The following is a 142,213-nucleotide window of genomic DNA, read 5'->3' on the forward strand; positions in this document are numbered from 1 at the left end:
AGGTCCCGCACAGGTAATTGTGTGGCCCTGTCTTATAAAGTCTATTTTTAAGATTTGTAATATTTTACTTTATATTGTGCCCATATGTTGTGCATTTCTTAATAATGTTACTCAAATTATGACAAACTAACTGACACACCGAACACCAGACAGCAGATAGTAACCTATTATTCCAGCGTTTTATGTATTTATTTGGCATTATTTGTCAAAGGGGCCATGTGCAATACTAAACATTAGTGTCATCTTTGATATAACTGGTTCTTCTCTGGGTCTCTGGTCATATGATGAAGGTCACGTGTGTTGTCTGGTGTGTGCACTGTGCTTAATGGGTTCTTGACAGTTTAACCAGTGCACAGTGGATGGACAGCAGATGTGGGGATGTAAGCATCATAATCAGCAGGAGATAATAATTTATGGGCACCATTTCTGGATGATAATAGTTTGCCAATTTTGCAATAGCCTTAAAACATTTCTAGAGTACATTTGTACATGACGTTTGCTTGTTTGGTGCACTTTCATGAGAAACGGGGCTGGGTGTCAGCTATTCTGAAATTTTCTATTTATTTTTCATGAGTGCAATACAATGAGTGAGTTTGTTATTCATCAGGTGATCCTGTCCAAATGTTTCTCTAGGCCTAATGAGTTCAAATGTGACTGATTAAAACAGGAGCCAAATTCTAAGAGAATTAATCCTATTAGGGTCAGATGTAGCGCTACAAATGGACCTGTATGTTGTTTATGTCTCCATTTAGAATGTCCATCTTCAAACTATCCACACATGATGTGATTGTCTAAGTATATGACAGGACCAATGTTATCTATGGCACCTGGTACAGGTGAAATTACCAGATCATCAGCATCATCTTTGGCCTTTCAAACAGAAGTTTTAGCACATTTCTGGATGCGGGTGTTTAAAGGACTTCCAGGATGTCCATATTGATGTAATCTATTTAAGTCCAGTTTTTTTTATGGTCATTGTGATACAGAGTCAGATTTACCATATTCATGTTTATTTTTTTGTCTCAATTTTGTAGAGATTTCCAAATCTGCACATTTTTGGAATAACTACCAGAGCAATGATAATTACTTTTACCCCCTATAATTATACCTTTATTAAAAGTTGCACTGGTGTAAATGGGAAAACCCATTACATTTTTAATTGTCCTACACCTTAACATTTCCTAATCACAGGATATGAGCATCAGCGATGAGGTCAAGAATTGACTGACATGTTTGTCAAGTATTCAGTATGAAAGACACTAATACTTAGCCATATTAATTACATTTTATTATTGTATAATTACCTAAGATTGCACATCATGCATCCTATAGTGTAAACACAGACAATAGGCGTATCTTATTTTTACTATTATTCTTGAGTGTGTTTTTGTACTCCATGTCATTTTACATTATTTATGACATTCGATCCCGGTTTTTATGTTCATTCTATACCTTTTTGGTTTTTGTGAAGCACTTGGTGCATGCAATGTCTTTGTTGTAAAGCACTGTTGACTGCATTTCTGGTATGAAAGGTGTTACACAAAGACTGACAATTCTGAAGCAGAAATGCCTTTAATCAGTAGTGTATGACTCCATCTTGTGGTGAAACTGTGTCAATACAGATAAACCAATTAAGAACAGATGTCCCATGTGCAAAAACAAGCAAACTAAAAACTACAGTCTAACTTTATTTATACCAAGGAATCGTTAACAGTATAGATTAAAACAGCAAGCAAGAAGTGTTTGGAAGTTCAATGGTTAAGAGGAGGATGGTATTGGATAGGAACCAAGAAAAAGCAAGTATACAAAGAAATAAGGAAAAATAGATAATAAAAATGCATCAGGGGTTGTTTGTGCAGTTTATTACAGGGGCCGTTACTTGAAAAATCACTTCAGTTTTCATACCTCATGAACGTTTCCTGCTCTGCTTCCACAGAAACTAGTTAAATCAAAAACAGGCGTATACAGGAAGTAGATGCATTTCAGCTTCAAATTAAAATAATAACGCTCACCTACTAAAAAGACAAAAAACATTGCTAGAGCGTAAGCGGTATTTAAAGATATCAAAACAATCAACGAATAGTAATAATTGTGCAAAGTCTGTTTTGTATGCTTACATTTTGAATCAGTAAATGTTATAAAATTAGGGAACATAACATCAGAAATCAATAACCGGAAGTTAGCTAACGTTAGCTAGACACGGATCAGATCAGCATCGGCCGACGCCTTCTAACTAATTGGGAGCTCGGTAAGTGAAAATTCCGCTGTACAGTTATCATTAATTGCAATTCTTTAATTGGCGACCCATTTTTTACACGTCGGTCTTTTCTGCTCTCTTTCGTGACAACCATTTCCTTTTTGAAAAGCTCGACTTCTCAGCAAATGGCAAAGACATGTCGGTTTTTAGCTTATGTGAAATGTCGGTGACGGAAGTTATTGTAGTACACTCTGAGCGCGTAGAAACCCTCGAAGATGAACACTGTTAACGGGAAATTATGCTCTAACAACTATTTCTGTGGCTGTGTTTTACCAGTTTGTGAAAATAGCTAAAAACAACAAAGGTGGGCACAACAAAAGGTAGGCTTCTGTTACCGTAACATTGTATGTACAGGTCACCAAACTTTTTCAAACCGCGCTTACGCCTGTTGAGGCCAGATGTGTGTGATTAAAACACACATCTGTAGTAGTCCTGCGTGTACTTTTTCCACTGCTACTGGCTGTTGTTGGATACCTTTGTTTGTCATGGAAGTCTTAGAACAGGGCCTCCTCGTGCTTACCTTAAAGGTAAAGAAATCAAAATCTGAAAATAAACATATAGGAGTCTTGCCAAGGGATTGAAATAGTATATTCATTCATTATATACATATAATAACGTATACATTATACACATAACACATAAGAAAACAAGCAAAGGTGTCATTCTTAATAATTTTGACTTTACTTACTACAAACTGTTCCTATGACTTTGAACACAAGAGCTGCTATTATGTTCATTTCATGTTGTCCAATATTGACATGTTTCGTGTTATGTCATTATCAGTGCTTTTGATATATTAAACAATAAGCTATCTTAAGCTCATATGCAGCAGATTGAATTGTTTACATTAGTCACCCTTGACAAGCACTGCATGTTGAGTCCAAGTTCTGCCGCTTCTCACACACTGTACAAACACTGCACAAGTCAAAACCCTGACCTGCCCTTACAGCAAACCGGCCCTAGCCTGGGTCCATCCTTGAATGAGAAACCAGTGGTGTCCTGCCAGTGCAAATGTCCATCTGTTACATCTGCTACATACGATGCAGAGTGTCACTCATGCACACTCCTTCACCTAAGAGGAGTTTACTGCATAGCTATATTAGATGATACTGTAGTCTGACATAGCATAAAATATATAAGATGCACAGCAGATTTCAAGTTAAACATGCTAGGCCTAAATTATACCATAGTGTTACTGCTTTGTATTTCCCCATCACTCATGTGTTACATGAATTCTCAGTCCTTTTGTTCACTTTATGTGTTCCTGATCTATTCTCTGTGTAACAAAATGCCCTTTGGCAGAATATCCTGACGCTCACAGTAGTGATATTGGAGGGGATACACGCTTTTGATGAGTAGATCAAATTTGTATGTTGCTTGTTGGGCTGCAACTAACAGTTTTTTTTCCCATTATCAATTCATCTGCAGATGGTTTTCTAGATGAATCTTTTTCTCTATAAACTGCCAGAAAGTAGTGAAAATGGCCATCATAATTTCCCAGTTCAAGGTGACATCTTCAGATATCTAGTTTTGTTTGACCAACATTTCAAAACCCAAATAAATGAACTTTACAATGAAATAGAGCAGAGAAAAGCAGCAACATGAACATCACATTGTCTCCTACATTTTCAGACTTGGCAAGGGAAATGGTTAATTTCAGATACCCACAATTAATGTACAGAATCATTATTAGTTGAATGAAAACTTGCAGAGAATGTTGGGAACAGAGGACTCCATAAAATTGCTGAGTTTTGCCACGGTGTGATCATCTTATTTGTTGTAATGACACCTGATTATTCATTGCAGTAAAAGGATCAGGAAAAGGGGAAGTAAGAAGAGACACTGAGAGGTGTGCCTGAACAGTGTGAGCACAACTTGAAGTCATAGCATGCATATGGTTTCAGAAAAGCTCTGGACTTGTGTTAGTCCAGGACTGGGACAATTTCCTGAGAAGCAGCCGGCGTTTTCCTGAAGGAATGCTTGGCTGTGTGTATTTCGTGGCTGACTTCAGGTTGAGTCCCTTTTCACTGTCCTTACTAAAGGCTTTGGAATTTCATTAATCTGTGTGGGTGTATAGAAGAAGTTGGCTCAATATCGCCACTGGACTCTATGTGTTTAGCTCAGGATTTCTCTGCAAAAGTAGATTGCAATGGATCCTACCACTTCCTATTTACGATTTCAGTTACAAGTTTATTAGAGACACCTGTGCAATCTCATGTTATCCAAGGCAACAGCCCGTAATAACTGCAATCTCTGTGAAGCTTATAGTGTTCAGTCCCCGTGATGCTGTCAGAGAGGTTTAGGTTCAGCTTGATTGTAAATTTGAAGGATTAGTTAGTGGTTATATCGTATTGTATTGCATTTAGAACTGAAATAATCAATTAAGTGATTACTTGATGGACAGTGAGGTAATTAGCTATTATTCTGATATTCAATAAAACATCTTAGTAATTTATGCTTCAAATTTATTGTTTTATATGCTGCAAAACGACACCCCGGACTGTTTATGATAATGTCCACAACCCTAATGCTAACAGTTTGTTTGAGATATTGTTGCCATGATAGCTAATTGTTTTCCCTTACACTAAGGAGGCAGTAAGCAACTTGCATTTAGCTTTTTGCTCACAGTTTATGGCGGAGCCTCTCAAGTGGTATTCTGAATTTCCTGTGTTCTGCAATTTTTGTATGAGTAAGTTGTTTTGCTGCTGAAAAGAAAAGCAAGGGGAAATTATTTCAGATAGACACAGAAGACGCCTCACATTTCAAGTGTCAGCCAAACTCGTTGGCAAATGTTTTCCATAAGATCCTCATCGTACCAGATATCAGATTTTTAACAGAAGTTTGCTGTCTAAAGAAAACTCTGCATTGTTGTTGATGTTAGTTTTTTAGACATGACATACAGTTGAGAGTGTGGATGTGTGACATGAAATGTGACTTATATACTTTAGATGGCTGTGGGGCACATGTTCATTAGGACATCAGAGCACATAAGAGGTCACAGAGCTCTATTGTGGGTATGTGCGGAAGGTGACAAACTCATCCCAAGTCTCTCTCTCAACAACGTGCACACGCAGAAAATTGATTGTTCTGAAGTGATTTTGACTTAATCAGCAAAGATCTTATTTGTCCATATTCTGGATTTGATTTTGATGCAGAGCGTTAATGATCACAGCCATTATTCATTTCTTAGAGTAAAACCTGAGCTTATCTTGATAGGCGTAGGCCACGGGGAGCTTGTGTTCTACTTTGCTCAGCCCATAGTCCACAGTTGATCATCAAAAGCATAACCAAACACGTTATCCTTTAATCTGTAGTCAGAGGGAAGAGCAAGTAAACCAGCCCTGTTGGAGGGAGGGGGGAATATGGGGAAGTGGAGATGCATTTCCCATAAGTCATTGTCAGCCAGCTCCTCCCCCCCCCGGTTGGCCGAGAGCCAGCATCAAGCAGAGCAGAGAGCGGAGCCTGAGCTGTTGCTGAGAATCAGAACATGAGGGACGAGGCGGACAGACGCGGCACCTAGTTTAGCTAATGTAGAGGACAGGTTATTCAGAGCGGATACGCGGGAGAGAGACAGCAGTTCAGACTGGCATCTGTCGGTACGTCTCCACGCCCCTCGGCCTCACACACACACAGAGTTGTTTTTGTGGTTGTGTTTATTGCAGTGGGTTTTTGTCTATTTCCTTTCCACGTAAGTTCACTGGGGTGTGGTGTTGCGCTGTGCTTTCAGAGCACCGGTGCAGCGTCTTAAGAAGGAAGTGACAGTTGAATTGCTTTGTTCTAGATGATCTTGCAGTGCATGAAGTCGGCTCAGAAGGTAATGACGTTACTAAACTTGAGCAGCTTTCACTGATATTTGAACACAGCTTGATGTCAGTTTTTCTTCAGTGTTTCTTGTGTTGGCGGTGTGTTAGTATTACCAAGAGAAAGAATGTGCAAAAATTACTGGACGAGGGTTTTGGCAGCCATGTGACTGTTTTGTCAAGATCTCAGTATTAATCTTGCTATGAGCTCTATCAATGTGCAGAAAGAGTCGAGCTAAGTGTCAGGGAGAAACTGCTTTTAAGTGTAATGGACACACTGATGTCACATGCTGCAACTGTAGCCCCGGTTCTCACTTCGTGTTTTTTGAAGTGCGTTTAATGCATATAAGCAGCAGGAGATGAAAGGAGTGTGTCTGAATGTGCTGATTTTACAGTCACACACACACATTTTGATGATAATAACCAGATCATAACAGTCATTCATGCTAATCTTTATTGGAAATTCAGCCCGGCTGTGCTGAATGTGCTATAACTTACTTCCTCTAAGCACAGAGTACTTGCATCTAACGACATTGTTGCAACTGTCAAAACAAGGCCAGGGCTGCGTTTCCTGTCTCATCTGCCCACCGCAAAAGTTTCAGTTTGTTTCTGATCAAGTGACGATCAGGATCCTCAATTTACTTGACAAAGTTAAGTTAATATGTACTTGACCACAGTACAAAGCCTGTCGTTGTTGCATTGAAGTGTGTGCATATTTTGAGGATGTGAGGACTTGACAAGAGTAAACGTCTCATCTGAAGTAGAGTCAAGTATATGAGCTCCTCTTCTTCACTTGATTACAACAAAACAAACTTTTTCATTAGTATGTAGTGTTCTCCACATGCTCCTTCAAAATACACAAACAAAACATTAAGAGGTACAGAAAAAATCAAATGCAAATTAAACAAACAAAAGTTTAAACTTGAAAATAAGAAGCATGATTGGTTGCCACTATGCAGAACCACCACTCTCACATTAGCAGATAGTGAAAAGTCCTTTCTTACAATTTAGGGAAACAGTCCGCACAAGCACAAACTTACAACATTTCTAAAGGTCAGTCACTAGCATGATGATGAACCATGTGATTTACTGCACAGACATGATGCCGTAATGATCAAGAGAAAGTGCAGTTTAAAGGAAACAAATGTATTGACATTGCATTTGCACTGTAAAATATGAACTATTGTAAACTAGAGATGCAACGATCAGTCAATTCACAGTCGACTAATGAAATAAAAATGAAGCAGCAACAATTTTGGTTATCAATTTAGTAGTGCTCTTTCATTTGCTGGTTCCAGCTTCTCATATACAATGGTTCGATGGTTCTCTTGGTCATAGTCAACTCAGTATGTTTGGGTTTTGGACTGCTGCCAGGATAAAACATGACATTTGAAGATGTCGTCTTGTGCTATGGGAAATTACAAAGGACGTTTTTATAGACAAAATTATTACTCAAGAAAAGCAGATCAGTCAGCAGATAAATTACAGCCCCATGAGTAGCAGCCTTACTATAAACTTGTTTTAATTTTGGAAAGCCTCATGAATGAAACAGCCAGCATGTCATCAGTCAACTCCATTAACTATTTGATGTATCTGACCAGTTTTAGGGTTTCCCACAATATGGACTTCATAAAATTAGTTGCATAGAGGTTCAGGCATATATGATGTAATGTAATGTAATGTAATTTATTTATTTCAACAGGGACAGCGCACAATAAGACATTAATCCTGTACAACAAGAGAATATGCATTGTGCCAGGTTATAGCAACTTGCTAATGATCAGTTATTATTACAAATATTTCATATTTGACATTATTGTTGTGCAACTATTGAGAAAACACTTGACTTATCAGTCCCTTATGATGTTCTCTCTCTCCAGATCCTACAGATGAAATGGCGGTGAGGCAAAGGATTTTCAACTCAACATCACCCTTCTCCGGGTCATCCCAGGCTGAGCTGAAGGGGTCATACCCACCCTGCTCAGCTGCGGACCAGGAGACGGAGGAGGAGGAAGAGGAGGGAAAGGACAGCAAAATGGGCTACATAGCCTGTTTAAACCCTTTGATAAATAAGCTCCTGACACAAGGGACTGCAGAGCAAGTGGGAGAAATGCCACTGAAGACCTCAACCTTCATTGCCCAAGCTGAATGTAATTATTTGTTTTTGATTTTTTTTGGTACTAAATCAAGCAGCTGTGCATGGACAGAGAATTTAACATTAACAATGTGCCCCCCTCAGGTGAAACCCAGGACTCCCAAGAGTTCAGTCCATCCTGTTTTGAACGTTCCTTTGTTCCCTCCCCTAACTGCTTCACCAGCAGGTATGACATTACCATGACAACATTGCTCTCACACCTCACATTTGTTTACAGAGGCTATACTGAATTGTTTAACGTCATGTCTGGAATTTACATCGGTGCCGTACTTCTGCTCCAGTCTTTCCTCAGAACACAACAATGTGGCGTGCCCGACCACAGCCTCCATCCAGGAGCCGAGCAGCTCATCAGCTCCGCTCACCCCAAGAAGGAAGACCAGGAAGAGACAGAAGCGCAAGGGCAAGAAAAAACTGGAGAAGAAGAAGGAGAAGCCTCGACACAGACATCGAATGCCTTCTGGAGTCCCTGAACAGGAGAGTGGAAGTTCTCTGGTCCAGATTCTGGTAAGAGCTATTCTTAAAAGAAGTGGGCGTGTTCGCAGTGTTTTCATTATGAATCATCTTTAAGGATTAATTGCGACGTTCTTTGGCACTCAGAGGCTCGATCTCTAGATATTCCCATGCAAACATTCGTTTTTCTTTCCTTTCCTTAGTTTTGCCTCTCACGGCTTTGAACATTCTGCCCCTGAGCAAACTCACCTGAGCAGGTAAATGTCATGTAGTCTGATGGGACATGCCTTTTGCTTGTCTCCTGTAGGAGGAGTCGTCTCTCGGAGGAAGAAGCGACCTCAGCACTTCTTGCTGTAGCAGCATTGAAAGCTCAGAAGAGCAGGACAGAGGGCCTTCTCTCTACAGCCGACAGATCTACATCACAGGCTCCAGCTGCTCTCCGCTGAACTGGAGGGACCAGGTCTGCGGCCCCCTCTCCAGTCTCCGTTCCTATGGGCAGGACAGCGACTCAGACTGCCTCAGCAGTCTGGGAGACTACTCACTGCCCCTTGTGGGCCTCAGGGGCAGCGTCAGTCAGGCGGACCCGTGTTACGCTCGGCCCTTTTTCAAAGACGTGGAGAGGGATGTAAGAGAAGAAGAAGATGATCTCTCAGCAGCTGATTCTCTCAGCAATGAGGGAATAATCTTTTACAATGAAGTACGTTCTGCTTTAGTTCGCTTCCTGTCTTTTGTCTTGATTTAAAATCTCTTTCTATCAAACTAACTTATTTCTGTCTTCCGTTAGAAAATTCAGCCTGTGGACTCTGAATACAAGGAAGGGAGGGAGTATATCCTCTCAGAGTTTGTCAAGGAAGGCTCCTATGGTGAAGTACACAGTGCTCAAGATGTCAACACAGGCTTCAAATTTGCTGTCAAAAAGGTAAGACAGAGAGTGTTGCCCTCTGTGTTTTTTCCACTGCCTGGTTTCAAACTGCTCTGATTGCTCACTACTTTTTTCCATCCTCACAGATCGCCCTGAAGAGGTTCAGCAGTGAGGAGGTGGGTGCGTGGAGTGCCCTCAGATCTCCTCGTGTGGTGGAACTCTTTGGAGTGGTCAGAGAGGGGCCCAATGTCGTTCTTCTCATGGACCTGAAATCTGGTAAACAAGGCTCACTTCTGCCTTTCACACGCAGCGCATTCTGTCAGTACTCACTGCTCCTGAGATGGAGGGTGAGGTTGGAAATTGTTGGGTGAGATGTGATGAATTAAACGCACAACACATGCACAGTAGGCGCAACATGAGGACAATGACAACTACAGAAATACGGAAGCGATTAGTGTTGAGATGTGGAAGTGGGTGGTTCTGGGATGCCAGAAATGACTGTTGAACTTCCTTTAAGTTTCAAGGTCCATTGAGATGGAGATGCCCGGTCGATAAACACGACATACATCACATTTTTCCTTTGTCATCAAATTCCAGGCTATAATAGAAGGAGTAGTTGAATAAGATATTGTGCATTAGTAAATATTAACAAGATACAATCTTTATCCTGGTCTGACCTTGTCTGTTTGTTCAGGCTCCCTGGGCCAGCTGATAGCGGAGCGTGGCAGGCTGCCAGAGGACCTAAGTCTCCACTACCACTCACAAGTCTTAACAGCGCTGGAGTACTTAGTGAAGAAAAAAGTGGTGCATCTAGACATTAAAGGTAGGTCATACAAAAGGAAAAGTTAAGCTAGTGTTCAAGTTTTACATGTTACACTAAAAAGACAAAATATGAGTGATGATGTCATGAAGAAAACTAATTTGACCTCTTGAATGTGTGTCCTTTTTCCACAAAATTACTGAGCAATAGCCAAACTAAAGTATAACTAAAGTCAGTTTTCAGTTTTATTCAGACATATACTAAAGTGCTTTTATTTCAGTTTGTCCTGAACACGCTGGGTTTAACCTCAAATGAGCCGTCATCTTTGTTTATTGTAAGAGTTGAAGAGAAAACGAACAACAAAAGCAGAGCAATAAGCAGATTTTGTGACTTTTTGATGTGTATGTCTTCATTGTCTACAACTTGATAGTGGATAGTAGCATTCCTGTGTCCTCCTACATGTTGCCACTTGTTGATCTTGTAAATTTTGTTTTTATGCAGTCCACTACCTCAAGATTGACGAATTACCTAAACCATGAATGTAACGTTGAGAAAAAAGCAACAGCAGTGATGACACCAAAACACAGACATCAGATATTGGCATCGAAGCATAACAACACTTTCAAGATGAATTTAAACAGTAGCAATTGTATAGATCAAAGTGGCACGACAGTAATAGCGGTAAAACTAAATGTGTCAGCTTGACTTTTACTTGTTGTGGTACCTAGTGGAAAACAAAAACATACAGATAGGAAGACAGATTTCTAATTAGTTCTCATCAGGATTTTGTGTCTCTGTGCAGCTGTTGTGTGGAACACAAGTGTCACAGATACAGTCTAGATTTGATCCTCAGCACCTGTGTTGTGAAACCAGACTACCGCAGAGAAGACGACGGGCTGGGAATTTCCCACAGTATGACTCACCGCTGCTCTTTAGAAACGGCGCATGTGCACAGAATCAGGAGAGCAAGAAAGAAAGAAAGGGAGAACGAAACAGAGAGGGGGGATGGGATAAGGAGCAGGAAGTAGTTAGCGAGAGAAGAGAGAGAAGTACGAACAGAGGCCATGAAGACAGAAAGCAGAAGATGAAAATAAAGTGGAAAGAAGCATAGAAAAGAAGGAAAGAGAAAAACAAAAAGGGAACCAAGTTAAAGGAAGAGCAAAAAACTACAGACTTCAGCTCAATGACGGACGAGCAGCATTGTGCTGTGGCAGCGCAGGCGCCACCTGGTGTCTGCAATGCCTCTTTTAAAGCGTGGCAGTAACACCAAATGTCTTTATCTGCTGCCTTTTGTGACCGGACTCCACATTCATTCCATATTAAAGTGTTTTCTACTGCAGCAGCAGCTGTCCCTCAGTGACCTCATATATTCCTCTTATTTTGCTCCTTTGTCTCTGTTCTGTTTTCTGTCCGTGCAGCTGCCCTGTTTCTAATTATGTCATCCATAAACTAAACTGCACAAGTCATTGAAATCAACAAAGTGCCATTGAGTTCACTAAGCAGTGTCAAAATTAATGCAATGGATTAAGTCTAAGTCTGCTTGTTTCCCACAGCGGACAATGTGTTGCTGTCGGAGGACGGGAGAGACACCTTCCTGTGTGACTTCGGACACGCAGAGAGACTTGACAACCGGGGACAGAGCCTGAGTGGGTCCAAAGGTAAGTACTGTGTAACTTTAGCGATTCAGTTAAGAAGATGGGTAATTTATCCACTTCCGTGTCCAAATTAACTGTTTTCCCAATGTAATTCAATGCAGATCTGAAGGGCTCAGAGACCCACATGGCCCCTGAGATTGTAAAAGGGGAACCCCGCGGAGCCAAAGCAGATGTGTGGAGCAGCTGCTGTATGCTTCTGCACATGCTCAATGGGTGTCAACCTTGGACAAGATACTACACCTGTAGACTTTACCTGAAGGTATGCTTCACAGCGGCACACAGGCACTGTACACCAGTGTTTCATCGCAGATATTCAGCCCACTCTTCACTTCATTCACATCAGATTTGACTCCCTTTTTCCGATGGTTACAGATCGCTAACGAGCCTCCCCCACTCAGAGAGATCCCACCTGACTGTTGCCCTCTCACAGCTGAAGTTATCAAAGCTGGACTTCAGAAGGATCCAGCCAAGAGAGCATCAGCATCTAACCTCAAAGAAAAAAGTGACAGAGCTCTGAAAGAAGGTAACTCTCTATGTATAGATGATTTTTTTGACGTACAGGCAAACCCTTTGTAGCGTTTGCCTGTATGTACCCTGAGAGGCAAAACTGAGGGCAATTAAAATGAAGGTGCTCAGACATACCAATTAACTTGAGAGTTTAAAGGTGAAGGCAGGGTTTTGAGAAGCGAGGGTTACATATCTCGCCTATCCTCAGTGGAAATGACCACATTGGAAGCATCACCATCTACACTGTGTAAAGACTTCATGTATTGTGTTTGTGTGATTGCAGTGGGAGGACTCACCAACCCAGTGAAGGGACCCTACACAGAGCCCCGGTATTGTGCCGACAAGCCTCCAGACTCCCTGCAGCTTATCAATAACAGCGTTGACTATGCGGAGGAACGTGAAGAGTCTGTTGAGAAAGTGATTACAGCAGGGAGGAAGACAAAGGACCTGGGTGATAATGATGACGGGAAGGAGGAATCAAAGAGGGGCTCACCTTTCTGTCCCCAAATGCTGATCTCTGAGCCGAACCACAAGAGGGGCAACAAGATCACCACTGTGCCTGAACTTGAGCTACGTAAACTAGAGCAAGGTGAGGTTTTATCTATGTGTTCTGCTTTGTTTTTTGTGCTCCACCTTTGAACCCTGCTCATTGTTTTCCTGCTCGTTTTCAGATTTCTACCTGAGCAGTCTGTCCCAGCTTCACTCTGCTGAGCTGCAGGAGCAGCTTTTGTCTTGTCTCAGCAGTGACCCATATTCCAACTGGGAACCATGGGACAAAAAGGTAACCCACAATTCACAATAGAGCAGATCTCTCATTTAATTTAAAACAGTTGAAGTGAGATTGGTAGATAACAGTCAGAGTTATCAATCACGGCCATAATGCGCCTGCTACACATAAATCCAAAATTGCAGAATTTGTTTCGACCAACAGGTGTTTTGCCATTATACTTTCCAATTTTATAGCCATGTAGCACACTTAATCTGCCTGAAAGAAGTGTATTACAACATTTATTGAGATTATCAACATAGAAAGGCTTAAGTGATTAGACTGACTTGGTGGGAAACAGCTCCGTTAAGCGTAGGCCCATATGAAGACAGGAGATGATGATTTACAGCATCCAGGAGCTAATTGTCTCAAGGAACGCAATTCAATATGTTCCAATTTTGTAGAAAAATGTGATCAATTTTACCTGTCCAGATAGTCCAGATATTCCCAAAATTGGGTCCATTTAAACAGTTTCATTGGTGTTCAACTGTTTTGTCTAAAAGCATTAACAGACCTGCTGTTTGCTTGTGCTCCTCTTTTTTTAACCTGTTATTACAGGATTCTGGACGTTGGTCCCTGAGCCCAGGAGACGACTTCAGCTCGGGTGTCTTCTCCTACAACAGTCAGCCAGATGTGCAGGTTTTCAGTGTGGATTTGCTGAGCCACACGCAGCTCCCACCACCCTGCTGTTTTGAAGGTGAGATAAATCTGTCACCCTCTCTTCTTTTAAACGATTTAATGTTGTACCAGTTTGTAAAATGGGATATAATTTGCACTTACTCTATGTGTATCTCTCCGCTGTGATTGGCCCAGGGGTTGATGTCTGCATCAAAGACTTCAACAGGAGAAGCATCCGCATCAGAGAGACGCGCCGGGTGAAGGTGGGCCACATTGCTACTGGAATCAGTGATCAGGTGAGGGCGAGCACACATGTGTCGAGACAGATATTCATGTTAATCTGTTTCAGTGTTTGGAAAGATGACACTTGTTTCATGCTTTGGCTTGAATCTTTTTCAGATCTCAGAGAGGGTTTTCACCTTGGAAACCCAGCAGGGCCAGCAGGTTGCTCACGATGAGGAGGTGAAGGAGTCCGGTCTGGAGCTCTGCTGTGTTCCTGCTCCAGACTTCAGCTCTGCCTGGAGATGGAGGATCAGAGACGGAGTGCTGGAGACGAGATAGAGGCCTCAAGTCTCTCCTCCCATCAGCCGCCGTGTCGTCTTATCCGTTTTACATGTGGCCTTCTGTTGAATCATCTCAATGTGAGAGGACCATGCTTTTAGATTAGGGGTAAAAATAAATCTGACAGATGGAGATTGATGGTTACAGCACATGTCATGTTGCTTTTTGTCTTACAAGTGCTCGTTATTCTGTCAAAGTACAGAACTTTTTTGACCACTGTGATATTTACATGTTGCACCTTTTCTTACTGCATGTTTACATTGAGTCAATAAACAGTATGGGAAACTGCAGACTGTGTGATACATTATTGACCTCACTTATTCACAGTAATGCACTTTCTGGGTTATAAATGCTGTTTGAACACTATTTTAGTCTGTTTACGCTGTGTGCATTATCCTGAAACTAAAATTATGCCCACCAAAAAATAAAAAGCAGTCACTTAGTCAGAGGCTTCGTCCTGTTTTGGCCCCACTGTTGACAGTGCCCAAAGGATGGAGATGTCAGTCAGTTAGGTGGTCTGTCCATACATCTACACAAGATCTGAGTCTATACCAAGACAACTGCTAGTCAGATTGCCATTACTTATAGAACAGAAAATCATTGTCCCCAGAGAATGATTTGATGACTGTCTGACATTAACTCTATTGCCACCGTGAGATCAAAAATCCTACTGAACAACATTTGAATAAAAGTTAATAAAAAACATAAAACCTGACATTTCTGTGACATTTGCAGTGGATATTCATGAACCCTAAAGAATGACTCTCAGTGGTTTTAATGATGCTCTGACATTTTGCACTATCCTCAGGCCATATTTTCTACTTGTGGACAAGCTATGTCAAACATCACCATTTAGTAAGCATATTTATGCTCCACGTAGTATGAACCGCGTCTAATTTGGTGTCTTCAAAGATGGTTAAAATATGAACTTTGCACAAAAATGCAGTATTTTATCATCTAAGTGCCACATTGTCGTGTCACTGGCTGGATTTCTATGACATTTGCAGTATGAGCCCTAAAGGTTGAATCTTAGTGGTTTTGGTTTTGGTGACACCCTGACCTTTCCTCTGGCCACATTTTTTACTCGTGCACAGGCAATAATTCACATCTAACAGATTAGTATCACATTAAGCATATTTATGCTGCTCATAGTATGAACCCTGTCCACTTTGGTGTATCAAAAAACATGCAGCAGGTTAAAATATGAACTTTGCACAAAAATTGCAGTATTTTAGAATCTAAATGCCAGATTGTCATATAATGTGCTGACCATAAGTGTACCTACTTATGTCCATAACTCATAAATGCTAACATTAGCATGCTAACATGCTCACAACAATAATGCTAAGGTATCATGTTCACCATCTTAGTGTAGCATGATAGCATTGTCATTAGTTTTGCTAATATTTAGTTGAAAATCATGTATTGGGCAAATTTAAATGTAGACCAGGTGATAGCACCAAGGCAATCCATCTAATAGTCTTTGACATTTCACTTAAAACTAAAAATTTCAATCACACGGTGGCACAAGTGGAAAAGTCAGAGAATCACCAATGTCTGGGAACCATGAAAACATCTATTAAATTTCATGGTAATCACTCCTTTATTTGTTGAGATATTTCAGTTTGGACCAAGGTGGTGGATAGCAGACCAGCACTGCCATCCCCAGAACTGTGTTGCTAGCATGGCTAAAAAAATCATTAGCATATAGTGATATATAGTGGTACTGATCTAAGTCTGAATATACATAATCCTCATTCCTACACTTATCATATATATACATAGCCACAGTAAGAGTTAAAGGATTTATTTTCCATATTACAACATACAAGGTCACTGCAAAAAGATTTTCAGGGAGACTGGAAACTAATTTCAGCTTTACAAATGTGATAGAAAAAGGTGAAAATTTGAAAATATCAAAGTGATTTCATAGTAAAAAAAACACCAAGGCACTGACAAACAAGGAAAATGTATAAAAAGCCATTTGCTGTGTAGATAAGATTGCAGTTTCAATTACTCACGGAAAAATACAGTACTTTAAATATGTGTGAAGTGAGGTAAAGCATCTGTAAGCAGTCCAGTGCTTTCTGTGTCTGCAGTGCAACATCTTCCATAGACCACAGGAAATGTCCATGACAAGTGGCTCCATTCACAACATTGACAAAAATAATGGCCTTTTTTTTTTTTAGATGGGCGCCAGATTATGGTCACAATGCCAGTCAATGCCCAAAGGCAGCATATGATTAAATGTTACACAAGATAGGAATTTAGTTTCAGTCTCAGAGATCATGTAATGATTCATGTTGAATGTAAACAGAACTTTATACACAAGTCCCTGCTGTGGCACTTTAATTATCCACTGAAACCAGGTTGAGCTCTGCCCGAATATTATCAGAGGTGTAATTTCTCTTCATCTGTTTCATCTTCTTGGTATATCTAATAACTGTTGGCAAAAATATCTCTTTTCAACTTGATGGGACGTGACTACCCTCCAACGCGATCAATGCCAGAAGATCAGTACAGATTTACACTAGTTAACGCTCACAAATACATATGAAGATGACTCTCTAGCATACAGACACTGTTATAGATAGATGGAGAGAGTGGGAAGATCAGAAAATCTGACTGGAACAAAAATAAAACTACAATGAAAATAATGCAGAAAGGAAACTCTGAATTTCATCAAAAAATGTTCAGTCAATTTATCTTTTAGGACAGAAAACAGAATGCAGTGACTCTTTTTATATGTACCAAGTAAAAAATAAATTACTTAAAATCCATTCCTTGTTCAAGTCTGACAAACTCTTTACCCCCCACCCCCAATTTGTGCATGTAAACATGCACAGCTCACTTCCTCAGTGGCATAGGGATCATGGGTATGTAAGCGTGACCACTCCAACTCCCAATCCATAAAAATGAAAGGGAGGCAGAAAGGAAGAGTGGCTCTTTGTGTCCAAGTACAAGCGATTCAACTTGTTCACTCTGCCATAACTTTCTGCTTTTTCAGTTGTTCTTTCCTGTTCCTGTTCCATTCCACATTTCCCTCAGTCGAAGTTCCTCCCATCTTGTAATGTGTCTGCTCTTCACAAAGCCCTCACATCTTGCGAATGACAAGAACAGTGGTGAGAACACCAGCCAAGAAAACACCCACTGTCTGCCATGTGGGTGTGCCAAAGTGGGAACGAATACCCTCCTAAAAATCAATAACAACAGGCACAAATATCAGCATGTGTCAATCAGGAGCAGAAGCTCAATTACTAATAAATGATGAATCTGCACTGCATTTGTTAGCTAGCTCCTTACCCAGCCACCTTGCTCCCTGATCCAGTTGATCACATGTTCCTGGAGGTAGTCCATGGTCCAGCTGATTATTGTTCTGATGATATCAGGAACTTGGGTCACAACAGCCTGAGAAGGTATGAATGGAGATGTTTCAGACTTATGGTCGTTTTCGTGCAAACATAACTCCACAATGACAGACACGTTTCACTTTGTTTGGTTTTATAATGAGGTGAGGTGAAACAGATTTGCTTAACTCACTTTGATGACAAGTCGACAGGCAAAGTAGAACAGTGCAACCACCCTGCCCCAGTTGAACTTTCCATCTGAAAAGATCTCAAGGGCAACTTTCATAAACATGTCTTTTGTGGGACTGAGGGCAGAGTTGTTTATCATCCTGGGGAAAACAACATTTAGCAATTAGATCTAACTATTAAAACTCTGTAAGTCACAATTCCTCAGGTCTGGAATTTATGGAACTGACACACAGACAGGTATCCCACCTTTGGAGCTCTACATTGCCATCCAGCTCATCTCCAATCTGCTGCAGGCACTTGGCAAGCTTCTTGTGGTTTGGATCACACAGCTCTCCTCCACCCAGCTGTGCCCTGGTCACTGCGGTATTGCTGTCTCCATGCCGCCGAACCCGCTCATAGATAAAACTACACAGGGAAACACAGACAGACAGTGATAAGTATGATCTGACTCTTTGCCCAGTTCAATAATGAGAAGCCCAACTGTATAGCATATACTCACTCCTTTAGCAAAACAGCTCCTACTTCCAGTATCTGATCTTTAGCATTTCCTGAAAGACAAGAGGCAGTGTCAAACCATCCAAATGTTGATACTGTTTTACTATCAGTTAACTCATATCGGAAATAACTGCTTGAGTGGATGAGTTAATGGAAGAATGTGTGCCAGTATAACCGTATGTTTACTGTTTCTTTAATCTGAATCTAAGGCCACACTTTACGATGAGTTTACTTAGATTTACCATACTTGAAATAACAGATAAGAAATATTTTTGTTGAATATTTGTCTGTAAATGTAAATTTCACCCTGTGCTTTACTCTTTACAACCGCTGTGTCTGTATGTAAAATTACCTTGTGAGAGACATTTACGGTACACAAAAGCCAGCTCGTACTGGCCACAGTCTGTTACTTGTTAGCTAAGTTCGTTAGGCTAAATTGTTTTGCCGCAGTTAACGTTAGTCAGTGTTATGGCAACATAATTTTGGACGACGTGTACCTAAACATTATCGAGGTGAAACAATGTTATCTCCTGGTGTTTATGTTTTGATTTTGTTCTGATATATTTGCTAACTCATCCATGTACAGCTATCTAGGCAGCTAACCGAGCTAATGCTATTTATAAGAGTAAATGCTAACCGCTAGCAGACGTTTAGGTTAGCTATCTTGCTAACCTCAGTTCAGCTAATGTTAGTACTGGCACACAAGATACAACGACAAAACATGCGTCAATTGTCAAAGTTTCCGATTATTTATGTTTACCACAGTGTTAGCGACACTGTCACAATCTATTTAATAATATAATATTGCTGATGCTAGCTAGCACCTTGGTCGCCTCCTCCCGGGTGTGATGCCATCTTGTTGTCTGTTTAGAACGCCAGTTCCTACCATCGACTGTAATAAAAAGGTACTTCCGTGCAATCATGTGACAAGACGTGTTTGTAGCAACTGTGGCCGAAGGCGGCTAGAAGAATTCACAAGCGCTAATCTTCATCAAAGCTGATGGGACTGATGTGCTGATGTGATATCATAACATTAAATAGGTGGAGGTGACATCATCCACGTTTGAATATGTTTTATAGATCCATCATCGCAGCATGACACACACCTCCGCTATGGACGACTCTCTCACAGAACTTGGACTGCAAATAAACACTTTAAATGCTTTGATTACAATATTAACTACGTCTATCAGTCAACAAAGTAACTGAAACAATATAAACATATGTGTGTATATTTTTTGAGCCTCGCCTATTCTTTACGTCATTTCCGGTATCTCAGAGTCTTCCGTCCGTCGCGCGCATTCACAGGCCTCTTTACGACTCGGCTGGCAAAGATGGCGGATGCACAAGTATGTTCAGGAATACGGCGTGGTGAATTTAAATCGCTATATTTACAACTAAATGAACATATTCAGCTCGCTGTATTGAGTATACGCCTTCACATACTCGTTATACGCGACCATGAGCCATTTCAAACCACATTCAGGCTTTAAAATCTACCATTTGTTATTACCGTACTGCACAACGTTATCCTCGTGTAACATAGAGCTAGCCAGGATGCTAACCTGGTTAGCTTAGCCTGCTATCCGTTTATTCTCCTAATCAGCAGTGCCTATCTTTGTTGATATAGCAAGCGGCAAGCGGCGTTTCTCATTAAAACATTTCCCCTATCATTTCTGTTATGATGTGTTTGTGTCAGCTAAGAACGTACTCATTTATAAGGAAGTAAATCTCGCATTAGTTGGCGAGGCCGGGCGGTGTTGGTGGTTCTTCACAGTGCAGAGAAATGTGGATGCCAAAGTTAACGTGGTGTCGGTGTTGTGCGGCCTTAACTTGCTGATGTCCTTGTTCCACAGACCGAGCGGGCTTACCAGAAACAGCCCACCATCTTCCAGAATAAGAAGCGTGTTCTGGTCGCTGATGGTGGCAAGGAGGTCAAGGAAAAGCTCCCCCGCTACCACAAGAGTGTCGGGCTGGGCTTCAAAACCCCAAGAGAGGTAACTGGAATGGTCAAGCAAGTTATCTAAACTAATGAGCAAAGCCAGAGTTGTGAAGTTCTTTGTTAGCTGCAAATGATGTTTTTCTCACGATGGTCTTCCAAGCCTGCAGGGTTCTGACGATACTGCCTTTTGGCAATACTGATGCAGTCAAGAGTTACGAGAAAAAAAAGAAAATAATAATCTGTTTTCATAGCTAGGCAGTATGTACAGAGTGACACTAACAACGCCCTTTGTTTTCACCAGGCTATTGACGGCACTTACATTGACAAGAAATGCCCCTTCACTGGAAATGTCTCCATCCGTGGCCGTATCCTCTCTGGTCAGTTTAACACTTTACAATGTACTCTAAACACTAGCACATCAGATCTGGATTAGGATGCAGAAACCGTTTTTGCTCATGATCTCGCTGATATTTAAACATCACACTTTACTGTGATTATAGCAACAACAATATGCCCAAAGTGACCTACCAACTGTGCAATGATGATGCTTTGTGTAATTATCTTGCACGTAATCCAGAAATATTATTACAAATGCATCATTTTGTATTACTCTTGCGAAACCAGGCAGTGGGTGGTTCATCCATTTTTAAATCTTGTTTACAGTTAGGGGCAAAGTATATGACAGGTGAAAATAGTACAATTCCAGCACCACACAGACTGGAATGTCCACCCTGGTACTGTGAGTATTAATGCCTCAATTTTTTGCTCAACTGAGCACTAGTTGAGCTGTATTCCTGACTGCAAATCAACATGTCCATGTACAAATGAATGTGGAGCAAACCAAGCCAGAACCCACGTTTTACAGGCTAACTCACTACAAAATCCATATTGATCTTCCCTTTTCTTGTCACTGTCCTGCAAATGATGTTTTTTCTCACGATGGTCTTCCAAACCCTCTGGGTTCTGACGACAGTGCCTAATGGCAATGCTGATGTAGTGAAGTGACAGTCTTATTAAAAAAAAAAAACAAAACAATTTTATTTGACCTGTGATTTAAATGTTCTCTGCAGTGTCCATAGACAGCTGTTGAAATTAATATTCCATTTGTATGTGTGTGCTCTACAGGTGTGGTGACCAAAATGAAGATGCAGAGGACCATCGTCATCAGACGTGATTACCTGCATTACATCCGCAAGTACAACCGCTTTGAGAAGAGGCACAAGAACATCTCTGTCCATTTGTCACCGTGCTTCAGGTACTACACCTCTCACAGTTGTAATCATGCAACAGTCAGAAATTGTTGTCTTGGTTTCCAAACTTGGATAGTTTGCAAGAATGTGCAAAATGGAATTTTTGCCAGAAAAGTATATCATGATTTGCTGCAAGTGATGTTTTTTCTCACGATGGTCTTCCAAGCTCAAGAAGCTCTGACGACACTGCCTTTGGCAAACACTGATGCAGCTTGGCTTTACATCTCTTTAACAAAATATTGAATATAAATATATATCAGCTTGGTCTTGAACACAGGTACCCCAACCATCTGATAACGTCGGTTTTAATTGTGGTGTTTTTCTGCAGAGACGTCACAGTTGGAGATATTGTGACCGTTGGAGAGTGCCGACCACTCAGCAAGACCGTGAGGTTCAACGTCCTCAAAGTGACAAAAGCTGCTGGAGCCAAGAAGCAGTTCCAGAAGTTTTAGATGTGACTGTGAACAGGAAGGCTGCTGTTGGCTAACTTGTGTCACTGTCAAATAAAGAAAACCTTGTTTAAATTGCCTTTTCTGCGGTTTGTCTCATCATCCCCACTGGATTTGGCACTAAGTGCTGAGCTCTGCTCGCTCTGTTAGTATTTTTGTGTCATGTGTAGCCAGTCTTTTGCTTGTGCGTGATAATCAGATGTGGTACAATGCGTTTGTGCTTTAATGCTGTAGATGAAATTTAATCTGCTTATTGATTAAATCTAGAGATAATTTTGAACACCAAAGCCTCAAAAGGACATCAATTTAATATTTCCTGAGCATTTAGAGAAAGGCTTGAATTGTAAAAATTGGTATGAAAATAAGTATTTGACAATTTCCATCAAGCTGATACATTTAATTGATGTGGTTGATGGTTAAATGTGACAGTGGAAAGACACCTGATACTAACGCTATAAATTGTCTTCTAGGTAGTGTTGTAGTGTTAAACAACCTCAACAAGTACAGTTTCAAAATCCCAGTATTTTTTGGGCATCTGAAGTCCAGCAAGAGGCAACATGACATGATTCTGCTTGGTCTGCCATCTGACTGTCTCTTTGGAGTCTTCAAAAGTCTCTTTTGAGGTTTGTGGATCAAGGTAATAGGCAGCTGGTGTTGAGATCACCTCCAGCAAGCCTGAACTCAGCTCTGTAGAAAACTTTTTCCAGGCCAGCAACCAGGCTGTGACCGTAGTCCACATCAGTCTGCTGTGGCAGCCAGGCTGAATTCGGAATGTTTGTTCCTTAAGTGGCTGTGTCTGTCTGAGCGGTTGACAAACTACCCCTTAATATTATTCCTAATTGTACAAAATCAGTTTGAGCATAAGTAACATTGAGATGCGTGATGTGACACACTGAAGCCCACAAGTTATGAGTAAAGACAAAAGGTCCGTCTTCTACCCGATACACTGAAATGTTTTGCATTAAATTATACTATTGCAGAAAAACAAGTTACTGATATTAAACCAACATTTCCTTCATCTGATAAAACCCAACATGATCAGGATTTGCTAATTTGGGAGAAGGGTCGACACAGATATAAAGAAAACAAGATTTGTGACATATTATTGTTCAGAAACATACAATATCGAGAATAAAAGTTTAAAAGTACAGAAGTACAGTACAGAAGATACTCAGCATCATGTACATCAGAACTACACGTTTCAAATCTATGCATAATAGATGTAGAGCTGACATACATAGATAACTGGAGTGGTCAATAAAATGGAAGAGCCAGATGCACATACAGTATTCAGTTTCAGTCCAGTCTAGATTAAAAGCCAACATTAAATGTATAATACATTGTTACACACATACAGTTTATAATATACATAGGTTTTATACAGCTTATCGCTATACCTGTGCACAGCAGCGCCTCCCAATGTTTCACAAGTTCACCTTTTCCCCATACAATAAATGTGTCCAGCAGATGGCGCTAGATGCACGTATAAACGAGTCAATGGTATGCGTGAGGTGGCTGGCTTTGCAAGGTAGTTGCTCATTTCCAGTAGGAGCCCAACGAAACAGAAAGCAAAAAATAAGAATGACATAGCTGGATTTAAAAAAAAATCTTTTACTTTTTTCATTTTCTGAAATCCAGTTATGTAACCTTCCAATCAGGAGCATGATTGGATGACTGGATGTCCATCCTGTGTGGCATGCAGTGACCTGCAAGTTTGGATAATAAGGAGGAATTTGTTCTTCCAAAACCATTTTGGCCTGGCCTGGTTTTCTTTTTGCTGATGTGAGAAAAAGGATTGATGACACTGTTATTACAGCTATGAACAGACATGGTGGTGAGCAGGAGGAGGGCCTGTTATCATAGGAACAAAATGATCAATCACTTATCTGATGGCTTCAGCATCAGTCTGATGACGCTGTAGAAGAAGATATGACCTCGTTCTTTTGTGCATTTACAGCCGTGATGATGCTGAATAGTGTCTGAGATCCATACAAGCATGGATTTAAATGTATACATGGCCTGTCTGCATCAGCTGAGTCATTTGCATGTGTCCTTATTTCTGCTGGAGAAGACGACAGCTTTTCTGTATGGGAATCAACGAGGTGACCCCCCTTCACTCGCTCTGGCCTTCTGTCTGCTGAGTGCCATGGCAGAGGCCACTCTATTAACATAATGATGCCGTACATGTTTTTTCCCCAATGCTCCAGTGAATGTGGGCCATATGGTGGTGACGTGAAGAGGAGAAAGTGCTTAATGTGAGCTCAGCCGTGTAAGTCGTCCCATCATTTAATGATTAGCAGGGTAAGTCTGACGGTTTGTTTTGAAATAACCAAACATTTTCCTCAATTACAGTTTTCACTTTTGTTTTTGTTGCACTAACAACAATCTCAGCTCTCCCCCCATGCTACAATATTTACCTAAACAGCAGAGTCTCAGCCTCTAACCACAAATTGTCCTCTGTTGTTCTGGGGCTTTCCCAGCTCCTTCTCTCCATCGGCACAAACACTACAGGAGGGTGGGAGGGCCCCAGGATGTTCTCTGAATAAAAGACCCTCTCACGAGCAGACACCCCAGGGAGCGCGGCAGCCCAGCAGGCCACCCAGCCCACATGAGTACACTCATGCTCCCACAGAGTGTTTGTTTGAGGGCAGAGGTCTGATCCCTCAAAAAGTCCGAGCAACCATAATAAACCCGGGCTGACAATGTTAAACTGTGATGAATATGTGCTGTCAGAGAAGCATGTTAGTATAGCTGCTGGTTATCTGCGGATCTCTGTGCATTCTTTAATTTTTCTTAGTCAAGATGAGATCATTTAAATCAGTTAAGCTGAAGAAACCAGTTTGTGGTCTTGGGAAATTGAGACCGAATCTTAAAACAAAACTCATCTTTTCCCAATCAGCACGTCTACAGACAAGGAACTGTGGTAAGAAAGAGTTTGATTCTCAGTGTTTTCAGAGTCAACAGAAACACTGGTGTTACCGGGCAATAAAATAAATGTTTGGCTCTTATCTTAACTGTTGTGACACTGTGCTGTTCACGACTCTTTGATTTCCCTCCACCTCAAATAAAAATCACCTTCCGGAAAGATTCTTGGTTTAATTACATGTTAACATAGATTACATAGATTGTTCTTGTGATACAAAGGATGAGGGCGGACATTTTTTTGCTTTTGTCCCGAGTTTATTTCTGGATTTGTTCAAACAGCACACTTCCTCCCTCACTTCTTGTAAGATGAACCCGTGTAAATCTCCAGGTGGTGATGTGAGTTTCAGTGATGGAGAAGCCAGCCTCTTCCCGTCTCATGGTCCTGCTTAACAACTCTCAGTTTCCCATTTGGAGGCATCGCCAAAAGGTGTAGGTGAACAGTGTAGATTTAGTGCTCCATCCGTCACAGGCTGATCACCCACCCAGGTCAGCAAGGTCGGAGATGGTGCTCTGCGTCTGTAAAGACAGTTATAAATGCTAAAACCAGGGCTTTTTTTTTTAATAGAAACTGTGGATGGACGTCTCTCCTCCGTCTGCAGCAGGCACACAGTCTTTTGAGCTGTCTCACTTCACATTCCTCCACTCTGCCAACATGTTTACCCAGTGTCATGGAGCATGCTCGCAGTCGTGCTTACTTGTGTATCTAATGGCAGGGATGTTAGCTCAGAGGGTCAACCCAATGAGGGTAATGGCCACTATCAAAACAGAGGCCTTCTGGTGACCCAGCAGGGGTCCTATGATGAGGGTTTTTTGGGGTCGTATAGTCCCATGCTGGACCCTCGTTCTGGGTTGTTTGGAGGCTGTCAGCAGCATTCAAACTGTTTTCCAGCAGAAACAGCAGCAGCAGACCTGATGGGCTGAACAGATGGGGGCCGTGTTGTACGTCGAGGACCCCGAGCTGCCCCTGATAAAGCCCTTCATCCTCTGCCTGTCCTGTCAGTGCTGAACAACAGGACGCATCTGTGGGGGTTCCAACAACCTGAGTGTATTTTGAGGCTTGAATTTTTTAAAAATGTGCACATGCGTGTTTATTGATTTTTAAATTGGCTCTATTGATCTTTCTCTCACGGCATATTGACGAATGGTCTGAAATAAAGTGAACAGACTGAGTGTTTTGGAGGAAGTTCTCATATCTCTCACTTCAGTAAAAGTAAACAAGTACACTTAAAGTAGCAATCATAGTAGATGTTATGCAGAATGCCCCATTTTAGAATATTATTTTATAATTATTGAGGAATACATGCGTAATGATCACTTCAGTGTTGCAGCCAGTCACGATGGGGCTAATTTGAACTACTTTACATACTTCTGGATAGCTGGAACTATAATAATACATATTAATTTATGTTTTGATTATATTCTGTATTAATAATCAAAGTGAGTCGTAACTAAATATGTTTAAAAATGTTGCAGTGCTCTGAAATGTGGTGGAGTAGATTAACACAAAATGGAATTAATCAAGTTCAGGCGCCTGAAAATTTTACTTCAGTAAATGTGACGTATTAATTTGCACCACTTCTGATTCATTTATTTAACAGACACAGTATTTAAGTAAATCCAGGAAGTGTAACATTAATCCGATAGAAATAAATAAGCAGCTGATATGATTTTACTCCTCTGTAACTGTCGAGAACACATCAGCAGAGTCTCCACTTGTCATCTCTAACAAATCCCTGCTGTGATTGGATATCAAAGTTTTCATGGAAGTATAAATTATTTCTTTAAAAGCCTCCATGAGCAGCCCTAAACACCTAATGTTAATGTGCAATTCTACAATTTGAGTTCTTCTCTTGTGCCGCACACTCTCTTCTTGCTAGTTTTTTATCACTGTAATATAATATGTAACCATTAAACCCATCACTGTCCAGCATCTCACCACTGGGGTGCACAACAGGAACACTGTGGGTTCCACTCTGGGTCAGTGCAGGGTCACTCCACACATCTGGACATGTCATCAGCCCCCCAGATCTGCACAAAGACAGCCAATGTCCTTCCACCACAGACAGGCTGCTGTCTCACAACATCCTATAAAAAAATGATGTGCCATTATGCGCAGTCACCAACAAATGATGGTGTGTGGGGGCTGCAAACTGTACTGACGCATATTAAATGTGATTTTGCTCGGCCTACTGTTGGGGTTTGGTGTCAGGATTTTGTTGAAGTCTGTGAAAGTAGATATGGTGGATAATGAGCATGTCAAGATCTATGACTTTCAGGTTGGAGGCTCTGGTCACAGTTATCAGTGTCTGATAGCTGGAACAGCACCGGGAGCTTCTTAACTGATTTTAAGTGATTTAACAGATGTGGCTCCTGCTCATCACTTGCACACTCACACCTTTTATCTCATCAAGACAGCAGAGTTGTTTCGCCGAGAATGTGTCTGTCAGCTCTTAAAACATTGGTTGTTTAGATTATTTAGACTTTCATTTCCACGAGTGAAAGCTATCTGAAGGGTAAAGTTCGTAACTTGCTGGCTGAGTCCTGCAGAGCTCCATATCCAAGCGTATCGATAACAAAACCTTGATTGATCGCCGCTCACCTGGCCTGTCTGGTAAGCCGAGAGCCACGCAAGATATCCTGGATTTGCAGGACAGCTCCTAATTCAATATTCTCATGTTCAGCTGTGTTCATGCCTGCCCGTCAGACAGACTGCGTGTCTGGCATGTGTGAGCGCGGCGGGCATCTCCAATTTTACACCATGTTGTCAGATCAAAGCGTGGGGCTGGCGCTGGCAGGTCACAGGGCCAGGTGTTGCGTGCAGCAGCGCTCTTGGGTCATGTGTGAACCATCCAGCATGGCTGTCATCAGAGCATCCCTGGGGTGTGCTCTCGCTGACTGATGGCCTCACACTGGAGCCCCGAACCTAGAATTCCAGAAAAAAAGGCAGGATCTGGACTGCATGTCTAACAAGTGCCAGAGATTTATGGATTGATACGAGGTCACTTGGGCCTGCAGACGAAATACATTTACATGCACAGATATGCTCCAAAAGCAGAACTTTGAATTTTAAAGTGCAAAAGATGAGCCAGATAATCGTTAATGAGGGCAAAAACAACAAAGAATGACCACACAAATACCAGAAGTTTCATCCCTTTGTTTGCAGAAGCTTCTTGCATTCTTTGAGCTTGTTTTTGAGACTGTAACAAAGGAACTGTAAAGCGCAACACTTCTCTCGATAAAAGGTAACAGGAGAAACTCAAAGCAACGCCCCACAGCAACAGTTTGTGCTGCTATTGAGCGGCTCCTCTCCAGCAGGAGGAATTCACCCCGGCAGATGGCGAGGCCGAGGCCCCCGAGGCCTCAGGCAACGCTACACCCTGGGACCCGGATACCTAATCGTGCCCTGTTGAGCCTCTCACCTGCTGCTCTGCCGCTCACAATGTTATCTCATCTCTCTGACCTATTGTGGCTCCCATCGGTGATAATGACAGTTGAGAGACCCACGCAGCGCCGGAGCAGAGGCTCGCCCTCCCTGGAGAGAGGCAGGATCATGGGAAACCTCGGAGTAATCGATCTCTCCATCTCGCCTCCTCTGGTGGATCTCGTTTCTGATCGCGACCTGCAGACAGCTAGTGTTTAAGGCACAGATTGCTTTGATTTTCACTGCAGCTATTCTTATAGTTTTTAAAAATTAGGCGTGGCTGGTCACTTTACCTCTTTGACCTTCTACATTGCATTGAATGTAAAGAGGAAGTGACTTTGAGAGCAGAGGATTTTTGTGTGCTAGCTACTTTAAGAGGGAACATTTTTCTCATACAGCACAACAAAGCAGCGTAATATAAAATGTGACACAAATATCCATCAAAAGTAACATCTAAGTTCAATTGTTTTTTGATGTACTCTGATGATATTCCTCTAAAGTGTAATTTCACACAATGGGACATCATTTCCACTCCTCCGTATGAACTCATACAGTGTCAGACCATAGATTTGCTGCCTTGGGTAACCACAGTTGGTTGCATTTTGAAAACCCAGCTCTCGCAACCTTCATAACCAAACCACAGTGTTGTGGAGAATCTTGTTGTTGTTGTTGTTGTTGCCGTCTCTTTTCTGGCCCTCCACTGTTTTAATTTTCACTTAGTCATTTTCCCTGAGAAAACACCAACCAGTTCCTGTGTGACATCGGTTCCCACCGGCTCAGTCACATGTTGTCACTGTGGCCCAGTTCTCACTGAGCTCCGCTTGATCATTAATTAGACTTTCTTTGCTTTATCCTGAATGTGCAGCTCTTCGTCAGGCAATGTAATAGATTTCAGCATTAATGAAAAGGGCCTGCTTTGTCAAAGTTTGTGAAGGTACCGGCAAATCTTGATATTCTGGAGAATATGGAGGCATGAGGTAAAATGTGCGTTGGTCCTCATGGAAGTTACAGCACTTAGAGTACAGGAGATGAAGGCTTCCTGTTGCATATGGGAACATGTGTGATACCTGCTTACACCATCAATGCAAAAACAGTTCTATTTTTATGCCTTATTTAAAAAAAATGCTAATCTTGGCAGCATGTGAGACAAATTACTTGTAAAGATGAATGTTTTCTTGTAGTGAGAGTCAACGTAATCACTTAATTAGGTCCTGTGCACTACTTCCACAGTATGTTGCTCTATATATGTACATTATTCCTCACCGTGAAGGGGTGCTCCAGGGATTTGGTATCACACCTCCATGAAATCTGGGATCTCACAAGAGTCAGTTTACAAAAGGAAGATCAGAATCCAAGCAGCAGAGGCCGAGATGTCCTGACTTTGTCGTCCAGTGTACACCAGGCTTTGAAAAAACATTGGATCCAATATTTCCCATCATGCAGTTCAGCAGGGTTTTTCATCAGATCCACATTGCCTCCAAAACGAAGTTGAAATTTCAGCCCTGACAACATCATCCAGGTTATTTTTTCAAGCTTTGGAAAGCTCCCTTCAAAGCCACAGATGACACCAAACAGATGCTTTTAGAAGCTGATAAATACTTTTTGTGACCTTTAAATTGAGATGATTGTGTAAAAGTGGTTGAGAGCCCCCTTAAAGAAGGAAGTAAAACTTTTAGTCATCGGTGACAAGCTCAGGCTTTGCTGTCTCTCCACTTGCGAGCTGAAACATGACAGTCTAGTTAAATGAGGAAGTATTTCAAACTCTTTTGTGCTTGTGTGCTGCAAACATAAAGGGAAGGAAGTGAAGGGAGTTTCACAGTGACCTGCTGCATTGCATGCTTCTATATGAAGAGAAACAAAGAGGATCTTTTTGCCTCAGTAAATTGCTGCTGACGCGAGAACAAAAGAGATCAAATGGAGAGAGCACACCCAATCACTGTGTGTGCAGCTTCAACTGTGCTGCCTTTTGTAGTCATATGATCAATATGTAACCAAGAGGAGGAAAAGGCGTTCTTTACATCTCAGACAATGCGAAGAGAAACAGTGTGTTTGGTTCTCACATATGATCTTCTTCAGATTCCTCATCAAAGGTCACTTTGCTGTTCCACTTCAGCCTTAAGAGGAACACGTTGAGCGAAACATGTTCAAATCACTCACAGTTTGGTCTCCATGTATGAACTTTGTGATTCAGGAAATCTGGAAGATATTTTATGCCTTTCCAGCTCGGCAGAACAACACACTGTAAATCAAATGTACGCATGTTATGTGTAATGTGAACAATCTGTCTGTAATCATGGGATTATAGATATTTTTCAGTTTGGACAAGGCTCAGATGTAGGCTCAACCAAATTTAGAAAACAAAGAGTGCTGATGTTGTTGAATCCTGCAACTTTACCACTGACAGAAAAGGGGAGATTCAGCTTTAAGAGTCACCATAAAGAAAGCTCACAACTCACAGTCAAAAGACATCTCAGTTTTGGAAGGAATCATGTGTAATTTCTGTCTTGGAGGTATTTTCTTATTGAGGGAGACATTAAGCAGTCATGGGTGATTTGAAGTCTCCATCAGCCGTCAGGATACAAGAACTTGAGAAGACTTATCTAAATGGTGTCTTTGTGTGAAAAATGGAAACGGAGACGTCCATTCATACAGAGATCACAACCTCCATGTCCTCAGTGGAAGTTATGACCCTGGTTGACGTGCCTTTTCTGCAGGCAAAACAAATTTTGAAGCAGGACCCCCTCCCTGAAAAACGGGAGGGGGGGGGGGGGTTCACTGCGAGAGAAGTGACACAGCTGATAACCTTGTGCCATTGTGTGCCGGGCCGCCAGAGCATCTCCGTTTCACAGCCGCGTGTAAAAAGTGATGCAGATAACAGCAAATCGCAAACATTCTCCAGAAGGAAAAACAAATCCGACATTTTTCCACCACTAAAGCAAACAGCAAATCTCCTTATCTTAAGACTCATTGCATCTGTAAGACCACCACAATTCAAAGAGAGGAAATTCTGATGTTTGGTAATGTTATGCCTCTGGGGACAAAATGGCATTTTGAAACTTATATGAAAATATACTTGTGTGTTCAGACCTAATGCAGCCTAAATGCACGCCAGTTACAGAAAATCCTAATGGCCTGTTACCTGCGTCATAAATCAGTCCATCAGTCATATACAGGCTAATTCTAGGAGAACAGCGTTACAATGTTGCTGCTTGCTGATTTGAATCTTTCCAATGTGACATACTTTCCTTTTTATTCGCCTTACACAAAGCAAGCATTGATCAAAGTCTGCGTCTCTGAATGAAGACAAAGCATCGTGACTGTAAATGACGCAGGGGGTCATGTGGGAGATGTTTTTTAGAAAAGTAATTTATTTGGCTATTTTGGTTTTATTAGTCTTTTATGACTTTGTGATATAATTCAGGGGTTTTTTTTGGAACACAGAAACCAGTCTCCATCACGAGTGATGGACTGATAGCATTTTAGCTATAAGGCTTGGAAAAGCATTTGTTTGGACAAATTTGGAGTTAATCTGACTGATTTCCAGAACAATCCCAGCTGTTTTAGATGTTCTGTCTTAAGACTGGTTCACTGTTATGTTCTTGACTGCTATGCTCCACGCTAAAGTTTTAGCACACACACAGTATCTGCTAAAGACTCAGATGAGACAGTCCTCCTGTTACATAAGCTGACCAACTGTCCAAACTCAGATAATCAGTGCAGTGTTGCAGTAATGACAATAAATTGCCTCAACACCGGTATGTGACAACACTGAAGCAACAGAGGAGGCTTCCCTTTCATCGAACCCATCTCTGTGGTTTATCCAAGAGCTACATCCTGCGCTCTATCAATAACAACAAGATCAATTTGTTTGCTTTTCACTTATAATGTGGAAAAAAGTGACTCAGTTCATGACACATTCGGACAGAAAAAAAAGTCAGCGCTGCCCCACATCCTAACAAGGTGGCCCCAACATAAACAGAGATCTGCGGAGCGGGGTAAACTTCCTTTGCTCGCACTGCTGCGCACACTTCCTGAGGGGATTGAGCGATGCATCAGATTGAAGCCCGACCTTCGTAAGGCCTGGAAGCGTTTCACTCTGCTGGCAAATGAACCAACCAAGCAAATTCAAGCCACATGCTAACCTTGCATGTCTCATGTTACTGTATGTTACAACCAAAGTTTATATCACAAAAGATCTCCAAGATGTTGCTGCAGATGTTTGTTTTAACCATGCTAGCGATTTAAATCTGAGCTGAAATATATCAACTATCTGATGGATTGCTGTGGAAGTTGCGGCAGATATTCAAGGCTCCTAAAGGATGCAAAGGATGACTTTGATGATCCTCTGACTTTTCCCATAGCGCCACCCACAGGTCAAAAAGTCCCCTATTTAGTGAAATAGCTCAACATCTAGTCAATCTTTTTTATTGGAATCAACGACTTTTGGAAGGATTGCCATGAAATTTGTTGTAACTTTAAGCCCATTTTGTCCAATACTTATGATCAAATACCTGCAAAACTAATGACATTCCCATTAGCCTCAGTTGAACTTTATGTTTACTGCTTAGTAGCAACTGTTAGCATGCTAACATGCTAAACTAAGTATAGTCATTGTGAGCTTGTTAGCATTCATGGCATTCAGCTACATGCCACTGTCTCAGTCTTACCAAGTGTTACCAAATCAAGCAAACCATTGCAACACAAACGTTGTCTTCGATAGTCCTCTTTAAATCTGTTCCATGGTGCTGTTTGCTTAAATCAAAGCCCCCAGTGAAACAGAGCCGTGGCTCGGCTTCCCACAGTGTCTCGTGTTAAGATGACTTTCCTCTCTTATAGATGATCTCAGAGCTAAGATGCTTTCTGAGAAACATGTCTGTTACTTTATTGTTATGGAGAAAGTGGATTATCAAGCTGTTTCCACTAATTCAGTGTGTTCTACAGCTTATTTTTGATTTCCTGCTCCATGACTGCAGATTAATATCTCCAGTGGCAGCAGACCAACGGCAACAAACCCTCTTGACAACGAGGGTCCCGAACCTCAGCACCCTGAGAAACACTGTAGCCAGTCTGAGAAGGCAAAGCACCGGATAATTTGAGACATGATTGGGGAACAGTAGATATGTGCGAGTATTAGCGGCCCGGGGGGAGTCCCACCCAGGGAGACTGGAGAGGAAACCGTGCAGATGGAGGTCAGAGTTGGGCTGCTCACATCCTACTCTCCATTTGTCCTGTTATTCCAATCTCCGCCAACACACAGGCGGGATCAAGGATGATGTCCAGGGAATCATCTAAAAAAGCCCTTTCTTTGAAAAGCCCTCCTCTGCAGGAGATTTTCACAGCGAACACGACCATCTCAGGCACATGAAAGCATGAAATGACACTGAAGGATTTTCAGAAGAGTTGTAAAATGTGGGCACTGGGGTAAACTCGCCATGAAGTCTTGTAAAAGCCACATAAAACAGTATAATTAGACAGAATTTGTATTCTAAACTGCCATTTGTCATCTACAAAGGACCCCAGATACAACATTACAGCATGACTTGGCAAATGCGACGTCCTCAAAGGCTTTGAAGACCCTCCAAGTGATGTTCATCTTTTCCATACATGACGTCCCTCTGTGATTTCTTTGCAGGACTTGTATTATGTTATTTCCAGGCTGCTGCTGAATTTGGCTTGCAGAAGCTGGAGTTGGCTGATGCCATGTTTTTCATGGCTTAAACAGGCAAAGACCATCCTCAGATGTTAAATATATCTGAGCAGATATCTGTAACTGTGCCTACTTGGGACTCAGAGCAAGGGAATAAAACATCTATATATGTCACTAAATGATTGATAATGCTGTTTACAAAATACCAACACCACCATAATATATGTCACTGTAACCCTAAAGTATTTTGGTGATACTACAGGAAAAAATATCCAGGACGGCATTCTGCGACATGCAGACTACAAAGGCAAACTCACAATGAGGACTCTTCCTGGAGATGTGACTGTATTCACGTTGTCTCAGCCGAGGTCACGCTGAGCCACGTCGCGCAAACTTGACACCGATGAAGCAGCCGGCGATGACCTGGGAAATCAGGATCTTTTCCGTCAATACTACAGAGACAAAGAGATGTCAGAGGACGACGACCCTTTCCTGCTAATCAGAGGCAGATTTGTGGGGAGGAAAGGACTCCTCCCTCCAACCTCAGCTCAGGCAGTGATGAGGTTTCCATGTTTGTGTTGGCTCATGACCGCCTGACGGTACCTGTATCCTTTTTGGCAGAAGACGGGGACACAGAGACGTACCTTTTGGCTTTGTATAGAAAAGAGGAACTCCAAAGCCTCATCGCTCAAGTTTGTTTATCATCCCATAAATGTTTTAGTGAATTTCCTGTCTGCGATGTTTGATTTGTTTAGGCATGTTGCTCAGATAGTTGCCAATGAGCGCTGTAATAATGTAGCTTCCTTTCACATTGTTCTGCCCACATTCTTGTATAATATAATCCATAAACAACATTTTGGTAAACCACAATCGACCTGCACTCACACAAACAATCCAATCCCAGATCTACCTGTCTCCATGTCATTTAGCCTGCCCCCTTCCCTTTTTAGTCATGCTAGCAGCATGGCTAGCATAGCATGTTGGTAGGTCAATCCACCACTTTGGTCCAGCATGAAATATCTTAACAACACCAATATAGATTGGCAAGAGATGTTGTACAGGCATTCACAGCCTCCAGAGGATGGCGTTTACTGACTTTGGTGGTCATCTGACATCTTCTAGCGCCACCATTTTGGCTTTAGTGACTTGCAGAACTAATGACTTCCCCCTCAGCTGTACTGTGCCTTAATTGCCAATCAGCAAATGTTAGCATGCTGGCATGTTAAAGATGGTGAACATGGTAAACATCACACAACACCTGATAAATATTTGCATGTTAGCATTGTCATTGTGAGCATGTTAGCATGATCGTGCTAACACTAACACAGAGAGGCAGGTGTAAACAATTAAAAAAACAGAGTTTGAGAGAGGAGTTTAAGCCCAGTCAGTATTTTTTATATGGCACAAAAAGAAAAAAAGAGCTTAGAATTCATTTTTTCTGTATTTTTCAGAACATGCTCATACTCCTCTGAATGCCTTGATGGATTTAGTGATATGATATGAAAGCCTTTGTGCCCTCTTGAGCTGCTCCTTTAGCCTCTTCAACAATAGCTCTATAGAGAGAAGACTTTGAGGAAACCTTTTCAAACATTAGGGCCGACCATTGGCTGAAGATGCATATCTAAGTACGATGTGACCTGTGCTTTCTTCATGCCGACTGAAGTTCAAGATTTGTCCACAGCCCTGACCCACTTTCTTTCATTCGCCGCAATCATCTTGGACCGTGGGCTGTGACCCCGGTAATGTTATACAAATGTCATGCATCACGGGACTGACGGCTCCCATGTAAGGGCCGAGCAATTGGCCTGCGAGCTCCGTCGCAGTAAGGACCCTTTGTAGAAAGACAGAGACCCCGGGCAAAATGAACAATGGTGTTTTACAGAGAAGGTCAGGAAGAAAGAAACACCATGACTATTGGGCAATGTTGTCTTCTGGCAAACTCATCCTAAAAGTTGTCCGGCAGAATATTTTGCAATCTCTCATCACATGTCCTTTATGGCCGTTCAATCTGTGAGCTTTGATGTTCAAGGTCAACGTTTTTCTGTTAAGTTCTGGGTGGTCAGTTGTCTTTAACAAGCTTGGAGCTAACGTGCTAACAAGTTGCCACTAAGATGGCACATAATCCTCTCCAGTGAGGATTTCAGCTCACCTTCCTAACAGTTTGCTGCAATAAGGATGTGACCAGCTCACCAGAATCAGTGGGCTACCATTCGCCAATCGAAGTGAAATGTCGCCCATTTATTGCATATTGAAATAACCTGACGCAGCCAGGGTTTGATTAAAGACATGAGCAGAAAGTCACATTCCTCTGCAGCCGTCGCCTCAAAGGAAATGACTCACAGTCCGGCAAACAGTAAACAATCAGGACAACAAGCTGTGCTTTTTATCTCCATCTTATTTCTGCAGCACCCTGTGGCTTTGAAGCGCCGCAGCTGAAACCGTCCCCAGACATTAAAGTTTCTTATTATAGTCACTGTTTATTGGTCAGATTTAGTATTGTGTTTGTGTGGTCTGCAGAAAAGTAAGAAAAACAAGGGGAGCAAGGAATGATGGGTATGATGCACAAATATTGTTCTTAAAAACAGCTGACAAACATTTACTCGAGTACTGCATTTAAATACAATTTTGAGATACTTGTACTTTTACATGTATATTTCCATTTTATGTCACTTTATATTGGTACTCCACTAAATTTCAGAGGGAAATATTGTAGTTTTTACTCTACTGCCTTTTGCTGATGTTGGTATTGGTACTTTTACTTAAGCATCTAAATACTTCATCCACTTTTGATGGAAGAAGTAGCCTCTTCAGCTCCTTTACTTAAGTGAAAGTACCCACAGCTTACAACAATGTAAAAATACTCCATTATGAGTAAAAGGTCTGCATTTGAAATCTTAGTACGAAAGTCTCACCAGCACAATGAACTTAAACAATCAAAAGTACCAGTACTTGTTCTGTCCTGGACTGATACATTCCACAGAAGATTATTAATATGGATTCATCAATGAGTAAACAGTATTTTACTGTTGTAGCAGGATGTGCTAGTTTGAAGTTAAAGTTATTTTAATCAAGTGGCTTCCAACCTCGGGGCCGGGCCCCTCCACAGGGTCCCAAGATAAATCTGAGAGGTCGTGAGATGGTTAACGGGAGAGAAAATAAGAAAAAACAAAGTCCAGCTCCAACACATTTGTTTTCATCTTTTGGACTTTGCTCTTATCTTTGATTTTTTTTTTAGAAATGTTTGATAATTTAACCTCTTTGGGCTCCAAATCACAATGTGTCTGTGGTGGAACAACTCGCTGACATATGAAACAAGACAAGGAGCCTCATTCAGATGCAGTTTTTTGAGGCAGCATGACATCTTATATGTTTGTAGTTTTTATCTACTTTATAAAGTGGCATAAAAAGTCCCAAAATTGCACTTTGATGCAGTACTTGAGCAATTGTACTGTATTGTTTCTGGTGCACAGTCAAGGGCCCAATTACTACTAATGTTGTACTAATATTGGACCGATCTCATCATCAACCTGCAAATGCATTTGGTGAAACTAAATCTGATCCTGATTCTAAACCAGATTCTGGACTTTGTCTGCTATCAGAAACAGAATAAAGACTCATTTTGTCCTTGATCCCAGAGCCTAAAGTCGTGTTTTATGTCCCGGAGACAGACGGCTTAGTGATGCAGCAAGCTGCCATGGAAACCAGAGTTGTCTGTTGTGTTGTTTGTGTCAGTGACCCGCCCTCTTGCCCCGACCCTTTCCCTCTGGGGCGGCACACTTTCCCCCGGGGGATTTCACACACAACATCTGCCCTGTCCTCCAACCCCCGAGCCACCCACTCCAAAAGCCAGAGAGCTTCTGGACTGGCTCTTCTCAATAAAGGGCCGTCCACACACACCTGCTGAGAGGTGAGAGGTCATCAAGAGGGGGCACACCATCATGACCTGCAGGGCTCCAGCATGCAAACACATTCTGATACAACAAAAGGGGAAAATGTTCATTCTTACACTCACTGAGAGAGAGAAAAAACATTCCTCTCATCCTGCTTCAAGCTACCACTGCAAGACATCAAAACAAAGCTTTATCTCGTAGAAAAGTCTTTTATCGGAATGTCCTGGAACATTACATCAGCTTCTCAAAAACACGTCCCCTTTTCATTTTCCCAAGTTGTGGCGTCAGGCTGTACCGTCATGTGACTGCCGAATGCGGAGACAGAAGGAGAGGGAGTTCCCTGTGGTGTCTGTTCGGGCTCTCAGCTCTGCCTGCTGCCTCACCAGGCCCTGAAGGAATCACCCGGCCCTCATCAATCTGCCTCCGCATTCCACAATAGCTGACAAAGGGACTCCACTCTCTCCGCGGCAGATGGCTTCGCCTCGGGCTGTCCACGCCAAGCTCCCATTGTTCAGGCTCCGGGGTTTGATGCAAGGACCTTTGCTCCTCCTCCTTCGGTGTCACAGAACGATACTGGGGTGCAGAAGTTGAATCAAGCCTCTCTGTGTTTGGGTGAAATCAACAAAATATCGAATGTCTCATGTACGTTTTAATAAGAGCCGCGCTGCATGTTGCTAAATTTCTAAGAAATTTTAGCTTGATGTGAAATCCGTTGCGTAGATAAAGGAGGCGTGTGTGCTCTGACAAAAAAGCTCCCAGGATTATCCTGATTCCCACAGGAATACAGGAGGGAAGCGTGGCTCCAGCTGGCAAACAGCAACAAGCTCTCGCAGTTTGCTGTCATACTGGACGCCATGTTTTTTTACTGTTGTCTGCATCCAAGAAACACTGAACCAAAATACAGCAATTTTGAGAAAACACACTAAAATACATTTGAAGTAAGGGTGGGCAACACCAAGTGAACCCATAGCCAGAATCATCAATACCAATACTGATATTGATATTTTTGAAAATCAAAAACAGCTGTACCTTATTAAATGGTGGAAACATGTTTAATTGATACATTTTTACTTGGATTTACCTTTAATGCTACTTTATACTTGTATTTCAGAGAGTACTTTTTACTCCACTACATTTTTTTTATCTACAGTATTTGCTTGAGTGGCTTTGTAGATTATCAGCTTGTGTAGTGACAACACTTCTAATTCATATAAAATAGATGATGTTAATGCATAGTTATTATATATTATGTATACATATGTTAATATTATTAAAATTAAAAATAATATCAAAACACTCTGAAAAGGGCAATTATTGATGCCATTTACTTTGGATAGTTTAATTACACTGTGCAGTTAATATTTTGGTATTTCTACTTTAGTATATCTTTAAATACAGGAACCCAGAATAAGATCAAATTATGATGGATCCATTTTGTTTATCAATCACAGTGATGTAAGACTTATAAGTATTGATTGTTTGGGGACTGATCAGCCTAATGTAAAGTCCAGACAATTCAAACCTCTAGGAAACAAACTCCTGTTGTATTTTTACACTCAGTTAAAGTTACTCTGTGGCTTTTATGGGCTCTAAAGATGCAGTTTGGTCGTAGGTCTCGTAACAAATTTACGGCCTTTTCTTTGCAGCCGAGGTGAATTCTCCTTTATGGTGAAGGATTCCTCCTTGAACGTGCTCACTAAAAGCATACAGAAGCGTTCACTGACTCCATTCAGCAATTAACATAAAGCTGCCTCTCCATTAGAGAGCATGCAACCCCGACTCTCCGGGCTTTTTGTGAGGGAGCTGGCTATGTTTAACACATCTGTTGTCTCCCATGTCTGAGCAACCCACAGACAGGTCTGTTCTCAGTGATCCTTTTGTTCAGCTCTGAAAGGACGTATAGGGGCTCCTGATAGATGGCCTTCATTCCAAAGAAAATGGCAAGCCGGATAATGGGAAGAATAGGGAACCACCAATCCAGCGCACCCCCTGCTTCGAGCCCCTAAACATCCTTTTAAAAGGCTCCTCTTAAACAGTCTGATGCTGAGTCTAATCATGTTGAAAAGAGAAACCATGTTTAGCACATTTTATTTCCCGCTTCTTAAGCTGGTGCTAAAACATCTCAACAATTTTTTTTAAAACAAAGGTGTTATTTCAGGAAAGGAAAAGAAACTTCGGTCTAAAAATGATCATTTTAATCAAAGTGATGATGGAGAAATTCACTGATCAGCAGACATCTGATATTTCTCAATGTTTTGTCTCTCCTGTTTATGTGGTGTACATCATGATTAATAAATCTTTTTCCATTAGACTTGCATTTGTGTCTGTTTGCAGTGTTTCCACTCAGGTTTTTCATGTGCATATTGAAAACAGTAACAGGTAGAAACACACATCTAGCTAAAGCCAATTTAGACTCAATCTAAATGGCTATGAGTTGACATAAATTGCAAATTAATGTAAAAGTTCAAGTTTATTTCCCCATTCTATACTTATTTAACGCTATCAGCAAAACACACATTTTCATTAATTTGTATTTCCAATAAAACAGAAAATTTCGTCCACATTTGTCCTGCAGATTCCTCAAACGTAGCGGCCTGCGTAGCGCAACTGAGGGCGGGGTGGTGGGTTAGGAGGGTCAGAGGATGTTTACCGCAGCGCTTCAGCATCAGTGATGAGGACAGGACAGGGATGGAGAGACAATAGACAAAACAATGTCCTATTTAAAGATGGGTCACTGCTATTTATAAAGCAGCGAGGAGGCCAGGGGAGGTGGGATGGAACATGAAGATGCTTTCTGTTCAAGACATGCCGGCTTTATTCTTGTGCATTCGCTGCTACATCCTGTCTCCAGATGAATTTGCTTCAATTAAATTTTGAGTTGATTCCATGACATTTATCAGGCCTGCATGACTTCTGTGCGCGTCCGGCTGTGTCTCACTAATGATCAGTCGACCGCTATCAGAGTAAATGCAGGGATCCGGTGGCCTCGTCCATTTATCATACTAAGCTCTTATTTTGACAGCTCTAAGAGGCCCCGTAGAGCTTGTTACATCAGTTAAAAACAGAGATAAGTTCAACCTGTCAAAGCAGTCACAGAGGGCATTACTCTGCAGCTTCTTTGATGTCATTTGTGGCAGAGTCTGGTTCTTTTTTCATGTAGCAGTGAAGCATGCAGCGTCTGTTATCTTGAGGATGATGCTGACACATGGGAGTGTGTTCATTTTCTGGTGGTGTGCAGTCCTGAATGTATCCTGCGTGTTACTCCTGTAGTCAGAGATACCCCCTCGTCATTGTCTATCTGCTTGTGAGATCTTCTTTTAAATCAAAATAGACACTTGTGGCCAGACACAATGGGCAGCATTGTTTCTCTGTGAAAGGAGAGCATGTGCTTTGCTAATGCCGCACTCGCAGCAGCCAACCTCCGGGACAACTTCTGCATTCAGCCTTTGATTAAGGAGCACAGTTATGCATGGATGACTTCCCCCAAGGTGCCTGGAGGTTGTGGGAAAGGACCAGTGAGTAAGTGTGGTCTCAATCCGGGGCCGGCCCTGCCTCCCTGAATGGACTACACAGACTTCAATGACACTGGGCTAAGTCCGGCTGAGCGAGAGGGGGCTCGCTGTAGATCACGTGACCAAGACTGTTAGAAACTGACGGGACACAAGACATGTCCCCAATTGGAAAACAGTTGATTTTAGGGTCAGTGGTTAGGGTTAGGGTAAAGCTCCAGGAAGTGAATCTAGGTCTATGTAATGTCTGCAAATGTGCCCAAAGTCAACATGTTTGTGTGTGTGTGTGCATTTAGGTGCATAATTTTAGGCTCTTCATTGTGCTTTTATTTGTCAGAGTTTTAAGGTATCCCAAGACATATATCATTTTGAAGGGTTTAATTTAATACCTATTTCAGGCAGCTTATCTACAATATAGAGTAGGTGGTAAGGTGAATACGTTAGGGAATCTTGAACATTTTACAACAAGCCTGGGCAAAACATTTTGTTTTTTCAATGCGAGGACATTTTGAAATACTCAAGTAGAAACTTTGGTGCAACACTGTTCATCAGCAGCTCTCCATTCTTTCTAAAACTGGCTTTCATATGCCGTGTTAAAAACAATCAGGATGCGCTGATTTGTTAAGGCTGTTTAAATGGCTGGACTCCAGATGCAGGGCACAGATTTAGGTGGTGTGAATTAAGAAAGAAGGAAGTATTGTCACAAAGAAGGTGAATGATGCCCGGGAGACAGTTTGTGCAGATCCAGGAAGGAGCGGGAAGGCAGGCAGGTGAGGTGAGTCAGCAGGACCTCAGGTGGATTGGAGCTGGGCAGACATGGCAGGTTAGCATGAGGAAGATGACCCTGCACTAGGAGAGCCATGTGGCTCAGACATGGAAAATACAACAATCTGGCAAAGACCGGTGAGGAGGAGAACCGGGTTTTTATCCTGTGGCAGGTGATACGTGGATTGGCTGCAGCTGTAGTAGCTGATTAGCACAAGGATCAGGTGTAGGTGAGCCATGATTGACGAGGAACTGCCCAAAGCAGACATGCATCATTTTGCACAGTGAACATTAAACATCCAACTGCTTTAATAAACCTTGGAGCAATTAATAAGGCCAAAGGCAGGAATATCGCATTAATCTTCGCTTAAGTAACCTTCTTGTCTGCGCTGTGTAAAGATCCATGCTAAGGCTGCTGGCCAGAAAGAGACTAACAGAAGTGTAACACTACAGGGTCTGGTTCTGGAGCAGGGACAGGGGTCTGATCCAGGGTCAGGGCTGTTTGTTCCCGGCCTGATCTCGGCACATCTGCGGTGGTGTGAGGGCTCGGACACAGACGGCCTCCCATTAAACAGTGTGATTAGTGTGGCGCCCGTATGGAAGCCTGTGAGGCTGACGGGTCGGCTGCCTCCTGAAGGAGATTAATATAAGAGTGCAGGCAGGGAGAAGCACCTGCCATCAGTCTACTCAAAGACCGGCAGAGCATGAGATCTAACACTTTCTGTGTTTGAAGTGCTGTCTTCATGCAGGGCTGCCCCAGAGTCTTGGTTTGTACGTCATACAGTAAATGAGACCAGTGGAGTTCTGGTTAAATTTGTCTGAAAATAAGTGCAGTATGGTGTGTAGTTGAAATTCATGGGCAAACCTTACACCCTTCATGTGATTTTTCCAGATATCTGTAACGTGATCTCCTCTATCCCGGTCATGCCATGCAGCGTTCAGCCTAACCTGCTCTTGTCATGGATGTCTCCCATGGGAAATCAAAAAGCTTGTAAGCAGTGCTAATGCTACAGTTTCCCACGGATACTACAGGAGCTAGACAAGGCTGATACTCTCTGAGAGGTCAGCTACAAATCATGTTTCTGACGCTTGTGTGCAGAACTTCACAATGCACTCATTTCAGAAGCCCCAGTATGAGCTGGCCGGAAGATTTATTTTCAGCGATTTCATGATTTGCATTTAGAAATTTTGTCAAGAAAAAAATGCCAACATGCTAAATCCCTGTTCTTTTCACGAGCTCCTGACAGTAGAACAAGGCCTCTGCTAATCCATTTAATATGAGAGGATCAGCCCAGTTGGACCACCACACGGGATAAACTGCTGCTCTGCGGGATGGAAGCTGCTCTTGTTCCACGGCTGGAGCTGGGCCAAAGCTGGTGCCAGGAATGAATCCCAGTAACAAAAAGAGCGGATTCCCTCAGCTGGCCAGGTCGGACCATCTGGGAAGAAGGTGTGTGCTTATGGGTGTGTTTGTCGAGTCTGTAATGATGCAGGATTTTCTGACAGGTGGCACGTTCAATATATGCCATGTGGCAACCTCTGCTTGGCCCTGATACCCTTTATCCTCTAATGCTGAGTCCTCCTGTTGTCATTTAACACCATTTCCCTGATTTTAATAGCAATTAACGGATCATGAAAATAAATCATGGCTTTCAAGGCTGGAAAACTGATGAGATATCATAGAAATTCATGAACAGGAAAAACAAGACAGGACGTCACTGAGAAAAGGAAAAACATCTCTTCTAACTGGTATGTGCTTTAAATAAAGCATTGCATGTTCAAACAATTATCAGAGTGTCTTTGACAATTAGCCAGCACTTACTATATTGTCTCTGCTTTCAAATAGCAGTAAAGTAATTGAAGTGCCCTCCAGTCACATCTGCTTTTCATTGCCACGGCTCCTAATTTGTCTGGCCTCCCCTGGTGCTGTATATCACCCTGCTCCCTGCGGAGTTCACTCTTAGTAAACAATAAGCCATGACTGAACTTTGCCACTCCGCATTACAAAAACATGAACTACAATCCACACAAGTCATGAAAACAGTAAGTTAAAAGTTGAAGTCTTGCAGACTGTGAAATTGATGGGGGGTAATCAACCTTAATCCTCTGAATATGATTCATCTTGCTGGTTGCTAATAGATCTGGCTGCAGACATTACAACATCAAATATATACAGATGGGGCATATTTTAGAGATGATCGACCTCTAATGTCTGGCCCATCTGTCATTTGTCTCCGCGGGGCGTCACAGGATCAGGAGAGAATATTGTGGTAAAGCTCCGGGGGCAACAAGCATCTCAGAAATGTTCGGGCCTTTCCTGATGGGGAATGTTTGCAGCGTTTTTTTTTTTCAGGCCGCTGGGAGATACCACAAAGCCCTGAGGCCCAGGAAGTGAGGAGGCCGCAGAGGTTTGGACGTTTCCAAACAGATCGAGTAACAGGATGCTCTGAAGTGAGAGACTCCAGGGAGTCCCCTCGCCTTTTTACCTGTGGTCACATGACCACCATTCATACAAAGGCAGGAATCACTAAAGTCTCACTGTGCAAACCTTTTGCAGCAATTAATGATGCACTTTTCTGTTCTTTTTAATAACCAGAATAGCATCAAATGCTTTAGAAATTATTGTAAAATGTATTTGTGTGCATTTATCTTCCCCTCAGGCTAAATAAAGTCTTATTTTTATTCATTATTTCTTCTTCTTATTAACTTTCCAGGATGTCATTTCTGCAGAATGAGTAAGAACACCTCCTGATCTCCATATTCCTGGGTTTCTACGTGTTTTATAGCATTTTTTTCCAGGATCCACTCTTCCCTAAGATATTTTCCTTTCCAGTTTAGGCGTTTCTGTAAATGTTCAGCTCCTGCTAAAGAGCAGGGGGCATCCGGATTTGAACCAGAGACCTCTTGATCTGCAGTCAAATGCTCTACCACTGAGCTATACCCCCTTGAAGTTTTAATGCAGCACAGGAAATTCAGAAAGGACTGATTATAGTCCATTGCATATATATTCTAAGAATTTATTCTGGTCATTTTTATCATCTTTTACCATTAAACCCTGAACAGTCTGTAGCAGATCAGATCTGTCGGATCTCCTTCTGTAAAAAAAAAAAAAAAAGAAATTACACAATGCGTGTAACACCCACATAACACTCCCTGAGTGAAACCTCAGCAGTTTCCCACCGGAGCTGCTCTGGCTGCAGCTTCGCTCTGCCTGCCGTCCCGTGAGAGTCTGACACATCAGACCGCTCCGTCATTTTCACAGTATCAGATCCCAGAGCCCTATTCTTCCACCGTAATACAAACACACACACAGATCCTATCTCTGCACCTCTTCGTGTTCCACAACAGAAAGCCCTCCCTGTGACACTGGTGAGAAAAGACACAACAAGTAGAAAACCATGCCAATCTCCCCCATCGTTCACTTATGCTTTTGTAGCCACAGAGAGGCTGTAAGGGCTAGACTAGACTCGAGTCCTGCTAATTTAATGTGTCGATCATTTGATGTTCCCAGAACAACAAGAACCGGCGGATAAAGAGAGTGCTGGGAAGCATTAGGCCGACAGAGTGGAAGTAGGGCAGGAGCAGGGGGTGACGAGCAGGTCTCAACAGTTATGCAAATAGCTCATGTTCGCCTGGTTATGGAGAAGTGAGTGAAAAGAGAACAATTATAACAGGGGGGCTTTAAAGTGGGACATCAACCACCAGCCGTGAGTTTCCTGTTTTCATTGGATCTGCAGAGTTGTGTCTTTCTCCTCTGCAGTAAAGATCTCACTCGCCTCAGAGCGCAGAGCTTGTGTATTTAGTGAAGAAATTCAGAGTAAACTTTGTCGCTACCGATACATCCTCCAACAAATCAAAAGTCAGCCAACACTGACAGCAAACTCTTAACAAGTAACGTCCTGTGAATACGGATAAAAACAAATCAGATGGCTCACGCGTTTGATGTATTTAAATGAGAAAGGGCCCGATGATGAGAGGACACAGAGTGCCTCAATGACTGCAGGGTCTTCTCTTTGTCTGCTGGACCTCCCATTGTACGTCCCAGCAAGGTAGCTACAGGCCACAGACAAAAAGACACTGTCTGCTGGTTGGGAGAATGACCATTTAACCCAACACAAGGGGCTTTTTCACTGGCTTTTTTGGTACGAATAACCACCAACCTCCTACCTCTTAAAATGTACATTCTGATATGGAAATAACTCAGAGTTGTCAGCAGCTTATAGGGGTCCCTTGGGTTAATCGAGCTCTTAGTGGAAATATAAACCTGAAGGGTCTCCAGTGAATATCTGGTTTCCAGTAACAATGAGTGGTTTTGCACAGTGCAGAGAAGTCCACGCAGTTGTGAAACAAAGACGATTGGCATGTGACAAAAATGCATCTGAGCGAGTGATGATTGCAAATAAAACATGGTTTATTGTAGGTCATAATACCAAACAGCAGAAATTATGTTCAGCATGTCCGGGCATGCCAGCATGTAACCCGACACTCCTAAGCTCCTGGTTGACCTTTTACAGTTCCAGTATCCACCCTGCAGTCAGCTTTGTGACCACGCATTTTTAAAAATAATCAGATACAGGATTTCTTTCTCAACACATGCAGGAACAATCCTTCAGTTGATCAGAAAATATCCAAAGCACCAAATCTGAGGATGAATTGTTTTCATTGGGTGGAACGATCTCGTCATTTGTGGTCAAATTTATTGTTGATTGTGTTTTCTGAGGCTCTGCTACTGTTGCACAAGTACTGTAAAGGTCATGATACCAGCAGTGGGAAGTTATTTATTTTAATTTCATGCTCCAGTTCAGGAGCAACTGTTGTACTTTTTATTTTTCTGACAGCTGCTCTACAAATTCAGATTTTACATACAGAACATATGATGAGCTGATGAAATATGATATATTGTTTTAAATGAAACCTACCAACTATGTATAAAAAAGCTAAAACAGTGGTCACCTTGACCACCAATAACAGTGAATGCTAATGTTTCCAATGCTGAAGTTATAATAAACCAATTTCTAACCCTCACAGGGGCCATATTTTTTAATTACGAGGACTTTTATTTTGATACTTTGGTATATGTTGCTGGTAACGCTCATATATTTTTTTAATTACGCTGCATTTTCAATTCATGACTTCTTAACTTCTTAACTAACAAAGGATCCAGTCTTATGCCCTGTTTTAACAGATCCCTGTGTTTACATGATGGAGGTTCATTCAGTCTTATGGGAACTCTCCCCGCAGATCAATAAAAAATGGGTCGTATTTATTTGTCTCTCGAGCAGCTGAAGCATTCTCAGCCTCGGCCCTCAGAGAGCTTCCTCTAATGTTGCATGAGGAGGGAAACTGAAACCGAGTTCTGAGGAGGACGCCCGGTCCCCTGGCTCTCACTTCTGGTGTGACCTGTAATCCCACCAGGGCTAGTGTGTCCATACTGGGAAAATAAACAGAACTGAAGACTGATCCCACCGCCCAGCCCTCATCTACTGATCCTCTAAGGGTCTGAGTAGTCTTATACCCTTCATACTTATTATAGCTGTTGATCACACTTGGATAGAGGCATTCAGTGCTAACATTCAGCAACAGTGAATTATCTCAACATGTATTAACACAGCAAGAGTCTATCATGTTTGTTTTCTCCAGTCTACAAAAAAGTAGGGTCTCTGAGGAGTCTTTGATGAGTTCAAATAACTAAAATATACATATTTACAATAACTTCATGACAAAATGTTAATTAATCCCACTATAAATTCCCACATGATGAAATGTGGGTGGCTGCACCACCAAAACATACATGTGACCCTATGAAAGAATGATATATGGATATAAATGGATATTAGGAGCAGTAAAGGGGAAAGATATCTTTAATCCAAGCGTCTGTGCTGTGCTGTGCAGCAGATCTAAGACTCGGCTATCTGACCACAGCAGCATCATTTTAATCATCAGGTTCAAATGTGAAAGACTGGAATTCAGTGGAGACATATTGAATCAGTAACTTCCTGAGGAATGTCAAACAGACTGAAATCTAAAATAAAACTGAAAGATGTGGCTTCGGGCTAATGCCTTCCATGCTGTGTTGGGTGTTTATACAGTATACAGAATCAAGCTATAGCTGATGTCGTACAAAGCTGAGAGCGCACATGTGTTTCCAGCTTTTGTGGTGTGCAGCAGAGGATAAAAAGAGACACTCAGGGCTGCGAAGATGTTTTCTGGACCTCTGTGGGATGACGCGTCACAGTGCATGCTGGGATTCTTTACCTGCCATATGTGCATCATATGCAATCAACTTTGGAAAAGCAGGAACTATAAATAGCAGCCGTCTCAGATCTCAAAGCATGCTGGTAACATCGGGGGAAAATGGAGCACATTGTGGTGTTTATTTGTCGGTTTGCGGGCACTATGGTGAGGAAGTGGGTTTGTCTGGAGAAACTGGATTTAATCTCACTGGTATTCAGCAGTAATGTTAGAAGGGGCAGCTCAAAGATGTGGTGGAGTTGTGGGACAATTTCAAAAGGGACAAGAAAGTGTTTTTCTATTGGTGTCAGTGGGGCGAGCAAAAGGCTGAAATAAACTGTGAACCGAGGGGGAGGTTGGAGCTAATGCGACTGGAGAACTTTACTAATTCTCCTGCCATTTTAACAACTGACACCGTTTTCACAAGTCCAAAGGAGCAAAAAGAGTTTCCGAGGTGGGACGAATGCCCTGCAAGGCCGGCAGAAAGAACCGGGTGATTGAAGAAGAAAGAAGGCCACAGAGACAGCCCCCTCCGCCTGGTTTCTTATACTTGCTTTTAGGCGCCTTTCTATGCACACTTTTAAAAGGTGAACAAAAGGCCGTGTCAGGAGCAACAAAGCAGAGAGGTTATGTGTGAATGAAGCACCTGCAGTGGAAAATAACTTTTGGAAAAGATTTGGAAAAACTATTCTCCTGCTGCATGTAAAGACAGAGGAGTTAACCAGAGAGGCAGGATGTGTCGCCTCATACGCCTCAAAGAACAACGCTGTATTTTTGGGAGTTAGATAGATAAGTAGATGAATAGATTCATCTTCACGCTTAAGATACGACAGTTTGGCTTGAAGGATTTTAGCACAAAACTCGAGGATGTCCTTTCAGACATTTGTTTGATACTAAACTGTCTCAATCTGGCGGCCGCTGAGAGCGTTATTGAGGCTCCACCAGCTGCATGTTGGTCTAAATTGAACTCGTGTCTTTTGGTCGGCGTCCCAGCACCAGACGGCACTCGGCTGTGAGAGCCAGAATTTGAATAACAAGTGTTCAGGAATGGCCAACTGTTTGGAGCCCTCACAAGGTCAGTGCAGAACAATAGAAGCTGTTTCTCTGGTGAGCAGCCAGCTCACACACTTCAGTTTATCTGGTGGATAAACCTCACAGACAGAGCTGGGTGAGCGACGCGGGTGCAGCTCGAGACGCACCTTTCCTCGGGACCACCTGCAGGTTTGTGTTCTTTGGGGTCAATCTTTTGCTGATATTATCTGTGAAAGCCAAACTCAAGTATGCAAGTGTCACACACACCCACACAGAGCTAAACCACGCCCCCGTTTTTGCGTCACTGGCTGGCATGCTGCATTCAAGGACCTCCCACGAGGCGTGGCCAGCACGGAAGCTTATATATTTTCCCTCGTAGCAATTTACTTACATGTACTACAGCTATGCACCTAGACGGACGTGTCATTTATCCTTTTGTGCTTTATTGAGAAAAAAAATCCCCATATGGACTTTGCGTTGGGAATTCGTTGCGCCGCTTCATAGTTTTTTAGTTTTTTTTTTAAGGTTTAATCATGTTGAAGAATAATGGAAAGAAGACAGCTATCTCTGTAGCCAGCACGGCATGCCTCTGCCTGCTGCTGCTCCTGGTTGCAGTGCAGCATCACCGCGCTCAGGTGGATGAGGAGACGCGCGGCGAGGACACCGGGACGCGCTCTCTGCTCCAAGACGCCGCGCGGGGAGAGGCGATGGAGGAGGAGGGCGCACAGGTTAAGAGAGGGTTCTCCGCGTACTTCACCAAACTGACCCGGGGACGGAGGGAGGTGGAGAAGCCCGCACGCTCCTCTACGCCCGCCGCCGACCCGCCTCCAGCTGAGGACATCAGCGCTGATGACATCTTCATCGCCGTGAAGACCACCAAGAAGTTCCATCAGTCCAGGCTGAACCTGCTCCTGGACACATGGATCTCAAGAAACACGCAACAGGTAAATTGAATGAATTCTTGAAGTCATTTATTTTGGCATCTGGATCGAATACTTTGCATGCACAAGCTGGACATTTAGATTTTAGGAAATGATCTGCTTGACTGTGGGCTGAGATCATTGTTGCTGAGCTGAACAATAAGCCGGTGCACACATGCAGGTGATGCCTGTTTGCAGGCTGCTTACAGTGCTGTATTGTTCCCCTTGTCACCAGATGACACACTGAAATAGCCACAGTCCCTGTTAACCATGCTGAATTTCTTCAGCTCTGTCACTTTTTATTCTCCTCTGAGTGATGTCCCTGAGAACGGAGGGAGCAGTTTCAGGAATCCCTCTTCTCCCTCTCTCAGCCCCCCTCTCTCCCCACTCTCTATTATCCCTCCTCTTTTCGGGTGTCCCTGTGAATGCCCCCGGTGCAATGGATGCTTCACAGCACCGACTCCAGCGCTGTCCCCCTTCCAGGACTAACAAAGCGTCTTTCTGAAGGGGAAATAAAAGCTTTCCCAGCCCCTTGTCTCCCCTCTCTCCATGGGAACGTGGGAGCTGAGTCTGGGTCAAGCTTACTGGAGGGATGGGAAAACGGGGGCTTCGTTAAGGGGATGCCTGGGACAAAGGGGTGCATCTATAGGCAAGCTTGTGCTGGGAAGCGGCACGCTGAGTATGTGGCCTTGAGAACCAAGCTCCTTTAGAGGGTGCACAAAGACATGCACGGCTATAGTGTGGAGAAAGCTAGTCAAAGTGATTTTATCCTGCACCCAGAGGTGTCACATGTGCTTTTTCTAAAGTCTTTTTAATTTGTTCGGGCGCTGTCACACACAGGGTTTCTGCTCTTCAAACTATGCCTGTCTCTTTTATCTCAAGCATCAGTAAAGTTTGGGAAGAGGTTTCTTCTCTCAAGATGTCAAGAGAATAATTACAACAGGCTGCCAGTCACTGATCAGACAGAATTACCTGCACGGCTAATGGCCAAACCAGGCTCTACAGCATCTGCTTATATGTGAGCTGATTGTGCTAATTGCTTGTAATCACTGTAGATGATGTTAGTTAACCCATCCGACAGAGTTAACAGCAGGGCTCATGGCCAGGCAGCTGGTGGGTGGCTGCATGGACATAAAGGATCGCCTGATCCCACAATGCTGGAGGGAGTTCCTGGAGGAAGGGTGACAGGTGGTCAGGAGAGACAGAACAAAGGGCGGCCTTAATGCCAGCCATATGATGCTCTGGGTTCCCACCATGTACATATGGCGCATCCTCCACGTTCAGGTTTGCTTCTCACGCTCAGCTGATGAACATCTGTGAAGTTTGGACGGCTTTTGCGGCGGTATGGACGCGAGGGACAAAAGTATTATTCCTGCAAAGGCTTTTTTTCCCCCTTTATTTCTGAATGTGCCGTTACTTCTCGGCGCAGAGTGAGATCTCGTCACTATGCAGATGGAGTCTGCTGCTGTTTACATGAGAACAGGGAGGGAAGATTATCTCTGTGATAGCTGTGTTGACACAATAGTGCATGTGGACCTCTTAATCTTTGAGCCCATTCAGAGTGCAAATAGCATTTTTTTTTTTAAATCTAGCCAGTTAATATCTTATCCCGTTTGTGGCCAGACCCACATTATCTGAGAATCAATGCTTTTTAAATCACAAGGCGTCATATAGCTTTTTCACATAATGTCTTCCTGTTTTCTATTATTTCCCAATTTATCACCCTGATATGGCTTCAGAGCAGGGAGGTAAAACAAAAGAACAAAACAGTGTTGATCAGCGGCGGATTGATTTGTAAAACTGGCACGTAGCAGCTGCTTTTATCAGAGCCTAAATTCATTTTGCAGCTGGCACCTACATCTTCACCGTGTGCCACGCATTCCTCTCTTAGGAGGACGATAATTAGCCAGCACGCCAACAATGGGCGCTCTTAGCATTTAGTAAAAAACACTTGGCGCTGTAGCGTGTTGAGTTAATCAAGGCTTCACTGTAGAGCAGGAAAGTACAAGTGGTCAGAAAGTGGGTGGCGGTCATGCAAGAGGACAGCCTGGTGTCAGAAATCTTATCTGCTTCGTCCCTGCTGCAGTTATTCTGACGCTCTGATGTCCAAATCATTTGTCCTGTTGTGATGTGAAGTGCTGAGAGTGCTTTGAATTTCTGGGACAGAAGGGGGAAGGAGCCAGGGTGGTTGTGGAGGGAGGGGAGCCCGATGCCCTTCCTTCCCGTGGAGCTGGAGACAGCCAGCCAGGCACCACGCTCGGCTCAGACAGGGCCGTGCCAGGCCTTCCTGTGGACAGGAGCGCGGCCCCTCCGCTCCACCCCTCTTTGCTCTCATCTCCCTCTTCTCCTCACCCCTGCGGCCTCCTCTTCGCCTCTTATCTCTGCTTCACACGCTGCTTTTTTTCTTTCTTTCTGAATTAGCATTCCATGAAAGTAACTGTTCTTTTACGTTTCAGTTAAGAAACAAAGGCAGAAAAAAAAACTTCCCCGGGAGGTTTCTCTTTAGTTAACTCCTGCAGCTGTATGCAAATGCTGGCAAACATATTTAGAATTTACCCAGTGGAGACTTTACCCAGCATGAAAACTCACAGCATTGTTCTATTCAAGAGGCTCTGGCCGTGTATGTGGGCCGAAGGGGAGGGGGGACAGGATGGGGGGTGAAGTGGGGGTGAATGGCCACACACGGTTTTCGATTTACTAATCAGCAGTGAGATTCCAGCCCTCTCCTCCGTCCTCCCTCCCTCCCTCCCTCTCTTTCTGTCAGTGCCCTGGCAGCTCTGGCAGCTGCCTCAGTGATTAGGCCGTCTATTCAACGGGCTTTAAAGCAAACAGCGCCAGCCTCTGATCCCTTCACCACCGAAACCACCACCCTTCCTTAAACAAATACAGGCTCATGGCTATAGCATGGAGCAACATCTGCTCGGAGTTTGTCCCACAAACAGCACAAAGATGTGTCTTTTCCTTTCAGCCTGTTTGGCGGCAGCAGAGGGGAGAGCTTGCAGGAAAGTGGGTTATTCCTGCGCGCTGTCAGCGAAGGTTAAGGCACCCCGACCTGGCGTGTAGAGACACGTGGCGTAGATAAGGTAGCGTGACGTTCGGCAGGTGCTGCCTCACCTGAGGTGAAGAGTAAACAGACCGCGGGCGGTTACAAAGCTCAGGGCCGGCAGCCTTTTCATCATCACTATTCAGCGGCTTGCACCTGCTCGGTGCGAGCCACCATAAAGAGGAGTCTAATCTTCCGCTGCTCCTTTCAAAGCGTGTTCCTGTAAGGTGCCCTTTGTTCTTGACTCCTTTTATGAGTAACTGCTACATTTAACAAGCGCCTGCAGCCTCGTGGTTGATGCCTGAGCCTGTCAGTCATACAGCAGCGAACACACAGAGGATTGTGCCGGTGGTTTGTCAGATCCGTGTGCTGCTGTTTTACGTTGAAGCCCGGCAGCAGGTCCAGCAGAGTGACGGGGCTCGGCCGGGGGATGGGATGCATGAATGGGGTGTGCGCGGGGGCGGAGAGTCTGCCTCCGGCTTTGTTCTATGTCTGGGATGCTTCAGGGCGGCGGCATAGTTGCCATGGAGAGAGTGAAATGAGGGACAAAAGGCCTTTATTAGAGCCGGGGGCTGTTTAACTCGGTGTGTTTTCCGCTGCATAAAAGACATGTGGATTGATGCTAATCACACCGAGCCACTGTGAGGAAGAAGGACTTTGGATACACTTTTGAATTAGATCGTGTGACCACATGATCATCCAAAGTCGTTTTGATTTTACGGATCTGAAGAACAAGTGCACTTATCTGTAATGTCCCTTGTTTGATTACAGACCTACATCTTCACGGATGGAGAGGATGAGGAGTTAAAAAAGAAAATCGGTAAGTTTTATGAGGGGGATTTCGTGCTGGGAACAGAGAGCCACATTGTTTTCTTACAAATGGGGGAAACTGAATTCATGAGAAACCAAATCATATGTTAAAGGCAATAAAACTTCTGAGCTTTCTGCCTCCATGAAGAGTGATATTGAAATACACAGAGCCTCCATTGATGGTGTCATCTTCAGCTAAAGATCCTCCTTTTCCTTTCATTGTTGCCACAGGGAGTCATGCAATCAACACCAACTGCTCTGCAGCTCATAGCCGACAAGCTCTGTCTTGCAAGATGGCAGTGGAATATGACAAGTTCATAGAGTCGGGGAAAAAGTAAGTATCGCTTACACTTGATATGTATTTTAATGGTGAATTTTCATCAGTCTGAACATCTCAGGATCTAACAATTCCTCTTTTTCTGCCTGTTAGGTGGTTCTGTCACGTAGATGATGATAACTACGTGAATGTTCGGACTCTGGTGAAGTTCCTGTCCCAGTACCCCCACACCCAGGACATGTATCTGGGTAAACCCAGCCTGGACCGGCCCATAGAGGCCACGGAGAGGCTGGGGGACAATAAGATGGTGCGTAGAAGCTTCTTGGTTTTGTTGCATAATATTTTCAGGATCACACAGTTTATATTCGTCAGATAATTCAGTATATTAACGAGCTTTTTCTGTGTCCTTATAGAAGCCAGTCAACTTCTGGTTTGCTACTGGGGGAGCAGGTTTCTGTGTGAGCCGGGGTCTGGCGCTGAAGATGAGCCCGTGGGCCAGGTAAGATGCAGACACATCTGTATTCTTACTGTTCTGCAGAGACACCTCAGCCGTGAGGATGAAAGTAGCAGAAATAGCCTCAATAGTCACATCAGCTCTGACCAGGTTTGTGCCTATTTTTCGTCTTTCCAGCGGGGGTCATTTCATGAACACGGCGGAGAAGATCCGCCTTCCCGATGACTGCACCATCGGCTACATCATCGAGTCTGTTCTGGGGGTTCCTCTGACCCGCAGCAACCTGTTTCACTCCCACCTGGAGAACCTGCAACAAGTGTCAAGATCTGAGATCCACAAGCAGGTGAGAGCCTCATAGCTCATAGCGTCCTTTTTATATATATATATATATATATATATATACGTACATCAGTGTGAAGTCATGAATCAGTGTGGGTGTGGTGGCGTTTTGTCTGTGTTGCTCATGTGTTTGCTTTTTTTTTATCATCCAGATCACCCTCAGTTATGGGATGTTTGAAAACAAGAGCAACATCATCAATTTGAAAGGGGCTTTTTCTGTGGAGGAGGATCCATCAAGGTGAGAGACTGTGCTAAATTCAATGACGTGACACTTTGATTTCCTCTCAGTTTCCACACTTCCAGCGAGTCTAGCTCTAACCCTCTTTTCTCCGTCTTCCAGGTTCAAGTCTGTGCATTGTCTCCTGTATCCAGACACCCCATGGTGTCCCCCTCAGGTTGCCTTTTAGGGCGACCGCTCCTTTCTCATCCTCGTCCCTGTCGTGCCTCGGTATCTGAAAGGCTCGTGGGGACCAGCGTTTGGTATTAGACCGTGCGGCTGCTGTATTCTTGCTGCAGTTGTGTGCGGTCTTTAATAGTTTTACTGGGCTGCTGTGCGGCCCGCCTCGGGACTTTTCCTTCCTGCACGGAGCCAGGACCTCGTCCCATAACGCTCGGGTGGAGGACTCCGGCTCCCGGCAGGAAGTAGCTTTCAGCGTTAAGCTTTGCAGGCAATCAGTTGAGTTTTGTGATGTATATGTTGCTTGTAAATGTATCTGCAATTCTCATAGAATGTATTGTCATATATTCAAGCCTTTTTGCCAGCTTTACATTAACATTAATTTAGTTTTAGCTTTTTAAAAACATGCAAAGCCATGCAGGTCTTTGTTTGTAGGCTTTTACCGCATATAACTGGTTGTTTCAGGCATTTTTGTTTAGATCTCTGAACTCTGACGACTCCGGACAAACGCTCTGATATGAAGATATAGTTGTGCTTTAGAGTTAACAGTGTTATTTCTCTTCACAACCTGAGCTGGCAGTAGGCAGATTTCCAAATGCATCTTTATGTGACCTAATCTGAAGTATATCAAGACAAAGCACTTTTTGATATTTTTCAGTGAAATGACCTAATTTACATCCTGTTGACATGCTTCAGATTTGTGTCTAAACTAGGAAAAAAAAAAGAAAATAACCCCCTCAAAATCTCAGTATCTGCTCATTTTTATGTATTTAATAACACTCCTTGCATTTGTTACAATCAGGGAAAAAACGAGGAGCGATGAGATTTTGGGGTTACGATCTGGGGTTACAATCATGAATTGCTTTGAGAAGTTTTTTTTTTTTTTTGTTTAAAAATTGCACAGCTGAGTTTCAAATGAGCTGATGTTTGCTCCTGGAAAGACGCTCACCTCGTGAGGTTCAACAGTGGACGATGAATGAATTTTAGCTGAGAGCCATTTGAAGAGAACAGTGTGAATCAATGGCATCTAAATAATAACCACATGTGTAATCTGAGCCACAGTCTATAATAATTTGCACAAAAGCCTGCTGTGGCTCTGTTATTATTAACATTAATGTTCTTTATTTACACATAATACTTGCTGGTTACTGTTGAGGCCTGTGAGGTGAGAACTTAACAAGAGCAACATCAGTGTTTCCACATGGAGGTGTTTGTTCCCTCTGTGTCCTCTCTCACCCATATTGGGTTACACTGTACATCTTGATTACAGTATTGTGTACTGTGCCTTTGTTTAAATGCGTAGTGATTGTATAATGTTTAGAATGTCATTTCCCCCTTGTGGTTGACAAATGCTTTCAATGACCTGGACATGATTTTTGTACTACTTTGAACTGTGTTAAATGACTGTGGTGTTTATTCTCCAGTATCTGGAGGGTTTGAACAGTTCATTCCCAATACTGGCTTCTCAGGGATTATGAGCTGATCCTGGTATTAACTACCATGGGACCCACGGTGGGACCTAAAACTTTGAATAAAAGTGCATAACCACTGAGAAACTTTACATATTTGGTCACGTTATTCGACTTTCTTCCAAGTTCATGATGATTATGATGTTCAAAATATCACGTTTTTTTTAGTGTTTAATGACATTGGACCGATCTGATTGCAGGGAAATATACAGGTATTTTTTTAAATGCTCTAAACACTTAGCAAGCTGCATTGTTGATGTGGAAACCAGAGGAGACTCTCATAGGGAGAACATGCTGGCCACAAAGACGCTGATGCATGAGGCAACCAGTGGTGGAAAGTCACAAAGCACATTTATTTTAGGAGCCTAATTTTGAGGTATTTCCATATTTGTCTGCACTTCTACTCCTCTACATTTCGGTGGAAAATATTTAACTTTTTACTCCACTATTCATTTGACAGCTGTGTAAACAACATATAATAACTTAGATATAGTACATTAAACAACTTTTTAAGTGATTTCCTCTCTAAACTTAATTCAAATAACAGTTTGAGGCTCAGAAAAAGTGAAATTAATATGTTGCAAAAAAAAAAAGACAAATTTTTGTAGCTGGACTTATTTTTTCCGACCTCATATTATGGCCAATGACTGAATAGCTGTAGATAAACTAGTTAAAAGTAGTTGGAATATTTTGGGAAACATGATTAATGGCTTTCTGGATGAGAAGTTTAATAACACTCTCGTGTGTTTGCTAAATACGAAGCTACTGTCAGCAGCAGCTTAGCTTAAGGACTGCAAACAAGGGGAAACAGCTAACGTTAGCCTACCTGTGTGCAAAAGTAGCAAAATCCATCTTCCAGCACCCCTAAAGATCATTAATTAACACATTATATATCTTTATCTGTTGAAAAACTGAAATTAATAATTGGCAATTTGCAGTGTTACAGGCTGTTAGCCCAGGGTAACTGGCTATTTCTTGGCTGGGACCAGTAACTTCCTGGAATTCCTGCTGGCTACCTGGCAACTGCTCAGAGCCAAGAGATAGTAAAACAAATCGTGAAATGTTTAATTGTCTTTCTTTTTTTTTTTTTTTTTAAAATCACAATTAAACAAAAGAGACGAAGTGTTAATTAGTGAACTTGAGAAGTTCTGGTAGGTGGATTTAATGCCAGCTTGACAGAGCCGAGCTAGGCTACTTTTAATGGATCTTTGCTAGCTAAGCGAGCTAACTCCCCCGCCAGAAAGTCAACTTTTGCTTTAGGTAAAAGTAGAAGATTTGAAGATTTAGTTTATAGATTATTTTGCTGATTAGTATTTTAAAAAGCTCTAATAAGCACAAAACATATGATGAATCGTTGTTATACAGTACACTAAAGTAATCAACAGTGTATGAAATAGGCAAAATTGCTGTTTACACATTAGCACATCAGTCCAATTATATAACATATATAATGTAGCACTATCAGAAGCCTTTTTGAGACTTCTACTCGTTAATGGACTCTTTTTACATTGTGGTGTTGCTCCCAAAAATGAATTTTATGGGTGAATGTTTGATCTGAAAAAGCTGCCCATCAGGATTTTACCCTTCTATTCTGATGAAACGACAGAAAACTTGCAGTTATTCTAATTTTCAGCATAAAATCCAATTTTTTAAATAACTTGTCATCTTGCAAACATGCTGGCTGAACTCTGGCAGACACAGAGCTGAAGATCCATCACCAAAGCCTTGCATGGGAGACAAATTACTTGAAGCAAACATCCCCACCACAAACCATAATCACAGCTTTGCCTTCCAGAAATGTATAGTGGGAAAAACGGCAGTCTTTTATGTGTCTAAATCTCATGTTCAAACAAACATCAGTCTTCTGCACCCTCTTTCTCCTCTCAGTTGACTCACAAAATGCTTCCAATAAATCTGTGCAGAAGGTTCAAATCACACATTGTATGAAATAGAACAATCAAAGGAGTTTGATTGGTAGCTTTAAGCATTTATTCAGTGGCAAATGCTTGATGATCAGCTTCACTCAGACTGCTAACGAGAGGAAGAGGCAGATCCCTCCTCTGGCACTGCACCCATGGGAAAAGAGGGCATGTGGCTTAAGTATAAAACTCTTGTATTATTAAATTGGCAAGCTGTGAATGTGCAAACAGTAATCGGATCAGCAGCAGTTTGATCTTCTCCTACAAAAGAGGAAGGTTTTTACATAAATAAATCATTAGTGTGTTTGTGTAATCTGTCTCTACTCTTTTTAAGATCCGACTCTAAAAACTGTCAATTGTGTGTAACATTTTTTAAGTCATAGCTGCAGAGGCGTGTTCACCATCGCAGTCATTCATTAAGAGCTAACTATGATTCAGTGAGTCTGCATCTGCAGCGTTGCATCGGGAGGAAGTAGCTAGTAGGCGTATGAGATTTAAATTTGCCTGAAAGCATTTCCTCCAGCTCATTTGTAATCCCTCTGCATCAGAGATCCCTCAGACATACCAAGCTGTCACATCTGTGAGCAACTTTGAACGAATGGCAGTTGTTAAGTGTGATTACTGTCCTTTGCTGGTTTTCCTTTGTTTATCTTTCCGTAACGTTTGCTTTTGCAATTATGTCTGTTCCCATACCAGCAGCTGCAGGATAATAAATAACAGGCAGGCCGAGCTTTTAAGTGTACGCTATTAGCATTTCAATTTACACCCCGAGCTGAGGCCAAGTTCTCAGCCTCACACGGGGAGACAGTTTGGACAGAGGACAGAGCTTCGACAGAGAGGAGGAACCACTTGAGCCACTAAGTGTGGCTTTTTAATGACAGCATTAGTACAGTGAATCAGTGCCTTGTATTGTAACCAAAATGACCAGTGTGTAAGATTTAGTTGGATCTATAGGTAGAATTTGAACATAATATTTATAGTTATGTTTTAGTTGGTGATTAATCACCTGAAAATGAGAATCACTGTGTTTTTATTAGAATAAGCTCTTTATATCTACAGTGAGCAGGTCCTCTTCCATGGAATCAGCCATATTTCTACAGTAGCCCAGAATGGACAAAACAAACTTTTTTTTCTCAACTTTTGCCGCCACCTTAAGTTCTCCTACATGCTTGAAAAAGGGAGGAATGAGGTGAGGGGTGTTCACTTGGTTGCAATCTGCAACCTCACCACTAGATGCCACTGAATCCTGCACACTGGCCCTTTAAATAAAAGTGTACAAGCGTAAATGTGCAACCAGCACCGACTGAGCTAGAGGGAGAAAATGTTCGGCATATTACCCAGCAAACTGTGCTGGAAGGCAGATTTTGTTAATGTCGGACAAAGACAGGCTAGCTGTTTCCCCTTGTTTCAATTCTCTGTGCTATGCTAAGCTAACCATCTGCTTTCATATTAAAAGGACAGATGTAAGCGTGGTTTCTTCTGATCTAGCTCTTCGCCAAAAAGCGAATAAACCACTTTCACATCAACTGTTCCTTAAAATATATATTTTTTATATTGTTATGTTTGTATGTGTATGTTTACATTGAGGTTTATTACTTCTTTCCTTTTTGTTACTTCTTCATTACTACTTGAATAAAGGATTTCAGTAGTTTTTCCACTGCAAACTGCATCATTTCAGCATCGTTCGCAGATGTCTTTACATGAGAAGTATCACGGCTGACAGTACAGCTCAGGTGTAACGTCTCTAAAAGGTCTGTCGTTCAACTGTGAGCAGTGGAATGATTTCAGAAATGCTGTTTTGCTTGTGGTGTGGCAACAGGTGAGCGATTACAGGAACACAAACATCCAACTGCAGACTTCCATGGCGAGCCGACCACCTAACTGTCAGTACTGAACTGTGGTGAAATATGACTGCAGGCTGTTGCTGGTTATCCACCAGTGATAAAGATCCAGTGCTCATAATGTCGATCATGTTCTGTTTACAAAACACTAAATTCGTGCAGGACTTGTGTCTGTCTCAGTCATACTTGAGGAGAGATGCAGCGACTCTGCTCACCTGTATTTCTACTTGGTTTCGCTGCAGGGAGAAACCAAACCAACGTGCTGCCTGTCACCATGTAATGACCCAACAGCCCGAGCTGAAAGCCGTTAAGAGTTTTGTAATTGTTGTGATTGGTTCTCCCCATTCCTGAATGATAAAGAGTTTAACTTTTAATACTAAATCCAACAACAGGATGTCATTAAAACTACCACCAGAGTTGGGCGGTGATTGCTTGTGAATTTACTCGTATCGTGTATCTGTATAAGTGTCTGTTAATATTTGTTGTGAAAAAAACAATTAAATTGCCTAAAAGAGATACAATATGAATACAAAGTCCCATAAAATGACTACAATGTGACGCAAAACAAAATGACATAATGCGAAATGACTGAAATCTAACAAAAATGACTTAAAACAGACATTAAAATACTAGAGAGACACAAAATAGCCACAAAAAGATGCAGAAAACTTCCGCTTCTCTGTGAAAAGAGGCGCAAAACAACTAAAAAGTGATGCGAAATGACCACAGAGATGTAAAACGGCTACAAAGACACAAAAAGGCAACAAGTAGATGCAAAAACTAGCTAAGAAATGCAAAATGACTAAACACATAAAAACCTACAAAGTGACTCAGTCTGTGTAATTTCTAAGAACATCTCTAACTGCTGGATATTACGGTTTCACAGATCTTACCGGGGGCATTATTTCAGCCCTGCCTGAAGGTGGAATGACAGGAAACTATTTGCATGCAAGTCTGTTAGCACCTTGTTCCCTGCTGATTAAAACACAAACACGTGGGTGTGCTTTCTTGCACCTCCATCAGCGCTCTGAGTGGAGTGTGTGAAATTTCACAACCCTGTAAAGTCAAAAACAAAACGGCGGCTGTAACTGTCAGTAAAATGGAAAACTCAAAGCGGGACGTGATGACTTGGAGTGGATGTGGTGAAGCTTGGACGGCTGCCACGGAGGGACATTCCTCAGAGTGCAGAGGATTAAGGAGACGCTGGCCACTCACACATTGTCTTCATGACTTGCCTTTGCTATATCAGTCAGTCTCCAATTAACAGCCAGCATTGTCTGCAGGATTAGGAGCGGTGGGACAAGTCCCATCGGCCCACAGAGCGATCTCACAGCAACTGGCACAGGCCTTAATCCTGCTCAACATGTGCTCTAAAGGCAGACGAAGTGGGTGTTTACTATAATCCAGGTATCACATATCCCGGCTGTAGAGGGACTTGAACTTCGGAGCAGGCTAAGCAGCGCTTGAGCGGAGGAATTTGGAGGAGGACCAGCCTGCCTGGCTGAAGCTGACCAGGACCTGCTTTTCTCAGTTGGAAGATGTATCACAGGAAATAACTGATTCTCACATGAAGTGTCAAATTCAATGCATCCTGCCAACCTCAAACCTTTCAGTTCTGAGATTAATTTCAACATTTAAGCATTCAGACCTTTAAAGAATGGCAGAATTATGAATTTTATTGCTTCAATTTGTTTTAATAAGAATTAAAAACTCATCTTGCATCTAACTCTCTGCTGTTGTATAATGACTAAACAAGATAACACTCAAACTTAAAGTGCTGATTTAACATGTGGTTCATGAACTTCATTCATTGTGTAATAATATTCCTGCTGCTGGTTTGATCGGAAAAGGTGAAAAACAGACTGCTGTTCAAAGTTTTTGCAGCAGCATGAAATAATTATATGGAGGTTATTTGCGTCAAAGCAAAATAACTGGAGGTATGGCGCTTGACAGAAAATGCAAATCAGGATGCAAATGATGCTGCGCAACCTCAGGCAGTGACTCAACTCATCACGATTATTATAAGAATACGGCGCCTCAGTGAGCTTCAGTTGATTTTGGGTCCAATCACTGCAACACACTTCTGTGCAGGGACTGTGGACTGAAAATACTTTGAGCAGGAAGATTAAAATTTTAGATTGTGAAGCACTTTTGGTAAAAACACAGTATAATTTAAAAGAACAGGAAGTTCTCAGAGAAAGTCGTGAAGCACTGCAGTGAGCAGGAGGCTCTCAGTACGTGCTCCCTCCGACTGGTCCGGCTGATGTGTACAAAGGAGGAGGCGAGGTGTGAATAACGTGAGCGATGACTCCCAGGACGCAGCTGCCTCCCCCTGAGCCGCGGCCACAAAGGAGACAAACCCCCGCGTCCTTGACTCCCTCTCCCTCAGCAACAAAGCAGCAGGATTCCCTCCAGAAACAGGACACAAAGGTGCTCGCGTCCTGTGTTTGCATTCAGTGTTCATCTGCCTCATCTGTCCTGTGATGACAAGGCGCGACGTGTTGACAAATGAGACGGAAAAGTGACGTGAAAGGGATGAAAGTGGAGCTGCTTTCTGCTTCTGCTCCACTATTTCTGGGAGAAATTATGTACTTTTTTACTTCATTACATTTATTTGGCAGCTGTGGTTACTCACTACTTTTAAGATTAATGTGCTGCATACAAAAATATAGCAAAGCAACACTTCTTTAAAGATTAAACCAGCGGTTTTTCATAGTGTAATACAGTTAAGAGCAGACACTGTTTTGACACCTCGTTCAGACGCTGGTGGCTCAACTCCAAATTTAAAATGCAAGAAATACCCCAAATCATGCTTTTCACAGCAATGCAAGATGGTTGTTTATTTGACAGATTCCAGATGTTGGGATGTTGAATGCATCAGTGAGGAGGATAAATAACTCCCTGCCATGTAAGATAAAAGTAAGTCTTTTACTACTATACGGAAGTGAATAGGATCTACTAGGAGTCAGAAATATGAATTTTGGCACGCTGATTTGGAAAATGTAAGTCACCAACGTACTGATGCATCATTTCTTGTAGGTGTGGACACCAGATTTTCATCTGGACAAAGAGTAAGAACCTACAAGGTCTGAATAAATAGTGCTGTGACACTGGCTGCCCCGTGATTTCAGCTGGTAAAACGGGGGCATTTTTAAATGGAAGTCTTGCCTCGCGCAGCTTCAACTCTCTTGTGTGTCTCCGGGCCGTCATGCAGCTGCCTGGCATCGAGGAGAAGGAGACCCGTGGTCCGACCACCTGGCAGAGAGCCGGGCCAACCTCAGGAAGTGTCTGTGGGAGGGTGGGGGTTCGGAGGGTGCTGGCACCTCCCCCCGCTCGGCCTCCCCTCCCCATCCATTCAGCTCCTCACCTCAAAGCATTAGTAATGCATTCCTCCAGTCCAGCAACAAGCAGGGTAATTCAATTTCCTCGACAGTGGGACCGTGTGAAATTTCATTTGCGTCTCTGGGTCTCTGTGTAAGATGGGTTGTAAAAACCTCTCTGCCTCCATCGCGCTTTGTTTACTGCTTTGTTTAGTTCGGCCCCCACAATAAACAGCAGGGAGCCCTGCAGATGATGTAATCTCTGGATTCATCTTTTCAGACAGAAAATGGCTTGAAAGATTAGAGAAAAATGTTGTATTTAGTGCCAAAAACTGGTGAATTTCTATATTTCAGAAGTCTGTTTGTAGTTTTTTTTTGAATGACTGAATGATGTAGTTCAGTGAAACATTTTAAGACCAAATAATAAGAAATAGTAAAGCCTGGTCCAAACATGTTAAGATTCAGAACATTAAAGCAGAATGTTTTTAAGAGACAGAAGGTCCAAGTCCACTCCCTCTGTTTATCTTTTTATAATCCATTTCAACCCCCAGACTTCCTCATGAGACGTCAGCGTTCGGGGGCGACAGCAGCTGGCCGGCGGTATGAAGGAAGTTGACAAAACCAGACTGGTGGCCCCGGTGCTGACACTGACCTCTGGCCTGCTGTCGGCCCAGAGAGGTCAGAAACACAAAACTGCCTTTCTGCTCCACTCCCAGTCATCTGCATGCAGGCCCGATGTCTGGAACAAATACCAACAAACACACATCAATTCACATGTGCAGAAATCGAACTTTAGAAAGACTTAAATTACGAGTTTCTGCAGCTGAACTCTCGTTTGTATTTCATTTGTATGAATATCAGTTTTTGCTGCTATGACTGAATTTTCCCAGCCTTATCACCGTTTCTTCTCATTTCACATCAAGTGCTTCATTCATGGTTCTGATGACATCACGTGTAATCGGATCCATGTGATTCTGGTTATCCGGGATCACCAAGGCTCAGTGGAGCCAAGAGAGACTAAGTTGAATTTTCTTTGTGCTGCAGGTCCCAGATCATCAGTTCTGGATAATGTTCACTGTCTGTGCAGACTGTATCACGAGGAATAAAATGATTCTAAATGTCCAGGTTTCATCTCTCAGGTCGAGTTCTGTTATGCTTTGTGTGATTGTTGTAAGTTAATGTTCTGATGTAACTATGTGACACCTATCTTGCGCTGCCATTTTGGCTAAATCACTACAGGAAACCTTCAAATCTTCCATGCAGCATTAAAATCACACACTGCTGTATGAACCTAGCAGAAAAAAGGACCTTTTGTTTATTGGTATGGGTTAAATCCTGTCTTGTGCTTAATTATGTTGCATCACATGTACTGAATAATTTTCTATCATGTCTTGTTTCAGTTCTGTGTTCTTCTTGTTGAATCAAAAACAAATTAGTGTTAAAAAGGAGAAAAAAGGTGCAGTACCTCTGTAAAAGTCTATGGGGAGCTCACAGTGGAGTTATGCTGCTATCTAGTGTCTGTTCCTGGTCAGGATGTCATAACAAAGAGATCCAATGAGCAGGTGCACTACAGTTAAGGTTTGTTTAATTTTAAAACACAGCATTCAAGCTCAATATAACCACAGGTTTCACATGTACACATTTTAGAGATTGCAAAATGTTTAAAGTAAAAAAAAAAACCTTACATCTACAGTGATTTTTTCCAGAAAACAACTCAATGAAAATTTTAAATCTATTGTATTCACATTAATGAAGCAACACATAGTGCTTGCTACACATTCCAAAATGAAAAAAAAAAAAAAAGCTACAAGCAAATCAAATAGAAAACTTTAAAAATGTGAAATAAGCCTTTTAAGGAATACAAAAATGAAATCTCAATTTTCAGCCACCTTTTTTCTTCATTTTGTAAATGTTTATAATCTGTACAACAGCCTTGCATTACAAACAACAAAGAGAATATGACTACTACCCAAAAACAGAAAGATTGCATCAGTGTAATAATGTTTTACAGAGCATAAATGATTGAAAAAGTCAGGCTCATTTTCTCATTTAACTGCACAGGCAACCAGGAGCCGCAACGTTACAAACTGGCCTCAAGTAAAGACATTGAAAAAGATATTCAGATAGTAAAACAGGTGTGCTTGACTTGTTGGCACAGTCTCAAAAAAAAAAATCACCTCTTGTACTGGTCAAAATGCACATCTAAGAGAAGCAAAAAGTACAAACATTTCACTCCACGTTTGAAGGATCATCATGCTTCAACAGGAAAGTCTGATTTCTTTTCACAATTTCCAGATTGGAGGAAGAGTTATCACAATCCCTTCACGGCATCCGCTCACTCGTATCTACCTTTGTTATAAATGCTAAAACACATTTGTGAGACACTGTATTGCCGATGCATAAAGTTTCTCTATAGAAACTGCGATATGCATATTTTCACATACATTTGCATTAAGATTTTTGTTGGGATCATCAGTGAGAGGAATTTCTAACTCTATACCGCTGCATTTGGTGGACAAGATCAGAGTGAAGGAGGCGTGCGTGTGTGTGTGTGTGTGTGTGTGTGTGTGTTTGGGGGGCAATTCAGGCAAATTATGTAAAAAGTCTGGTGTTTTGTTGCCGAGGATATCACACACAACTCAGTCCTCCTCTGCTTCACCATCGTCATCAAAGGGCTGTATAAAAAAAAAAGTTTCTGCTTCCAGTAGTATAAAAACCTCTCGTCTTTTTTTTTTTTTCATTCCGCTGTGACTCTTCTTGTCAAACATCTGCACTTTCCATCATGCAGCTCATCTCTGTCCTCATCAAACCCTCTGAGAGCATGTGCCAGAGTCAAGTTCACAGCTTCACAAATTACAGTCACTGCTGCGGAATAGTGGCTCATCAATGTATTAAAAAATGCCACAGGAAATAAAAGTGTCCCTAGAAGAGAAAAAAAAAACATTTCATTTTCAGGCCTGTAAGACGTGCAATACTGCAAGAAAACTGGTCCCAGACATCAGATTTAACACAAAAAGCAAAAATAAGTCAATGTGCATGTGTAATATACAGTACGGCAACATTAACTGGAGAATAACGCAAATCTGACTGGTTGACTCCACAAGCAGACAGAAAACCTGAAGAAATAGCATGTTGCACTGTGAAATCTATCTATTCTACACCAATTTGACCTATGCTGAGTGTGAGGAATAACGTCCGCGCTTCAGGTGGGAATGAAACAGCTGATTTCTCTCATATTTATGTGTAAGGCATTTCTCTTACTCTCCCACAGCAATGAGGGATGGCAGTACAGTAAATAAACAAAATAAAATCAACGAAACAACAACCAGTAGTTATCAGTGTTAGTCTATGAGCACTTCCAGAGTCCTCAACACTGCAATGCCTTGTTAGGTGGGACACTGTACATGTCACGATGCATTCATGCGCAGAGAAATTTAAAAAACAAAATAAAAATAATTAAATTGGAGTGTAAAAGTCAGTCCAGGCTCCATCACGTCAGAGTTTCAGATGAGCTCCCAGCACCAATGGCTCTTGAAATAATAAACCCCAGTCAAGGATTGTGGAAACCGGAGAAAAAGCAAGTCCTGACTAATAAGATAAGACTGATGATCTGCAGGATTCCTTAAAAGTTTGGCTTCAACTGACCAGCAAAAGCACATTTGGTTTTCCACTTGAAGTCAAGACGTCGAGAAGGTGGAGGAAAGCAGAGGGAGCGTATGAGAAAGAACGACTGACTGGCTGGAGGAATAATTGGATGGCCGTCAGTGCCGCAGGCCGGATCAGTCCAGTGTGTCGTCTATTGCGCAGGAGAGCTGTTGGGATCTGGTCGGCTGTTGGCCAGGTACTTGGCCCGCATGCTGGAGGTGTACTGAGGAGAGAGACAGAAAATAGCACAGAGAGGAAAACATGAATCATGATCTCACTCTTTATAGCAAAATGAACTCATCACATGTACTACAAAAGGGTAAAAAAACGAACGCACTTCGCTGTAGGATTCTCTCATTATTAACTGACTGAAATTGAAAGACGCAGCTTTTTCAAGGCGGGAAAAAAAATGTATCTGATCAAACAGCAAACAGATTCAAAGGCACAGAGCTTTGATGAGTAAGAATAAAAACGTTCTGGTAAATTAAACATCAAAAGCAGCAGCAGAGGAACATAAAAATACAGATTGGACATGCACAACGAAGCACTTACAGGACACAGTTCACCAGTTCAGAGAAAATCCTACAGATTACCTTCCAAACTAGTTACTCCTGAGTGCTGGAATCTAAAGGGACTGCAAATGAGTCAAATGCAGGACAAACATCACAGAAACAGCTACAGAGGACGAGGACATCAGAGTACAAGGAACTGTGTTAATATTCACCAGTTTTTATCGTTTGCTGTTAACCCTCGTTGCACAGCAGCATGGCCAGTCATTCATATACATTTAGGATGCACCCATGCATTTCCAACACAGGCGATGCAAGCAAAAAAAGGCTGCATTTCAAACTCATATGGAGACACTAAGTTGATCTGGCTGTTTTTCCAAGTCTTTTCAGGAACATGGTATATATTCGTATGTTGTGATCACCCTTCTGAGCCACTTGATGTGAAAGCTGGGAATCGGCACCAATTTGGGTTCAATGAAAAACACGACTTACCTTGAATGTTAGAGAAAAAAACCCATCATTACACATTTGCTCTCCTACACGCTTGTTTTTAACAGTTTATAGTTGAATAGTGCAGAATATGTGTTGGTGTGAGTTTACAGACTCTTGATTTTGAGATAATAAAACACTGACCAAACAAAGCAGGCTAATTTTATAGCCACCAAATACAGTGGCAGACACCTACTTGTTGCATTAAACTGCATACATGTACGAAAAAGAGGCCCCTTCAAGCGGTACTTTCCCTGTGTTACACACCTAATAACAGAATCCCAAATGCAGGGGTGAAATACTTTACTCTTAAGAGAGAGTTTACCCTCAAACCCAAGAATCAAGACCAAGCAGATCCACATTATCAGTGACACATCTTAGCGGCTTCTTAATGTGACATGTCATCTACTCAGAGGTGGCAGTGAGCCCCAGGGCAGCGCTACAGCCTCACATGTTCCCAATATATCTGTGGTACGTGGGGGAAGGGGAACATGCAGCCCAGGGCCACAGGAAACAAACATCAGGTGAGACACCAGGTGGGACACTTAGCAAGAGTCAGGACAGAGGGGGAGTGGGGGGAGGGGGTCCAGCAGCCCTAGTGGGACCTGAATAGAGCGTGAGTAGCGCTGGGAGTTTGGGAGGTGGTACGGAGGAGGAACAGGCCAGCAGGTGGAGGAGGCGGGCATGTTTTGTACCTGTTAGCATAGCAGATGAGGTTACCAAAACGATCTTGAACTCTCCGAAGGCTTTAACTGCCAGCTGTGACCGCTGTTACTGTCCGCGGCAGTCAAATACAACTGTATGGGTTCGTAGAAAAAACAAAAAACGACAAGAAGAGAGTATAGAGAAGATACACAAAGCAGCGTCTAGGTCCAGGCAGACACACAGACACCAGGGAGGGGAGGATCTCTGGTAGAGGTTCAGGCCAGGGGGGCAGGAGGGAATGATTGAGGTTTGACCCTAAAACATGTATAACTTGTTCCTCTGCAAGTCGCAATTTCAAAGAAAACTCTTGCATGCCATAAAGTCTTTGCTACAGTAGGATCTTTACTGGACAGAAAGCAAAGAATCCAACACACCATCACCTGTACTCATTTTTTGACCCTTTAGAGGCTCTCACCTGTGAAAAAGCAAACTATCTGAGGACATCAGCAACACTTCCCAGCAAGCAAACAAATAAGCTCTTCAAATCTAAAAACAAATGTGACACTTAGCTCTTTTTCCCAGGTGAAAGTCTGTTATATAGCTGACTGGTGCCGTTTGTAAGAACTTTGCATGATGAAGGTCTGAGGATTAACTGTTATCAATACAGTGAGAACAGGTGATGGACAGTGCAGGATTCATTGTTTTCTATCCATTACATGAAGTAAAAAGACAGAAAATGCTGCCATATAAGACAAACGTCAGGTGATAGTTTCACACTTTACTGATGCATGCAGCGAAATTTATACTGTCTTTGCATAAAAAAGGTCAAGTACAGTGCTGCTGGAGCTGGAAGTGACTGAGTGTGTGTTTTGCAGCAGGGATGCTCACAGAAACAACAGCCCTGTATGAAGAAAACTGGGTCCCCACATGCCTAATTCCAACACTAATGTTTGATCATACTATCGTGGTGCTATATGCTGTTTAAAGCATGCCATCATATCAAAGTGGCATCATAATGTTCATCCATGTGTGTTTCTGTGGCTCCTGTATGCTTTTCTTATGGAGGTACAGTGATATTCAGCAGAGAACAGGGTTCTTTCCCAGGGAACCAACAAGCTTTTGAGGAAACAGAGGAACTAAACCTGCGTTTCAACCAGAAGACTAAATTTAGCTCCCGTAGAATAGTTCCAGGCGTAACAAAACAGTCCCTGCACTGTGCTTTCTGATGGTTCAGGAGATACTGAGGCTGATTGTCACTGATTGGTCAAACACAGACACTGCAGCTCCTTTAACTTGTATGGTGCTTCATTCTCAAAACAAGGAAGTACTGAGTGCTGCTAGTATCAACATTAGGACGAGGGACAGACATTTCTTGATGTTCATTAATGTTGAAAACAAAGTTTGGCTTTGAGAGAAAGAGGAAGAGAGAATGAGAGACAGGATGCTGCAGTCGAAAGAGCTACAGAGCAGCGATGAGGAAAAAAGTGTGTGGAGGAGAGTAATAAAATAAATTGCTGATGGTTTCATTGCAGTTATGTTCTATAACAGGGATAAATAGGCATCAAATATTCAGCATGTCGCCTACTGTGGAGACAGACGCTCTGGAGTTTTCAGCCTCCTATTCCTTCTCTGCATTTCTGCTTTTGATTCATTCATTACATCAAATTCAAACATTAAAAATTCACACCACAGTAAACACAAAGGACAACAGGATGACTGTGTGACAAATGTGTGTGACAAAACACTGTCACAGATTTTTTTAAATCTGTCATTAGCTTAATTTGGCAAATCTTCATGGTTCTTTAGATGAGGTGGAATCACAGGCAGGAAGAAGCAAAGCTCCTGGTTTAGTCCCTGAGTTTAATTCCTCTGGTTCCAATAGTTCCTGGGACATTCTGGTCAAACAGCGCTAATGGTCAGCTCCCTCAAAAAAAGCTGCTGAATGACCCAGAGGTGTTCCTGCAGTTCTCATGTGTTCACAGGAAATGCAACACTTACCGAGGGGGGAGGAGACTCTCGTCCTATCAGAGGCGTGTTTTCACAGCGAGAGTTCTGAAAGTTGGCGTTCTGAGCCCTGTTGAATTAAACACACGGTGAGATCAAACACAACCAGCCAAGAAGTGCATGTACCCCGACAAACTACCTTAAAAGTATGAAGCAATATTCCGTATACATGAAACTCTCCTCGTCAGTTTTTAGCATACCAAGGCCTTACGATACAGAGCCAAAAACGGGGGGATCCCCTCCCCCAGTCTCCCTAACACTGAGCTTCACGAGGAAGAGAGCTTTGGGTTTCACAGGCATCACAGCTGGAGAGCAACAGCTGCATTTGCTGGCCACTGCATGACTTTCTGCAGGAGAGCTCAGCTCCTCTCTGGGGACATAAAAACTGGCTGCTGAGCACATGGGGTGTCTAATATCAGCCACGCTGCACAGCCCAAGCTTGGTTGTGAAAATAAATTATCTACCACTTGTGCATTTCACTGAGTGTGGCTTTCTATTCAAATTCACTGTAGTTTGAAGTACTTACATGTACTCAGTGACAGGTGCATTGCTGACGGTGTGGGCTGCAGCAGGGATGGAGGTCTCGCTGCCGTAGCTGCTGCCACAGCTGTAAAGGCTGGGCATGTGGACCCGGTACAGGTTATCATGGTTTTGCCTTCCCCCGTGACTCAGAGACTCATCCTCACTGTCCTCGTCGCTCCTGCAAAACATTGCACGACACTGTAAAACCACCTCCACCACCAGAGGGACCCCCTGTCCTGTCTGACTGATGACAAAGGAGCATAGAAGCGCCACGTGGTCACGTTTTTGTGTTTATTCTCGGTCACATTTCGATTCAATTTCGTCACTGCCTGAGGGAGAGAAAACTAGATGAATTCTGTGATGTGTGAAGCAAAGAGGACGCACTTTTCCACTGGCCTTAATGGGACTGAACAAAGATAGTATAAACAGCCTCATGCAATTGGTTCAGTTCCTGCAGGAAAATTGGCGATAAATGTATTTGTTCACAGTGTCAAATAAAAGCAGCAGTCTACTTCTGCAGAAATAATTTGATTCCACTTGATTGTTTTCAAACAATAAAGCTCCGCAGCGAATGTGAGATGATAATAATGAACTGAACATGGGCTGTCACAACAGAGCAACAATGACACGACATCATGGAGCCTGGCTCCCTCTAGTGTTCATCCCACATGCTTTTTCCTGCATTTCTGATCCATGAGCTCACAGAAGTTCATTCAATTAAGCTTACAAGACATTGAATTACCTCAGTATGCAAATCAGAGAAAAGAGTGAGTCACTAATTAATCAATTAACAACACTATTACTACTTTAGAAAAGCTAATCTTGAATATCATCGTAAACCTTCATATAATTCCGGATGGGGTGAAAAAAAAATTTCACCAATAGAAGAGAACAAGCTTAACATGGACCACTAAGGAAAGCATGCTGGTAGCGTGTAAGCCTTTGCTTTATAACGGGAAGCTCCAGCTGAGATCAAACTGATAAACATGCCCCCCAATGGTTAAGAGGGATCAGTTAATTATGTGGTGCAGCCGAGCTGACGGCTGTGCCTGGGAAACCACTTTCCCCGTAGCCATCCTGCAAACCTTATCTGCTGCTGATAGGACAAAGAAATCAGAATAATTTCGCCCCTCAGCTGCAGAAAAAGACACCAGCACTGGCGGTGATAGAGTCAGGCCAACTCGGCACAATTAGGGGGGATAACGGGAAGCAATCTATTTGAGGAAGCAGCTGGAGCCTTCTGGACATGTCCCAGTGGTAAACAGTCAGTCTTTGAACAGCAAACAAACACAAGTTTTACACAAAAATAATCGTGTTTCCCTATCAGTGAAGATTTATCCTGAACTACTTTGTCTGCTTCATTCTCATGCCGTGTAAAAACAAGTGCCGTAGATGCTATAAAACCATAATTAATTGATAGGCTTATCCTCTTAAATTATTTCTCACTGTATACACAGTCCTGCGCACTGCAACCCAGCCTGAAAGCTTTCACACTGGTTCCTATGTGGTTGCGAGCTGAGAGGCATATAGGTGGATGTCCCACCTCTTGGCCTGCCAGGTGTGAGGCACGCTGCAAACGATGGAGCTGAACATGAGAGCAGTGACGAAGGAGAAGAGCACGAGGTAGATGAGGCCTTCCAGTCCGTCGTAACACAGCCCCGTCATGGCCTGGACATAGTCCTATAAAAAGAGGAGAGACCATATTTATTTAAACAGGAACAACCAGATCAGAATTTACATTCAGACATCTAAAGCAATTCAATAAACTTATTTTCTAAGGAGGTAAGGCAGTAAAAGTGTAGAGTAGCTGTTTTTAAATGTACTGTACAAATGTAGATTCTAAGAAGGTCGTTAAAATGCATCTGCTATGATTTCTCATTTAAACTAGGTCAAACCAATGAGCTCATGGTTGGCAAACTGGAAGGAAGGCAGTGCATTTTTACTCTGGTCTAAAATGAAGCACTGTGCTCCACAATATCATGACTGAGAATCTCCATTGTGCATGCACTGCACAGCCGAAACACATTTCATATTCGACTGAAGATACTCTCATTTTCACGAAATAATAAGCTTTGGCGCGGTAACAGGGTAGATGTTTAAGAGAGAAGGCAGAGCAGAAAGCAGAGAGAAAGTGCTACACTTGCACGTGTGCACTTTGGAAGCCACTGAGGGCCGATCCTCCAAGGCGATGCGATAGCCAAGTACTTGTCATTCAGGCAGCTTCATAAATGGTACACAGCCAGCATCAATTGGACAAGAACTCGGATACAGGAAGGCAAATGTTATTTATGGTGACAGGTGTAGTCAGCTGCACAAGCATAAAAGAGGGGTTTGCTTTATACAACTAAGCTGCACTACAACGATGTCACAACAAATCAATCGCCGGGCCCCTTTTTCATCAGACACGGAGCAACTCTACAGTAACAATGTCTCTGTAAGTCTCCTCCCTGCTCACCATGTGCAGGCTGCGGCAGTCCACCAGGGCGGTGAGCTGATGCAGACTGATCTCAGTTGTGTTCAGTATCCCCTGGATCTCTTCCAAACTTCCCTGGAAATGAACGAGGAATAAGAACAAAAAATTTGTGATGTTGAAACAGGCTTAACTTGAAGTCCAACTTAAGCACCTGGGTATGCTTCCATGCCTCGACCAAACATAACAAAGCCATTTCAAAACAAAATGAATTCTGATTATTCTCATTGTCTGCATTATAAAATGCAACTAAGTGGTAGTTTCCTGCCTTTAAATGGCGTAAAAAAAATATGAACAAGGACGATGCAGGTGAAAAGTAAACCGCAATTTTGAGATTAATTCACTGATTATCCATTCCATGCACATTTGACAAGGACATGTCTTTCATCAATATACAAGAGTACACAGCAGCTCCAGCTGAAAAAGCAGATTTTAATGTATGATACATTTTAATGGACTGTTTCCCGTCTTCCTCCAGTTCTCATTACAGCTCCAGCGGAAAATACGTCTGATTGCCTGATAAAAACATTTCCACAACCTCAGCACATTTCTCTGCGTGGGCATGTGAAGTGAGATATGCCTCTCTCTATTCCCAGTGTCAGCTCTCATTTGTGCCTCTGTCAACACAGTGTAAGGACCAGCGCTGGACAATACCCCCGTGTTGTATTGACAAGGGCTAGTGAAAGCCTAATGCAGCTAAATGGACATAATGCAGGTCCCAGGTGGGCCGTCAGCAGATCTTTATGTGGACAGGTGCACTTCACTTCTCTGCAGGGTGGTCGTTCGGTCCCATTCACTGGGATATTTGGTCATCACAAATGGTACAATAGTACAGGACAGCCTGTGGCCTGGAGATTGGGGGAGGGGGGGTTCATGGTAACTGCTAACCTGCAATGTGGCATTTCTAGTGAAGAGGGTGTCGATAGGGATAGAAACATACCTTAGTTTGTTTATACTCTCTGGTGGCAGAGCGCAACAGTTCAGTCACGTCATCCTGCATTTCCACTAATGCTTTGTGGCTCCCGGAAAGCTTCTGAAATAAAGAGTGAATACTGTAGCAGCCCAGCACATCACAAAAGTATTTCCATTTTTTTAATCATCACTATGGGCCTTCAGTTGTCGTCTAGTGGAAGCATGCTGACGGCTTATAGATGTGAGCTGAAAGGCTTGCATACTTTATATAGAGCTTCCTTTTCTCTATAGTCATACTAACAATAGAAGCCTGGACTTCAGCAGCACTCAAAAGTTTTCATTTATTCATGTGGTTTGCGAGATAAAACGTAGGTAGTCGATGAAAGCAAGCTATAGATTTAGCGTTAAAAAAAAATAAAGATTCTGCTTCTCTAAGCTTCTAACACACATCTCTTGATGCCAGCGCACGCTATCAGTACGGACAAACAGGAAAAGCTGCTCTGCATCAGTTTTCCTGCTGGCAGAATGGGAAGTATTGTACTGTTGCATGAAAAAAAGGTCCTTCTTTGAGGCAATGGGAGTGACTCAATATGCCCACTGGAATTCTTACCAATTACAAGGTCATACATTACACAGAGAATACATCTATAATTCATTGCCCAAATTTGAGGATTATCAACAAAACATTAATGTTGTACTAGTAAACTCCCAGCCAGACAGCTTATGAGTAATCATCTGCGGGGTAAATGGTTTCATTTGCCATGTTAAAAACTCAATCATGCATTAATTTAGTAATATATGCAACAAACCTGCTGGAAGGGGTTGCTTTGTTCCAAACTGCAACTAAGGTAGTACTGCAGGATATCTGTGAATAAAAGGACAGCAGGAACAGAACAGAATGTGTTAGCAGAGCCGCATAAATTCATATGTTGGGCTGCAACTGGTGCATTTATTTTCAATACTCTGAAGTCGATATGATATTGATAGTGATATCAAATATGACAAATACCTAAAATTGGCTAAATTGATTATTGACTGAGTAGCTGTTTGAGCTCTATTCACATGAAAGACGGCCACCAAAACAACAGCCACACGGAAACGTGAAACACAATTTCAGAGCTGAAACACTCGACTAATCGATGAGCTGAGTTGAAGTCCTTTTTGCAAGCAAAAATGCCCCAAAATGTTTGTTTACAGCTTCTTCATTTCTCTATCTTGCGGGACAGTAAACTCAATATGTTTCAGAGACAGACTGATAAATCAGCCAAGCAGATGTATCGGCCAGTATTAGCTTATTACAGATATATCCGTATCGGTGGATATTGTATGTTGGCCAATAAGTAAGAAGATATTGCAGTACAAAAACGCGTTTGGCTCGGTTACATTTACATGGTTTGTCTACCAGAGAGCAGTGACAGGTTGATTTTCACACTCTAAAATGGTCTCAATTTAAAAAAATAAAAAAATACTGTTCATGTTCACTGCTCATTTGTTTATGTTCTGTGTTCATGTAATCAGATTCTTTTAAATGCCCAAATATATTGGTCAGTCTATAATATATTTTGGGTTTTTGGACTGCTGGCTAGACGAAACATGACATTGAAGACCTCGTGTTGGGCTTTAAGGAATTGTTAACATTGTTTTCAGGCCTTTTGCCTTTTTTTTCTTATTAATCTGACAGGAAAGCTGAAAAGAGACAGGAAACAGGAAAAGGAGGAGAAAGCAGGGATGACATGCAGCAAAAGGCCACTCTAGTAGAGTCCAACATTTGACTGACCGAACTATTAATCGATAAGTTGAGAAAATACTAGATAATGAAAACAAATGCGAGTTGCGGGCTTCCACAACTTGACTCCTTGGTGAGAGCTTTGGACGTACTGCTGTAGTTAAATACTGCAATCAAAATCTAACTTTTATTCATAGTCCACTCTATCTATTTAGCAACAGCTGCTCATTCAGATATGACTAAAGAAAATGTATTTATGTCTCTTGAATCTGGTATCTCTTATTTCACGCTGCATTGTGCCTTCTCTTCCCGGAGTCACTGTTTCAGTCAACACAGTTTTGTTCCACCAATAGCCGAGTAACAGACTGATGCAGAGACATTTTATTTTCTGTCTTTTTGTGTTCCCTGTTGCTCTGTAAGGGCTTGACTAGTTCTGCAACTGTGCACCCGCTGAGCTAATCCTCAGCTCTGAGGTGAAATGTTCCAAAAGAGTAAAGTTCACACATGCAGTAAATTGGAAAAATGAATGTGTTTTTCCCCTGACACAGCAATACTTAGGCAACAACAGAACAAGCAGCCAGTGAGAAGCTTAAGTATAACCCTTCTTACTGCACAAAGAGCGGTTACACCATCTCTGGAGTTATTGTTAAATTACAACATGACCTAACTTGCATTCTGTTCGCAGTGCACCATGAAACTAAGCAGATTGTAATGAAAGATTTGGACTTTGCTATTACAGCCCAGTCCAGATACTTCTTCCAACTCACAGCAGTGAGTAGGAGTCGATGAGAAATCCTGGGTGACTTAATAGCCACTGCAATGGCCACAAATACATGCTGTGAGAACGCCACCACCAACCTAACACAAGGTGTAAGTGACGTCCACGCTCACTGCTGTGTCAGGAGCTTGTCTCCCACACAGTAGAGCAAACTCATGAGGAGGATTTCCGGCACATATCCAGCAAGCTTCTGTCACACATACACCCACACACATCAGGAAGAGCAGATGTCCTCACAGGGCTGGGTTCAGTTCTTGTGCCAATCAGTGTCATCTGTGCTGACACACTGTCTGTGCTACCAACATACAGTGGGAACAAAACCCCAACAATACCACTTAATTATGGCTCACAATGACCAAACAAATCTTCAATTCTAACATTACTTTTGCCACTGTTCCATGTCCAAATTTGAATTTGCTCTGTTCATCACTCAGTGAAACCTCAGAGTAAAACTTCAGTTACAATGACTTGGACATGTCCAGCGTATTGTTCTGTTTTACAACCAGAATGATTATCACGGAGCTGCGGCTTTGGGCCACGGTCACAAGATACGCAGCTTGTTTATTGGACAGAGATTTGGCAGCACATTATGGCACCAGGTGAAAAAGTTTGGCAGGATAAGGGAGTCAAAACAAATCTGGTTCCAGTCCCTGGAGTGTCAGTCAGGTTATTCTCTGAGTATCTTGTTGTCAAGCTGTTTGTTTTCTAAGCATAAGGAACTGCTAGCTACCAGATGCCAACCTAACTGAAGAAGCTAATTTAAGCTGCAAATGCTAGCATGTCTGGCTAATAAGCTTACGGTACTATCCACAGTAGAAACCAAGTGTTAATTCAACATGCATAAGTGCAATATGACAAATTTCAACATGTACAAGTGCAACATGACAAATTTCACAGATTAACTCTCACTCTCTGTTTGGATTAACACCATGTGTTGTGACATAATTGTGCAATGAAGAGGAAAAATAACGATGGTTGTTGAAATGATGCATGTTCAAGAAAATATAACAGCTATCCGGGGAAGGAAAGCAATAAATTCACTAGAGTAATAACACACTTTGTCATATCCAGAAATTTGTCTGGTGCAATTTCAGGAAGGCGTGGGCCATAAAGGGAAAATATACAACAACTGAGAAAGATGTTCTCTTCCCGAGGCTGGCATCTCTAGGGAAAGGGAAGCTAAATGTGTTGGCAAACCTGTTGGGGTTCATGTATAGTACATGAACGCTTTCCATTAATTCCCATTAAATATTAGCATAATTGCGATAATCTGAATTCAACTTCTTTCAATGGCTGAATAGTTACCATGTTACAGGGGAAAACTAGAATTACCAAGTTGCAGCTTACATCTGTGTCCAGACATGTATAATATTTGTAGTGAAGACTTTGAAGGAATTTAATAAACCTGCTTTCTTCACTTAGAGACTATTTTTACAGAGGAACACAGAGGACTCATAGAGAGCTTCATCACATGGTGCAACAACAATCACCTGAAGCTCAAAACCAACGAGCTTGTGGTGAACTACAATGACTCAAATATGGATGTTGCTGCAAAGGAGCTATGAATTCTAAAACATGGATGCTTCACACACACTTTCAACCTGGCAGCACAGAAGGTCTGTACAATCAGCACAGTTTCAAGGTGGACAATCAAGATTAGTGTCACCAATTCAGTGTCTGACCGAATGTGAAATATGGTCACAATCTGCCGTTCTGTTCCTGAGTTACGGTGTTGGCCAGAAAATACAGTAGTTTTTGCAGAATTTATGATGTCACAATGAAGAACTTTTGCCCTTTTTGGATATTTAATTTAGTCATAATTAACATGAATATTTGAGTTATGAAATGTGCTTTCTGTGGTCACAGTGACATATGATCACCAATTTCAAATCAGTTCAACCTTGAGAACAACTGAGCATTTGTGCCAAATTTGAAGAAATTCCCTGAAGGCGTTCCTGAGATATCGCCTTCATGAGAATGGGACTGACGGATGGACTGGCAACCCGAACACAGAATGCCTCCAACCATGGCTGTTGCCAGCATGGAGGCATAAAAATAGAACTGAAACCCCCATACTGCATGAATTAGCCCCGAGACAAATTATAGCTTCATGGCTGCAGCACAATACAGTTTAGTGCACAGAGTAAGTTGGTGCCCATGGTTCAGATGAAATCCCAACATGTACAGCAGATGTCATGCCATGACTAACCAAAAGCTTGGTTTGTGTATTCAGCAATCACTATATTTTAAAGAAGAAGGCAAAAAAGATTAAATGTATAGATGATGTTGGAAATAAAAGCACATCAAGCAGGCAGAAAGTCCTCTGTGTCTTTATTTCTGAGCACCGGCTTTTCTCTTTTTTTGTAGAGACTGACAACGGATGCAGGAAATGCATGGTGTTTCTGATCCTCTTCTCCACTGCTCTTATCTCCCTCATACACTTGCTTCACAGACACACAATAATTTTTTCCCTTACACGCATCCCATCACGGGACAGATTGGGCAATTCCCAAAAGAGACACGTTAGAGAGGCTTCTGCACTGCTAAAAAACGGCAACCCATCGCCCTCTTGACCCTGCTGCAGATGTGACAGTCATTTTTAGAGGCTTTTTCATGGTCCGCTAACAAGAGCAAGCCCCTATCTTTGGAACAATGTCGCATCACTGCTGCACAATAATCACAGTATTGAGACCAGGAAGGGGGAGGAGATCAATTCAGGCTGACGTGTCCTCCAGTTTGAGATGACTAATATTCACCATTTTAAAGAGCTGTCTGAGCTTTAGTACCATATGAATGGTACCTGGTGTATGTGATTCATACCTTGATTGATGAGTCCATACTGGCTGGCCACTTTGGTGACATATGTATCAGGTGCAACACAGAAGTCACTGGAGGTCTAGAAAAACGAGAAATGAAAGACTTAAAAATGAAGAAGCATAGCTGTAGTGACATTTTCATTGCAAACTTAGAACACAGGTGTCAGATGACTTCAATGACACCCTAGATGCAAATAAATGACTGCAGCTTTAAAACACTTTCTCAGTGGGACTGGCTGACAGTGAATCATCACACAAGTGAAATCAAGCATCAGTTAAGCAGGGGTTGTCTTCTGTAAGGCAGCCAAATTATCTGCTTTACTGTTCAGCTAACAAGTGCTGCAAAATTATGGCTACGATGCTAATCCCAATTGACCCTTTGCTTAATCCCTCCTCTGAATAACAATTGTCCAATCATGGCTTAGTAACTGTAACTAGGCATCAGCAGGCCTGTCAAGCTTCACATTTTTCTACATGTTGATGTGATGTGTGTGAGGCTCTAAGAAGGTGATACTTGATTTCTACCAGTTTGACACATCCACTGTTCGTAGGTATGTAAATCTGTGAGCCAAGATGCAACGATATGAGAATTTAGAGTCTTTATTTGTTTTGGGGTAGTTCACACACCAACAGCTCCATCCAAATTTATGTTAGACATCAAAGCATTTCCCAAACTCATTGTTTGTTCCTCATATCCTGACATCCTTCTCTCTTGTAAAAGTTTCAAAATGCGAGCAATATAGCATGACTCTAACCACTGTACTGTCCAAGTATGTGTTTCTTCTATAGTAAGCATCCTGACAATTCAATGGTTGCATTAGAACAAATAACATTTTAATTAGCCTACATTTTTGATGTTCTTTTAGCTTTATATCATGTACGGCGCTAACAAGTTCTTGTGTCAAATGTGAGCACGAGTCATTGTTTTTTGCTGACAAAATCCATAGTCGTCGGCTGGAAATGAGAAGCCTGCTTTTGTTTACTTCTGTGAGGAATTAAAGACACAGCGTTTGAAAAATTACTGCAAATTTCAATGCTAACTTTGCCAACGTTATCACTGTAACCTATTATGTGAAGCGTGAGAATGGAGTAACAGTAACTAAGGAGTGTGGGACTTTGCTAACTGTCAGTTATTTGGCTTGTGATCACAGGTCTCACTACCATAAATCTTAAGGATTTCTGGGAAACGCTGTAATTGTAATGCAACCAAATACAACAATTCTGTATGAATACAGCATTTATGAAGCACATACTTCTCATCATGACTAATATAGGGGTTAAAAACCCTGAATATTCTAATTAAAGCCCCTTCCACTCAAACGTGTGTTTTGCTTACTGTTACTGAACTTGGATTTTTGAGCTTCACCATGCAGAAAGGTGTGAGTGAACAGTTTGACACTAGAGTTCTGTTTTTACACTCAACTGTTAAAAAGGGAAAGTTTCTCTGTGCTCACCTTAAATCTGAGTTTAAGACATGTGACAATGACAATGATTTGTGACATCCAAGCTAATTTGGATCCAAGGAAGGACCACTGTACAATTCAGTAAAGGAGGTGACATCTTGCATCCAGCAGTTAAACTTCTGAGATGAACAATATTTTCATATTTATAGACTCTGTTTTATTCATTGAGCAGGAAAAGAGGAGGAGATGGCATTTTAAGGATTTTAACAAAGCTTGGACTTTTTTGGGGAGAAAAACACAAATTATTATTCAAAGCACAATATTTTTATATGTCAAGAGGGGATCTTTAAGTTGTATATATTGCCTTGCATTACATCATACAGGTGTTGAGAAATAAAATGCCCCTACAAAGGCCAAATTCTGCAGTCACTGGCTGCACACACGGAAATCGCGTTATCCAATTATACATAATGAACTGTACAGCCCCACCTGGAAAACAGGATCATGCTCTGATGGAGACACTTACCGCAGAGACGGCCAACTCGAGCCCCAGGGAGAGCCAGCTGATTACCAGAGCCACTACACCGAACAAGCACACCCTGGGGAGAGTGAGAGAAGGTTCAAGTACCCTTAACCTGCAGTGTTAAAGCAACACTATTCATATGTACAACAACAATCTATACGGTGCAGAGGGAGATATGTTAAAGCTAGTTAAGTTGGTCCTTTCGTATGTGTCAAGCCTGCTCATATATCACATTGGACCACTTTTCTTTTGTAACCAAAACACTGATCTCAACTCTAAACACTGTGTTGAAATTGTGCACATTTGGGTTGCACAGAGAGAAAGAGCACTGCAATACTGCAATCTGCACAAATGAATTGTGTGATTACATATTTGGCATAGTGGTACTTTTTGCCATTATCTTGCATTAAAGGAAAAAAAAGGACTAAGTGGTTTAAATGACATGATGACTTAGTGTGAATATCAGTTCCTTTGGCAGACCATTGCATTTACTGCATTATTTTCAGTGCCTATAAAATGCAAACAGCCTTTTAATTGCTGCTCCATTTAATATAAACAGTAACCAAAAATCTGTGTCATTAGGGTATCAGGGCGTGATGCTTATGCTAAATGAGTTTTGACTGTGCTGAAATTTTATGGAGCATGAATTCATCCTGACTAAACTGTAATGACAAGGTGGCCCTGATCAGTTGAAGGCTTCATGTACAGAAACTGCCTCTCATTCTGCGACAACAGCTAAAATAATTTCCCAGAGCAGAATCATTCTCCCTGAAGTGCATGAACTCGTGATGAGACTCACCCTATAAGCGTTCCCTTGGAGTTGCGAATGAGGCCAAACAGCACCAGAAGGCAGATGAGGACATCGAACAGTAGCAGGCCTATGTAGCCCAGCCACCTGGGAAGACAAATGTCATTAACAAATGGCCAAGAGCAGCACAGCATACTATCTCCCAATGAAAAAAGAGCTCCATCGTTAGAGCAAGCACAATAATTAATTCAACATAAAGAAAGAAAAATCATATTCTATAAACAATTAACCAGTCAAATATGTCTAAAAGAATTTCTTTTAGTTTTGCTTCTTGTTTTTATAACATAACAAGAATTTGTATTTACAGTGTGTATCTCATATCATTTCTGCTGAATTCATATTATTCTGTACCACTCCATGAACAACAAATTGAGCCACTTGGTAAGACACTTGCATATTTATAGTTTTAGACACATGTAAGCAAACTGAATACAGCCCAGGTGGATAACAACAACTCTTCAATACTTTCTACCAAACTGGGAAACTCAATGCAGGGTTGAGATTCTTGGTAAGTCAGCTGCCTAATGATATGCTGAACAGGACTCCTTCCTTGTTGTCTGTGCTCGCATCTGCTTCCGACTTCAGATTCACTCTGACATTTTCCTTCAAAAACATCTCCAACCAGAGTGGCCTCAGCCAACGCCATCTCACCAGGGAAGAGATTGAGTAACTTTTAACTTTTCAACAATATACGAACTCAGAGATGAGCGACAGCGAAGTCTTCACAAGGCAGTGAATTACTGAAGGAGTGTGTGTCTGCATTGAAAGTAGAGTAAAAAGAGGTAGCACATGAATCGTGGTCTGCTGTTGTCTGCGATGCTGACACACTTCTCAAGACTGCTGCTGCTGCCACTCCTTTCTCTGCAGCATCAGACAGGAGCTGAGCATAATTGTATTTATTATTCTGTATAGCACTCTTTCTTTAAATGACTGCATGATTACAGTCTTACCTGTACCAGTCATACAGCTCAATCTTGACGGCCAGTTCCTCCAGGGAGATGTTGGTGTTGTCCCAGAAGGGAATCTCCACCATCTGCCTGACCAGCTCGTCCAGCTGGCCCCGCAGCTTTTGGACGATGGACAGGTAGTCCGCATGCTGCGCATACTGGCCCTCAAGCTGTTGCAGATTGTCGTCTACTGTCTGGTTCAATGAGGATGTGCCGTCATATACCTAGACCCGGCACAGGGACAAACAAGGTCATAATGGAGCTGAGAGAAGAAATAGGGATTCACTACACAGGTCTTGTGGTAGAGGAAACCAGGAATGTTCATAGCAGAAGGGCGATGAATTATTTAACATGTTGGTATAATTTGTGCTCTCAGTCTTACCAGCTTCTGCACCCCAGTGATTGTGCGGTTAGCATGGCGCAGGGAATACGTCAGACGATTCACTCCATCACAAGTCTCGCCGTTCCCATAGAAACCGACAGCAATGCCAGCGCTGACGGGAGACAAAAGGAAGGGAGGGGAGACAGGGTGGTGAGGAGGAGGGATTAGCTTAAAAAGACACAGAGAGGAGACAGAGAAGAGAGCGAGCGCGGGGGATAGTGAGGCAGGGAGAGAGGCGTGTGAACTCTACATTAACCCTGTCGGTTCAGACCCCAGTCAACAGGCTCCTTTCAGCTCCAGCAGAAAGACTCCATACAGAACCATGGAAACACAGAGGAATGGACCAGCTATGTCCCAAACCCCACACTATGGCTGACAAAGGCTGTACTGAGGCAGGAGATCAGCTCCCATTTGCACAGACAGGACTCAAGTTGCAGAAAAACAGTTCTGGGAAACAGTTTGTATATGTGCATCAACAACAAAAAAAACATTTTCACAATATTTTAAAATGTTGTCACAATTTAAGTGTGTGCACTTCAAAATCACTTTTGAAGGATGTTGCTTTGTACGTTTTCTACATTTCAGTGACATAAATACACTCCCTTTCTGTCTTCTCAGAACCAATTTAAAGTGAGAACCGATATCTCTTCCTGTGCCGCAGCTGTTGGTCTTCTTGCTAACCTGCATCCTATGCCAGTTTGGATTTGATCAAACATGATGATGATAAGCGAATCACTCCAAGCTAAGTCCGACCAAGTCTAACAGAGTTCAGCCAGCAGCACTCAGTGAATCAATGGGCTTTCTCTCTTCCTGGAGGGCTGCTAATCTCTTCCTCTCACAGTCTGCAGTGTGAAAACGGTGAACAGGGGCAGAGTCACAGCAAAAACAAAACAACCTCCCTGCTGTGATGTGAACCTGTGGAAACTCTGTACTACCCTTTCAATATTGGAGGAAACAGCACTTATATTAAAAGTGAATACAGAGTGAAGATAAACGATAAAATAATCTCAATATCTTTAACAGTGGTGCAGCGTTTTGGGCAACGATGCCGAGCACGGACTCTGTCGAAGAACAAAAGCAAAACAAAACAAAGCCCAGATACGATGTATGATCTCAACAACTCGTTTTTTCTGCTTTAACTAAAAGACATTTGTGCGTGCGCGGATACAAGCGCACACAGATACAATGATTGTAATGCAGTTCTTGTACTCATCAGGTCCCCCAGCGCTTTGTACTACTCTGAATCAACCGGGATGGCTCTCCAGTGGCCCATTAACAGGAGGAGGAAAACAGGAAACAAATGCAGTGTTCAAGGATAGAAAGCATGTCCAGATGGTACAGTTCTCACACTATCTACTTCAACAGTAATAAAACATAAAATTGAAGCCAATGTACACTGTACTCCTATAGTCTTTGTGCTTCAAATGTTCACACATGCAAATATAAATTTCCCTCAGCACTGCCGTACAGTCCCAACAAGACTGTGAATTTTTGAATATGCAGTTTCTTTAAAGAATTACAAAGAAGCTTATAACTTACTTATAAACTTGTGTAATCTTTGTTTTGTCTTTGTGTAATCTAGTGTTTGTTGGCAATGTATCTGGAATACTGATGGGATTTAGACAACTGTCTAAATGTGAATATTTACTGAATTTGTGCATATTATTGTGATTACAAAACTGCATGTTCCCAATGTTATTGTTGGCTGGTCTGATGTCTTCAGGATACAGAGAAGAAGCCTGTTTCAAACTAGTTCTTGCCTCTCTCTGAATCTACAGCCTTTGTGTGCAGTGCTGACGGCATAATTTACATATTTAACAAAGATTGGTCAGTTGTTGCCTGATGTCCTGCTTCTTCCGGTATATTTGTATATGGGTATGTAAATGCAAAGTAGCTAACATCAGCAATACAACTGGTGAATGCTACTCTGATCCTGTGTTTATACTCACCTGCAGACAAGTGTTGCAATGATGACACACCAGGCTGTGCAGCAGCAGTCAGCGTTGGGCTGCTCCTCATTTTTGCTCCGCCGGCAGCACAGAAAAATGGAATAGAATAACAGGAATAGAAGGTCCAGGGCCAGACAGGCAAGCGCCACACCTCCCAGTAACAGGATGGACTGGTGGACAGAGGGATGGGGTTATGGAAACCTCATAGCTGATACAACTTTTACATCAATAACAGAGTGGATAATGGGCCTCCAAAGTGTCCCACAGAGACAGACACCACACAGTATACTTTAAGAACAGCACTGAGCTTAAAATGTATTACCTTCTTAATTGCAGGATATATTCCATTACTATTTTGTTCATCTGGGAGCATACAAAGCTCTAATAAATTCATTATACTCTTTGCTACACCAGAGCTTACAATTGTCTTCATCCTTGTCCTAAATGGAGCTGAAGCAAAGTTTTGTGTATAAGTGGGTTGAGCACGCGCTATAATCAGGAGACAACTCTCTAAAATAAGATGTTCCATCTTTCTCTGTGATTTGAAAAGAAAAGGTTGCTTTTGATTTTGATGAAGTATATAACAGCCTGTTCTTTTATACACAATACATTTGGTACTAATTGTTGACAGATGAAAAACAATCACAAAGCCCTCTCTCTTCAGTGATTTAGCACTAAAATATCAGAACAGATGAAAAATGGAAAGCTAAACAAAAAACAAAAAACTAAACAAGACCAGCTGGTAATATCTTGCGCATATTACAACTATGGACATTATGGACTGTCAGAATTTCTGAGCTAGCAGTATAGCTAGATGCTATTATAGTCAAACCTCTCAGCCAACAGCAGCACTTCCTATGTAGGTCAGACAGAAGGCCTCTATGTTCACTGTATACTCCTGAGGATTCACGGCTGGGGCAGATTTCCATCATACCACTCTTGTTTTGTAAAGACCCAGGCCTGCTCTGTTTTCTCAGCGAGGCATCACAGTGACTGACAGACACTGATGCAGTGGCTGTCGACCTATTCATGGCAGTGAGTGAACTCAATCTTGGAACAATTGCAGGCTCAAAGCACAGTCTTGACAATGCAATAATTTAGTGAGACTACTCCTGTGTCTCGGTCCTGTCTAGTGTTGACTCTGACACAATCAAATGACAGACTCACTGGATAATCAGACACAAACAGCACTGAATGACTCGCCTTTTGTAAGTTGCTCTGCACAGCAACCAAACAGGGCTCGCTGAGTGCAACGGCAATCCAGCAGTAAAAACTATAATCTACGGCATCTTACATCGCATCCCTATCATCTGTTCAAGAGGTGAGAGTGACAAATTCAAAGGCACCCAGGGCTGCATCATCATGACGTAGTCATATAGTGAGCACCACTGAGAGCTCAGCCATCTGGACATGTCAAGTCATCCCCTGAAGCCTGAGTGAGAGCATTGCATTGACAATAATTACCACCTTTTCATCACAGTCGGTTAATAATTGCGTTTTTTTAAGTTGACCTGATGATGGCCTAGTCTGTTTTGCTCTAGTTGTGACAGATGTGTGAAGGGAGTGAGCTAATGTGCTCAAACAGCTGTATTACCTGAGCATTTTAATAAAATGTGCATTACTCCACCTGACATTTCCACTCAGTATCCTTATCATTTTAATAGGGATGTTATTTACATTGATTTGGGAGCGTTTTTCTTCTATGATTCATGAAGGGTTCATTGGCTGGATAATGGTCACAGCTGTCCGTGTTTGGTGCCCAGTGTGCACAGCCAGTTCAATGTAAACCACATCCCTTTTAAACGAAAAATCATACTCAGAGGAAATCAGTGAATCATACTTCCACAGAAAAAGAGACTTTTCTTATGACTAACACCAATGTCTGCCAATTTTTAACTTTTGTTGAAAATTAACCCTTTATTTTGTCTTTGAAACTAGAAAGCTACACATCCCTTACCCAGTCTCTCAGAACCTTTTAAAAACCACAGCAACACAGAATATCTCATCATGATGCATTTTAAAAAAGGAACAGCATAAACAAATTCCATTAATAAGTGAAATTAATTATTTCGGGGTCAAATGAGCTCAAAGTGATGGCAAAAAAAAAACAAGCTCTCTAATGTACAAGGCAACAGATTAAGTTAATTAACCGCTGTATAAGCTTTTAAAAATCTCTCAATTTCAGACAATATGGCCTTCACAAATATTAAAGGATGTCTTTGTTGCATGTAAAAACCAATAAAGCAATCTGAAGTTAATTCTGAGCCAATTATCCTATTTTTCTCATTTTCAAACAGGATATACGCAGAGCCATGTCCCTGGATCCTGTGAGTCAGATCTAACAGGTGTCTGTGTCAGTCACTGTTTTGAGAGACATAGCCTTCACACAAACCTAACAGAAAGCCATGGCATCAGGATAAATGAGAGCACATTCAGTGCTACACACCCTCCAGAACTAACACTGCAATAAGAAAATGAGGTATCACTTGACCTAAATTTAGAGATTCTCTTTAATATCAACCATGTGAACAAATCTGTCTAGGTCAACTTGGCTCACGCTATACAATGCCAGCTGGTTGGTGTCTGGAAAGGGTCAAGACATGGATACAACTGCGACACACAGATGGTGACATGGATCAAAAGGTGAAGAGAAAGAACAGGTGCTAACAGGTCATCTGTCACTGAGAAGAACTGATAATTTATGCTTTAAATGTAAGGCTGCAGACTTTGAGGAAGTAATGAACACAGTCATCCTGCTTCTGAAAGAGGACAGTGAACTCAAGCTGTCACCGAAACAATCATTAGTTTCAAACATTTATACTGGCATCTGTAGGATGGCTGAGAAACAGGATGTCTAGGGTCATTTAATGGGAGATAAAGGGGGTGCCAGTGAGGTAACGTTACCTGTTGATATGTCCAGTCCTCTGGTCGGAAATCACTGCTTGTTTGCTCGAACTTTAGGTTGAAATGAGGAAGTCTGTGTAGAAGGTTCACCCACCACGGTGGAGAGTAGCTAACCACTGCTGCCATGGCGAGGAAATGTCAATGCACTCACCAAACAAGCAAGGATGCTTGAAACTGTGAACACAGAGGGGAATCCACTTCAGAAAGTCTGCCTGTATCCGGGAAAAAAAAAGACAAAAACAAAAGCAGTGTTGCTCGTCTAGCTTGAGAAACGACGTTAGCAAGTTAGCTAGACATACTATTGCCTAGTAAAGTTGAAATGTTGACATATTTTACATTTAATGTCATAAACATTTAATTATTCTCATAGATGACAATCAATACATAATTTAGAAGCTATTGATGCTCTATTATATCGCCTAGTATTTGTAATAACACGCACGACCACAACAACTCGCTAACTTGACAAACAGTGATTTTGCTATTAGCTTGCTAACATTAACTAACGCTAGTAGCTTTAACCTCCGGCAACCTGAAGCTTAGCCGAGCTAGTTATCGTGTTAACCTGTCAGCTATGGTCAATGTTATGTTGCTAGCCGAGATCCTGTTGTAATATTAGCTGTCAACTCCCGAGTGCCGTCCATTTAAATTTTGTTCAAAAATAGTCCGTTTGTAAAGCAAGTTATACCCGTAATGTAGCTAGCGTTAACTCAGCTAGCGTTAGCCGGTTTAGCTGCTGGTTAGTTCAGTCCGCTGAGACTCGGGCAGGGAGGTGAATAACAACAAGAAGTCTCTTTTGTTCCACTTGACATTCTGGTCTGCGGTTTGTTACATCCTGTTTTCTTCAGCTGGTAATTCCTCACTTCATCTCTTGCAGTTCTCTTCCGTCACAACAACTCAAACAAGCACCTCCGACTCCTCCATCCAGTTATTCACGGAGTGTGGGGAGACTGGGGCCAACACGGCGACTGTTCACGACACTCACCCGGCTGGCAGCTTACCCGGCCCGGCCCGGCCCGCACACAGCCCACCTCGCCGGCATGAAAATGGCGCAGTAGCGCCACCCAGAGGTATAATAATGTGGAGCTAGTGGGAGGTTCAGGTAGCGTCGGAAATATTTCAATAATTAAATATAGCTACTTGTCGACTGCATTATTGAACCAGGTGGTGAACAAATCAAACAAACAAACGAAAAAAATTCGTAGGTCAAATAAAATGGGCAGTTTTTTTCCAATTCCGTAGCTATGCCACTTGATTTTAAATCAGCAACTGCTCTGATCATGGCATTGAAATATGCCATATTTACGACTGAAGAGACTCAGGAGCTCAAACTTACGAGAAGTCAATGATGGCAGCGTTAGTTAGGTTTACGAAAGAGGAACACAAACCAGATGAACTTGCACTGGTGAAACCAGGAAATAAGCAGGTATATAAAAAGGACATAATTCCCCAGAGTATTTGGTAAAACCCAGACCGCATTATCAGATCTGCTGATCGTGAGATTTAGACAGGGGTTGGTGGGACGTCAGCACAAGCACCGGCGCTTCCTCACACCTTCCACATAGTAAAAGATTACTGCAGGATGTAACACACTCACTAGATACTGGTAGATGTAAGTGCCAGGTTTTATAGCTCCACTAGTGACTTGGACTTTGCCCAGCGCTCACTACAACTTTAAGAAATAAATTACTTGTTTTTTTCTTTTCTGCAGGAAATCACATGGAGGTGCTCTTGTGCTCACATGACAGTCTGAACCATGGCAGGAGAGATCAATGAAGGTAGAGTACGAAAACTTCTTATAGTCTTCTTAACACAACGTTGTCTTATCGTTTCCCATTTACTTTGCTGTTATGTTTGGTGCTGCAGTACGAAGACGGTTAAAAAATGCTATGTTAGATGTTTTAAAACGGATATTTTTGCTTGGTGAAGTCCCGATGTGAACTGACCAATGAGAACTTTTGGGTACATGAAGATCTCGGAGTGAAGTCGCTCCATCTTAAAACCCTCCACGAGTGAGTGACTTTGATTCGTCTGATAATGGTCTTTTTTAGTCCCGATGAGCTACAGTAACAGTGATTATTACCGTTAGAAATGATGTCAGAGGTGCAAACTGCTTCTGAAAGTTGTGTTGCCTTTTTCCGCCTGCCACGTGAAAAACTGTCAGTTGTGCATCTCAGTGCGTTAGCAGGCAAACACTGAAATTCATCTTATCTACCTGTCACTGCTGTAAATCCAGGATACGGTTAATAATGTACTAAATCTGTAGCGTTTTCCTTATCACTGAAAATATGACATTTTTGGATACCTTCAAATTATCAGAGCAGACCTGTGTAATCTGTGTGTTGGGACAATATAAGGTCATATGAGAGGAAATAAAATTGGAAGTCCCATAAAAGGTGATAAGATCATGATAAACTCAGCAGTCTGCTGACAGACATTAAAGTGATTTTTTTTGGTAAGGGGAGTGCTGTTGATGAAACACCACTTGCACTTTTAGGGGCTTGTGATGCTATGTAGGTGTTGTTCCTCTTTTAGGCTCAGTTCCTGCCTATTACAGGGAAGTGTATGAGGCCATCTGCTGTAGGACAGATGAGAGAGTGCAGGTTGAAGTTTTTCAGCGGTTGCTCCAAAGGACCGATCTCTCCAAGGCGGTTTTAGGCCAGGTGAGGGGTCCACACTTCACAGTACAGTGGGGGACAAACCACCAACATGGTGCAGCAGGCGATAGTTTATAAAAAGCGGATACAGAGGCAGCATCAAAATTTCAAATTAAAGCTAACTAAGGCTGATCATAGGAATACATTAAGTCACATCTTAAAAGCTATATCCATCTTGAAATATAGGACACAATATCCTAGTACACATATTTGTTTAAGTCTGATAAGATGCTATGATTTAATTTGATTTGATTGTGACTTAATATTAGGAGGTACAGATAATGTAGGTATAGGTGTAAATGCCTATCAGCTGGAAGTTGGTACAAGCTTTATTTCAGCCAGCAGGCTGTTCAAGACATGAACTTTAAATAATTGTCAATCTGTCAGATTTGGTTCCTTTAGTGCTGAGATATAGGTTAATGGTACAACACATCAGTGAGCGTATTGTGTTTTTGGAATATTTCAGAGCCAGCTCATCGCTCAGTAGAATTTCCCTTTTCCTGACATTTCAGCGTATCATCGCCTTTGTGTCCAGTGAGCTTTTTTTGCTTGGAGGAATGCAAACCACAGTTGAATTTAGACGTTGGACGGAGGAACTGTGACCTTCATGTCGTATCCTCTTTGTCCTTCTCAGATTGCTGAGCATGTTGACTCCACAGATGGATTCCTGAGCAAGTTGTCACTCTATAAAGCGCTCGCTTTAATTGCTCTTGCTCAGCAGGGAAAGCAGCCGAGTCCCAAACTCTTGGAGAACTGCATACAAGGTAGGTGACAGAGTAACAGTGACAGCAGAGCAGTAAAGCTTTTGCGTAATGAGTAGCTTGATAATTCCTCTGTGTATCTAAGGGCAACCTCAGCCATCCCTCCACTGTTATGACGTTCCATCTATACGGGGCAAATGTCACTTTTTTATTGGCTCACATAATTATAGTTCTCTATAGCAGGTTGACACTGGGACACACTCACCTATTGTTATTGATATACTGCATAATATCATGATACTTAAATTATGTAATAGAATGGCATTTGGGAGTATTTATATATAATGTATTTGCACAAAGGTATAAATATTCACCCCATTCTTCTTCTTTTTTCACACTGAAAGAAAAGCTGCCATTTTAATTTAATCCAGCTTCATTTGTTTTATTTTATTTTGGTCGAGAAGTCTTAGCTATGTTTAAGTGTTGCATTCTTTCACAGGTCCCACAGTGGGAAGATGATAGGGGGGAATTTTATGGTTTTCATCGAGGTAGCCATTATGCTGGCCTGAGTTAGATCCATTCCCAACCTTCTGTGATTATTTAAGGCTCTCTCTGTTATTTCAGGTGTGGCCAGTATGGCAGCTAGATGCATGCCACTTCCTCATGTGTGCAAGAACAAGTTTTCTGCGTTTGTCGTGGAGCGTTACATTCAAATCCATGACCCTCTTGGAATGTACAGGAAGGGACGAGTAGCAGTTCACATGGACACCGTGCACAACACAGTGCTAGCCAGAGACAAATAGAGCGAGGCACGTAGTAATCTGTCGAACAAAGAAAGGTGCTTTTAACACCAGCATTCCCTCACAGTTAGGGAATTCATTGCATTCTTGATTTATCATAATCAGAACAAATATTAGAAGTTGGTGCTGATTGTGTGCTTGGCAGAGCTGCCAAAACCTCAGCTCGGGGAGCCCAGGGACCTGAGCGCATTGAGGATGCAGCCAGCTCAGGAAGACGCACTGACGGTGTCCCAGACACTGGACAAACTGCTGGCCCGGGACACGGTCCAGGTGGAGCTCATACCTGAGAAGAAGGGCCTGTTCCTCAAACATGTGGAGTACCAAGTCACCAGCCAGGCAAGAGATCCCATAAGTCCTACTGCATGTACATGATTGTGTTACAATGACCTCAACAACAAGAAAAGCTCCAAATGTGGTGCAGAATTCTTGTCTTACCCTTACTTTGAAGACTCTGAATGAATTTTGTCTGCATCATTTCTCAATTATGTGTGTATTTAACTGGGTTGAAAACACAATTTCCAACAGAAGACTTTGTGTTGCATATGCTTGCCCTTTCTCTGACCATCTTTCTTTCCTTTTTGTTTTTTAGCGATATAAAGTATCAGTTTACCGACGCTATAGCGATTTTGATGTCTTCCATGAGGTTTTGCTGCAGAGATTTGCCTACAGAGTGGTGCCGGCACTGCCACCTAAAAGAATGTTAAAGGGAGGTAAGCTTACTCCGCCTGAACTCTGACATCTACGCAGTTGCCATTGTGTTTCTTTGTTTCTGCATTTCCTCCATCGCAGAGTCATTATTTCTGAACCCATTATTTAGGTTTATATGCTGTACTGAAAGGTCAGCTCCAACTATTCAGGGGGCTCTGGTAGCTGAGTGCTTTTTGGTTGATAAATAATAAATGTTCAGTTTTAATAGAAACTGTTATTCCTGCAGGTTCTATTGTTTCAAACACAGTCAACCCCATTCATCAAAGTTGTTGCCTGAAAAAAACAACGAGACGAGCGATGCATAAAATGAGGCTGTTTCAGTTCACAAGGACTTATTGTAGCTTTGGAATGATAATTATGTCAACACACACACACACACACACACACACACACACACACACACACACACACACAAATTAAGTACAAAACACTTGATTAGACAACGTGTCAATTAGAGCTCTTCATCAAGTACAGATAAAAGAACCCACACATGTAAATCCACCATCCTGCCAATTGTGCTGTTTCCTCTCATCCTGCTGATAAGTGTAGCTCAAGATCTACATCATTATTGTGTATCTATGCATACATTTGATTATTCCTGTTTCAATAATCAGGACTGGGTTTTTTTTGTGGATTTCAGGATGACAGTATGATTCTGAAAATGGTAAATTTCCATGCAGTAAATTCAAAGAGTACTCCACAGATTTTAGCGTTGCAATTCTAAAACATTGTTGGACTCACAATGGACAAATAAAGTATGAAAATAGATCCTGCAGGTTCTTGTGAAGAGCTGGTGCCTACGTTGCCCACAATGCAACTTGACCAGCCATAGTTCAGTCAGCGATTCAGGGATGCTATGCTATTAGCAGCTAATGTAGCCTATTTGATGTTTCTTTTTATTCAAAGGGGAGACTTACATACATAAATTGATTTAAACATGGGTTTTAGTTTATTACACCAGCTCTATTAACATTATTGCTCTGGCTTAATGCGTTATCATGCTGCACTTATTATATTGAATGCATAGATTTTTGTTTTCTCTGGTGTCTGTCTCCAGTCCTGACCTCCGTCTCTGAGCGTGACTTCATCGAGGGGAGGAGACGTGCTCTCTGCAGATTCATCAACTTGGTGGCGCGGCACCCCTTCTTCTCAGAGGACGAGCTGGTCAAGACCTTCCTCACCTTCAGCAGCTCCGTATGTGGTATTTTTTTAACGTGGCGCCTCGCTCTGTGGCCCGGGATGTTGCACAAAAAGCACAATCATCACGATGGCTCACAGTGAAATGCTTCCTGTTCCAGCTACGCGGTGTCCTTTTCCACTCTCACACCCCTCACCCCTCTTCCCAAACAGGATGTTCAGACTAAGCTGCGTGACACTTACAAGAAAACGGGCGATGAGTTCATGACCAACAGAATCGCAACCCAAGCAAAGGTTTGTCACATACACACGATGGAAAAAAAAAATCCCTCAAACAATTAGCTATCAACAGTTGCATTTAAAATGTGAAAGAGCTGTGTTGGATCTGCTGCAGGAATATCTCCCCGCTGACATCCAGGCTCAGTTCTCGACAAGCAGAGAGCTGATTAGAAATATTCACAACAGCTTCCACAAGCTGCGGGACAGAGCTGAGAAGATGGCCGAGCGCTCAAAGGAGAATGCAACTGATCTTCTCATGTTTGGCAGAGAGCTCAGGTATTTCATTATTATGGGTATAAAGTCTCTCTCTAGTATCCAGTGCTTTTGGATGGAGAAAAAAAATGTTCATAAGATTCCAAATCCCTGGTGTTGTTGTGTCTCTTCATGGTTGTTAGCTTGAAATAAGTCTGCCCCTGAAATAAAGCTGTTTGTCGACAGTACGCTGGGCTCAGATGCTTCGTCTCTCCCCTCCTTGGCCTCCTCACAAAGCACCTGGGGGACCCTGCGTCAGGCTCTGAAGAGCCTGTCTGTGGAGTTCGCCGTGCTGTCCGACAAAGCCGCCCAGCAGGTACAGCCCTCAGTCCTTCACCACCTGCTCTGCTGCACTTGTAAAAAAAAAAAAACTGTGTAATAAATGTTGTTTTGCTAATGTCCTCAGGGCAGACGGGAAGAGGATGATGTTGTGGAAAAACTGAATCTTTTTCTGGATTTGCTGCAGTCGTACAGAGTGAGTCAGTTACCCTTTTGGTTATTTGGGTCCACCTTCAGGGGTCCCCAGCCCCTGATAGGTGATTTTATTTTGACGTTTGCATGTTTCACATCAGAGGCCTGATGATGCTCACTGTGTGAACCACTGCAAAGCTCTCCCTCTCTGTCAAGGCAATAAGATAAATCTGTTTTCTGATGGAGAGACACAACGAGGAGCTGAATACAGCCCTGATTCCAAAAAAGTTTGAACGCTGTGTCAAACATGAATAACAGGTAAACAGGTTGATTGGTAACAGGTGATAGTATCATGACTGGGTTTGAAAGGGGCATCCTGCAAAGGCTCAGTCTGGATGGAGCGAGGTTCACCACTTTGTGAACACGTGATAGTATAAAGGATGTTACTACATGGGCTCAGGAACACTTCGTAAAGCCGTTGCTTGTAAACACAGTGCATTTGCAAATGTTTTGCACAGCGTCCCAACTTTTTTGGAAAATCGTTGTGTGTACAGTAAATCCAGGTGCAGCAACAAAATTCAGGATATTATGTGCTTATTAATTTTAACAGCAGTGCACCCTGTTTTTCTTTCTCACTTGGACATGTAGTTCTCAGTTGTGGGTGGGTTACAGAGACTAAATGAGGGGACTGGTGGGCAGATAAAGTGGCTTTCACCACAACCTCAGCTAAATCTGTTGGCTTTAATATAGATGGCCATTTCACATTTTGTTCAAACATTTCTCCCATCATCTCTTGGTCTGTCTATTACCATTCTGAGGCAAATAAGAAAAGCTTAATGCGACTGTTCTCTAGGATCTCTGTGAGCGCCATGAGAAGGGCGTACTCCACGAGCACCAGAGAGCTCTGCACAAGTACAGTGTGATGAAGAGGCAGATGATGAGCGCCACAGTGCAGCCTAAAGAGCAGGCATCTGTGGAGCAGCTGGAGTCACGAATTGTTCAGGTGGTCTTACAGTTTCTCTCTTTCCACGTTTTTCGTACTTGAGAAATGAAATGCGGAATTGGCCTGAGGGGATCTATTGCTAATATATTGCTGGACTGCTTTTTTATTCATATACCAAAAAGAAGAAAAAAAAAAAATCACATTTGCAATTTTGAGGTGTCAAATCAGTAGCCATAAAATCTCTGTCAACTGAATTTAGACTGTTTCACATTTTCAGACACTTCTAACGCTTCAGTGTATTTCCTATTGCAGTTTGCCCTTGATTTTCCGTTGAAGTATTCGATGAAGGGGGGCAGATACAATTATAGAACATAATGAATAGACACCACTTTGAATGAAGCAAATCACCTTTTCAAACATGGATCCAAAGTCGAGTCACATTAGGTTTAATACCAATCGACAGCATTTGTCAGCTTGCTGTATATGCTGTTGAATCCCTGCTGGTTTTCATCTTGTGACTGTAGTTCCTCTTGGCCACTGTGGTTTGTCTGCGATTGGCGTGCGTGGTCATACATTTCAAGACTATTTGTGACAATATGAAAAAGTTTCTGACCAGTGCACCTTCAGTTCGGGATCAGATGACTGTTCTGTCAGTTGACCATGAGTGTCTAGATTATTACATCAGCAGACGGGGCGTTTCTGCATTTAATGTGTCAGAAATGAGGAGCAATTTATCAAATTAAAGCTTGATTTAGGTCTCAAAGCAGTCAGTTTTCACATTAGTTTCTAGATGTGAATGTTTGTCAAAACTGTAGCACTGATTTGCAAGAAACGTGTTGTTCAACATCTGTGGAATCCATCCACTAATATTAGCTGTGACTGTAGGCTAAACAAGCCTACAGTCGTGCTAACAGCTATGTGATGCTAAACCTATGCAGAGTGCTTTGAGCTGATTGCTAATGTGAGTATGCTAACATGCTCACAGTGAACATGCTAACATGCTAACATGTAGGGGCGTGTAACGTTTATCATCTTAGTTGAGTGAGTTAAAATGCTAACATTCGCTAATTAGCTCAAAACCCAAAGCAGAGTTGAGGCTGATGGGAATGTTGTGAGTTTTGCAGGAATTTAGTTGTGAACAGATTGAAAACTATTGTAATATGTTGAGATTAAGGCGCCATGGTTTCTAATTTTATTTTTCTAACAGTCATATTCCTATAACTGCGATCACTTCTCTCCTTTGCATGATGCAAGCTTCTACAGGGCTTCTTCATCAGTGACAGACACCAGGGTTGGTGTCAGTAACAGTGATTGAGTTGGTGATGAACAAGATTAAGCAAAAGTTCTCCTGTGAATCAAATCTAGAGCCAATTAAAATGTAATGTAATGACTTATGGGCCTCTCTCTGGTTTGGTCATATGAGCCCAGCTGTATCTGCCTCATCTCATCTCTGATATCATTGGAGGAAAATTTCCCCACAGAAAAAATATAATTTTAAACTGATTATCATCATTTGATTTGTGGGGACAATTTCACAATGAGTTTTTTTTTTTATTATTATTCTGTTGATAGCAAGAAAACGCCATTCAGACGATGGAGCTCCGGAACTACTTCTCCCTGTTCTGCCTTCATCAGGAGACACAGCTCATCTTCATCTACCTTCCAATCACATCCCACATTCTGGGGGCTTTTGTTAACTCCCAGGTCCAAGGACACAGAGAGGTGAGGCTGCTCGCCTGGAAATCATTTTTCTACAGGCCCTTCTCCACATCGACACAGTGCCGCTCCAGGAGGGTCAAATCAGTTTTAAATTGGCTCCCAATGAAAGAGCTAATAATGATGGATGGTATCACTGGAGGGATAATCTCCTTGTCTGGGATTTGAGCTGGCTTACATTTCACATGAACAAATGAATCCCAAATAGGCCTTTCCCGATTTATTTAAATTTAAATATTTATTTTAAAATCAAATAAAGCGCAGTATATATGCCTTTTGGTGAGATGCCTCCATCTGAACCTCGTCTGTTTCGCTCAGCTGTCAGTAACATTCTGAGATCAAAGTAATTTTACTTTACCTGCAGACCAATCAGCAATATTTCAATACACTGTATTAGTGATGTGAGCTTCAAATGCAGGTAAAGAAAAGTGACTTTTTGCTTTCGTTCCAGATGGGAGAAGTGTGGAATGAACTCCAGCCAAAGCTTGGATGTCTCTTCGGTGGTAATAACGGATTGAAACCCCCCATCTGAAACCGACATACACCAGGTGGAGGGACAGAAACACTGCCGCTGACGAGGATCACAAACTGGAAAATAACTTGCTCCGTGAGCTACAGAAAAAAACCTAGAATGCACAACTATTCTCCTCCTGCAAAGTCGTCTGTTGCGCGATATACATTCCACTCAATAAGAGGATTTTTTAATGTAAATGGCTTCTCAACTTATTTTGGGTTTGATCATCAACCGTGCATGTGGAAAAGACAGTGGGCTCATAAATCTGCCATTTCATGCTCTGCTTGATGAGGAAATAATTTCCATTTCCAAATCAAGGAGGGAAAATCCTCGAAATGTTATAAGGGAGCAGTCAGCATGCCAAACTTGAAGGATGACAGTATATTCATGCATTCCAACTCATTTCCGAAAGCACCTGTTTGTAACTTAACTTTGTAAGACGTTTTATACACTAAAACAGTTGAGAGAAAACTGCAAGGGACAGAAAGTTTGTTAAAGGATGGGATTATTTTAAATCCACGGTCATGAAGGTTTTTGCTTTTCCTTGCTGAATAACTTTAGACCAACGTATTTTTGATACAGATTTTAGTTTAGAAGGATGTGTAGCAGCATATTTTCCTTTTTGTGTGGACGACTGCGCTATTTCTCACTGTTAGACTGTTTACTTTTATCTTTGCTTTCTCTGCTTAAATTGTTTTCCCAGTTTTATTTTATAAGCTATTTCGAACGGCCTCTGCCCAGAGTGTTTAATACTACAAATCGCAGAGATTTGACAATTACTGATTTAAAAAAAGCAAAACGCTAACCTCTGGCACGGGTGGCATGTCAACAATAACACTATAAGCTATTGATATACCGCCAAAGATATGAAATACATATATAAAATCACTAATTGAATATTCAATTCAAATTGAATAATCACAACGTTTGAATCTTGGCCACATCACAGCTGCAGATCATCACTTGGATTCACTTAAAACACTTAGATTGGACACTTTTCAGATATTTGCTGTGAAAACAATGATGCACAATTGTGTCTGCACACATGTTTATTAGAACATAGAACAAAATAATCAAATCAAACTTAAATTAAAGGGACATTTTGCCACATATGGGCTCGTGTTTTGAAAGTTACCTCACAAAATATCACAAACTAACGTGATCTCAAACACACCAACCTGACTCTGTTGAATGATGCCAGTATGCACAAAGTCCAGCATTTATTTTATGAAGAAACTGTAATGTTTGCATACAGTGTGAAACATTTGTTTATGAGGTAATGGGACTCAACTTGCACAGAATATGAAACCCAATAAAATGATCACTGTTGATACTGTAAATATTTTATCCAGGAAATCCTTACCGAATTGTGTTAACTCAGTTATCTTGAAAAATAAAATGACGGAATGGATATTTCTTTCAGTGTACTGCTGCTTTGATTCTGTCTATTTAGTTGAGCTTACAGTAATTTTACATGTGAACACTCTGCATGAACAGTTAAAGTGGTCCTGTTAATTCCTGAACAACACTGAGCAGGATGTAACGATAGCAACATTTAAAGGCGAAATCTGGAAGGCTGATGCTTTCATTCAGACGTCCTCAGGAACGCGCTCCCTCCCACACCTCTCACAGCGCCTCCACCTCCTCCAGCTTGTGGCCTAGGATCACGTCATGACCCTGAAACTTGAAGTATCCGACAAATTTCTTCTTCTGGAGCAACAGGGGGAACCACAGGATGTCATCTGGCCACATTTGACTGAAAGGAATCTGGTGACATTCGAACCACTGAGGCCTCATTTCTAAAAAAAACAAAAAAACAAAAGAGGAAACAAATCGTGTCACCTGCCTCACGATGTTACAGGAGGATCACAAATGGCCAAGTTTATCTCTTATCTCAATCACTGCCCAGTCCATAGTGGGAATTATTAATAAATCAATTCACATTGCATTCTGTCACAGTTATTAATGCAGTGCAGATTAAAACTACTTCAAACTCCTTTGCTGCTTTATCTGTTCTCTACTAGGAAAAATAATGTTCAGAATGTTAAATTGAAAATTAAATAATGCTTCCAGTTAAAGAATAATCTGTTTTCTTTTTAAGGATGCAAACAAAACAAAAGATTTATTGCTCACTGGCCAGGAAGAAATCCTTCTTAAGCTCAACTCCAGTGAGATGAAGGGGGGAAAAAGTCCTTCACTCTGCTTTTCAAGGTCCATCTGAAGCTACTGTGAAGCTTCAGATGAGCAAATCAAAGCAGGATTCTTACAAAGTTACAGTCATTTACTGCAAACTCCCTGTTTGTGTTTCCCTGCCGAGCTGCGTAACCAAAAGAGGGAATGTTGCACAAAAAAGCCTCATTTGAACTAATGAAGTGAAGTTGCGGAGTGAGGACTGAGGATTTTTGTTCCCTCGTCTCTTAGACTGGAGTTGCATTAAGAACGGATTTATTCACAACCAGTGAGGAGAGGAATCATTACAGCAGGGAATTACTCTGTCAATGAGCAGTACATAAGCAAAATGTGCATCTACCATTTAAGTTTACAGTTTATGGATGCATAATTCTTTTCTTTACAAGCGGTTAAACAAACCAGAAGATTTCACAAATACGTCATTTTAGGGGGAAATTTTGCCTCGTTTTAAAGAGACAGAACAGAAAGACAGAACTTCGGCATCAGCTTCCTGACTAAGAGAATCAGACTCTCTTCTCCTGTAACCACACTGTGTCCCAAAACATTAACTTTAGCTGTCCTGTGGATGAAGTAGAAAAATGTCTTCTTCTTCTGAAACACTTTACTTACGATTCAGCCCCAAATTTAGCACATTTCATTTAAGCATTTTCACCCATTAACCTCCCCACCCCCCTGGCCGTTTGACTCCTCTTGCCCTCCAGACTCTTTGGTCCAGTGCTAATATCTGACTGCTCCGTGAGCTGCACTTTGCTGAGTCTCTAAACTTCACCCTGTTGACCTCCACTCTCACTGCAGGCCTCTGCATTCCTTCTGTGGAGGGCCTCTTCTCTCCTTTGTGTATTTACAGTCTTTTAAACTTCACTACTGAGAGTGTACTTATAGATTCCTCCCACTGACTAATAAGCTCTCTGTGCCCACAGTCCTGGCTGTGAAAATATTAAATGTTTCAATAAATTCATGTAGAGGGATCGTTATAGTGTATTTTGTCTTAAAGGAGCTATCCAGACTGTCTGGACTGGCATTGAGATAACATAAAAGGAAGTCAAGGTTAAGGGGAACCAAAAGTGAAAAGGGATTTTTTTTCTGCAGAATTACAGGGTTTTTTTTTTTTTAAATGTTAGTTACTTGGAATTATGTACAACAAAAATAGTTGTTCCTCTTCACCTCCACATTGCACGAAACAGTTATTTTTTTAAAGTTTATTAGTCATTGTTTCAAGAAAAATGTTGCTTTAATATTACGAGTTGACTAAAATCTACCTGTATCAGTTTTCACGTGTTTGACACTACACCTGCGCCATTCCAGTTATTTCACAATTTTCCTATGAATATGAAACCCTGGGAAACTGTTTACCACTACCCGCTTTCATTTCTCCCCACTTGCGTGCGGCGCCGTGGAAACATACCCTCCGATTCTGCTGGTTCTCCATTGTAAGCATCAGCTCTGAAAACATGGACGTCGAGCAGCTGCGTGTCTCCCACAAATTCAAATTTTATATTGCCGACCTTCTCGAGAGCGTCCACCGTGAGGCCACATTCTTCCTGCAGTTCCCTAAAAATGAAAACATCAAATATTTTATGGCTCGTATTTGAGAAATAACCTCACAGCACACTTCACACAAACACTAAAAGCAAGTAAAGGTGGTTCAGTGATGATATCAGTGGGTTTGTGTCGCCCACACAAACTGATAAACCTTCTCTCTACTGAGTCAACCTCATTCGTTGATGAAGACAGTGAGACGTGGTCCCTCAAAATTAACCACCGAACACCTTGTTCCTTTATATTGTCTCTCTTTACACTGTCATTATCATGGAAAGACAGCAATGCTAAATATAGTGAGACGCTGTGATGTAACATACAGAAGCTTACATGATTTGAAACTGGTATCTTAGAAATCTGTGAAAAAGGGGTGGATTCTGAAGATGTTTTCTCTGGTTGTTTCTTCAAGCTAAAAGTATTTTTACTGATGCAAAGAAGTGCGATTGGTCAGTTGCTTCCTCCAATACAGACTGTAATCCAGCGTGCTTTGGATTAAAAGTGTGATGAACATGGTTACACAAAGCAGGTCTCTTTTTCGCACTGAGAGAAAACAGCTTGGGCCTGATTGCCTTCTGGACTTCCTTCCTTTAGCTTTGAAACAAACATCCTGCTGATAGCTGATGATTACACATAGTCCAGACTCAACATTCATTTATTTTGTCAAGCTTACAAACCACATGTTAAACTCACAAGTATTTTCTATCCTCAAATACACACGTTGCTTCATTTTAAATGCAAAACACGCAGCTTCATATTTTGTTTATTTCCATGCACAATAGAGGTGTGCTGATGTCTACTGTGGCATGATAATGCAACATACAGCTGTGATGTGATCATGTGCTTTGTGGAGCTGAAACATGGATTACAAACTCAATTAAATCAATTAAAACAATTAAAAGATAAGAAAGGCTTTGTTTTTCACATTTTGTATTTAAGAGGGAATAAATCTAGAATTCACAACTGCTTTTATTGCTTGTTTTCAAGCCCGTTGACAGGGGGGACAACCGGGTATGTTGTCCCGGGCCTCAGGACCATAGGGGCCCCTGAATGACCCTTAATTTATTTTACTTTACATTCACATATTTCTTTTTAATTAAATCATTGCCTGATGAATTAAATATTATTTTCTACTCAACATATACTTAAAAACTTTAACATATTTATATATTTTCCTTTTTTTGCACAACACCCCTACCCCCCGTCTTAGCAGAGAATGGATGACCCCGCCCTGGCGCACTTAAGGAGGGAGGGGAAGGGGGGTGCTGGGGGGGCCCTATGATGGTGTCTTGTCCCTGAGCCCCAGCAAGTCTGTTGACAGCCCTGCTTGTTTTCATTCAGGCTTTGTTCAAGTATTTTGGGCCCTGGACTGTGGACCTTGCATCATACTGCATAACACCAAACACAAACTTTTTTTTTTTAATTACAGGAAGGGTCTCAACATTTCAGGGTTCTGAAATCAACTCGTGAGATGAATTCACCTCCGTGCAGCAGCTTCAATGGTTTCTCCATGTTGAACTTTGCCCCCGAAGCCATTCCACCTCCCAGCCCCAAATCCTCTCTTCTTCATGCCGAGCAGTACTTTGCCGGGCCGGACCACCAGCACCAGGGTCAGCAGCTTGGGGCTCAACATCGCACCTGTCCGACAGGAGGTGAAGAAATCTAACTTTATATAAACACTGTGTAAATACTGGCTGATGCAACATGAGACGCACAGCTGTACTGCACGAGCACAGTCACCTGTGCGTTAGCATCCTTACCTGCTCAATTTCTGTTCCGTGACTCGCTGAAAAGCACAAAACAAATCCAGGAAATAAGATTTTGGAATGAAGTTACTGTATACAGGAGCACACGTTGAACGACTCCCGCGTACAGGGCCACAGAGGTCGTCACATGACGCGCTGATGTGTAAGAGCACGGATTGGTCAGATCAACGCCGGACTGGATGCGCGAGTCCCATCATGTGCCTATAGGATCGGTTGGAATGTGTTACCTTAAAATATGTTCGACTAGAAATATTAGACGTTTAACGTACCTACATGTCCCCCTGCAAGTTCACTCTCTTAAACTCTCTTCACACACCGCTTAATTTACGATGATCCATGATGTGATTAAAAAAATGGAAAAAAAAATATTGTATATCAATATATTATATGTATCAATACAATACGACAAATTATACTGAACATAAAAAAAATATTTTTTGCTTGGTTGTAATCACTAACAATAATAATAAGACACATTCTCCCAATTATATTTACAAATGGCTTTATGAGGTAGAAATAATAAAACACACGAATGCTTAAGGATGCAGGACAGTGGATAAAGCGACAACACAGGATAAACACAGGACTTTAATACAGTAGTCTGGGTGGGACGTGATGAGTGTATGAAAAATAATTTCTATTTTGAACTTTGTGACACTGAGAAAAAAGAAACACGACCGACTATGCTTGGTAGGAACTTTTCTTGTCAGTGTAAGGGGACATATATAGGTATAACACACAATGTTTGTCTTTGACCAATGGCGAGTTGCATTCGACGCAAGCGCATTTGCCATACGGCGCATATGACCCAGCACAGTCCAAACAATGTGGGGCTTCTCCTTGCAGAGGAGAGCGCTGCACGCCTCGGTATGTTTAATGAAGAAGTTGAAGGGTAAAACTGCTGCTGAGCAGCGCTGGATGCTGCGGCAGCTCAAAGACCCGTATGTCAAAGCTTCTCACGCCCAAAACTTCCGGTGCAGAAGCGCCTTCAAGCTGCTGGAGATAGATGACAAGTTTCGGCTTTTACAGCCTGGACACAGTGTGGTGGACTGCGGAGCCGCACCTGGAGCCTGGAGTCAGGTGGCAGTCCAGAGGGTTAACTCAGCCGGGACAGGTGAGACAGGTAGCTGTGAACACACACACACACACACACACACACACACACACACACACAGGAGTGGACACAATAACAGGGACACTTGTGAGGCTGTATCAGAGAAGTTATGATTCGACTCTGGTAACTTTTGAGCTCATATTTTGTGGTGTTTCTGTCCATTTGTCCTCCACTGTTAATTCTAGGTATCACTGTGGATCTTGGCTGCCCTCCTTCAGATGTTTTACTTAAGTTAATTGGATCAGTTGCTCTACATTATCTTTTATTGGAGAGTGAGCTTTCATTTATCAGCCAAACCTCGTTAATGTCACAATCCGTGCAATGCCTTTGACTTTAATAGGCAGAATATTTAAAAATATCCCCCTGACTGCAGTCATCTGTGAGGAAACTCTGAGGAATACTTAATGATGGAGAAACTATGTGACAGATTTTTCAAGATAATCAAGTTTTCAGTTTGTCCTCCAATTCTTCATTGACTAAGATAAGAGCCTGTTGTGCTTTAGGACGTCGTTCTTTAGCTGAGTTACAATAATACTACCTCAGTTTATAAGGCTGAAGCTGCTGAAAGTTATAAATGATGGACAATTTGCAAATGTTTTGATCGTCCTCATTATCATAATAAGAACTATCCACAGCAATGCCTGACTAATAACACAAATTTCAGCAATTATAAAACATCACTGCGTCTGACTGTTGAGACCTCTAAGGGAACAACTCAGGAAGCCACATCGATGTGCTGCAGTTTTATATTCTTGTCATAGTTTGTTTTTGTCACACTAGTACGGTAATTTCTATATTAATATTAACATAAAACTGAAACAATATATAAAAAAACCCACACCACTAATGGATTCAGCCCAGTCCCAGTGTTTCAGGTGAGCTATTTATCAATCAACCCTGCATTAACTAACCAAAACAAACTATTTATTTGATAAGACAGAGAAAGAAGTAACAGCTAACAGATTATTCAGTTACAGGATGGAATAATTTTCCGAATAGGTAATGCTATATTAAAGTTTTACTGTGCTCTTATCTGTGTGTTAATACCTGCATCTCATCACCTGTGGATTAGTGTTACACAACCATATTTCTGTGTCAGCTTGTCAAGTATGATGGAAGCAACATGTTCACTTACCTCGGGTATACCTCCTTGAAAATTACAGTTGTAATGTTTTCTTGCTTCCCAGATCCAGATTTACCATTCGGCACAGTTGTTGGCGTTGATCTGCTGAACATACCACCGCTGGACGGTGCCCACTTCCTATCCAATCATGATGTCACTGACCCCGCCACACATGCCAAGCTGCTGGAGCTGCTCCCCAGCGGCCAGGCTCATGTCATCCTGAGCGACATGGCGCCCAACGCCAGCGGGTTCCGAGAGATGGACCACGAGAGACTCATCATGATGTGTATGTCTTTGATAGACTTGGCTGAGAGGATTTTGCAGCCGGGGGGCTCCCTGCTTTGTAAATACTGGGATGGGATCCTGGCTCATAAACTCCAGGAGCGACTCTCAAGTGTGTTCAAGAGCGTTCAGACTTTAAAGCCACACGCCAGCAGAAAGGATTCAGCTGAGAGATATTTCTTCGCTAGAATGTACAGAAAGCCAGTGAAATGATCAGAGGTGTCTTTTATTTTCTAATGTGACTTCTAAAATGAGCAATTTGTCCAATTTAGATGTTTTCTGGAGATTCACTTCAGTGCACACAGTGTTTGATGAGTGAACATGAAGAGAAGGCTGAGTTAATAACTTTGATCAAAAGGTGGCACTGTTGAGGCATCGGTAAGGCCCACAGCTGCAGGCGCAGACACATAACATACTGTTGGTGCTGATTTTTGGTCCTTCAAACTTAACACAGTAGCAGCAGTGAATCTGTAATATGTAAACCTATGCAAGAGTCATCAGTGTGATATTCCTCAAGAGCCCAATGCTGTGTTTTCTCTCAAGTTATTGTTTGCCCCACAGTGTTTGTTCTACACAGTCAGTTTGGTGTTTGCTTTGTTACAGAAAGTCATTTACCAATGCTGCCTATGCTAATAATTTGCACTGCCAGCCATGTAGAAATATGTAATCATTCTCTCGTTGAGAGCTTATGAAGGGAAAACCTAATACATAAGAGTCACATACAGCATGACTAATGGGAAGTGGGATGATACTGGAGCTTGGCAAGCTGCAAGTGGTGTCTGCCTGTGCTCTCTGACAGTGGAGAGATGTCCATTTCCTGGGAAAATGTTTTCAGCCCAGTCGACAGATTTTCTTTTAAGATTCTTGCTTGAATCACCATGCTGAACATTTTGTGAAGTACACTTCATTTTGTTTGTTTTTGTGCTTTTTCATACTGATCTGATTCTGCTCTGACCAGAATTTAGAACCAATGGTGGTGAAATAAAAGGCTGTTTCTGTCAGAGCTGACTTATAAAAGACACAACTGGACGGCTATATTTGATGTAACAGTCTACAATGTTGTGTACATAATTGTTCACTAAGATTTGGGCCCTGTGCATATGCACTCTGTGGATCCACTTCTCTTCTTAATACATCATTTCAGATGCATGTGCAAATAACTACGCCTTTTTGTTTTTGATCATTTTTTGTGTGTTTTATGCCCTAATTATGACCACCAGTAGAGAAGTGACAAGAGCGAGAGAGCTGGAGCATGGCATCCCCATGTACAAATATCTGAATAATGACCAAACATGCATTCATCATGGGAATCTTGTTTGTGCCACTTTTAAGCTAATACTACTCAAATAAATCTGATACTTTTAGAATGAAGTTTGCTTGGAGTGGGATCATAAATTATAGATAAAAAGCCTCCACGCTGAGAAAGGATGGCTGTATTTCATGATAACAGACAAGAAAAGGAGGTTTTACTGTAGCCATGTTTGACAGTGTTAGCTGGTAGTGTTCACTCTTGATGTTTGATGTAACTCTTTTAGGGTAAACCACAGCAAATGGTTGGCTGATAAATCTTTTAGTAGCCACTTTATGAGCTCACCTCACATCCGCAGCAACTTGGGAATAAGGATGTAGGGAAGGGAAGAGCTTAATTTGTCAGCAAGCTAAGCTAAAATGCTAGTTAGCTAGGTTCAAGCTGCATATCAGAACAAGTGTTCACTTATCTGACTTTTCAAATTATTTTCAAAACAACTGTTTTCTCTCAAATGATCATTATTAATGTGTAGCATTTCTCTTTACTAGCCTAACCTCTCTTTGATAGCTTCCATTTAGATATTAGCGCTGAAGTTTTCACCTGCAATTACATTGGTTTGGCCTTAGCCAGCGGACTAAACCATGTGCATCTTACGGAAAGGGAACTCCCAAGAGATGCTTCAACTTTATTTTCAAATTAGTCAATTTAGCCATCACTACTATTCCATTATCGAGGTTAACAAAGTAAAGATTTAAAATGACAGATAAGTCAACCTTTTAATTCCAGGTGTCCAGAGAGTTTTCCCCATGCTTGGGCCCCAGGTGGTTCGTTCCACTATTCCCCTCACTATGTTGGCAGCCATTCATTAATAACAAGCATGTACGGTACAGATATGTTGTGGATTATGGATGCTGTGTATAAATGGAAATAACCTTGTGAGACGTACATGTAGAAAACATTCAATTAAGCATAGAATTTTATGGAAGTAAAGCATTTTTGTTAAATTTCAGGGTTGCTCATGTAGTACCAAATTATTTTTGCCTGTTCCAGATGGATTAACACGTTCCTTATAGCGTACCTGGAAATTCTTGATTTCTTACAAAAATAAACTGATAAACTATCATTGTCATTAAAATCAGATTATTCCTAAATTGATGTTTAAAGTCTGCTCATTCCACAAAATGAAAATTAGAAGCCTAATCAAGACTGGATTTGCATTTATGGCAGCAAAGGAAGAGATGGCTCACATGAATAAATTAAACAGGCTGCTATTTAGCCTCTCTGTCTCAGGAGTGATGAGTAATACAGTATGAACTGAAACATTCATGCGTCTTGGTAAAATTAACTGCATTGAAGGGGTTCTGACCTCTAAAGATGATTGTTTGGAATGAATGGGGGCAGCCATGCCTGTATATGAAGCAGATAGTGAAAGATGTGAACAGATGACCAATTTTACTTCTCATTACTTGTTGATTATTCAGCCCTTTGCTATTTAGATTTAAATTATTCCAAAATTACTGCGGGATTTATGTAAATTCCACTGTGGCTGAGCAATGGGGCTCGGGATGAATGATGATTCATTCACAGGTTAATTCATTCTTCTCCGGCCAGCTGCAGGTTCAGATGTAAATATTAGTAAATTAAGAGAGAAAACTGCTGGAGTGCTGCACATTATAAATTCAGATTTGGTGATGAGATGCTGTAATCGCCTCTAATTGTCTGAATTTTGAAAACAAATCTGCTGCACCGAAACCTCTTTGAACTGCTTTGATTTGTTTATTGTTGAGCATGTTTGCATGCACTTTAATAGAGCAATGCTGGCCAGGATATCAAAGGAGACATGTACAACAGGTTGTATACTTTTGTTTAACAATATTAATCTCACTGATTCAACTTATTTCAATATGATCTGTTAAGAGGTAATTTATGATTGAATTATGAGGATAAAGATGAGTATAATCAGCTGCTAATTAATGGAAGCATAATGGAGTATTGCCTGCAAATTTCTGAGCATAAACACACAGTCTTTGGGGGGGAGGTTTTTGGTGTTTATGGGTTATTATGAATCAAATTGTGCTCACTTGAGTGAGTTCTTATTAGATGCGTCTGCCTCATCCTGTGTGCTCTGACATTATTTGCTGTGGTGTCAAAGGCCTGCAGAAGACATAAAATTAGAAAAGCTCTTGAATGGTTTGAAATTAGAATTGATTTGTTCCACTGCATGCATGCTTTCATAGAAACTATACTGGACGTTGGAGTGATTTAGAAAATGGCAGTGTTTTCAGATGCAAACTAGCAAATGATGTTTAGGCGGTGCAGCCTCAAATTTGGTACGTTTTGTAAAAGACGTAATGTTTCCTTTTTAAATTTTGCTGAGTCTCAATAACAAAAACAAACAGTCTCTCTAATATTAACACAGTGGAAGTCTCAGATTGACAGGAAATTAAAGAAATGGTAATATCATTTCTCACCATCGTGCCATTCATTCCCTTGGCTGACCTGAGTTGCCAAAATGAATTGCTCGTCTGACAACATTCATTACTCCCTGAGCCTGTCCCTGAATGTTAGCAGAGCGAGCCAAGCGCTGACACAAAGTAATGACTACTATTATGATGATAATTTCATACCATCTTCACAAATAAATGAATCTCAAATTTCAGGACAGAGTGACGACTGTGGCTCTTTTTATTGGCACCACTTTCAGTTCATGATGTCGATGTTTTGGCAAGCCATTTGACATAATGGCACTGGGAAATTTCTCGGTAAACAACTGGGTTTTCTCAGAAAATGTGGGAGTTTTAAAATGAAGCGTGCAATTAAAATATTCATGCCTGTTCAAACACGATATTGGAGGCACAGCGCTTCAGTGCATCTCACACCATGACGTACCAAAGTCTGCCAAGAACTTCCAGGTTTTTTTTTTGTTTCCGCCTCTCTGGCACTATCATACAAAAGGACACATGTCAGTGAATAATCAAGCAATCTCCTCATGATCTTTGCTTTTTTCGAGGTTGCCGCTTTCCTGCAGAAAAATGTCAGGAACATTATTGCAAACAGGGCGAGGAATGGTTGTGGGAGGAGGGTTAAAGAGACAAGAGAAAAACAAAACACAGGCTACGGAGAACAAAGCACAGCTTGCACTCAGCGGCACCATTTTGCATCCCCATATCAGCTGAGCCTGACATTTACTAGCAAGCATGGAAAATGATTGTAGATGGAAACTGAAAGCTAATGACCTCATGACCATTCTTGCTGCCAATTTGGATTTCCTTCAGGTAATTTAGCAGACTTGTATTGTTAAGTTCACAAGGTTTTAGCAAAGAAAAACAGCTTTAAAGACAAGTTTTTAAATTGGTGTGTGTTATTAAAGAGGAACAGGGGGATGGAGATTATACAGTTTATAGTGTTGTTTTTTTCTTCCATTAATAAACTAGCTAGTCACCATGCTTTATTAGTAATCTCAAGATTTACTGGGGGAAGGTCTCAGCTGATGAAACATTATGCATAAGTGGCAGCTCCCTTTATCAAACCCCTAAACATGAGCATAGCTTTAAGCCCTCTGATGCTCCTGAATAATAATGCTTCATCATCATCGTCAGTTATCCTTTGAACACCAGAAAGATCATTTATCAGTCTTTGTAAACACTCCAAGCGTCTGTAATGGTTCATTCTCGTTATCATGCTTTATATGAATCAGCTAATGAATTACATTTTCTCCTTCTGTTGCTACAACCCCTTTTTATTGTGGAGACTTGATTTGTCAAGAAGTGATGAGGATCAGCCAACATCATTTACAACCTCTTGCAGTTTGTGAATGGAGAGGAAAGTTCCAACGAGAGTCGGCTCCAGAATCAAAAAAACCTGGCATCAAACTGTGAAGCCCTGCCACTTTGGATGATGCAACTTTGCTGCAAGGATGTACGTTTCTAATCAGCTCATCATCGTCTCAGAACAAACTGGTGATTGGCTCATGGATGGCTCAAGTGACTCCTGATTCGAGTCCAAATGAGAGAGAATTAAGTTCAAACGAGATGAATGCTGCATTGATGAACGCTGGTAGCTTTTTAAAATGGGGGGATCTGGTGAGAGATTTTGAACAATTACAACTGCACAATTGCACACACACACACACACACACACACACACACACACACACACACCCTCTGCTGCACTTCAGCCCTGCCTATAAATATTTAGTACCAAACTACTTGTCTATTATGTTTTATTGAAAAAGTAGAGGGTCCTGGGTGCAGTGGAGTCATGCAAATCTGCACGCTGACACCCCAAGAACTCTCTCCTTCAAATTCCTTTCGGTGTCTGGCTGATTTCGATCATCTCATCTCAGTCCACTTCAACTACACGGTACCAATTTGAGCAACACGCATGAATTTCAATCAGGATGCAAAGAGGTGTCTGCCACCAAAAATGGGCAGATAAAGGAAGCGACGGTGGAAACTGACTATTTGAATATATCTTGTCAGTGTATTATCTTCAGTGAAACGTCAGGCGATCCCTTACATAGAGTAGAAACATGTTTATGGTTGATCTTTGAGGGAATCAAACCTGAAACACAAAAGAGCGGAGCAGTGCCAACACAGCATTGTATCTCTCTGAAAGATGTAGTCAATAGTGAAATACAAATGCCATTGAAATGCTCAACAATATTAATGACATTTCAGACAAAGTAACAGAAAATTAGATTCACATGGAGTGCTGGAGCAGTGTACTTAGGCAAGACTTTTTCTTTTTGTTGCTTCAGCTTGGGCTGGGTCAACACTGATGATCTTTGCCTTCATTTTGATCGTGGATGGTGGAGCAGTGACAGGAACTCAGGGCAGAGAGAAAAGAAATGATGACGGAGTCAAGTCAGTGTCCTGAAACCCCAAAGCTATGGTGACATTGTTTGTGATTTTGGGCTGAGTTGACATGGCTGCAGCAATAGCAAATTTCACCTGCAGTTCCACTGTGTTTAATGGGTGTGGGCCATTTTTCTTGCATAATAAAAAACAAATGGTTTTTGTGTAGGTTCTGAGAGAACAAAGCAATGATGAACTCATATCATAACCCTATGATGGATTGTTTGAGTGGTGGTGACAGTATGCATGCAGTATTTCTCAGTTTAAGAGTTTTAATTGGATTTTAATTTCCCTTTCTTTTTAATTAACTTGTCGTGGGACAGGTAGGGACTGCTGGGGGATAAAAAAAAAATGAGGAAATACAATTGGGAATGAAGACTGGGCAGAAGACAGATGGTGCAAGGGCTAATTGTATGACATCTCACTTCATGTATCTGTTTACATTGGACAGAGGAGCTTACATGATCTGCATTCCAAGTCAGGCAACATGTTAAAGTGGCAGATTTACTAAGGAAAAAATTAACCTACAAATACACACTTTTCTCATTTGATGCTGAAAAATGATTTACTTGTTATTGTTATTTAGGCTGTAATTACATAAGTTAAGTTTACAAATCGGAGCTAAATTCACTCACTTAGCAGCTCAGGTAAGAGCCAAACCCCTCCCGGATTACTTAGAAAGTGCGAGAGGAAGCAGGGGAGTCTTTTGGTCTCGCGCTCGCTCATTAATCTTTCTAAAGATGCTGAAGGCAGAACTTGACATGGTTGTACAGCGGGTGCCCCTTGGGTTCATGTCAGCACAATATGAAGAGCCGGTTGTACAACCACAGGCGCGGCGTTGGGTTTTGTTTTTCTCAAGCAGAATGGGAGGCAGATCGCACGAGCTCCCACAGAGCTCTACTGGTTGTTATGGTTGACTTGTCTCATTCCTGGAAGGTGCAAAACTTCACCTATTGGGGGAGTTGTCATTCTACCAGCAGGAGAGGAAGACAACACTTTTGGCAAGGCATCTAACATCCTCTCAGAGTGAAGAGCAGCGGGAGGTTGATGAATGTGGAGGAAAAACACGTCCTCGTTGTTATGCAAGAGGATTGAATTATAGTTGCTACTGTGTTAGACTTTTGGTCGATTCAAGCTGCGATTTTAAATATTCATATAATTTGGAAAGATTGTGCGTTAACCTGGAGGACTTTTCAGTTTCCAAATGGGATGGATTATCAGTGTTGACATGCAAACATCTATGACAACAGACAACATTGCACTCACACACTGCTATAATCCTAACTGAACTAATTTGACTCATTTTAACAATGTCATTTTTATCTTTCTCTACAGTTTAAAATGAAAATAAATGTGTCTGTATGTGCACAGTGGTTGCTCTGGGATGTTTCTTGTTTTGCCTTATTGCCATGGGAACCTGTAAAAACTTTTAAATTGAACCATTGGAGAATATATCCATCTCAGAATTAAAGCTAATCTTGTGGTCTCTATAGCAGTGTTGTGCAAAAAAACAAGAGACAGGGGGCCTCAATTTACTTTCCTACTGTATGTTACAGCTTTGAAATAAACTGAAGACAAAATATTCAAACACGTCAATGTGAAAGGGATGAAAACGAGGAAAAAAAGGCCACTAAAAGATGGATGTGTGTGGCAAGCGGGGCCGAGCCGGGTTGTTGGTCAGGAGGCAGAGAGAGGTGAGGGGCTGCCTGATGAGACAACGAGCAGCACCTGAGTCCCATTAACTCTCTATATCTGTCGCCGTCCTTCCGCACAGTCGCAACCTGTCTCCACTGCCGCACCATATGGTGGCTTCACCTTTAGCTGCACACGCTTCATTTAAAGAAACCAGTCTTTTACCGCCATCCTCCCCCTCTCATTTCTCTTTTAGGTGCCTGGCAGGAGCCACCATTTTGGAAAAGTTTCTCCCCTGTGACAGAACTCAGCGTCTTTGTTTCCAATTTTATTTGTTCTGATTTTGTTTCAGAAGTGCTCTGTCATCCATTTTCCTCGGCCTGCTGTTGGCATTATCATTTCTTGTCATGGTCCTTTGGTTTGGTGAAATAAGAGAGGAAGGAAAGAGCAAAGCTGAAGCAAAAAGAGGACATGTTGCCTGGAAAACAACTCTCTGGTATTCTGGGCTTATTGCTCAGCATCTCTTTTCCCGAGGGCATCATTGTACTTTTACTAGGTTTAGTTAAGGTTGCTGAGATGGTAGGATGGGGAGCAGAGGAAATACAGGCCTCAGGCATTCACCGTTTGGAGAGTTGAAAATTAGAAACTGTTTAGGACACAATTAAATAACTGTCTTATTTTTGATTGTGAGGATCATTAAAACGTCTGCATCACTTCTCCTCCTCCCGTGGCAACGAGTGACCACAGCTAAAGATGGAGTCAAACCTGCTGCATGTTCATGCTTGGCTGCACACACTTCCCACCTGGAATCTCAGTGCTTCCGGTGCTGCAGGAAAACTCATCAAACCCAAACCCCTTAAAGGAATATAATTGTTATTTTACTATAACAATATTTGTGTTTTTTTTTGGAGGCGCTTATGTGCCGTAATCCTGTCTTAGTGAGCAACAGCCAGGTGAAGTGACTTCCTGGAGTCTCGTCGTCAAAGTGAGGTTGCCAGGCAACCATCGGAGAAGCTCCACAGAGGTGCTGGGTGATCAAATAAACTGTTGTTTCTGAAGCAGTGGCTACAGCATGTAAAGTCCTCTACACTCACAATTTGGTATTTCTAAATTTGTGTAGAGCATTCCAACATTTATCTGTGCATATGTGCATATTCATGATGGGCCATTACTGGTATAGATTTGATACAGGAAAGAGCAGGAATCTTGCTTTTATTTGATGTATTAATGCATGATGATATACAGATTTTCATCCCAAACAAATGCATTTTTGTGAGTGTTGTAAATTCTTGAATGTATATTAATATTTATAGTGATTTAAAATATGCAAAGAATGCATTCACTATATTGTGGTATCATAAAAGGCTGTTAACCCTTTATGTAATGTTCTTGGTTCTCCCACAGCTTCTCACATGCAGAGAAAATGATGCTGCATAAGTTCCTTGATAAAGTCTGTAAGTAGAAGTAATGGAAACTTATCGTGAAAAATCACCATTGCCAAGGCAGCCAAAGTGAAATGATCTTTCATCACCACGGTCACGGTACAGGTCAGCCTGTCCTTGTCTTTTTCTGCCTTCAGATACTCAAACATCCTCTGTACAGTATACCCAAGTGCCTCACAGGATGTCATATGATTATGTGCATGCATTTCATATTCCCTCAGCCATCTTGGCGCCTGAAATGAGCTAAAGCAAATGTTTTAGTGCGTACTTTTCTTGGAAGGTTTGTTTTAATCTGGCTTGGATGCATTTTTACGCGATGTACTACAATTGCATGAGTGGAGGCAGCGTACTCCCAGTGCTTAATCAGATCACTCTTTCATAATCAATGTCTCTAGCTTGCAGTGTGACCACAAATGATTCTTGCCACTTTAAAGACAATGTGGAGCAGGAGCTGGCTCATAGAGGCATTTCCTGGTGAAAATGATCCCAGCTGGACTCGAGACACACGGAATAACGAACGTTCTCTCAGGTAGAATTTCCTGTTCTTTTATTTAGTTGGTTTATGCAGGAAGTGGAGGCTCAGTCTGTCCTTTTGGTGTGCACACCACTTATTAAAAGATGTTTGATTTAATATTCATATGAGCGCTCTGCTGTGACATTGTGGCCACTACATGTGATGCACCAGAATAACCTAATTATAACCCTAATCAGTTCCTATTTTTCAGTCCAGCCTCTTGGCCATATATATATATATATATATATATATATATATATATATATATATATATAATACATTGAATATTAATACTTGAATTAACCTGTATAACTTAAACAAAATACCTTTCCTCTTGCTTGAAAACATTGCCATGGCTCTAGAAATGGAAGTGCCAGTCTCTTGGTAGTTTGGTCCATCTCTCTGCTCCAGACTAAAACATCTGCAACAACTGTTTGATCGACTGCAATGAAATATTGTACTTTCATGTTTGACAGAGGATGAAATGTACTGATTTTGGTGATCTCCCGGTTTTCCCCTGTAGCACTACCATGAGGGTGACACTCCACAAATTTTAATGGGTGCAATATTTTGGTTTGCAACCCAAAAAATAAAAAAAATATGCAGGGCTAGTGACATTTCCATCAACCAGAGATTGAATTTAGTGCTAATCAGCTAGCAAATGTTAGAATGTTAACACGCTAAACTGAGACAGTGAACATGCTAAACATTATACAGTACTTGCATGTTAGTGATGTCATTGTGATAGCATGGACAGCAGAGCTGACTGTAGATTTTTTAGTCTTGTTCAGGAACAGCAGCCTCCTGTTCAGATCCGCTGATGTATGTTTTTGAATAACTGAGGAATGTTTTAAAACTGCTAAACTATAGCAGGTTGTAATAAATCAGTTGAAGTTCAACCGTGAAAATGATTAATTAATATTAATAGAATTAATCTAGACTGTTCATCAGTAGTTTTACATGTGCTGATTTTGCTTTAAATCAATGCAAATTCAGCAATCAACTGCGTTAGATTAGTATTTGCTATATTTAGTTGCCGCTCATGTGAAACAATTGGCTGTTTTTCTCAACGGGAGGTGTGATTTGAGTGCAAATTAATGACAACAAAAATGACTAATGAAGCAAATATTTTGACCTCTGCTGAGAAAGGCCCCGTGTTTGTCTGAATGATCAATGCAGGCCTATTGTCAGTTTGCTCCAACAGACTTGATGGCACGCTGCTGGAGACCAGAACACTGATGTCAAGTAAGACTGTTGAAAAGTTTAATTAAATTCCACTGCTGCTTTACATCAGCGCCTTTAATGCCATGTGTTACTGCAGAGCCATTTTCAAAATACAGCCTCTGATTGTGGGCTATGCAAAATGGTCTGGCTTAGCTAAAAGCCATGCTAGTTATTGTTGGAAGAAAATCCTTTCTCAACCACAGGAGCCATTCCTACCAGCCTCTCATGCTGCTCTTAAGGCTGCATCCATCTATCACATTAACTGTATCTGGCAATCACTGTCAATGCCGCTGCTTACAGTCCTCGTGAGATTTGTTGCTCTGTTGTTTCAGCCATAAGAGAGAAGAGGGGTCCGCATTCTGGCCGTGGAACTGCATCATTATGAAGCGAGCTCAGTCTGAAAGTCATGGGAATAACACATCTCAATTCGTTTAATGAAGGGAGCTTGTCGCAGTAATTGGCCTGCTTTATTTCTTCTGTGTTACAAAGACGTGTAGTTCATCAGTCGACTACAAAGACCAAATACTTCAGATTCCAAAAGACCTATGTGCTCGGCAATGGAAACTAGAATACAATAGTAAAGCTTTGAATTAAGATAAGTGATACTGATGCAATTTAAGAGAATTATGAGGGCACTTTTGGTTGCATAATGTTGAAAATATAAAGTGCGATAGTGGAAAAACGAGATAAGCCATGCTACCAGCCGTGCTATAATGTATACTAATGTCATGACGCGACTGGTTTACATTTTATAGCAGACATAAAGAATTTACCACATAAACTGGAATCAGCATGGCAATGCAATAAATGATTATGGTGCCAGTGCTAAAAATACAACTCAGGATCATGTGACTGTTTAACAAACAGAAAGGGTCATCGATTGAGGCTGGGACTGAAACAAGCCCGTGAGAGTAGATCCGAATGAAGTGAGTTAATCAAAGGAGCAAGTTGTAGATAGAACGTCCATATTATTGATGTTCCATAAATAAAAGGCATATATCTTACCTTTGGACAGGCTTCCTACTTACTGAGCCATTTTGGATCAGAGCATTATTACAGCTGGCCAAAATATAATGCTCACTGACAGGAGTTTTGATACTGCGGCTTTTCACTTACAGTGTGATTCTGTAAATGTTTGGAGGAATGCGTCTGGCAGAAAATACTGTGATACTTGGTTAAAATTCAACAACCACGGCTTTGTAGTAGTTGTGCATCTCTCAGTGTTCATATTTTTCTCTTTGTGGTTATTTTGCATCTCTTTCTAGTTGTGTGTACCTGAGTTATTTTGTGCCCATCGTTCATGTCTCTTTAAACAGAGATTTTGGTCCAGTGGACCCCTGACCCCTTCGTCCTCTTGGCCTGTCCCTGGCAGCCCCGTTCAGTGATCCATCGATGGCCACAGGTGGTCTTGATGTTTCACAGGCAATTTTTAATCATTTTTAAAAATAAGTTGGAACCACAAACACACACTACATTCAAGGAAATATTACTTTAACTGTAAATAAAAAGTAAATAAACCAGTAGCAATTTTCTCTTTCACAGATTTGTTTCTTGTTATCCCCTTCAGTAGAATAGAGCTGTGGACAGTGATGCACCTTCAGTCTGATTGTCTGTTTAAGGTATGGCTCCAGCTCTTTTCATTAGATGTGACCAATTGAGGTGGGAATGAGGACGCCACAATCCTCAGGGGCCCATAGCCTCAATTTATGTGACATTGTTGAGAACTCTGCTAAAGCCGCGTTCGATCCCTCCTGCAGGACGTGAAGAAGCTGTTTCCGAACGGCGGCTGTGCTTTCCTGGAAAGTAGCAAGCAATGGCTTGGCTGTTGATGAAACACTGCAGTCTGGGCCACTGATAGCAAATACAACATGATTTGCCTGATTAATTTGAAGCTTTATTGCTCAAGAGTGAAAGTTTATATTGCTTGCAGTCATGGTGATAACACTATTGCTGCGCTGCCGCGTGCTGAAATGGAGCTTTTCAGTCAATAACGCCACATTTGCTTTGCATTTACTTCAGGAAAATACAGTCAATAATAGCAGAAAAATACTGATGAGAAACCAAATCAAAGTAAAGCACAATGTTGAGTAAAAAGTGAAAATGGTCTGTGTCACCGACCTCATTGACACACACACACACACACGCCAGTCCTTGCAGGGCAGTTGCCAGCAAGACTCACAGCTCAGTAGAACGAAACAAACAAACAACTGCAGGTTGTTTTTACACGGCTGGTTTGAAAAGTCATTATTGTTTCGCAGTAAACACTTGTGTTTCATATGGAGGCCACTCCAGCAGCCTTGAGTCACTTGAATGTTAAACAATAATTAATTTAACCAAACACCTGTAAGTAGCCGGGGAAAGAACACGAACGCTGCTGCTCACTGAAAGTTTGAGGTTAAGGTGACTAAAACATCTGCTTAAGGAAATATTATCATTATCAAATTCTGACTCACAGGGCGAGAAAAAGGAATGAAAGCGGAGAGAGCTGCTCTTTCATAACTCGGGCACAATATTTGTGCTTTTAATTCTGTGAATCTTGAAGAATTCAGCATTTAGATTCTGAAAAGATGGCAGAACAGTTTATGATACTCTTTATATATAATAATGATGATGTGAGACAGGACACAAACCTTGGACTCCTGGCATTACAATCAGCTGTGATACCTGCTTCTTCACTAACCCTGACCTCTACACCGTCAGTTTCCACCATGCTGCATACATTGCACACAATGGCTCTGAATGTTGGCGATATGAGTACTGAATCACCCAATCTGAACATATTTCTGGAGAGGCAGGGATGGATTGTTTCATATTTCCCCTACCTCAGTGACAGACTTGAGGCTGACAAACAAGTTCTCATAATGGAAAACCGTCCGTTGAGCATCCTCGCAGTCTTAGTGGCACATACCAATATAACAACAAAGCTGACCGCAGGCCTGAACTTGAAAATAGCGGCGTCTTCTCAGCAGGAATGCAGGTGGATATCACTGGCTCTCAATTTGGCCAAAATGAAATGGAAAATAAGTACAAGTATCGCTTCTTCCTCTGCAGGATATCAGCATGTTTTCAAGTCACTCGACTTGATTCATGGCTGAAATGGCTGAGCACACTCATTGATTATTCTGGGCCCAAAGTCTTGTGTGTTTTCATGAGGCAGGAAATCTGTCTCCAGCCCAGCGGTGCATCAGCGTTCAATGAAATCCCGAGTCTGTGTGTTCGTCCAAATATGCCAGTCATTTAGCTGAAAGTTGTTTCTCGTCGCAGCGTCCGCGACGGCCCGCCCACCCGACACACACACACACACACACACACACACACACACACACACACACACACACACACACACAATACTGCTGTCCATCTTGTTTTGTGCACTGCTGCTTATTGTTTACATGTTTACCTTGTGGCACAGAGAGTAATTGCAAGTTATGAAAAAGTGGAATGAAATGTCACTATCAATCAATGTAATTGTGGACACTGATAGAAGCAGAAGAAGAAGATTTAAACGATGATCTGATGCCAAACGTGGGTCTGCTGGTGCTGATGTTGAGTCAGTGCACAGCTAAGGCACTGTGTGACTCTGCGTTTATGATTTTAATGTGCATTTGTTTTTAAATACCCTGTCAGCCATGATTTATGTGGATGCTTTGACAGATGTTTTGTTGAGAATCAGCAGCAGGAAAAAAAAAAAAAAAAATCAGGTGGCATTATCCGTGACAAAATTGAAATGAGCTTATTCTCCATCATCACTCTGGGTGTGCAATCACAGTAACAACGGCTGGGTAACCTATCATCAGGAGGCTCGTCTTTAGACTAGGAGACAAAAACAAATTGACTCTGGTTGGGCAATTTTGTGCATCACCTCAACTGCATTTCTAAAGCTTGCAGAAGTCTGCACTCAGGACATTTCTGCTAATGTTTTATTTAAGACAGTTATCATTATGTAAGCTGTGAAAATCATTGTTATATTGACCTATGAGGTAATGGGAACAACATATTTAATTGGATGATACATTTATGCATGATTGATATGTGAATTAACCCACGTTTTTCCAATTTCACGAACATTAAATCATGTTTCTGACAGATCTTGAGGGCACACTGAGTGAATGTGACACAGCAATTATATGATTGTTCTTTAAAAACTGAAACACAAATGGGATTTTTACATCAGGTGTGACATGGAACCTGTTCACATCCCTCACTCAGTCTCACCCTCCTGGGCTGCATTAATCCATAATGCTGCTTCAGTCTTTAAAGGCTCTCCATTTTTACAATATTTCACCTGACACAGGTGTGAAACTGACTGACAACCACTGCTCAAAGTACAGACCATCCTTTTCCTTTTCAGGTCAGCAGTCAGGCACTCTTCCTGTGTATCTTTTGACTAAAAACAAGCAGAGCTTTGTGTGTTTAATGGCATGTTTAAAACTTTTATGTTACATCTGCAGGCAACCTTCATGGCAGTCTAATGCAGTGAGCTGCTGCTGTCTGCTAGACCTGTGTTACATGTTTTAAAAATGGCGTTTCAAATTAAAAAGCTGCTCAAACCATTATTTCATTATCAACAAAGGATTGGATAATTGAAATAGTAACAAAGGAGCAGATAGCTGCAGCATGTGTGTGTTGCTTATGATGATGGATCCCCTCAGCACGATCAAGCTCCCCCAACTTTACCAATTTGCTTCATTCTCTGGCTCATTTTTGGCAGCAGCAGGCAGCTGTTTTCAGTTAAAATGCTGTAAAAAACCCACAGTTCACTACCGGCCCAGCACCAAACAGCAGACAGGCACAATTAACGACTAGCTGGTGAGCACAGCGGAGGATTTAGCAGCTATAGTGCCAGATGGAAAATGGTGGAAAGCAAACTGAATATTGAACTTATATTTCTCCTGTGGAAAAAACACACACATGTTAATATGCATTAATAAGCCACTGTTTGCTAACAAGTTTGCTATATCGACTTTATAAAGCCAAGCTGTGTTTACAGCTTGTTGGACTGCCCCTAAGTGGGCAAAAAAAATCAAATGATGCAGGTTTAAATTTCTGGTATGGGACATTATCACCTTGCAAAGCCAAATGTGTCATAACATTTTGTGTTGTTATTTAAGCATGCAAAGGATATAACATAAAATGCAGATTTTATGGGGAGTAAAAGATGGGCAAATATATTTATATGGCACAATTCATACACAAGGCAGCAAGTGTTTTACAGTTATTTTAATTTTGACAGAAATTGTAAACAAACTTTAAAATATTGAATAAAAGGAAATTCAAGATCAAATAGCAGTCAATAACAGCCTGCTTTAAAAGTGGAAAGAGTTGAGGTGCACCTTCGATTTTCTTTTGGTAATTTGACTCACAGGCTTCACCTTTGTTCTCTCTCTACACAGCAAGCAGACGCTCTGCAGAGAACCAGAACTAGTCATTACACAGGCACGAAACATCATCTACAGTGTGATCTCTTGTCTCAGTTAACTGAACCAGTATTGTTGTTGTTGTGCTTTAGGCATAATCAATAAGTACATCCATCATAGTGAGAAGAAAACCTCTTTTCCTGGTTACATATCTGTGGGTTTAAAATCAAATACCTAGTATCAGCTGTAATGTTGTGTGATCTGTTTTGTATTACCTTGTATCACTAAATTTTTGAATATAGAGGATATGAGTTCAGAGTCAGTACTGAAGCTGCAAAGCTTTGTGAGTCACATCACATAAGTTCATTATCAACCTGTTTTCCAACCTCCACTGTGGCCTGCACAGATCTGCAGCTTGTTCAATAAAGTCATGAAACCTGTAACTCATCTGCAGGGCAATCGTCTCATTATATTAAAGTTCACAAAATAGTAATTATCTTCTTTCTTTATGTGATTTCTGCGGAGGTTTATGACCGGAGGAGGCGCTGATCCCCATATTACAGACATAGATTTGAATAACTGCCATGTGCAGTCATTACAGTGAAGGTAATGGCCATGTTATCTCTGATTGTAAAAATTGGAGGAGTCTGCTTTTTGAGTTCCGGCTGTCTCAAGCATGCCACAGCTCCTTTGGTTGTAGCAAGTTATGGCTTTTATATTTTATACCTAATCCAATAATGCCAGAGATTTATTTTCGCAATAACAAATAGTTCACAAAGTGCTGCACCCTCACAAAGCATCTGTGAAACATTTAGTTATTGGCTAATATGTGCAATGATTGAAGAGATGCAAAATGAAACAGTAATCCACTCAATAAACACTCCTTAATAGTCCTTTCGGGATGATAAGAGTGTGTCACAAGATAGTAGGACAGCTCCACTTTCACGGATTATCTTCACAAACTTCACCAATAAATGCTAATGTGCATCATAACTGGTTTAAATTCAGCATTCACCTGTTAAATCTGATGAAAAACCATCTGAAAACAGAGAAAACAGAGCAAGTGAAAGAAAGAGGGGAAACAATTGTCTGCAGGCTGAGCTTAAACAGGAAAAATCCTCATTAGAATGCAGAATAATGAGCAAACTTTGCTGCACATGAAATGAAGCTAAGTTAAAACAGTTATTAAGCTAAATGTCTGCCAGGTTTGTTCCAAATTACATCATCATTTATCTGGAACTGACATAATTACCTTTAAAAAAAAAAAAAACTTTTTCTATTACACCAAACCAAAGTAGAATTAAAATGATAACCTGCTGTTCGTTAAATCAACAGGGCACTTAGGGATTATTTCTGGTTGTTCTTATATGTTTGTGATTTAAGTCTTAAATGGATCTATTTAATCAAAGTGATGAAGTTAACCTGTCAGTCAAGTTCCTGAATATGCTGTACGTTATTATATGTCCTTATATTTAACATTGCGTAGGCCTACAAGTTCAGTCTTTCTTGTTTTTCGGGTTTTGTGTGTCCATAATTTATTTTTGATTAAAACCTGCCACTTACATTTGTTGTAATTCTTCATTAAATCTTCAGTCACAGATTTAGGACAAAATAGTGGCGTCATCGCCGTCTCTGTCATTTCTCTGTAACACAGTTGCCCACTGTTTTAGTCTGCTGCTGCACATGCAGCACTTCATAAGGAATTTCACTTGCAAACTGCCAGCTTCGGAAGAAATAAGTGTTGTGCTCTTCACTGTTTGGATTAACTGTGTGCATCAAACTGCTACTTTACAAAATAATCTGGACATCACAAGTCTTTGATCTCTTGAGTTCTCTCAAGACTTAGCAATAGAAAGCTAGCTGCCAAAACAGGCGCAATTGACCCATTTTCTAAGCTCTTGTCCATGCCTGTCCTGGCCTCCGGCACCAGAGAGACCATTTGATTTGTTTGCAAGGCAATTCAGAAAGACAAAAAAATTCTCTAGACAGCAATTTGTTTGTCAGCACTAAAAGAAAATAGCATAAAGTAAATACGTGCATCAGGCACGTATCACGTCAATGCATGATGGCCACTGTAAACAGATATTGAGTGTTGTGCCCCCTAGTGGCAGCTGCTCATAATCATAGATTTGGTCCATACCAGACCAATAAAAATTAGCCTGTCCATCCAAGGCACACCCAAAGTACATTAATAGCTGTCCTTCAACCATTGGAGTTCATGGTTTTGGTCTCTTTTGAAAGGTAACACTCTGTACTTTCATCCCAGCATTCAGACTCACTAGTGCTATTGGCATTGAGTAATAGATGTTTGAACAAATGAGAAGGGTCTTTTTCCCGCCTGAATATTTCTTTTGCGAATGGATGCTTGCAGATGACAATATCTTCAATTTACTAGCTGGAAAACAATGGGACCACAGAAAGAAGCTTTACCCCAGTCCAAATTCAATACAAACTCATAACAATAACACAAGAACTGAATATTTTCTCTAATGGTAAATCTAGGCATTCTCCAAAAAATACAATTATTAACCCTACTTATATTCATATTTAAGGTATCTATACCTATATTTTGGCTATATCTTTGTATTGATTGTTATATTTATCACTTCAAATTGTATAATTTGCCTAACAGCAGTGAAATCTGGTGTTTGAGGTGTTCGGAACTGTAAAGCACCAACTGAAGTGGGTTATCGGCGTGTTTAGAATTTCATTGCTGTTTGGAATGTCAGTCATTTGCAAACTTGGTTGCGATTGGCTAGATTTTTAAGCAGAAGAGGAGAAGGAGGCCCTTCTGTTCAGCTCAGACTGTTACTGGCTTCTGTGGTTGCTAGGCTTCATTATGGCAGATCGTGATTGGTCACATGTCAGGTGTCTTAGAAAACCTGAGGCCATAGAGCACATGCAGGTTCCCGGAAATTGTAACCAGGAAACTACAGAAGTTAAGTGGAAGATGAGCACATCGCCTGCTAATTTGAAAGGAGAAAACTGAAAATCTTTCTGTGGATTATTATCATGTTTTGGACTAAATATTTTTACTGCTGTGGATCGTGTGGACCTTTTGTCGCTGTTACCAGGCCATGTAGTCGATCTGTGGATCACTGAGAGACATCAGCGGTGAGTTGCCTCAATGTTTGTTTAAAAAAGTTTGTCTGCTGTTGTCGTTTGTTGGGCCTCCTGTTGTGATTGTGTCTTGAAACGGTTTGCATCACTCATTCACGTAAATTTTAGCGTTCCGATAGTTTAGATTATGAGTATAAATGTGAACTGTGGCATTTGTACAAATAGACGGAAAGAATAATAAACAACAATAAATCCTCCGACGGCCACAGGAGGGCAGCTGGAACCTTAAAGGGTTTTAGCTGTAAAGGGTTCAAGCAGACAGTTGGCGATTTATTGGTATCTGAGTTTGATTTGAATATATATATATATATATATATATATATGATAGGACTACATCATTAAAACTGAGGGGGAAAAGTGTTCAGCTTGTCAACATAGCGTAACTTTGAGCTGCTGGCTAACAGGAAATAATTTGTCAATTGTTTGCATTCGCTGTGCGACTTGATGCGGGCACAACTGGATGCTGAACGCGATGGCTGATTGCTTGCACGGACTTTCCAAATGTGAACAGAGATGTGTGTGTTTGTGTGTGTGAGAGTGCGTTTGTGTGTGTGCTAGCCTAGCGAGTCGTTGCTTGTTGTTGCCATTGACATTGTATTCTCCAGTAAAACTACATGTTGTCACTGTGGTGTATTCAGGTGGCACCCCCCCCCCTTACTTAAACCATCCATCGCAGAGGTTAGTGTGATACATGCATTCATTAATTCAGCATGGTCCTCGAAGGATGTTGTGGAACTGAAATGGCGCTTGATAGAAAAAGGGATCCCCACCCCTGATTTAGATAGTGGTGACTCTTTAGTTTGGAGGCTTTGGGCTGAACTGGTTATCTGACATACAGTATTTCCTTTATTTGTCATTGCTATTGCTTTCATGTGCGTCCTGTTTTCATGCTGCAGACTTCGGTCTCTAGTAGAGGAAATATTGTGTGTTGACTTTTAGGCTGTAAACATTATTGTTGTCTTACACGCAGCTTCTGTGTAATTCTTTCCTTGTCTTTTGATAGGCGCTCAAATGAACATTTCTCTCCACACACTTCATATTCGGCTCATTTTCAGTGTGTTATTGTGACAGTTTCTTTACTCTTCTACAAGCCCTGAATATTGAGATAATTATCTACTTATCAGGTGGAATCAGGTGTTTAGATCTGTGTGCCCCCTCCACACATATAAGACACCACAGAAGAATTGGTGTTAGTCTGTTGTTAATGCAGTATTGGCCTTAAGTTTACTGTGAGTTTATTGGTGAGTGATGACAGCACAGCCTGCAAGCCAAATATCAGTGCAGTACTCTGTATTCACACAGTAAATCCAGTTTGTATGAGCTCGCTAATGCAGTTAACTACCAATATTTCATCAAATGCAAAAATATCACTCAAAACTGTCTCCGACACATATTCCCATTTTCACATGCACATATCATATAGAATCAAACACTCTTCTAGTCTTCTGTTTGTATGTTTATCGTCTCACTTTATCGATTTCTCTTAAACGCTTGCTGTGTTTACTGTGATGCTGCAGCTAACAATTATTTTCAGAGTAATCTGTCGATTCTTTCCTGGGATCAATAGATTAATTGGTGTAGCCTTTCAGAATATAATGAAACATTCCCGCTGTGATTTGACAAGGCCCAAGCGTAGACATTCAAATTGCTCGTTTTGTCTGGTGTTGAAGTGAGACATTCAGTTTACTCTCATGGAAGAGCAGCAAATATTTGTATTTGAGAAGCTGGAACCAGTAAATTTTTGACATTTCACAGTATTAATGTATAGATAATTGTAAGTGCATTTGATTGAGTATCTAAAACATGCAAGAGTGACTATTTTGGGTGTGTGTGTGTGTGTGCCTGTAGATAAAATCACATGGTCTCTTTGATATGATGTAGTATTAGTCAGATGCTTGTATAATGATATATAATAATGAGAGTAAAATATGTTGAATACTGAAGTCAATACAGAATCACCATAGAATCACATTTTTTCACACTCAATTTTATCATAATAAGCTTTTACAATTTGGACAAATGCACTTTTTTTTTGCCATCCCATTGTTGCTGCGGCAACAAAGTTTGTGAATGTCAGCAGAGAGGATAGTGTATGTAAATACAGTTGTATGAAGCCATGTTTATGCTTTCATCATTGGCTCCTGATGGACTACCGAGAGCTGTCACAAAATTATTCCATTTGTTGCTTTGAAGCGCAACAATGTGGCCTGAAATGTGACCAAAATATAACAGCATACTCATGCAGCGGAAAATATCCTGTGGAAAATCTCAGAAGTTACGATGATGAGGGATTTTACACAGAAGTGTCAAACATTAGTGTTTCACTTTCATCTTTCAGTCGGTTTATGGGTGACTTTTCGTTTTCATCCTTTCAGAATTAAATGCTCTTACATATAACAAGTGAAAAATGGCAAAAACATTATCTCTGTGACACCGAATTGTTGGATGTTTTTTTTCTGGTTCTGCTGCTGAAATTGACTTTGTTCTGTTTCTCATAAACCTATTATGAAGACGCACTGACAGCGTGAAGAAATATTGTGTGTATCTGAAAAAGAACATTTTAATGAACTCCTTTCTTAGTGCTCGGAGCATCTTTTACAGTTTTTCAAAACTGAACTGAACAGACTATCACTAATGGATCCAAGAGCAATACAGTATTCAGTAGAAAACAGAGAGCGGCCTGAAGGGATTGTCGCCACACAATTAATTAGCTAACTAAAACAGTGCGTCCTGCAGCAGTTTCCTCTGCTTTGTCCTCAAATTCAAGCCATATTAAGTTGTGCCTAAATTCAAATGACACATGTCCTTTGGAAGATAAACATTCCCTTTATTAGTTAATGCTGCTGGCCCAGTAATTCCTGCTTGTTGTGGTGTGAAGAAATCCCCAATGTATTACTCCGTCGTATCATCAGACAGCAACCATTTCATATTTTCAAATGCAAACTATGAAAAAGTCTTTTTGTAGTCAAGATTTAGCACAGAAGTCCCTCTTCCATATTCATTTAAACTCCACAGCGGAGGCCTAAAAGTTAGAAAAGTGACGACAGGGTTGCTGGTTCAAATCTGCAGACAAGCGCTGAAAATGCGGGCTGGGAAGTGAATGAATCACACGTGTTGCTCCTACCGACCGCTGAGGTGCTGTTGAGCTGAAGCATCATAAATGTGTAAAGCTGCACGAATGTGAGGTCTCCATGTCGTTAACTAATTCAGTTTGTTAGGTACATAACAATGTTGAGTTTTGCCTGAATTAGTTTATCTTCCAGTGGCAGTCTAGATGTAATGACAGCTGACGCTCGTGTGGTTTCCAGCGGGTATGGTAATATCTTGGGAATGCTGCATTATTTATTTTGTCCTCATTACCTGTGCATCAGCTTTACTTTCTGACTCGTAATTTACAGGGTTACCAAAATGTGTTCTATGCTGAAGCTGCAGATTGTTTTTTAAATATCTTACCTTTTCTGGCAGAAACTGAAACAGAGACTCAGACTTATGGAGTCTTTGCAAAGACGACTGTAAAGGGACAGACCAGACATTCAGCTGGAAGGGACGAAATGGAAGCAACTGTGAAGCGAAACACTGGCCATGGTGACGAAACCAATTAGAAAAGAGTTGTCCAAATAATTTTGCACATTCTCACACCTTAATTGTCACTCACATGTGCAGACAAAGGCTCGCCTGGCTGTAGAAGAGCAGCGCTGCAGTGAAGATCGGATCAGAATTTGATCGGCTTTATGTTAGCCAACGCTAATCCATTAAAACATGCCCGGATGGGCCACAATGCTGGTCCTTAGGGGGCCATGGTTTTAATAAAGGTGACGGGATCAGATTGCCTGTTGAGAGTTTTTGAGCTTTCCCGCAAGAAAAAAGTGTTGTCTGAGTTGCACAAAGGAAAGTGACTCAAAGTATGTTTTTAGCATGTTATCTTCTTTGGTAATAAGAGCACGAGATTCTAAACAGCCAAGCAGATAAAATTAGGCCAAAGCATTGCACAATACAATAGATCTCTGTCTTGATGTAGTGTTTACCCCTTGTATGCTGTCATTGAGAGCAGGTCAGTAAATCCACAGCACGCTGCCCTGTGTATGATACTGTGCAAACCCTCTAACTCCAGGACGGACACAGTATGTGACTCAAATACGTATGCAGATGCATGAAAGACTGAGGTTATAGACCTGTCAGCGCTTTCTGCAATGCAGCAGATACAATTAGACGATGTTGTGCCTTATGTTTGGAAATTCAGTGTTGGAAGTGGCTTTAATGACATGCTGTACAATGTTTTCATTATGTAAAGGGCTTTCACACTCCTGGGTTATTTTATTAAAATGTCATCATTATGCAACATCATTGTTCCCCACTAGATCAATGAGAAACGCAGGTGGAGGTGGATGAAAAGGGAACCACCTGTTGTGTGACATTTAACAGTTATTAATTTTGTGAAGAAATGTTTCATTTCTTACTTCCTTTTAACTTACCACAAAGCTTCGTAAACACCACCCTCTTTGGGTGGAAAAATATCTTCGAGGCATTCCCGACTGGAGAGAGAATCCACAGTAATCTCACGAGGTTGCTGCCTCTCATATTTCTGTAATTCTTGATGGGATTCATGTGCTTTAAACTATTCAGACCGAGCGTGGCGGTTCCGAAAAACTGCAAGATCAAAGCTGAGCGCCTGGTTCCTTCAGTTCCAACACATCCGAATTAAGGTTTGTTCCATCCCTCGTGAGCTGTTAACCATTTCTTTGTGAGCTGACTAAAACAGGCCTGCATCACCTTTCCTGAGATTTTAGCACGATGAGGACAAAAACACGTGTTTCCTACTTTCATTTACATGACGCCTTAAAGTGCAACTCAGAGACGAAAAAGAAAAGTTTGGGCTGATATAGCGCCCTGGGATGTAAATGACTTTGGCTAATTGCTGCATTTAGACACCCAGTGTGGCTGAAAAGAGGCGAGCAATTGGAGGAAAGGCGTGAGCTGCAGGTGCAATGGAGGAAATGAAGTGTGATGTCTATTCCCTTTCTAAGAAGGGTGCAGTATTGAAAGAAAACGTATTGCATTATTTTCATTATAGATAATCTGATGTCCATATCACCACATCTATACTGCAACTACAGCTGCAACTACTAGTGCAGTTAATCCTGTTAAACCTTCATGCTACTCCCCTCAAATGATGCAGGCGAAAAACAAATATGCCATCTTGTTACTGAAACTGTACAGAAATGGTGCAGAGTCTTTGACAGTGATGTAAATCTCTGCCTTGTGTTTGTTTAAGGATCATGCGAATATCAGAGAAAATCCTCTCAGCTGGTTTCAGTGCTGGAAAGGTTTGCGCAGGATGTAGCCCGCACAGATGTTTGGGAAATACACCATTTCAATAAAGCAGTTATTTATATTCATATTCATACATTCCTCGTGACGCACTGACTGGCTAATAGGAGCCTATTTGCTGTGAGCAGAAATACAATGAGAAACACAGGCAGTGCAGCGGAGAGCGGAGTCTTTATTTTTGCTACAAACATCATCGCAGCCTTTCATTTTCCAGCCTCTAATGTTTCCAGCTCGCTGCAGCGGCTCACGAAATCACAACAGGTATCAGTGAGCTGTTCAACCATTCAGCCATTTAGATAGATGATTGAGTCGTACTTACGGGGCCCTGGAGGTTCAATTATGTAAATCTATTAATCGGCTAAATGGAAAGTATTGATTGAACTGGCTTTAATACAGGGATGTGAGGATGTCCTCTGGAAAGTTGCTTGCAGAGAGAAATGAGTCTTGAGGTGTACGTATACCAGTTAGATTTAAAAGTTTTATTTTTACCACAACTTTCTAGCTCGGTAAACATGCGGTGAAAGAAATGGAGTGCCTTGCAGCTCGGACGTACAGCACCCCGGAGTTCCACGATATTCAGCTAACAAAACGGCTTTAATCAGAAACTTTGAATGTCCCTCATTATTGTCTCTGCTGGCATTTGTCAAATGCAAGAGGATAAGCTGCAGATACTTTGCAGCAGGTTGTGTTTGAAATCAGAACAAAGTGTATTTTTGAGGATTTGGATGGTACATGCTGCATAATCTTCTCATTGTTTTTTTTAGATTCTTAGACATGAAAGGCAAAAGCACTTTGTTAGACTGTGCTCCGTCTGGCCTGACAAACTGTAGGTTTAATGAACAGTAATTCTACCTGAAGGAAAAGACGGCGCAGGCATTGTTCGGGGAAAAAAAAAAAAAAAAACACCTTTTCACCACTTCAAGTCATCAGATTATTGGGAAACTATAAATGTGCGGGGCTAAACACTGAAATAGAAGCCTTTCAAGGTCGTATTATTTCCTTTAATCTGAATAAAGCCTGCATGCTTCAGATTTATCTGCTTTGTTCTCCACTTCTGATGCCTGCATAATTGGAATGAACTCGGCTCATTAAAGACATAAGCAGTCACTTTAAACTCGATGACTAAGTGGTACTCAAAAACAGCAAATTTACAAGGTTAAAATCACAGCAGTCTGGAGCTGGAAATTGTCAGAGGAAATGTTTTAGGGTGAAGTAGAGGCCGTTGTCGCTGACAGGCTGAAATCCAGAGAATGAAAAAGGATTTAGCAACTTTTGAGCAACGTCTTTCAGCTGTTGTGGAAGAAATATCCCGTCACCATCAAAAACAGTGATTTAAAAACAAGAAAAACCTGCACTGGTTAATCTTTTTGCCACTTGAGGGCAGCACAACAAGCTGGAAAGACAACAAGTCCAATATTCACACTCTTTTTCTCTCTGTTTTGGTTTCCACCAGCTCCTGACAAAATATCAGGCTCATAGCTGTTAAAAACTCGCTAAACGCTACTGGACAGATGCTCTGTAGAGGGAAACTGCTGACAAAATCTGTGTCCCCCTTTCACATTGTCATATTGATTTCACATGATCATTAAATACATATATCATCTTATAATATGAACTATATATTATTCTAAACATTATTTTAGATAATGTTAGAAAATATCAATTATAGCTGCTGCTCTAGTCAATATTTCTATAATAACAATGGGTCAGCTGGCTACAGTTGTGTTTCCATCAGTGTATTTTTATATGAATTTTGAAACACCCCATTAGAAAAGGTTGATAGAAACGGTTGTAATAAAAAAAAGTTTCCACGCTTGCTTGAGGCGGTTGAAGCCTTTTTCGAAGCAGAGTTCATGCACTTAATGGGGGATGGAAACGCCTTTTCCAGATAAGTCATCCAAACATTGAACTCATGACCGATCGGCTGTTGCTTCTTGTCTTCCTGGACATTCTCATAATGCATGAAAACATAGCTGGTAGTAGCAACAGGTATGTCTGTGTGGACTGATGAGGAGGCCGAATGATTCCTCAGTTTCATCTATGAAAAAACCTGCCTTTTATTTTTCATTGATAGCCAAGGTGACTGGTTCTTCTTCTTCTTCTTCTTCTTCTTCTTCAGACAGCAGTTGTAAAAATGGTTTGCATGCAAAGTTAAAGGGGTCGTCGGTGGTGATGAACCAGCAGATAATTTTCACTGGAATCTGCTGCTCCCTCAGCTTCACAAATCTGTATATTGAGTTTCAGGTTGCTGTTTAGCTGTCTGGCAGAAACTTGACTGTCTTGGTTCACCGTCACTGCTCTTATGATGTTGTTTGCGGTCGCAGCAGGCCGCTATATTGAAAAGGGCTATAAAAACCCACCGTACACTACCAGCCCAGCACCAAACAGCGGACGGACACAGTTGGTGACAAGCTGGGAACATCGTGCACCATTTGGCAGCTAAAGAGGCAGATATTTCTCTCAGGAGGTGGTAGAAACCAAAAACAGAGGTAAAAGACAGCGACTGTTGGACTTCTGCTCTCCAGGTGGACTGAAACACGACTCCAGATGAATGACCGTGTTGCCCGGTAACTGCTGGATGTGTAAATAAGCAACTGTTTACTAAGAAGTTTGCCACATCAGCTTAAAAGATGATTGCACATCGATGTTGTGTTCTCAGCTCCCTTCCACTGCCCCAAAGTGGTGCGTAGAGCATTTAAAACATAAGAACATCACCATTAGATTAGATCAAATAAAAGCACATTTTGTGTATAGCTCTTCCAACCCATTTCATGATGTAGAAAATGATTTTCTGTGTGTCACTGTGCATGAAAACGGTTGTCTGCTATAGAATGAGTTGCATAACCAGCAGCAATGTTTGCGGCCATTACTGCTCCATGGATGTGAAGATAGATTTAACTGTTAAAGAAAAGAGCCCGACTTGAAATAAACAACGCCAGAGTCCACATAAAGTTCCAGGGCATCCACTCTATCTGCACCAGAATTGTTGACATGGAACATTTGTACATAATGCCTCAATGTCAAGCATGAACAGTGGGTGCTTTAATGCCGTAGATATACAAGAAACCGTGGACATGAACTGGAAGGTAAAATTTCAGACTGTAATAGACATTTTTTCAGTGTCTGTCAACCTTTTATACACAGAATCACAAGTGTGTCATTAACTGGCAGGTCCCTCCAACATATTATCACACTGGTAGAGTGCTCTGAATAGATTATACATAGTGCCTGATAACTGTGTGGGATGTCTGCGTAGGAGTGGGTAAAGAAGCAGGCTCTACTGAATTACCTCAACGGCTACAGGCAGCTGATGTCTTCATCACATTTACAGCAGACCTTTATTTGAGCAATCATTTAAGCAGTAACTTCAGGTTTTATAACTAGTTTAACAGGAGAGAAGTAAAGTAATGGGAGATCTTTCATCTTCCTCAGGGCAAAGCCAGCTAACTGAAGCGGTCTGAATCATTCGTGTCTGTTGAAAATCAACCATCTCAACAAATCAAGAAATCCATACCTGTCCGTAATATATAAAAGCTTTGTGTGTGCCCTTGGAAATAGGGTTGTTTTTCCAAACCTCACCCCCAAAACCCCTTAAACAATTCATTGATTATCAAAATAGTCATTTTGGTGCATTTGGTGCTCTATCGAGTAGCACCAAAATAGAAAGATGAAAAAAATACAAGAGAAACTGGAGCCTGCGCTGGATTTTTGAGGCTGACTCTGACATCGACATTTGATATTTACATAAATCTGATAACAATATGTTGGTCGGTATTCATTTTAAAATATGATAGAATTAACACCAACATATGTGTTTAGCAAATAAGACTATGAGTCTATGAGTTCCCCACTAGATACTGGCCCTTAAGAAAGCTCTGATCATGACAAAGTGACTAAGACAAAACGATTAGTCAAAACTATACACAAAGTTAAAGGGTCATTAGCTAATTTTGTTTCATCTAATGTGATAGGATGTGTATTGATGCAGTTTTAAACCAAGAGTCCACAACTATGTTATCAGCTCTGCCAGGCCCAACACAAATTTTGTGCCAATCCGTCAAGTCAATATTTTGCTGTTATACAGGATAAGTGAACATTTGAACCAATCAGTGGTGCCTCAAAACAAGTCAGGCGATCACTACAGTCAGAGAGATTCTTCCTCTGCGCAACATGAATGTCGGTAGAAAATTTCCTGGGAATCAATCCAATAGTCGTTGAGGAATTTCAGGATCAAAGTGGTTGAACCTACCAGCAGTCACTGACACAGTTTTTTTTTTTTGCTAACATATCAAGTATTGGACGACTGATACTCAGCCAGGAATGTAACCAAAATGCTTCATGCATTTAATCTTATTACACAGAAATGTGTGTAAAGCTCCACACCTCTACTATGCTTTTGTATTGCAGTGACACATAATGTGTGAATTTTCCTCCTTTTTTAGCTCACTGCACATTCATTTCATGATTTGTAAAGCTACTTAAAGGATGAATGGTCATGGAAGTTATATTGTGTGTCCTTAAAAAGTCATGGAAAATATTTTACATTTTGTCTGTGAAAATGTGTGGGAACCCTGACATTATGGCTGAATTATCTTAAAACTATTTTACCTTAATGAGCTTGATTGAGTTAAAAGGAAAACTTTCTGCTTCAACATGCATGCACTGACAGCAGCTCTTATCTGCATTCCTGAAGCGTTTGGAAATGTTAAAAGCTTTGTTTGAGATGTAATCATGTCGAAAATGAACACAACAAAAGGTTTAAGTATGACGCTCATTGGAGGTCAAACAGAGACGCTCCCTGAAGATGAAACTGGGAGGTAAATACGGGCGACACCAGGAAGTCCATGCAGGTGCATTGAGGCTTATACCAGGAATACTAATGTTAAACAGCTCCCTGAAATTCTAATTGCGTTCCTGTTAATCAACAAGACTGACAACAGGCAGGGGCAGGCTCTAGAGGACTGGGAGGAAATCTATTAACATACAATATGTTGTTGTGCTTGTTAAAATAATGGGAAAGCTTTGGGGTGGGGGCGGCTGCGGTAGGTGCATTGTTCTCCTCGCTGTCATTTTAGCTAATTGCAAATCCGAACCCTTTAAAGTCTTATGGAAGTTTGTGCAGTCTGACAAGCTTCATGAAGACTTGAACTCCACACTCCCAATGAATTGTGTCTCTGGATAATCCTAATTGAACATATATTGGCCATGCAGCTTGCGCTGTTTTGGCACTTATTAATAGCACGCTGAAGGAGAATTCTAATGTGGCTCCTACAATTGAAATAAGAGATAAACAAGAGTCCAGATCTCTTTGGCCTGTGGAGACCAGTAATGCTTGACTTGTCACTACAACTCCCCTAATTGGGCCCTAGGTGAAGACAGGATGGGGCTTTAGGGACTGACTGGCTTTATTTTTCAGATCTATTCTTATAAAGCAATTGCAGTTTAGATTTGAATGTCTTTGCTCTAATAAAAAACACTATGGATTGCAGTCTGCCCTAGGAAATTAGTTTTACTAGATAATAGCTATATCTGCAAGTCTTATATAAGATTGAATTCAGCTCCCTCAAAAAAGGCCTTGGAAGGTATAAAAAAAGTCTTAAATTTAATTTGCAAATGTGTTGATTCTTTTTCTTTCTCTCTCTTAATTGAATAATTATATTACAAGGAACTGTAATGACAAAATACGATATAGAGTATCAATAAGGACTTATTGTGTCTACTGGTTTTCTGTCACTCTTTGAGCAGAGCGGCCATGAAAATTGCATTCAGTAGCATTTTATGTGGTATTTAAAATGTCTTGAAAGGTCTTTAATTTGGTGAACGATCACAGTAATATACTACACATTCAGGTTTTGTCCAGATTGGTCCAGAGCATCTATGGCTTGGCTTCTTTGAAATGGCAGGTGGGAGTTTATGGAAACTAGAAAGCAAACTTTAATTAATTTATGCCCGATAAAACAGAAACATACAGACTCATTAAAGCCTCTGCTGGAGTATATGTAACAGAGCAAACCGAGCCTGACGTGGGTGCTCACCGCTTGTGACAGAACGTTCACAAGCCTGGGTCCCAGGGGTGCTGTGCAGAGAGGCTTCAGCACCGTGCCTCATCCTCTCAGTAGACACGGACAGCAGAGAGTGGCAGCCCCGAGGGAGGGCCACTCAGTCCTGTCTGCTCGCCGGCCAAGGCACAGACATGTACTGTCAGATATGTCTCTCCACTGGGTAGCCAAACTTTTGTGGTTACATGAAACTACATGACCCCTTTACCCTTTATCGCGGTACATTTTTGGCAGGTTTTGAAATTTTACCATTCCTGTATCCTCAGGTTCATGCGTGGACAGAGGGAGTGTGACACAAGTGCTGATTTGAGGCCAAGATAAAAGGTGTGCCGATGTCCTCTCCTGGCAAGCGCAGAAACCTCCTTTAGTGGGCGTTCAAACCAAAAATAGCACTATATTTAAAAGAAAAGAAAAAAAGGAACCGGCGGCATTGGTGTGGGCGTGTTGCTACAGGTACTGGTGAGAAGATGAAAATCAATCCAAGCAGACCAGTTTGAGTTACAGATCTATGAATTTAAAGGCTTTACAGATGCCAAACAGAGGTTCATAATTCTATGAGACAGGATTTTAAACAGTCATCCTCTGTTTTGACATTTGTGAGGTGGACAGGAGAAAACATGCTGCTCTGGTCACATGGTGATCTACCTGGAATGTTCAGTACCTGGGTGTGTTTGTGACTTGCAGTTTATTAAATCTCACATCGACATTGAACCCTCTTGTAGAATCAGAATCCTTTGAAATCTATTATTATATGTTTAATTTGCCCAGGAGGAGGCACTTCTGGTCCACACAAATATAAAAAAGGTCTGTGGTGAGGCTTATATTCAAATAACTGCAAGATAAAGTTATATTTCAGATGCGTATTTTCTGTAGAGCCAAATGATTCAAGAGGAGAAAAAAGATTTGTTAGACTTACAGCTTAACAAATTGTGATGTTTCACACTTCCAGACTGGAGCGGGCCGTCTGAACCCAGACCCACTTGTCACTCGTGTCTGTCTCCCCCATGCTTTGCATTTTGGGGCCACTACCCTGAACGGCATTTCAGTTATGCCATGCATTTCATTAATGTTACTCTGGTTGATTGAACTGCTCCACAGTCAGGTAAAAATAGTATACAGGACCTGGTGTGACTGTCTTAAGTGCTGTAAAAGTAGGGCAAAGGCCTGAGGAGGCTAAGTGTTTCATTAGGGTTGTAAAGTTGGCACCTCCATTCAGAGCCGGTTCACTGACATGGACCCACAAGCCTCCAGGAGGCTCAGCATTTAATTCTGCCGTGTTCAGACCCACTCCGGGCGCTCATTGGAGTTTTACTGTATTTACTGCAGTGTGCTTTCCTTAAGGTTCAGAATCAGCCCATAGTATATAAATCTAATAATCCCCAAACTCAACATCTTTGTTAGCAACAGTGGGCTGGTGGGTAATGGGCTAATGACCTTGCTGCTGGAAAGGCTCCAGCTGTCATTTAAGTTAAAAATGGTTTCTCCAGCTGTCTAGAGGGATGGCTTATGTTTATAGAGTACAATAGCTTGTCTAGCAGGTCAGAGATTGCATATCAGAAGCAATAGGATTAACAATGCATAGCTACTACAAGAGGCTGTGGACGCCATTCAATTCCTGCCAATACAAGTGCAGCACACAGTTCTCCTCCCAAGAATGACAATCAGTCATTTCAGCAAGCGCCCGCAAACGACATGTGTTTATGTTCAAGTGACAAAGCCCTCGGGTGGCCATATAAACTATGATGGGAGCAAAGGAGGATGGATGCGTCGACAAAACATCTGACTTTAACAAGGGGGACAGCTGGTCGTGTCCTGTTTACGACAGACAGTCAACACTGTATTATTTAAAAGCAAGACCACGACCGATACCAAACCTTAACCTTGTGTTTATTATTGTAACCAGTGGTGACCCCCTTACCTTAATGAAAACAGAAAACCATAATCTTTCCCTCATCCTGACCAAACCTTAGCCGCAGCGTTGCCACATCATAAAACAGATTTATTTTTCAGCAGCGGTTTGTTAGACTCAGGTAAATGATGGCGTCCTGCTGATAGAGCTGTGACATCAGGAAGCAATTCAATGAGTCGCTCATGTTGTGCATCGACAAAGGCTGTGTTTTGTTGTTTCATTTGGAACTGCACCATGGTAGACTAAAGCATCTATTTGTGATGAGCATTTCCACATTTTTTGGCTGCAAACTGACCCGTCTGTCCAACTTTGGGTCCAGACACATTAAAGCTGACCTTGATGAAAGCTCTGATGTAGTGCTATGGAATGCTTGTAAAGTTATAGTCTGACATATATATAGACATCCTGAGTAGTAACTGCTCATGCATTAGTTAAATGCACACTGTCAGTGGCAGGTTCATAACCCAAGCAGAGCAACGCTGTCGGTGAGAGTGCAGTTTCAGCATTTTTAGCCTTTCAGAATTTCGTTTCTTGATGTCAGTTAAAAATCTCTGATATGTAATCTTGCCAAAACCAATTAGGCTACAGTAAATCTGTATCTAGAATTCCCACAGCAAAATGGAAGCACTCTTCTGAGACACATGCCAGGAATGCAGAGTTAATTAATCCCTGCAATCAGAGGTCTGATGAAATAAGAGCTGAATGTTGCCCCTCCCAAGACAACTGTTAACAAAGCTGTTCTGCTCTTATTAGTTCTGCAAACTGCTTATCAGACAGCTCCAAAGCAAGAGCCCAACACGCCGTTTTCAATCAAGTGTTGCTCTTGGGAATTGAACTGAAAGTGTGATCGTGACCCACAGTATTCACCTCAGGGCCATTGAATTGTAGCCCCATGGGAACTGCATTGATCAAGGCAGAACATGACATAACTAAGTAGCACTGGAAAGATCTGTTTTTGCAAGGACCTGTAGCCAAACCTGGCACCTTCAGTGTTGTTTCGAAACTACAAAACAAAAAAACTTGTCTTTACGCAATCTGAATATAATATGAACCATGCCTCTTGCAAAGTATTGCCAAAATTTGCATTGTAGTGTTACAAGTCCCTTTCAGACATGCACCAGTAACTTCAATCTAATGCAAAGTTAACATGTCGGTCATGTTGGTGTTTGCATGCAAGTCATTTTTATGTAAAGGTCTGAACAGTAATCTCACTTGGTCAGCCCCAGTAACATTTCTGTCAATCACATTCAAAGTCTGAACACAAATTGAATGTATGATTAAGGTAAAAGCAGCAGCATGAGGTTAAACAAAGCAGAGAAAGATGCTAAATGTAATATCTCAGTCATCTCTTATACACAGAGAAAATGAAGCAGTTTGAATAAACCATGAAACACTGTGAAGAGCCAGTTTTATTATGTTGAGGAAATTCTTCTACTGTCATATCAGTCCATCTTATAAAAACTATTTCCCCCTCATGGTGCAGACGGGGGAAAAGATGTAAAAAAACTCTTGTACAACCACCCAGATGAGAGTCCTAACTTAACATCCTGTCATTCAGTGCATACGCACTGTCGGGTATTATAAATCAGGCAGCGGTTCTCACTCTGATGAAATTCGTGCAAATGTATCAGTGGATTTGCTCTGGCAAGTGGTGGCAAGCCTCACACATGCTCATGACGGTTAATTAATT

At 41.6% G+C, this 142,213-nt stretch overlaps 8 protein-coding genes and 4 non-coding genes across 22 annotated transcripts; 8 read left to right on the plus strand and 4 right to left on the minus strand.

The window, feature by feature from the left end:
* The first annotated feature begins 2,164 nt into the window (after positions 1 to 2,164).
* On the plus strand, positions 2,165 to 14,681 carry map3k14a (mitogen-activated protein kinase kinase kinase 14a). Of its 4 annotated transcripts, none has more exons than XM_041956882.1 (16): positions 2,165 to 2,248; positions 7,938 to 8,207; positions 8,297 to 8,378; positions 8,494 to 8,716; positions 8,970 to 9,359; positions 9,447 to 9,581; positions 9,671 to 9,800; positions 10,219 to 10,347; positions 11,838 to 11,942; positions 12,041 to 12,198; positions 12,312 to 12,462; positions 12,730 to 13,035; positions 13,118 to 13,227; positions 13,771 to 13,909; positions 14,026 to 14,126; positions 14,230 to 14,681. In XM_041956882.1, exons 2-16 carry the CDS (start codon positions 7,952 to 7,954, stop codon positions 14,389 to 14,391), a joined length of 2,577 nt encoding a protein of 858 aa, XP_041812816.1. In that variant the 5' UTR covers positions 2,165 to 2,248; positions 7,938 to 7,951; the 3' UTR covers positions 14,392 to 14,681. The 4 variants fall into 4 exon arrangements, with proteins under 4 accessions (XP_041812816.1, XP_041812819.1, XP_041812815.1 ...); XM_041956885.1 differs by lacking the exon at positions 2,165 to 2,248 and adding an exon at positions 2,555 to 2,577; XM_041956881.1 differs by lacking the exon at positions 2,165 to 2,248 and adding an exon at positions 5,712 to 5,853.
* Positions 14,682 to 16,182: 1,501 nt separating this feature from the next.
* LOC121620670 (apoptosis regulator BAX-like) lies at positions 16,183 to 19,356 on the minus strand. The gene is made up of 6 exons (XM_041956825.1): positions 19,247 to 19,356; positions 18,427 to 18,475; positions 18,174 to 18,332; positions 17,932 to 18,067; positions 17,695 to 17,799; positions 16,183 to 17,584 (listed from the first exon to the last, which is right to left on the minus strand). Exons 1-6 carry the CDS (start codon positions 19,275 to 19,277, stop codon positions 17,486 to 17,488), a joined length of 579 nt encoding a protein of 192 aa, XP_041812759.1. The 5' UTR covers positions 19,278 to 19,356; the 3' UTR covers positions 16,183 to 17,485.
* Positions 19,357 to 19,721: 365 nt separating this feature from the next.
* Positions 19,722 to 22,138, plus strand: rps11 (ribosomal protein S11). The gene is made up of 5 exons (XM_041956721.1): positions 19,722 to 19,771; positions 20,279 to 20,419; positions 20,666 to 20,741; positions 21,490 to 21,619; positions 21,943 to 22,138. The coding sequence occupies exons 1-5, from the start codon at positions 19,757 to 19,759 to the stop codon at positions 22,064 to 22,066; spliced, it is 486 nt and encodes a 161-aa protein (XP_041812655.1). The 5' UTR covers positions 19,722 to 19,756; the 3' UTR covers positions 22,067 to 22,138.
* On the plus strand, positions 20,490 to 20,573 carry LOC121621523. Its single transcript, XR_006007634.1, has one exon. It is a non-coding gene; the product is annotated as a small nucleolar RNA SNORD35 (small nucleolar RNA).
* LOC121621522 lies at positions 21,281 to 21,365 on the plus strand. The gene has a single exon (XR_006007633.1). It is a non-coding gene; the product is annotated as a small nucleolar RNA SNORD35 (small nucleolar RNA).
* Positions 21,745 to 21,829, plus strand: LOC121621524. The gene has a single exon (XR_006007635.1). It is a non-coding gene; the product is annotated as a small nucleolar RNA SNORD35 (small nucleolar RNA).
* A 22,955-nt stretch (positions 22,139 to 45,093) lies between the features above and the next one.
* Positions 45,094 to 45,165, minus strand: trnac-gca. The gene has a single exon. It is a non-coding gene; the product is annotated as a tRNA-Cys (tRNA).
* Positions 45,166 to 49,886: 4,721 nt separating this feature from the next.
* On the plus strand, positions 49,887 to 57,278 carry lfng (LFNG O-fucosylpeptide 3-beta-N-acetylglucosaminyltransferase). The gene is made up of 8 exons (XM_041956754.1): positions 49,887 to 50,427; positions 54,218 to 54,266; positions 54,488 to 54,590; positions 54,687 to 54,840; positions 54,947 to 55,032; positions 55,165 to 55,330; positions 55,479 to 55,564; positions 55,667 to 57,278. The coding sequence occupies exons 1-8, from the start codon at positions 50,017 to 50,019 to the stop codon at positions 55,731 to 55,733; spliced, it is 1,122 nt and encodes a 373-aa protein (XP_041812688.1). The 5' UTR covers positions 49,887 to 50,016; the 3' UTR covers positions 55,734 to 57,278.
* Positions 57,279 to 65,840: 8,562 nt separating this feature from the next.
* ttyh3a (tweety family member 3a) lies at positions 65,841 to 90,729 on the minus strand. Of its 3 annotated transcripts, XR_006007571.1 has the most exons (16): positions 90,393 to 90,729; positions 89,705 to 89,916; positions 86,801 to 86,970; positions 84,852 to 84,963; positions 84,473 to 84,693; positions 83,514 to 83,609; positions 82,718 to 82,790; positions 80,793 to 80,868; positions 76,278 to 76,333; positions 75,497 to 75,589; positions 74,542 to 74,634; positions 73,630 to 73,766; positions 72,091 to 72,264; positions 71,559 to 71,634; positions 67,918 to 68,140; positions 65,841 to 67,194 (listed from the first exon to the last, which is right to left on the minus strand). XR_006007571.1 is itself a non-coding variant. In XM_041956172.1 (15 exons), the coding sequence occupies exons 2-15, from the start codon at positions 89,828 to 89,830 to the stop codon at positions 68,069 to 68,071; spliced, it is 1,575 nt and encodes a 524-aa protein (XP_041812106.1). In that variant the 5' UTR covers positions 89,831 to 89,878; positions 90,393 to 90,729; the 3' UTR covers positions 65,841 to 68,068. The 3 variants fall into 3 exon arrangements, 2 of the variants coding, with proteins under 2 accessions (XP_041812106.1, XP_041812105.1); XM_041956172.1 differs by having other exon boundaries at positions 65,841 to 68,140; positions 89,705 to 89,878; XM_041956171.1 differs by having other exon boundaries at positions 65,841 to 68,140.
* On the plus strand, positions 90,650 to 101,744 carry snx8a (sorting nexin 8a). 5 transcript variants are annotated; one of them, XM_041956174.1, is made up of 14 exons: positions 90,650 to 90,774; positions 91,416 to 91,482; positions 92,240 to 92,367; positions 92,996 to 93,125; positions 94,008 to 94,198; positions 94,452 to 94,572; positions 95,628 to 95,764; positions 95,921 to 96,001; positions 96,102 to 96,262; positions 96,425 to 96,554; positions 96,645 to 96,713; positions 97,503 to 97,652; positions 99,165 to 99,314; positions 99,760 to 101,744. In XM_041956174.1, exons 2-14 carry the CDS (start codon positions 91,461 to 91,463, stop codon positions 99,838 to 99,840), a joined length of 1,551 nt encoding a protein of 516 aa, XP_041812108.1. In that variant the 5' UTR covers positions 90,650 to 90,774; positions 91,416 to 91,460; the 3' UTR covers positions 99,841 to 101,744. The 5 variants fall into 5 exon arrangements, with proteins under 5 accessions (XP_041812108.1, XP_041812107.1, XP_041812109.1 ...); XM_041956173.1 differs by lacking the exon at positions 90,650 to 90,774 and adding an exon at positions 91,173 to 91,316; XM_041956175.1 differs by lacking the exons at positions 90,650 to 90,774; positions 92,240 to 92,367 and adding an exon at positions 91,257 to 91,316.
* nudt1 (nudix (nucleoside diphosphate linked moiety X)-type motif 1) lies at positions 100,854 to 105,513 on the minus strand. The gene is made up of 4 exons (XM_041956178.1): positions 105,309 to 105,513; positions 105,030 to 105,186; positions 103,418 to 103,563; positions 100,854 to 101,621 (listed from the first exon to the last, which is right to left on the minus strand). The coding sequence occupies exons 2-4, from the start codon at positions 105,179 to 105,181 to the stop codon at positions 101,449 to 101,451; spliced, it is 471 nt and encodes a 156-aa protein (XP_041812112.1). The 5' UTR covers positions 105,182 to 105,186; positions 105,309 to 105,513; the 3' UTR covers positions 100,854 to 101,448.
* A 626-nt stretch (positions 105,514 to 106,139) lies between these two features.
* On the plus strand, positions 106,140 to 110,172 carry mrm2 (mitochondrial rRNA methyltransferase 2). Of its 2 annotated transcripts, none has more exons than XM_041957473.1 (2): positions 106,140 to 106,437; positions 107,616 to 110,172. In XM_041957473.1, exons 1-2 carry the CDS (start codon positions 106,140 to 106,142, stop codon positions 108,044 to 108,046), a joined length of 729 nt encoding a protein of 242 aa, XP_041813407.1. In that variant the 3' UTR covers positions 108,047 to 110,172. The 2 variants fall into 2 exon arrangements, with proteins under 2 accessions (XP_041813407.1, XP_041813408.1); XM_041957474.1 differs by having other exon boundaries at positions 106,140 to 106,428.
* The last annotated feature ends 32,041 nt before the right edge of the window (positions 110,173 to 142,213 follow it).

The sequence above is a fragment of the Chelmon rostratus genome, chromosome 17 (assembly GCF_017976325.1).
Source record: "Chelmon rostratus isolate fCheRos1 chromosome 17, fCheRos1.pri, whole genome shotgun sequence".
Lineage (NCBI taxonomy): Eukaryota > Metazoa > Chordata > Actinopteri > Chaetodontiformes > Chaetodontidae > Chelmon > Chelmon rostratus.

Excerpts from the sequence above, each read along its gene's own strand:
- nudt1 (XM_041956178.1), bottom strand. The coding sequence starts at position 105,181 with ATGTTGAGCCCCAAGCTGCTGACCCTGGTGCTGGTGGTCCGGCCCGGC. Across the intron at positions 103,564-105,029 it reads ATTGAAGCTGCTGCACGGAG|GGAACTGCAGGAAGAATGTG; the intron begins GTGAATTCATCT and ends TTTCATTTTTAG. Across the intron at positions 101,622-103,417 it reads AGAACCAGCAGAATCGGAGG|AAATGAGGCCTCAGTGGTTC; the intron begins GTATGTTTCCAC and ends TGTTTTTTTTAG.
- rps11 (XM_041956721.1), top strand. Across the intron at positions 20,742-21,489 it reads CCGTGGCCGTATCCTCTCTG|GTGTGGTGACCAAAATGAAG; the intron begins GTCAGTTTAACA and ends TGTGCTCTACAG. Across the intron at positions 21,620-21,942 it reads CATTTGTCACCGTGCTTCAG|AGACGTCACAGTTGGAGATA; the intron begins GTACTACACCTC and ends GTTTTTCTGCAG.
- map3k14a (XM_041956882.1), top strand. The coding sequence starts at position 7,952 with ATGGCGGTGAGGCAAAGGATTTTCAACTCAACATCACCCTTCTCCGGG. Across the intron at positions 9,801-10,218 it reads TCTCATGGACCTGAAATCTG|GCTCCCTGGGCCAGCTGATA; the intron begins GTAAACAAGGCT and ends CTGTTTGTTCAG. Across the intron at positions 11,943-12,040 it reads GAGCCTGAGTGGGTCCAAAG|ATCTGAAGGGCTCAGAGACC; the intron begins GTAAGTACTGTG and ends AATTCAATGCAG.
- mrm2 (XM_041957473.1), top strand. The coding sequence starts at position 106,140 with ATGTGGGGCTTCTCCTTGCAGAGGAGAGCGCTGCACGCCTCGGTATGT. Across the intron at positions 106,438-107,615 it reads AGCCGGGACAGGTGAGACAG|ATCCAGATTTACCATTCGGC; the intron begins GTAGCTGTGAAC and ends CTTGCTTCCCAG.
- LOC121620670 (XM_041956825.1), bottom strand. The coding sequence starts at position 19,277 with ATGGCATCACACCCGGGAGGAGGCGACCAAG. Across the intron at positions 18,476-19,246 it reads CCCGGGAGGAGGCGACCAAG|GAAATGCTAAAGATCAGATA; the intron begins GTGCTAGCTAGC and ends CTTGTCTTTCAG. Across the intron at positions 18,068-18,173 it reads GGCAATGTAGAGCTCCAAAG|GATGATAAACAACTCTGCCC; the intron begins GTGGGATACCTG and ends TGTTTTCCCCAG.
- lfng (XM_041956754.1), top strand. The coding sequence starts at position 50,017 with ATGTTGAAGAATAATGGAAAGAAGACAGCTATCTCTGTAGCCAGCACG. Across the intron at positions 54,841-54,946 it reads GGCTGGGGGACAATAAGATG|AAGCCAGTCAACTTCTGGTT; the intron begins GTGCGTAGAAGC and ends GTGTCCTTATAG. Across the intron at positions 55,033-55,164 it reads AAGATGAGCCCGTGGGCCAG|CGGGGGTCATTTCATGAACA; the intron begins GTAAGATGCAGA and ends TCGTCTTTCCAG.
- snx8a (XM_041956174.1), top strand. The coding sequence starts at position 91,461 with ATGGCAGGAGAGATCAATGAAG. Across the intron at positions 95,765-95,920 it reads TCCTCACCTTCAGCAGCTCC|GATGTTCAGACTAAGCTGCG; the intron begins GTATGTGGTATT and ends CTTCCCAAACAG. Across the intron at positions 96,263-96,424 it reads ATGTTTGGCAGAGAGCTCAG|TACGCTGGGCTCAGATGCTT; the intron begins GTATTTCATTAT and ends GTTTGTCGACAG.
- ttyh3a (XM_041956172.1), bottom strand. The coding sequence starts at position 89,830 with ATGGCAGCAGTGGTTAGCTACTCTCCACCGTGGTGGGTGAACCTTCTA. Across the intron at positions 83,610-84,472 it reads GAGCTGTATGACTGGTACAG|GTGGCTGGGCTACATAGGCC; the intron begins GTAAGACTGTAA and ends TTGTCTTCCCAG. Across the intron at positions 80,869-82,717 it reads TCGAGTTGGCCGTCTCTGCG|ACCTCCAGTGACTTCTGTGT; the intron begins GTAAGTGTCTCC and ends TCGTTTTTCTAG.